The 143,297-nt window shown below is 39.0% G+C and overlaps 3 protein-coding genes across 3 annotated transcripts in view; 2 read left to right on the top strand and 1 right to left on the bottom strand.

The window, feature by feature from the left end:
* E2F6 (E2F transcription factor 6) overlaps positions 1-3,937 on the top strand; it is a 9,838-nt gene extending 5,901 nt beyond the window's left edge. Inside the window, 4 exon segments of the mRNA XM_082481857.1 lie at positions 729-842; positions 2,304-2,451; positions 3,179-3,194; positions 3,196-3,937. Of these exon segments, the coding sequence (XP_082337983.1) occupies positions 729-842; positions 2,304-2,451; positions 3,179-3,194; positions 3,196-3,229 (312 nt within the window). The 3' untranslated portion in view covers positions 3,230-3,937.
* Positions 3,938-21,656: 17,719 nt separating this feature from the next.
* On the top strand, positions 21,657-126,333 carry ROCK2 (Rho associated coiled-coil containing protein kinase 2). The gene is made up of 34 exons (XM_082480183.1): positions 21,657-21,729; positions 67,481-67,562; positions 76,727-76,827; positions 83,564-83,701; positions 85,699-85,959; positions 92,746-92,890; positions 95,440-95,578; positions 97,299-97,390; positions 98,150-98,309; positions 98,891-98,954; positions 100,725-100,804; positions 101,184-101,232; positions 101,993-102,128; positions 102,258-102,349; positions 102,583-102,829; positions 103,145-103,251; positions 103,903-104,062; positions 105,141-105,301; positions 105,736-105,920; positions 107,087-107,156; positions 109,658-109,761; positions 109,929-110,115; positions 110,461-110,554; positions 110,672-110,766; positions 111,451-111,630; positions 111,868-112,036; positions 112,429-112,605; positions 115,101-115,171; positions 116,136-116,224; positions 116,956-117,034; positions 117,246-117,507; positions 118,172-118,385; positions 122,730-122,842; positions 124,100-126,333. The coding sequence occupies exons 1-33, from the start codon at positions 21,685-21,687 to the stop codon at positions 122,827-122,829; spliced, it is 4,335 nt and encodes a 1,444-aa protein (XP_082336309.1). The 5' UTR covers positions 21,657-21,684; the 3' UTR covers positions 122,830-122,842; positions 124,100-126,333.
* Positions 126,334-132,377: 6,044 nt separating this feature from the next.
* Positions 132,378-142,301, bottom strand: SLC66A3 (solute carrier family 66 member 3; the record flags this gene model as incomplete). Its single annotated transcript, XM_082481768.1, has 7 exons — positions 132,378-134,628; positions 136,568-136,609; positions 137,818-137,938; positions 139,139-139,196; positions 139,825-139,894; positions 140,356-140,438; positions 142,159-142,301. 7 exons carry the CDS (start codon positions 142,299-142,301, stop codon positions 134,540-134,542), a joined length of 606 nt encoding a protein of 201 aa, XP_082337894.1. The 3' UTR covers positions 132,378-134,539.
* Between the last annotated feature and the right edge of the window lie 996 nt (positions 142,302-143,297).

Genomic DNA, 143,297 nt, shown 5'->3' with positions numbered 1-143,297 from the left:
CTGAGAAGAGACTCTGGTACATTGGTTGTGTTCTAATACTGTTCTCTTTCCTGGGAGAGGTTCCAAAGCAGTCTTATCTTTTAGATGGGTTTTGATAACAGAAAAGGGATTTCTTTTAATGACATAAACATTGGATTTTGGCTTTGGGTTACAATAAAATATTATTTGGCTCCCTTGTCTGGCAGAATGTTAAGGTCTGTGCTCAAATGAAATGGGCCCACTTTCTGTATGATATCAGGAAGACTTCTCATTACACCTTACCTGTTCTGGTTAAGAAAATAATTCCATAGTTTTACAGGAAGTTATTTGTGTGCATAGTTATTACAAAACAGAATCACGGAATCTTCAGAGTTGGAAAGGACCTCTGGAGATCATCTAGTCCAGCTCCCCTGCTAAACCAAAGAAGTACTTTCTCAAGGGCAGCATTCCTTCTGCATTGTAGACTTAGGACAGCATCTGTGCAAACTATTTGTCAAATGTGCTTGGTTTTTTAATACTGAATATCTTGTGGGTTTTTTTTAAGCTTTTTCCTTCCTAGAGATAAAGAAAAAAGGTTTTTGACTTGTTAGCTAATATTTAATTTTACAAAGCTAGTATTAAAGTAACCTCAGCTGAACTAGTTACCACTTTTCTTTAGTCGGTATTCTGCTTCAGTGTATCTTAACATCATACTCTTTGCTTCTGCCCATTAGTAAATTACTTTACGGAGTCCTTGACCAATGTATACACTAGCTTATGTGACATATCAAGATATCCGTAGCATTCAGGCGTTTCAAGAACAGATTGTGATTGCAATCAAAGCTCCAGAGGAAACCAAATTGGAAATACCAATTCCTAAAGAAGTAAGTTTTATACACTTCTGTCTTAAGGGAACAAAAGTTTTCAAATCTTATTTTTGCAGTAGCAATCAGTAATTGACTTCTAGTTTCTTTGTCATGTATAGGAAATATTGGTACTTTATTGTTTAACAGTGCTGTAGGTATAATAGTCTAAGAAACTTATTTTCAGTATTTTTTTGTTAACCTAAACTGTTAAACAATAAACATGTCTGAGCTTTAGTTATTTGGTTTTGCTAAAGAGACTGGAACAGCTGTAATAAATATTATTTATTTCTACTATCAGTTTGTTTGATAATTATTAGAATAATGAAACTTCCAAGGAGCTGTTATTGTTTGTATACTAAAATCTACAAAAATTGTAAATCTAACAAAACAAAGCAATAAGCATGATTTGATAATGATTTTAACAGTGTGTAAATGCTGTCTTAATGAGTAGACACCTATTGTTACTATAATATTAAACCATGAAATGCACAGTATGGTTGATAAAAGAAAATGTTTTGACACTCCAGTAGATCATGTCAAGATGGATTTTTCATGGAGGTGGGGGGTTGTGCCCTGTTCTCACCTCATGGTACATCACGCATCCTCCCATTCAGGCCATACGGAAGAGCTGTAGCTTTGCCCTCTGCAGGTGCAGTGTGACTGGGTGCATCAGGGCATATATACTGGGAACCCGCTGCTTAAAATAGTGCTGTGAAAGAGGGCAAATACGGGAAGTAAGGTTAAGACAACAAATGGAGCTTTAATTCTGTTTTCCTTTTGCAGTGTATTTTTATAACGTTCATAATAGTGTAGTCATCAAGTTTGCCTTGCTGTGTGCACAGAAAGGGAGGTGATATAGGAAAAGGAGATATGAATCAATAGAACCAGAAGACTTAGATCCACTGCGTAGATCTCCAGTGGCTTCACTGGTAAAAGGAGCTGGTACTCATCCTGTAGAGATGAGAAAGATAAGATTTCAGAGGCTTCCTGAAGCAAAAGAAGGCAGGATTTAAAAAGCTGTACTTAGAACAGAATCTTCTTTCTGTTGCCCATTAAATTTGATTTGCTCTGTGCCTTGCAATGTGATGTCTTCTGAAGGAAAGCAGTAAAAGTAATATGGTTTAGTTGCTTTGCCATGTTATTAAAGCTGCTATGTGCTTTGATTTTGTTTTCTGATCCATAGCATTGATTTGTCAAGTTTTACATTTTGTTACTCTTAGTAAAGGTATAGTAAATCTTGGTCATATATCAAAAGGTCAGTAAAAAGACTAAAAGATTCGTTAGGTGTATGTTCATCAAAAACGAAACCTTGTTAGCTTAAGGGTGCTTAATAATTGGCCTACAAATCTATGTAATAGTCATAATTTATGTAGAACTAGTAACACAATTGTAATTGTTCTGTTCTTAATCTAGTCATTTTAAAATATGTGCAAAAATAAGATTTGTTCCTTCACTTATATGCAAGTTGTTGTTTTACAGGATTGCATAAAAGTACACGTGAAGAGCACAAAAGGGCCCATTGATGTGTATCTCTGTGAGGTGGAACAAGAGAAGCCAGGTGCCAAAACTTTTGAAGATGCGGATAATGTCACTTCTGAAACTGAGCCATCAGTTCCTCCTGATGAAGGTAGTGCCTTCCTTTTACATTTTTATCTTTGTGTGTGTTTTTTAAAGACCAGCATACCATTCTGATAAAGTTGAAAACTACTGTACAAGCATAATTTTCTGGACATAGTTTGTGGGCCAAGATGTGTGGGAGTATAGGAAACGTGTGAAAGAGGAGTCTGTGCTGTTGTGTTACCTCATAACAGCAGGAGGTCAGAGAGTCAGGCACATGCACACATAGCATGGCACTCTTGTTCCCTGACCCCTTTCCTTCCTTTGCTCGTTACTGGTTTCCTGATGGAGCTGTGCTCTGCAGATGGAACAGTGTGTGTCAGTTCTCAGCTGCTTCACTGAAGAGTCCAGCAGCTCCACTGAAATTCTTGTCGTGAGAGTTAAGATGCTGTTTCAAACGAGAGTGTGCTGCTCTTGCTCTTACTGTCCTGTCTAAGGGAGAGCAGACAGAAGAGGAGGTGTAGTATTTTGGTCTCTTAAGAATGGCTGGATTTTAGTCTCTCAAGAGCCCCAATGCTGCAGGATGTTGTGGTTTAAAAATAAACGTGGCGGGAATTGCAGTAGCTCAGAACACAAATGATAGATTATTTTTAGTAGTGCTGCTTTATATTTGAGGGGAAGAGTTGACTTTTTAATCTTAGGCATATTTTTTTCCTTTTATTTTGCTTGCTAAATGACTCAATTGTATTTCCTACAATGACAGTAATCGTATTCCTTTTCTTACTTTCCTGTCAAAGTGAGATCTCCGGGGGAAGAAAAAAACCAAACCACCTGAGATGACAGATTAATTACAACTCAAAAATCTAATAAAGAATGTAAATATCTGTGTTACAGAGCTTTTTCAAAGCCACTTGGATCTGCAAACTTACTAACCTGAAATGTTCCAAAGTGTTTTAAATTTAAAACAGCAGTGGGTTGGTTGAGTGCTTTCACAGGATTGCTTATCTTCCAAAGTCAGAAGACAACAGTTCCTGGAGTTGCTCTTAGGAGCTTTGTTTTCATGATTGCATGTGATCTACTGAGCTTTGGGAAAATGATGTTTTTAGCTTATGAAATAATTTTAATTGACAGAAAACACAGGAAATGGATTTCTTCTGAAAATGGAAATTTGAAAACTATTTCTGGAATGATCCACGATCCTTATGAGAATGTATATAATAATCAGTTCTGAGGCTGCACTACTACTAAGCAGGATTGTCAAATAGAAATGTAACAAACTGGGGTATCAGAAACGTTCACTATATGGAACACGATGTAAATATCATGAGTTATGCCTTACATTGTGTAGATGCTGTTTGCACTGTTTGCATCCAGCTCTGCATGAATTATGGTATCAACACTGAAGTTAAATAATTGGGCTTTTTGTATATATGTATGATGTCTAGGTAGTTACTGATGTAGATTTATTGAGATGGTTTGCATTTCCGCCTTTGTACAGCAAAGAAATAAAATAAGCTTATAAAAAAAATATTAAATAGTCCAATCAGTTGGTCTAATGGCATGTGTTGGGTTGTCTTTGTTTGAATTCACTCGGTAGCTACAAACATTAAAACTAATGTCAAAACTTTAAATCTGTTTATATGTGGTGCTGGCAGCTACCAGTTAGATCTGATTCTTGTGATGTCATAATACCGTAGTAATTTTCAAAAAAAACCATGATGATCAATAACTATTTAAATTGGTCCCTTCCAGTTTCCAGAGTTTACATACAGCATAGCTTTAGCCCGGTACCATGATCTCTTTGTGGCTTTAGCTTGCAAAAATATGTGAAGACCTTCAGAACTACACCTCTATTCATCCATCTTTAGTATCTGCAAAGTGAGGCTTCAGAATTTTGAGACTGGGTTTTCTAAGTGAGTTAACTGTCACTGTACAAATGCCATACTTAGGCTTATTTCACTCCAGTATGGAAAAGTGTCCTTCATTGTTGTCCTTCATAGGGCTTTGTTCATTTGTTTGTGTTTAATTCAGAACTCCCAAGTCCTCCTTTTCCCAATCACACAGTATCAACAACTATCCAGCTACTCGCAAGTGAGAACAACACAGCTAATAAACCCCTGAACATTTTAACCAGCAACTCTTCAGCTATTTTAAAGAGATGCTGTAAAATTAAACGCCCTATATTCTACTAATGAATGCAAATAAGGTAGGGCACTTGACACAGAAGAGCTTAAATATACCTAAATATAGACTGAGAGTTAAGCCAGTTTTCTGCAAGGTTCACGAGTTCTGCAAAATGAATAGTAGCATACTGTGAAAATTGGGAAATACACTGACTGCATGCTTGTGACAGTAATTTTGACTTCTTGTGCGTGCTACCAACTTCCAGCTCCAGAATATAGGACTTCAGTGTTGAATACTATTTTTCTGCATCTCTATAAAACACAAACTGCAGGCTGAGGTGTTATAATAATAAATCAAAGTGAAAGCACATTTCATGTGTAGATTGTAATAAAAATGGGGAAAGTGCTCCTCCCATGAAGCTGGGGGCAGGGGTTAAAATTAAACCATCTTCTGCACAGAAAGGGTGTCCTTTTCCCTCGGTGGCTGGCTTCTTTCCAGATGGCAAACTCGCTATTTGATTTTTGCATTGCTGTTCTGTTTTGGTGGGGAGAGAGATCTGTGTGTAAGAGAAGTATGGATTCCCCCTACACTGGTTCAACAGCTTGGGATAGTGTTTGCTCTGAAATGTGTAAAATTCTCCAGCACCAATGCCTGAATGCTGTGCGTTAGGGTGTTGATGGAGTGTTTTGAAGTGTGGAGTAAAGAAGTGTGCTTTTGCAAAATAACCATCTTATAAATGCTAAGGAAGTCTGTCTTCAAAAGCAGAACATACTTTAGTTAACTGAAACATTAGGATTTTTCATTTTTAACAAATCTCTAGAAATTCTGGCTTTTAACTTCAAGCTACACAATTATCACAGTGAAATGGGAGAAGATGTAATATGACAGTTACAGTTATTTTCTTAAATACATTTATTGTTTTAATAGGGCACCTTCAGTGGAACAAATGGATTTTCAAAGATTAAACCACTTTGTCATTACTACTGAGATACTTACATTATTATCCACTTGCCATACTGGAAAACAATGTAGTGTATAAGCTCAGTACACTAACTAGCTGAAAAGATTAGACTTGGACTTGAGGAAAAGCTCCTGAGTGATGCTGAACTTAAACACAAGTTACAAGCTCGCTTAAAAAGTAAATGTGACAGGACCTTACTCTGAATTTGTAGAATAATGCTTGATTTTTTTCTGCAAGTTTATTAAGATGAAAGTATCTTTTTAGAGTCCATAGCTGTCCATTTTCAGCATATTTGTACATGTAAGCACTTCCCTCAGCTATTTGAGGACTCTGTAATAAATTTAAAAGCTCTAATAATGTTTTTGTCTTTCCTTCAATAAGAATGGCTGAGCATCCGAATGCATTAATCAGCAATAGCAACAGCCAGGATCCGTAATGATAAAATGGCCTGGTTTTGCTGACTCTGTAACTGGAACAAATGCCACAAGTTGCCAGTTCAGACCTTATTTGGTATGGGAAATTACTCGTCAGAGTTTTCAGATGTGAATTGCAGTTTTTAAATAATGTGATTTGTAAAGAAGAGAGAAGATTGCTTTTAATTATTATCTTTTGGAAAGCACTTAAAAGACGGCAAATTCCTTCATTTTGAATAATCTTCTTGTGTGAAGAGCCTCGCTTATGAGGATAATTAAATTACACTGATTTCAAAAGGCACTGTAGCCCATGTAGTTTTCAGTGGTGAAGTTAGCCTGCTTGCTAGAGGATTGGCTGGTCCCGACGAGCTGGAGTTGACTGCAAGCTTTAAACCCTCGTGTGTTTGAACGATCTCGGTGTCTGGGCTGGCTCCGGCACGGTGCTGGGACTTAAGTAACTGCTGAAGTGTTTATCCGGAGCAGGAATCTGCTATTTTTGGTTCCACTTCTGATCTGCCAGCGGTAATTTGTGAGAAGTGGGTTGAGGGTAAGATCACATAAATTATACTTGCTTGGGTACTGTTTTCATAAATCTACACGAGGCTTCTCACATAGATGTTTACTGAAGGATTTTGGATACTCACTTGTAAAAAAACATAGTATATGTCTGGAAGAAAATCATAATGATGCTTGGAAAAGAGAAAGAAAAGCCTGGTGTCTCCATGTATCTATCGCATATGTGGTTCCTTCCCTTCCTTTCATCCCTCCGCAGTCCGAGGGTGGGCTGTCTGAGGGACTGGAGTTGTGCTGTCTGGACACCCACCCCATCTACGTGGGCTTACGGGAGCTTCTCGCAACGTGATCCGGGCATGAAGTAGCGTTTGGCATCATCCCTGGATCAAGTGATGGGGCTACAGGAGACGATCCGAGAAGTTGTAACAGCAAATTCAAAAGGTACAAGCTCAGGACATCATTTGCCTTTTATTGACTCTTATTAGGCCTCTAATATGTCATAGCATGCTTCATCAGAAGGAAAACTTATCACTTCAAATGGAAACTTCAGGCACCTGAAAGTCTGCAAGAAGCTATTCAAGTTCCTGGAACAGTTTTGCTTTCAGTCTTTTGTAGATTCTAATGCAAATCCAGCACAGGACTGCTTTTAGATAATGCAATATTCTTCTCCAGACAGACAAGCAATTTTGGTGTTGCAGCTGTCATTTTCTAAGGAACTCTTTTTTTTTATTTTTTCTTTCCCTTTTTTTCCCATCTATAACTATAAAAATGTCACAAGCAGGAGGTTACAGCAGTAGCTGTTGCTTCTCTAACAGGCAGTCAAATTGCATGTCATGAAAACTGAAACAAAAATTGGTAAAAGTTTTTTCTTGCAAATTAGGAAGGTGTCAGATCAAATATAAAGTTTCAGCAAGCTCAGAAAGGGAAAACTGGTTTTATATAAATTTTAATTACAAGGCACACAAATTCTTAAGCGGCTTGCTGGCTCCTAAACCTAGGATAACATTTGTATGCACAAACTATGACCTCAACTTTAAAAGAGTTCATTTCCAAATGTGAAAATAAAAGTTATCTGTCAGAAGAAACGTTCAAAGTCCAGTAGAAACATTTCAGAATTTGTTTGCATAATAAAGTTTTAAAGGGGATTGTAAATTAGAGATGGGCCCAGACCTTTAAGCCCAACTTAAGAAGCAAATACCTGCAAAACTGCAGAGTAAAACAAGGTCAATAGGCCCCACGTTTATTATACCACTCATTGACGGTAAAGGTTGAAACTACATACAGACTTCTCTGACAATCAAAATTTCTGGCTGAGATTTAGTGCGACCAAAATATCTGAGAGACAGCTGGGATTCCACCAGCAAAGGGGGGGTTTCCCTCCATTATTTGCGGCGGTAGCTGCAGGCAGTCACCCACCTCTCTATTTTCTTTACGAGCATGTGAAAAGAAGTTCTTGACCACAGGTACCTGTATGAAACATATCCTACTAAATATTGCAAGCGGTAAAATTTAGCACGGCGTCTGGAATGAGGGAAGGCATTAAGTGATTTCAAAAGGGAGGACACAGAATCAGTATCTCTAATGCCGTTGTTGGTAAGATTCATCTTTGTGCAAACTGTGATGAGACTTCTTCTGACGTTCCTATCTGCCAGGTTGTACTCTGCCTGTGCTCTTGTTCAGAAGTGTCCAGAAAATAAACTGTATGTAGAATGAATGAATGAACGAACCGTTTTCCCCTGGTGAAACTCATGAACATTCAGCCCACTTCTTCCTGACCATAAAGCAGCTGTGAAAGTACTCTAGAATAATACCAGCCACTCTGCTATTAGCTGGGCATTCAAGGATCGGACCAAATTTCCCAGCAGTTATTTGTGACAGTAGAACTTCCTTTTCACGATCCATAAAACACCTACAAAAACAGGGACAGTATCCACACACTGCCTTCATCCCTTATGCTAAAGCAGGTTGCACCGAATATGTAGTCAGGAGCAGAGAACTGTGATTTACTTGATAATGCTACTCCTCGCAAATCGTCAAAGAACCTTTTTACCAAGCAATGTTCTAATCATCAACACTGATTAATACTTCAGTTTTGTGAAAGAAACAATTTTGTGTTGCAAAAATCCCTCCAGTGTTAGAGATGGATTCAACCTTAACTGCCCAGCGACATGTGGAAGGTCTTCAAACTGGTGCGAAGCCATCGGAGATGGCGATTTCTGTCATTCAGCTGAAGACAAACAACTTTGAAATGATACAAAATGATCCCATCGTGGGAGAATATTCATGAGGGAAATACAGAGATTTGCCTCAAGAACTGTAGGATCAATTCTTCCTGTGATTATATGTTTGAAAATAAAAGGAAAATACTGTCAAAACATTAGCATTGCCTTTCTTTTTAGATCAAACAAGTCTTAATTGCAGATTTTTCTTGGAGAACTGAATAAAGGGATAAATACAAATGTCAGTCGTTTGATTGCAAAGTTGACACATAGGTTGGCAGTCTCAGTGCACAGAACAGTGCTTTTGATTTGTTTGGGAAATATCAAAAACACTGGCAGCCCTGCGCCACCGAATAGCACAAAAGGAAAATGTGGATTTACTTTATATTTATTGATTAATTATGTGTTTCTTCCAGTCTGAAGGACTCCAGAGTGTATTAAAAATATACTGGAGACTGAAACTCAGGAATCTTACTTCTTTTTAAAAAGGGTTTAAATTTGTGACACTAAATGATCTCTTCACAGATTCTTAAAAAGAAGTATCTTCCACATGAAAATATCTTTTATTCCCAATTTGTAAAATACTGTTCCTTTATACATGGAGAAAACATAGACTGTTATAGTCTGGACAGAAGGGGTTGGGCGGCTGTCCAGATATTGTCTGTGTGCTGTGTATGTGTCTCTGAGGATCTGTTGCCTAGAAATGAAAACAAGACAACAATAATTGTTTACATAGATGTTGCCTGAAAACTTCTCAGGCATTTATGCTCCCTCTGCTGGCTTTATGCCAATGGACCATTTCTTAAATTGACAAGTGGGAGCTATTTTTGTGAGATAGTGATGGAAGTCTGCAAAGCGGCGTTTACGATTTGGAAAGAAAATGATACAGCTGTAAAGGGGAAAAAAAATCCCCCCCTCAACGCCACTTAAAAAGATTTTTATCACCTTTGAAATCAAAAACTGATCAGGATGGTGTCTGTTCATTCAATTAATCACTTCTGATCAGTTTAACAAAATCAAGGTTCAACTAGAAATAGTCATTCAGCTGTGTGCTTTATTGACAGCAAACGGTGCCTTTGATATGAGCATGAGTAAGCTGAATAAATGATACTTGGAACTGAATTGTTACACTTTATATTTTGCACAGGTAACTCTCAGTTTAAAAGTAATAACTGATTCACAACGGTAATGCTGGTAGTACAGATGAATTACTGAGACACGGAACTATGATGATCAGAAGGACAAGATTTGGGGGTTTTGTTTCCGTGTAGAGAGAATCTCAGCGTGGGCTGTCCTCTAAGGACAGTTTTACTTACATATAAACCCACGTTTCCTTTCAACACCACATCACGCTGCCATCAGGCAGCTCGCTGCCTCTGGGCAGTCAGTCCTCTGTGCTGTGCCCATCTGCAAAAAAGGGGTGACTGCCTCGATCTCCTCTGCAAACCCCCATCGGCTCTGCTCTGCAGTGACCCCTCAGAGCGTACCTCCTTCCCCAGGACCCGCCACAGCATGCCTGTCCTACAAACCCCAGCAATAGCAAAGGCAGTCCTTGGACTTTTGGTGTGCTTTGTGAAGCAATAATCACGGTCAGTGCCACATCCTCCCAGGTGCCCCCGGAGAGCATCCTCTCTGAAGACAGCACCGGAAAGCTCTCTGCTACCTTGAAAGATGCTGCCCCAGGGCTTACTGATGCTCTCAGTCTCCACCGTGTGCCCTTTAAGAAATTAAATGGCAAAACAAAGTATGGCAAATAATGGCAAAAGAAATTTAATGGCAAAACAAATGTTCCAAACACATAATCAGAATTAGCACCTTGTTGACAACTTCAATTGAGAAGCCAAAATGTACTAATGTACAAATAAATGTTCCTTATGTTTATTTTACATACAGTGGGTTTTTTTTCCTTTGGTATCCTATCAGTCTTGTCTTGTGAGACAGGAAAATCTGAAACATCTGATTAATCTTCAGCATAAATTGCATTTTTTTCAACGATGACAAAATTGTTCCCTCTCTAGGTTAAATAAGCTGACATTTTAAAAAGCTTAGAGATCAGATTAACCCTTTCCTCGCCCCTTTTTCATCTCTCCGGACATCTTTTTTACAGTGGCCAGAGAGGAACTGAAATGGGTACGTCCTTCCAGCATCGTGGCTTGCGTGCAATAAACCCTCGAAACAGCCTGAACTGTTTGAACTGAGTTTCAAGGGCAACTTTGGTGAAAGGGAAAAGAGGGTCAGATTACCCACTTTTTTTTATCCATTTATGTCAGACAGGTCCCAAGCCCCACGCTGACTGAAGTACACAGCGTGCAAAGACCCAACCATATAGACACGCACCGGTGTCCGTGCTGAGCCTGGGGACAGCCAGAGCTGCTCGCTGGCTTCCCAGAGGCTGCGGGGCCACTAGAGGGATGTCTGCAACCATCCTTCCACCGGCTCCTGAATTGCCAAACCACCACTTCACGTTTCTGGCCAGCTGCAAGTTACACTCCGCATCAAACAGTAATTGAAAACGCTGGAAAGAATATATCAGAGGGCCACTCACCATGGTCTAGGGAAAGCATTTGGAAACTACTGATGTGGAAAGATGTGACACAACACCAGTGTGCCACAAGATCCAAGCAAGCTGATCAGAAACCTTCCGGTTGAACAATTTTCTGCTGTAAAATTTCAATTTGGTAGAAAGCAAACGTCTTCCCCCTGCCCCCCCCCCCCATCACGAGCTGCTGTTTTCCTTCCAGCACATCAGACATGATCCACCCAAGCCTTTTTGACAGCCCAAATTCAAGGGCTTCCAGGTCTTGGAAGATCAGGGGGCTGTGCTGTGGCAGTACCAGCCCACTGACTCTGCAGGCTCTGCAGCTGCCGCCTGCCTGCAATACCTGGTGTAGGGAAAATCTTAGACAGCTGCTCAGAAAAATCTGAAAAACCCAAATATTGTTCTTTTCTGAAGTGAAATCTCTCTATATGCTGCCCCTCTGCAGGCAGCGTCACATCCAGCACTTGGTTCAGAATTGGAATTCTGGTTTACAGTAACATTTCCTACACTTTTATCAACTCCAGCTAGATATTTTCTGTTTGTTTGTTTGTTTGTTTCCTATGATTTTGCATATACCTTGTGGCATGGCATAATGCATTTAAACTATCAACAAGTTAGCAGTGTGCTCAGTGACAAAGATTCTAAATTAGTTGGCTGGAAAAGCATGGAAATTTAGTAGTGAAGAGTCCCCCCTCCCACAGGGACGGGCAGTTGGAACTGAACGGATGAAAGGGGCTGCAAAGAGAGGAAAAAACTGGTAAGCTGAAGAAATAAGCATTAGTTGTAAGTGCTATAATAGGCCTCTTGTGCCCCAGAATAGCATAATTAATGAGTCCTAATTTATTACCCTGGCTGGGTAGATGGGTCAAATTCTTATACTTAAAAAAAGATAAAAATGTTTTCGTTTAGGTGGAAAAGAAGCAGCATAGATTTTAAAAGTGGCAATAGTTAGAGCTGGATGATTTATTTATTTATTTTCATAGTTAATTCCCCGGAAAATGTGGTTTCAGTCATGTCTAAACTATTTGCTTCAAATTTGCTGAATAGTTTTGGCTGGAAAAAAAACAAAGGAGGGAATAAACGCTGTTGGAGGAAAGTCCCCAATTACCCAACAGCTCAATGATCAGAGCATTTACTTAGGTAGCGGAGACCCCTCAGCGGGGGCTTTTTTGAAGCAGGCTACGCTCGATCCTGCCTCTTACCACTTTGATTTTGTCCAGACAGAGAGGGATGGGGACACACCTCCCACGGGAGCGTGATGGTTCCCAGGGTGGGAAGCCATCATTCTCATGCTCCTCCTCACTCACTCAACGAACTTGGTGTCTTTGTGCAGGGCAACAGCTTCAACGCCAGGAAGAATTACCCCTTTCTCCCACTTCAGGGATCCCCAGTCCTTTGACAGCTTCCTCAGAAGTAGAATTCTGCTTCAAATTCCCTTGGACAGAAGTAGGATTTCCTTATCCTAAGCATCTCCATGCTATGAGATAAAAAATCAGACTGCCTCTCTTCTTTCAAGCATCCAGAGCAAATATTCTACATTAGGTCAAACAGAACATTTAATGGTCCACGTTAAGAAATACCTCTAGGTTGTTTTCTTTCAGCAAGGAAACAAAGCCAGTTTGGTTATGTCCAAGCTGTGCTTGTTTTTATTATATTCACGGTGGGTTTTGAACAAAAAAGCAACCTCCACAAAGTCTTTAACTGGCTGTGAAATAGTTTGGTTTCACTTTCATCCAGGCTGCACTACACTTCTTACAAACTATTATGTCTGTAGCCACAGAAACAACTGAAAACGATGTTGAGGGCTCCCGACTCCATCCCCACGATGTCGCCACATCGTACAACCCTTTCAAAATGCCCTGACCATGCTGCAGGTACTTATTTTCTTGCTGGCTTTACTCAGATGAAGGTTGTACCAAACCCCCATCATTTATAGCTAGAAGCTTTCTTATTTCCCATCCAAGTCTCTTGTAGCCAGTTTACATGCATATGTTCTCCCAGCACTGTTCTGTAACGTACAGAGCTCTTAGTCTTCTTGGTGTTGATTTCTGTGGCATATCTACAGACACCACCACATTCTCAGTCACCCCTCCACTGGACTTAGCAAACTGAGTTATTCAAGTCACCTCACATAAAACAGGCTGCCTCGTTCCTTTATCTCTGCCCAATTCCCAATTTCAGTTCCTCTCCTCCAATACAGATGACTAGAACTATTTTATGTTCCAGCGGTGTTTTTACTTGATCTTGCCCTTACCCTATATTACTTGAGTATCTTTGTCAAATTTTACAATACCATTTGCCCTTTTTTTTAATTCCACATTTCCATCAACTAATGGAAGCCTGAAGTATTTCTCCACAGCTGTTTCCAAACGATAAGTTCCCACATTATATCAGAATTTCTTACTAGTTCCCAAAGGCACACCCCTCTATAGACTGTACCATTTAATTATATCCTATTTCTATTGTTCCCATCATTGAGATAATCCAGATCTTCTGAGCAATATCCCAACCCTCAACCCTCTATCAATGTTGCCTTCTGACTCTGTGCCAACAGCCAGCGTCATCAGCACACTCCTTGATTTCTTGCTGGTAAACAAAAAATTGAAATTTCAAAATGTTAAACAAGACAGATCAAGCCCAGTCCTTGTAATTCCTACCAGTCCAGATCTCCAGTGATTCAAGTAATACCCTCCTATTTCACCCCATGGAGCATCGCTGTCCTACCTACAGTTAGTTCTTTGTAGTTTAGGAATAGTATGTTACCCTCCGGAACGTTTTATAGATGGATCTCCCACAAAGAATGTACATGAAAAGTTCTCTTAATAATTCCCATTAACTCCAGCCTTACTGTATCAAATTATTTACTGAAGCCAAGGCAAATGAGATCAGCTGCACCTTTTTTTTTTTTTTTTTTTGCCATTATTTTATAGCTTTGATTAGTCCAGGATGATGTACATTTAGGCTGTTTCCTATTTTCTTCCATATCTTTGTTATTTGCTGGAAATGTGTTTTCAAACATTGTATGCTACTGAGGTCACAGAAGGAGTTTTATAACTGTCATATTTGTCTCCTTTTAAGATGCAGATTTATACTTACTATTTTCAATCATATGGCATCATCCTGGCAATAGTAATTTATTTGAAAATCACTTGTTATTGAAATTGAGATGCAGTTTTAGTAATTCCAGAATTCTGATGCTTATCTGACACTGAATTTATTAAAATCTTCAAAGCTTTTCATCCAATTTGGTTGTAACTACCAGTTTCATGACAATTTTCATTTTCATACCTTAATTCTGCTCACCCACATAGTGTTTTGTTTTAACATCACCCATCGCCAAAGCCTAGACGAAGTATTCATTTCGACGGGGGCAAAACTGAGATCACCTCTATGCTACCCTCTTCACACAGTTGTCCCGTTTACTACTTGAGAGTCAAGTCTAGTAACAACAGTTGTTAAACAAGACTGTCCTTCTCGTTGGACAAAATGAGGAGAAATAGGAAAATCATATTTTTTTCCAAACAGGAAGAAAAAATATAGCGTTCCTGGATACTCTTTTTCTTTCTTTGTTTCCCTCCCTCTCTGTGCTGAGTGTTTACTTTGCTGCTCGACTCTGATGTTGTTTAAATACAAAATGATGTAACTCCTCCAACAGCATAAACCCTTATCTGCAAAGCTGTGTCTTCACAGTGCACTCACAATTGTTCTTATTCCTATTTTACAGCCCCTGCAAGTTCCCCAAGAGCAGGCACAGTAACCGTAGTTGTTTACACCCCTTTATCAGCTAGACTGGCTTGTTTTCCCCACAATTAACAGTAGCTAAGTCTTGACGAAAAGCAGATCGTAGGAATGACGGTACTAATACGGAGAGACATAATGTGGGTATTCAGAGATACACACAGAACTACAGCAATAATCATCTTTATTTAGCCTGTTCTAGACAAGTCATCTTCTACTGGCATTTCCCCCTAATTGCAGGGAGTGTTCGGTGCCCAAGGTTTTACTGTCACTTTCCAAGCCAGATCTTGCATACTTATGGCTAAAGGCCAGATCAAAAGCAGGATTTATTAGGTGCCTACAATGGTTCTTATACCAAAATCCAAGGTCGCAATCCAAAAATACTCCTCTCAATAGCCCTTTAACTGTGAAGGTCGCTAAGTTTGCTATCTACCTCTCTGCCTCCATCCTGCTGAGCGCTCTCATCAGTAGGCTAGAGAGCCTTTTCTTCCTGGCCTCTTTATCTTCTTATTAATGCATTTTTACTGCATAAAGACTGCTTCAGCAGAATGCATCCTTAAAGAGGAAAAACCACACACGAACCTGGAAGACAGTGGCTAGGAACTGTATCTGGAGCTGGAATATGCAGCATGAATTGCCCCAGGATGGAGAAAGGAGAATATGTATGTGGGTTCTCACTCTGCTAAAGAATTCCAGATAGGATCAGGGTAGACATGCTGGTTCAGACTATGTATCATCTGGGAAAACATAGGATTTTGGGCACGCTTCTTATAACAACTTCTGTTCAATACACAGTTGGGCATTCCTTTCTAAAATGTCTGATTCTCCTCAGGTTTTCTATAAAGAGCCTATTTGTCCAATTCCAGACTTTGGGTTCCATTTTGGGAAGCAGGTATTTAAACGTTTAATTTTAAATTCAGAATAAACTATCAGAAATGCTTCTGTTCACGTGGGTACCTGTTCACTGGAAATGATAAGTACTACAGGCACACAAGCCGGGACCGAATCAATCCTTAGACCCCTTGTCAGAATTAAAAGGAGGCAGAAACAGCATTGAGAAGCTATGGCCGGCACTTCTGAGGGACCGGTAGCTTTGTACCCTGCACGCTTCCAATTTTGCAACCTTTACAATGTGTCATGCAAAGGAAGTGCTGAGATAATGCTCACAGAAGAAATAAGAGTGGCAGACATCCTCCTCTGCTCCAAGGTACTGTGAGGTATAAGCAGCCTTGGGGAGCAAGGTGCTTAGGTATGAGGACGATGGGGAGGATTTCATAAATCAGAGCAGCCCCTCGAACCACTGTGACTTACGCCTATGGACCATACAGACCCAAACTTAGCCTAAATGTAGAAAGCAGCAAAGGAAAACTTGAGGTCACTTTGTCCTTACCCTCCAAGCTACGCTCACTGCAAGTTTCCTCCTGAGACTTACAGCAGAGAATCTGGCACATCAACATCACATAAGCATTTCAATTAACCTAGATTCACAGTTTCACTTCTGTCTTCCCAATGCATCCAAGAAACTACGAAACTACCTTCTTAACAAAAGCAATGTTAGTTAGCTAGGGAGAATTATGAAACCAATTAAAAGAAAGGCAGGCAGAGACCAAGTCCTGCATTATCAGGACACACCCAGGCATTATGCAGCCTCTTTTGTTTCACACCTCCTTTTCTTGATCCTCTGGTATTTGTGTTCAAGATACTGAATTTAACACCGCACAGACAGCACCAGCTAATATTTCTGCATTTCTCAGCTATATAGCAGGACATGCTGTTCGAAAGTGTGGGAAGCAATGACAGCCGGCATACCTATCGGAGACAAAAATATATTCCTTCCCAAGCAGAAACAGTAGATGTAGGCCTTTACCAATGGAGTTTACCATATGAAGATATTTTCTTTAACATTTGCTTGATTACTTTGGTTTGCCTTTAATTATACAGATGGCTGAGTGGTTTTGTAATTTTATAGCTGGCCTGTGCCAGTGATTGATGTGGTAGTGTCTTTCTTACTGAGGGCTGGTTTGGAAGTACATGGGGTTTGAAAAGCTGCTTGTATTTAAAGCCGCTAGTTGCAATGCAACAGATGCTGTACCATGAATTAAACGAAAGAATGTTAAAAAATGTTTTTTTGTGGACTTTACATAACTATAATATTTGCACCATGATAACACTAGAATCAAAAAATCAACAATGCTGATGATTGTGGCTGACTTTGCAACTCCTTTAAAAACATGTGCTTTTATACCTCCCAGATACAGAAGTCACGTAACTTTTTTCCCATCTGTTTTCATTAACCTAAAATGAAGAATAAGGGGTTTATTTTAATCCAGAAAAATAATTTATTAACCCTTAGACTGATTAAACACTAGCATGTGAGAAAGGAAAAGAAAAAAAATACAAAAATACAATACACTTACATTCCTTTCCATCCCTACTTCATATTTATGAATCTAAAAATAAAGAAACCCTTATGCTAGTGAAGTAAATGTAAATTATTTTCTGAAAGTAAAATGACACTCTTTAGTTACAACCTCCAAAGTCTCAAGACCTCATTATCTAAAAATACCACCTCTTGTCCTATTTCCATCACAACAACAATGATCGACTGTGACGTTCAAACCCTCAGTGCAGTGTCCTGAACGCCCCAGTGGGGAGGGATGACAGTTACGCACCTTTGCCCGTAGCAGTTTGACATGGCTTAATTTTGGCAGCTTTTAAAGACAGTGTATTTGCTTGGAGTATTTGGCTTTTTTGTCCTTCTTATTCTCTTGTCATAATTTGATTCTCATTCAGGATGAATGAGAACTCACTTAACTTTTCTATGCATCTGTTTTCCCATATGGAAAACACAAAAGATGGACTAGATCCACATAAAATGCTACACCTAAATTTTAGGGACCCTACCAATTGCTAGAAACAACTCCCCCATCAATAGTGCTCTTTTGCCCTCTGTACAATACGTCCAGAGAGTGGGAGCCTAAGAAGAGGATCTGCAAAAGCCTTCACTAGCCAGCAGCAAGCGCTAAAAACATAGCAGTCCTTTCTCCTTAAACAGATGCACAGATAGGTAGCTTGGCTCCTTTTTCATGTTTTGCAATAGCTAGAAGTTAAAGCACGCCTGAGGTCCAGAGCCAAATCCCTCTTCTTCCTCAGAAGGCTCGATCCCTATGGAAGTACCCTAAAGGAACCATGCAAAGCTGGTGACTTTTAACCAACAAGCCCTGTTTACCAATTTCTTGCAAATCCGGTTATAAAAATGCAGCCAGTTCTGAAAATGATCAACAACAAATTCTTAAGTGTCTTGGGACACTCAAGACATATTTGGACCTTAGACACCTAAAGAGTTAAATGGCATCTTAGGGAGTAGAGAGAGGGGTGAAGGATCCATCTGTGGACTTACAGGCTTAAAGCTGCAGCACGCACACTGGAAGGCTTGGACTTAGCCTTACAAAACATGGCAAACAACATTTAACAATTCACTGCAATGCACTTCAAAACTACCATATGTGGACCAAGTAAAAACAGTTCTTCCTTAGACGGTCATTGTTAGGGATAGGTGTTATCCTAAGAGATATATGCCACTATAGGCAGAAAAGGTAGAACTGTAAAAAGACCGCAGAAGGTGGTGTTGTTTCTTCCTTTAGGGTATCCATATCAAATTTGCTCAAATCACAAGTTAAAACAGTGGTTTTTTGCAAATGCTGAGGGCAGGATCTGACTTTCTGGGTACTCTTTTTGCCACTTAATCACTCATAACCAGCTATAAAGCTTCTGCTGTTAGACCTTAGCTGATGATTTTGTTGAGGATTTGTGCTGCACAAAGGAATTCAGCTGACTCTGCCGTTGTCAATTTGTCCCTGTAACAAAGTAAAACTTGTTTCGTCAGTAAACAGATATGTCCTGAAGGCTGGAGGAACAGATCTACTGGGCAAGAATTTCAAGAAGGTACTGTTTCTACACACTCGCTTTTGAAGTCACAATCACACTTTTTTTTTTGTATGCAAAAAGGGCTGTTATGCTTATTTAAGAATTTCTTTGTTACGGTCATTCAAATAGCTCTGTGAACAATGTCACTAAATCATATAAGCTAGATAAAGTAAAGATTAGTTTTTACAAAGCTTATTTTATAGATAAGAAAAATGAGGAAAAGAGAAGCAGCTTGCCTACAGCCTGAGAAGAAACTGAGAAGAGAGCTCAGATCTTCACATCACCTGGTGCTCGACTCAAAGCTCATTGAAATCACCCCAAAGATTCCTGTGGACATTAGAAAAACCCAGCATGGGATCCTTATCGATCACTGGAGACACATTCCCCACGTGTGGTCTTTTGTCCAAACCTATTTTAAATCCCTTCTTAAAAAAAAAAAACAAAACCAAAACATTTCTGCTGTGCCGCTTACAATAAATTAGCTTATGAGTAGGCTGTGGGTGAAGAAATCATTTTCTTTTAGATAATTTAGAGCTTTTAATGGTTGATGTGCTAGGCCGTGTAACTTCATGATCCTACTAGTACCCACATCCTAAACTTAGTATCAACCCTATTAGCTGTTGCGTCTACTTATTTGTCGCAAAGTAAACTGTTAGAGCAAATTATGCAAATTTTTTGTTGGTGTTGCAGTAAAGCGGATCTTAATCTGTTTTTGGGATGAAGTAGTCCTACAATAGAAATAAACACTGCCTCTCCCAAACAGATTTTTACCAATTCCTTCAGAAAACTCACAAACCCCTAAACGTGGTTCAGTGACAGAAACTTGAGCCACAATGGCTGATTCGACTCTTCACAGCATTCACATGTGTGTGTGTTTCTGTCAGGTTTGGGGATTTTGATTCAGCACACTGTAAAACAGAACACAGTTACGGGGTTTGTGTTGATATTCAGACCTGACCTTCCCTCAAGTTGGGGGTTGTTCAGCACCAGGGCCCTGACTCAGAATATCACACAGAGTGATCTCACTCAAAACCATGCAAGTGACTCACATATTTACTTGTCTTTCACTCCCTCTCCTTTTCCTTTCAAGTTAAAATATTTGCCCCCCCCCCCCCCCTTTTTTTTTTTCTGACATCAGCTCACTAACATCCAGCTATCAGCTGAAAGTCAACACAATAAAACTGTAAACCTTTCCTCCCTGAGGTCCCTCCACCTCTGCAGATGGCATTTCCACGGTCTCTGTCACTCTGCCCAGGGACGCCGGCCACATCTCCGGGCTGCTGTAACCACAGTTTGGCCACAACCTCACCACATCACCCCATGGAGCATTCCACCCATCCGACTTGTCTCCTCCATCCCCGCAGCCACAAGGTGAAGCGTCGGTGACACTCTCCCTCCCCACTGCCACCTGCTCTTGCCTGGGTCCCACCACAGCGCCCTGACCCCGGGAAATGCCCGCCGTCCCTCTGTGGAGGTTCAAGGCCAGGTTGGATGGGGCTTTGAGCAACCTGGTCTGGTCGAAAGTGTGTCTGCCCAGGGCGTGGGGATTGGGACTGGATGGTCTTTAAGGTCCCTTCCAACATAAACCATGCTGCGATTCCGCAGGGTGAATGAGGGCTGCATCTCCCCTGGCACAGCTCCTCACCTTCAAGCTCTCCATCCTCCCTCTCCTATGGGCCCTGAGCACAGCTGCTCAACCTGAAACGCTGCTCACGCACTTTCTCAAATGTTTTCTATTATTTTTTTTGGTGCACTTCACGGAAGGCAGGCGGGATGAGGCCTCAGCCAAAATTCACCCAGCCACCACACAGCCCGTTCTCTCTCCGCCTGCCGTACCCAGGCCCGGCTCTTCCGCCGGGCCTTGCCCGCAGGGGCTGCTTCGGGGGCCCAGCCGAAGCCGGAGGGTCACCTTGGGTGCTGCGGCCGAGCGGCGGGCTGAGGGCGGCGGGGCGGCCCCGGGCCTCCCCTGCCGGCGGCGGCGGGGAGCTGAGCTCAGGGTTATAGTTAGGCGGTGAGTGAGCGCTGAGCTATGCGCCGCCGCTCGCAGCGCGGCCTTGTGGGTAGAGGAGGCCGCCGCCGCGGCGCGGGGCCGGGGGAGCAGGAGGAGGAGACCGGGCCGAGCCGGGCGGGGGGCGGGCACAGCGACAGCGGCAGCAGCAGCGCCCCGCGGGCGGTGGCCGCGCTATGGAGTGAGCGGTGGGGGCGGCCCGGAGGGGGAGCGGCGAGGCGAGGCCGGCGGGGATCGCGGCTCCCGCCCGAGCAGCAGACGAGGCGGAGGAGAAGGGAGCCGGGAGTCCCGTAGTCAGACTCCGCAGCGGCCGTCTTCCCCGTTCCTTCCCTTCCCGCCTCCCTTCGCCCTCGGAGCGTCCGCTCGGCCGGTGCGATGGTCCCGCCGGCGGCGAGGAGCGGGCAGTGAGCCGGCGCTCGCTGAGGGACGCCCCGCGCAAGGGGGAGAGGCGGGGGCACGGCGGGAAGCGCTCCCTCCCTTCCCTTGTCTCCCCTCCCCTCCCACTCCCCGCGCCCGGGCGGAGCAGCGGCCGCTTCCCCGCGCCCTTCATGCCCGGGCGGCCGCCAGGCGGCCAACGGCGGCGCGCTGCCCTCTGCTCCCGCCTCGCCGCCCAGGCCCGGCCCGCCGCGGCCCCCGCCCTTCCCCCGGCCTCTCCGCCGCACTAGGCCCCGCGCCGGCCCGCCGGGCGACCCCGCTCAGTCCCCTCCTCCCCGGCAGCGGGGGCCGGTCTCCCGCCGCCGCTAGGCGGGCCGGAGGATGAGCCAGCAGCCGGCGGTGAAGATGTCGGCGGCTCCCCTCACGGCGGAGGCGCTGGAGCCGGCGGCGGGGATGCTCGAGGGCCGCCAGAGGAAGCTGGAGTCCATGATCCGCGACCCGCGCTCCCCGGTCAACGTGGAGAGCCTGCTGGTGAGGGGGGCGGCCGGGCCGGGCCGCGCCGGGCCGCGGGGGGAAGCGCTTGGCGGGGTAACAAAGGGACCGCTGCCCTCGCCTCGGGCGGGCGGGAGGGGGAAGGAAGGAAGGAAAGGGCTCCCGCGTCCTGGAGGAGCTTTCCTGGGGGAGGACGGAGGCTCCTTTGCCGGGGGTGGGGGGGCGGCACCTCTCCGCGCCCCCGGCCGGGCCGCTGAGGGGAGGTGGCGGGGAACGGGCCCTCGGCCCCCGGGGTCTGGTTTTGAGGGGGTTGTAGTGGGTGGACTGCGCCGTGAGCCGAGAGCGACCGCTCGCTGTTTAGGTAAAGCTTAATTGGGGGGGGGGGGGGGGGGGAAGGGGAGGGGGCGAAGTGAGAAACGCCTTTGGCAAGATCTGACCTGGGGAGGAAAGCGCCTTTCTTTTCTTTCCCCCTCTCTCCCCGCATCGTTTACACCGTTTGCTTTCGCGCCTCGTAATCGTAGCGTGTCCGTTCCCAAAGTACCTGCCTTTGTGTGTGCTGCCAGGCACCCGTCCTCTCACCCCCCCCCCGGTGAAACCGGCCCCCGGCGAAGCTGGGGTTTGCTGTGCGATGCGGGAAAAATTCAGGAAAAGGACACGCCTAAGGGAGAAATGTAACTGGGGGTGGTGGTGGTGGTGTGTGTGTCCTGTGGGGTCACGTTTATTTTCTCATGGGGGCAAATTGATTCGTCTCTCTCCGATTTCAAATAGCATTTTTCTGTGTGAGTGTATGAAATATAATTTCCTTTAGTAAGAAATCCGTGCCCTCAGGAAGGAGTGGGAAGGGAGTTACATTTCCCCATTTAAAACATCCAAACCCTGGAAAGGCAGTGAGAGGCAGTCTTGGTTATTAGTATTATTATTTTAACTGAACTTAAGGGTCTTCAAACCTTATATTTCCATTCTGTCCCAAGATTTCCAATGTGTCCCAGTTATGAGGAACAGAAAAGGGGGGAAAAAATCCCAGTCCTTCCAAGAGTTGCTCAAGGCAGTTACAAAGTCTTTTTTTTTTTTTTTTTTTTTTTTCTGCTTTCAAATGACTCAGTTCTGTTTGGCCAAAAATACAGGAACTGACTGAACAGTATGTATGTCTGTGCTGTGTGGAGAATATAGGAATTTCCTATAACATCTGAAAAATGTTCTTCTCGAGGCTTTAGTACTGCATTACTCCTCTCATAGATGTTCAGAGGCATAATGACAGCCATAGTAGTCAATGAAGTGGAGTGGGAAACAGTGCTACATATCTAACTGGATTCAGATAAGTTTTCGCCTAGGCCAAAGCAAAGAGAGTTGCCTCTGGGCTTCGCTCCCAGCATTTTCACTTTGGTATTTTGCTAGGAAAACTTTGACCTGTGTCCAAAAAAGAGCAGTTAAAAATAGTACAGTTGTTCTGAAAAATGCATCAGGTTAATACTTAACCCCAGTAGACTTTTTCACACTCTCTGGTTTTATACTCAACAGCATGTTTCTTTTATTCTCTCGCCTCCCCTGCCTTGGTCATAGATTAAACACACCAAAAACTGTTTATGTTTCTAAAGAGAAATTCTAATTGCAAAATTGAGACTGGGTTGCTTAGCACTTCATTTTTTTTTTTTTTTTTATGTTTTGTACATTGCTTACAATGTAGACCACTTCATGTAATACATTGGACAAATTAGCAAACCATGGGAGAGTGTTAGCTGGTTTGTAAGCGCGTATTTTTTATGGTAAAGGTTATCACTTTGTTCTCTGCACTTTCTCAGTAAGTATTGTTTCAAAAATTAACAGCAGGTAAAATATAATGCTAATCAATCAAATTTCCAACTTGTGGATTCTACATGTCTATGTGTGAAATAACGAACTACTTATTTATTTAGTAATTATTCTTATTTAGGAAATTTGCAACGGATTTCCTGTAAAAGCCTTTTCTTTCAGGCTTTGATATTGTAGCTTTATGCTATTTGACTTTAATTTTGTATTGGCATTCTGCTAGGTAGTCTGAGTATGAAAACATCATATTCAAATTGCAAAATTTACTTGTTTACTAAACAGTTCACTTTCAGTGTATCATAAGTGGAAATATGTTTTCAGTTAAAAGTAGAAATACAGCAACAGAAACTAAGAGTCAGGGAAAATGTCTTAAAAAGACTAGCTGGAATGCCACTATTTCATCCTCCAAAAATAACATAACCAAAACTAAAAATGTGGAATGGAATTCAAAATGGAATTCATTTCCTTACACTGTAAAAAGTCATAAACAGCTGCTATTCTGCATTTTGTGTGCATGCTTTATTTTTGGGAAGCCGTAAAAAGCAAAAAAGTAACTGTTAATCTACAACACATGGCGCAAATTTGAAAGATGTGAAAAGCTGAGGTAATAAGCTGTCTTTCTGTAGATACCAGTTCCACTGCTTATCAAGAGGCAATTTATTCAGTGGCTCTAACTGAAGAGACTTTCTTTGTGTATCATCCTGACCACAGGATGGCTGACCACATCCATCTATTTCTTTAGCAGGAGAATCTGTGAAGCCGAATACATTGATTGATTATTTTCCTCCCATCGCCCTTTGGGTCTCAAGAGAGAGTTATATTTTCTAATGTGGTTTTTTTTTTTTTTGCTATATTGTACGCCTTAACACTTTTCTATTTATGCCTGTGTTGATCACAATAATTTGTGTTTGATTAAAATGTATCTCTGAAAAAGACATGCGGTCTCAATTCAGAGGCATGAAGAGATGGAGAACTCACCATTTAGTTTGTCCTGGTAATTAGTTAAGAAGGCAAATTTTTTCAAAAATTAAATTAAAATGTGTGGCATGGTTATCACTATCCTTTTTCTGCTAAATTAAAAAAAAATGTCATAGAGGACTTTCTACTTATTAGCAGGGGTCACTGCATAGCCTGCGCTTGGTGGGTTTCTTGGCTTTGGTCTGATAAAGAGATGAAAACGGGAATGCTAGAACTGTTTACACTGTTCCATGATAGGTTTCAGCAAAGACATCTACAAAAGGAAGTGGTTTTTGCAACCTTCTTTAGACATCCACTGAGTGCTCTTTTTCTCATTGTACCATGTTGAAAGCCTGTGTTAGGTTGCCTATGCTAAGATAAATAACTTCTTTATTTGTCACAGCTTTCAATGATATAATCTCTTACTCTTTTTGGTCGTGTAACATTGCATTAGTGGTTATGAAAACCTGTTTCATGTATTAAGTTTACATTGTGCAGATCACTTTGTAAAACTACTGTATTATTATTATTTGCTCTTCTGCCAGTTTGTGTCATCCACTAATTTAACAAAGTGACATTTTTATGTGTACTGCATGTACACATTGATGATAGTGCTAAATGGTATTTGACCTTGGGTGATCCATAAGAAACCCTTCTATAAATACATTTCAGCCGAATAGTTCTTAGTTGGCAGCTACACTTAAGAAGACCTTAACGGTTCTCAAATACATTTTTGTATTTACTCCTTTGCATATATGCTCTATCTACAGGATTAACCAAGTTGTTTTATATAGTATTAAATACATGCTATTTAAGAGTGCATTGGTAAGTGTTAGCTGAACGCTTAATGTATTTTAAAACTAGAGCAGATAGGTCAATGTAGGCTGTGTAAAACTAATCCAGATCTCCATTTCCTTGCCATGTGTAATTGTATCACTTCAGCACATGTTGAACTCAATTTTAGAGTTTTATGGTGGTGACGAGCAGCTCTGATAAATCTTATCATCCTCCTCCCTGCAGTTGTCTGCCTGCTCTGTTTGCTGGAGCTGCAGTGGGATGCAGTTGGCTGGAGAAAGGAACTGGTGTCTGCCATTGGTCTTGTTCAGTGCAAGCCTTAGGATTTTAGTGTTAAGCTTAAACCTTGACATAATGCTAGAGATGTAAAGTGCTGAGTATCATCTGCCTGTCCTGCTGTGGTTGTGTCAGCCTTTGAAAGAAGTAGTTCTAAAACTGTTAATTAGGCAGTGCAGCAGTGAAATAGTGGGCACAGTTCTGGGCTACGCTGGAAACACATTCATGGTGGACTAAGAAATGGAGAGATGATTAGCAGGAGAGTGCTTAAGTGTCTTGGAATATACATGCCTTAAAACTTAAAAAAAACAAGCCCCAAACCAAACCCTAACTAATTTGCTATTTATTTCTTCATTAAAATAAAGTTTACAGGTAAACTGTGTATTTATACTAGTTTGAACGTGAATAGATGTTCATCTAAGTTGATCCTTGCCATCAAGACCCTAGAATTTTAGTCTTAATGAAAAGTGGGTTGCAGATACAGCTGTGACTCTGATCCTTTCAATAGGTGCATCTGTCCATAGCATTCTCCTCAGCCAGATGGATACCAACTTTATACCAAGAGTGTTAATTTAGCGGGTTGCTAGGCTGAGCACTGTTAATACAGGGTCTCCAGGTCATCATGGCTGACGCACATGTGTCCCTTTGCAGGATTTTGGCCTTATGTGCTTTCAAAGTATTTCATATTTAATATGAAAGTTGTCTCGTTTTCCTAAATTTACTGCAACTTAATTTTGAATCAGTAAGAACTATCTGTTGTGTTAATTTGAACTGGCACACACAGGGAAGAGCTGAAAAATGTAGCAGTTATCAGGATCTGATCTGAAATTCATTGCCCAATAAGTAGTTGAAAGGCCAAATGATACTCTATTCTTGAAGAAATAATGTTTTTCTTGTTTGGTATAGTTCTTTTACTGTTATTTTTCTTTTAGCTTCTGACTCTTTCTATACATTTTCTATTTTTGATCTGTAATTTCAGAACATCTACTGCAGAGTTGAAAAAGATGATCTTTAAAGAAACAATTGTCTTTTGTTCATTGTTTCTGTGTGATGGATTTATATATAGCAATATAGTTAGCACAAAAAGGAGAGTTCTATTTTCTGACAGTTTTACGTGTTCTTATATGCTGTTTTATTCCACGCTATGATTAAAGTACTTTTGGTTTAAGAAAGGAAAAAAGCCAGTTTGCGCAGCTTCAATAGTTTTACTGCCGCACATGAGATACATGCAGATTTTGTGTGTGCATTCACATGAGGAATGTTCACTCCCAATATTTCACCTATATCGATCAGATTGCAGAGTGGGTCATTAGTATCCTTTAGTTGTTCAGTCTCTGTAACAACTTAAGGGAGGAAAAAAAAAAAAAGACAGCCACGCTATCAAATTAGCACAGTTCTCTTCTGCTTTATATGTGATGAAATAAAAATTCAGGAACTCTTCACTTTTCCAAATAATAATAGCCTCTGTGTCAGTTGGGGAATGTGTGCAAATGCTGATTAAAACCTGTGTTTTTAGAGCAATGCCAAAGCATTTGGCTGTCTACTAATGCAATCCGTAACAAAAACTGCCTAATTTAAAAGGAAAAAAAAATGCTACCACAGTAACCAATCTTTGCAGCTATCAGTTGATGATTTCTTGCCAATGTTTGATCTAAAAAATACAACTGGAATTGTACTACTGTCACAGAGGAACTGACCTTGGATTTTAAGGATGAAAGCAATTGAAACTTGGTAGTAGGATTTTACATAATGTAATAATGTATGTTTTTTTTTAATATATATGTTTTTATAACCCATAAGGATGGGGTTTTTTTTAGGGGGGAGGATGCTTTATTGTGTCTGAGGTTGTTCTAAACTGTTATACTGAGAAGCACCAAATGCTTCTGGTAATAAATTTATTTAAAATACTTTTTTCTCGGTACATCCCATTGGTTAAGAACAAGAATACTATGTTTATATTGGCAGCCTTTGCAAGTAATAAACTTATTTTAATGAGTCTTTCACTACGTAAACAGAACATTGAATGTAGTGCTCGGTTCCAAAGCCATACCTACTGCGCGTGAAGCTTTTGCTGCTACAAAAGTAAAACGTCAAAACACTCCCTGTATTGCCAGCAGCAATGCATCTTCACAGCCAGCGACATTTAAGATTCGTTAGTGCAGGTGAAGCATCACTTGCATCCTTATTTTGGAACATTATATTAATTACCTGCTAACAAAGTTTTAAGTCCATATGCTTAAAATGATGATTTGGCCACCCCTGTTGTGTATTTGGAAAATTGTGATTCTGTGAATTTTGTCCAAATTTCACTAGGTTGGATAGTCTCAATCAGTAACAGATGCTTATGTGGTGTGGACTTAGCTTTTTCTTTTTTTTTTCTGTGTTCATCTGCTCTGGTTACAGCTACGGAGAGAGGGGCCTTTTTTTTCTTCTGTGAAATATCATGGAGTTTAGTTGTTTTGTTTCACATGAAGGGATGGACGCAAATTTCTTCCTCTTTGTGAAACAACCCTCCTGTTCAATCTCTGCATCAGTTGTTGTAGGATCTGGAAGGTGATAGACATGAGAAGAAAAACAATCCGGGTGCCACATATAAATGTTTTTTTCATTATGCCTGCTTTCCAGTAACTTTATTTTATGTAGAACAACTTGTCTAAGTCAAATTTTTTGCAAACGGTCACCGATCACATATTTTGTGTTTCCTTTGTGCCCACAGGGAGACTACTGGGTTTTGGTGTTGTGTGTAGCATCGCTGCTTTAATGCCCTAGTCATATCATCATTCATTTTTATTGGTAGGATGGTGTTGTTCAGACAGAACAGGTAGAGGAATAAATAAAAAGGATGGCGTGCAGGAGGGTCTGAACCCTAATCTAGTGCTGGCACTGCATGTCATCAGACAAATCTTTCTTCGTTTCCAGCTATATGGAATGGAGATTTATTTTTTTTAAACCTGTACTGGAGGAGAGTTTAATATTTAGAATAAACTTATGTGATATAAAAAAGGTGATCACGAGGAAACTTCATGTCAAAGTGTTTAATTCTGAACCTTGAAGACTGAGATAACTGAGTGGTTGCTTTATTGCCTCTTGACTGTTCTAAATCACGGGTACTGATTTTATTAGTCTGTATTTAAAGTACAGAATAACAGGATCCTACATAAAGCAGGATAAAGTTTGGATGACTCATCCAAACACAAGAATTTTTTTATACTTTTCTTCAGGAGGAAATGAAGAGGAGGTCACATTCAGACATGAAAGAAAGTTTGAACCACAATGAAAGAAGAAAAGCTTATCTTTACCAAATATTCTTCTTATACTTTTATTTAATCTCAAAACAAATAATGTTGACTGTTACTATTACCAAATAAATAAAAAAGTAGAAGGGAAAAATGCTTAAGTTCCGCACTTTCTTCCGAATGGTATTTAAAGTTTAACTAAAATCTTGATTACTATTTAAATGCTGTAATGCATCATTGTTCTTTGTCCATGTCTGTCATTGCTGTTATGGGTAGTTGTCCAAAGTCTGTAGCTTAGTTGTTGATTAAATATCAAACACTGCTCTCTCAACAGTGTAGATTTACCCTAGTATGGGTATAGATATAGAGAAATACCTTTAGGTGCTTCTTGGAAATTACTTTTCATTGAATGAGCTGCAAATTTGGAAAACTTAGTTTACTTGTGTTTGTTGCTGCTGTACAAGTTGACCCTCCGTATTTTTCTTTTGTTCAAAGTGAAGAGGGCTGCATCAATAAATGCACTGTAATGTGTATGCACATATCTTCAAAGAGATTATGCTCTATAAACTGTGATAGCACAGGTTTTGGTTCAGGTATATACCATCGTTTGGCTTGCCTATGCTATGAAAATGTTCTATTTCATACAGAAACTAGTTCTAAACTGGTTTTCCCTGTGGTTTCTGGAGCTGGTTTGTTCTGGTCTCCGTTTTCGGTTTAGTGCCGATTATGTTGAGTGCAAGATTAGGGAGAGAAACCTTGTCGTTTGTTACATGTATAGGGCGCAGGTTTGTGTTTGTAATTTACTTTTAGCACCATCTGGTATACAGGGGAGTGTGTGTTGTGGTAGGATTCTAATATGTGCAGCTAAAGTCACATGGAACAAGCTGTAGTAAGTAGATATAAGATGTTACAGGGTTACTTAATATTGTTTCCGCCCCTTCTTACACAATTTTATAACCATGCTTGACTTCTGATTGCTTTTTTTGTGGAATTTTTACTTTTGTGATGGGCTAACCATGAAGTCTCTTGCCTCAGGAAAATAATTATTCCCTCTGATAGTGCAAGAAAATGGAGAAAAGCAGTGTTGGAAGCTGTTGGTTTAGTGAATAATGAAAACCTTTCTAATGCCAGCTGTATGCATGCACGATCTGTTCCTGTTAGTGAACATTTCAGGACCTCTTCCTCCAACAGTAAAAGTCAGCTTACTCTTGGCCATAATTTTTAATTCTTGGCCTATTCAATTTAATGACTTCTTTAGGGTGTATAAGCCTGGATTGTGAAGTACCCCTCCCCCCTTTTTTTATTTTGTTCTTTCATATAAAAAGTGACTGAAAACAAGTACTTGAATTACTCGTGGCAGGAATACTGACAGCTAATTATTGTATTGCAGCTACTGTTATTAATTTAAACATTATTCTATATTTGATTTTTTTCTCTGTGGATACAAAGTAGTTAGTAATTTTGTTAAACTTAAGAGTTGCATCCATGCTGGTATTACAAGCACGTGAACTAAGTTATAGATCTGATAGGGAAAGCTAAAAATAACTGCATTTTCAAGATAAAAAAGTATTCCTCTTACTAAATTGTAAAGTTTTCTGAAGCCCTGTTTTTTTAATTGCTGTCAAGTTCACTGTTTAATATTACTATGAACAAATTACTTTAGTTACATGAAATGTAGTTCTTTTTTATTTTGTTTCTTTTTATTATTTTTCCTTAATCCTCATACCTATGGGTTTCCCCACTGTTCAGCTCCCCAGAATTGAAGGGCTTGTGTTGGCTCGGGAAATGGTGGTGTTTATGCCAGTAAGGGTGGAGAGCAGCAGAACTCCAGTTGTCAAAATTCTAGTGGGAAAACCTGAATGTAGCAGTAAATAAGGTAGCAGAAACAGTTTTGTATGTGTGTAGTGTTTATCTGTTTTGGGAATATTTTAAGAATCACAGAGTCGCCTAGGTTGAAAGGAACCTTTAAGATCATCAAGTCCAACCGTCATGCAGACTTGAATTAGAAGATAAATATATAAGAAATAATGGCTTATTAGCTATTGAATTAGTTTCAATTCAAGCTTGAATTAGAAGACAAACATGTAAGAAATAATGAATATACTAATGCAAGCTATATTTCCTGAAATATGCTGGCAAATCCTTTTAATTGTAAACAGCTATTTCTCTGTTTTGAAAAGAATACCTAACTGTTAGGTTTATGAAGAAAACCTCTAAATATGGACAGTATGATGAAGAATGGTTCTTACATGTAGAAGCTTGAAACAGTAGCAGTATGAGGTGTGAATCACTTCATCTATTTTAATGGTTGGCAGCCTCTGAAGAAAGGCAATTTAAGTGTCAAAATAAACTATTTCAGTGCTCTTCATTTTTTTTAGAAGAAATACCAGTATTCTTTCCCACCTGTGCCCTGCAGTGTTTCTCAAGTGCCAGAAGTCCCAACTGTCCCCTCTCAACCTGTCAAAACATTTTTGCCAAAATTTAGCATATTAAAAATGGAAAATGTAACTTTAAAACTAATTCTGTAAAGTGTGACAGTGTTCATTATCAAAAAAACCCTCCTAGATCTATTTTCTGTTACTCTTCTTGCAGGACTTACTTGATTGAATCAGAAAGCCAGAGACAATGTTGAGCCTACTGTAAAGTTTAATTTAAGTTTTCTATACTGTATGGTGTGTTTTGGTTAGACTGTATTGCTGAAAGTGTGTTTGGTAATAGAGTATTCATTTTTTGAAATCACACCGTCTAAATTTATGAGGGAAGATGCACAGTGTGTCTTTCAGACTTAGGTGTAGATTGGTGATGTTTTAGTGTACTTGCAATCCAAGTACTTTTTTATTAAATCAAAACCAAGCAATGTACAATGAAGTTATTTCTGTGTATCATCATTTTACATCAAATGGATGCTGAATGGGGGGTAGGTAGAGGAATGGCATTATGTCTAAGCTGTTCAGATTTTCTGTAGTATGTAGGAAGCGGGATTGAAGAACAATCTTACACACGTCTTATTCCAAGGTCAAACTTTTTAGTTACATTTTGATTTCAAAATTCATTTCTAAAGCATAAATATTAGAAGAGGCTACCATGTGATCAGACTCCTTTTTTGGCACATGGGAATTGTTCTTGGTTTTATACACCAAGTAATTTTCTGAATTGTGGAATTGGTATTGTTTTTACTGTCATCATGTCTTGATTTATTTTCTGACGTATGAAATCTTATCACTATTGGGTTAGTTGTCCTCTGAAATGGAAAAGCAGCGGGGGAGGGAAGAAAAACATGTTTGATGCTGTAATATTGTAGGGTCAGTGATACTGAAAGTACATACAGATAGTGAGAGGATCATAACATTTTCTTCCTTTGTGTTTGGTTGCCTGCAAATAATCAGGAAAGTAAAATACTGTTTCTCTAACCATAAACCAGACAGTGTCAGGGTCCTGCCATGCTCTAGCTGGCATGGTCTTACCCAGTCGCTAGCGTTAAGTTCTTAGCCTGCCGTTGTCCAAAAGTGTGCTGTGGTTACAGCGTGAGGAATGGAGGTCTCAACACCAGGGTTCAGGTGCTGCTGTTGTTTCACTTGCTGCTACAGATGTGGTCTTGGAAACCATCATTCACTCTGACTACTGTTCATCTTAAGCATAAACTGCTGGTTATTCTGCTGGTTTTGACTTAATTAACGAGGTTAGACTCAGTGTGGCAGAACAGGGTAAGAAATACCATGGTGAAATTCAGTACTACCATTCTTTCAGTAGTGCAGGAGGTAGTAAAGTAGAACCAAGAGGTATTTCCATCTAAAATAACGCAACTCCAATTGTCTGGTTTTATTCCTGTGTTCACTTTCTGAAAATGCTGGTCTGTCAGTAAATGGACATAGCCCTATTCCATAATCGTTTTTTTGTATGTTTGAACTCTCTTGGAGAGTGAGGTGTGTATAACTAGTTGTATGCAGATTTTCCATGGAGGATAGTAAGAAATGACAAGAATTAGGGACACAACTTTGGAATGGCCTGAAATATTAGGGTTGCGCTCTTATCTAAATGATGTACGGGGAAGCTGACAAACTGTTTTTTGTTCATGTAAGGACATTGTTTCCCCAGATTTAAATGCTGCTTTAGTAGACAGCTAGTAATAGTTTCTGCTTACTGTAAGGTAGTGCCACACTTTTTCGAGTTAGCTTGTGGATCTGTGCTTTGTACATACATATTTTGTATATACATTTAGGATGTGTGCTGCAATACTCTTACAAGAGATGTAAGTAAATTTTTTTCTCCCCCGCAACACTTAACCAAGTGCATACACCTCTTCTGACCCTAGTGATCTTGATGCACAGGCATTTTTCCTTCAAATGTGAAAAATCTGATTCCTCAAGAAAGCAATTGGTTCAGTTGGCTCTTGTGGGAATTGATCTGCTCAGGTCTAATGCAAAGGTGAGAGAGTATTTGCCTATCAGAATCATTTGTTGACAAAGCTTAAGGAAATTTTAGGAAACATCAAGTTATTATCTATGGGAAAACTGTTTTCCAGTTATGAAACCATGATGAACTTGAAATCTATTTTCTGTTTTTCTTTGTTTTCCCAAGTAACTTGGGATATTCACTTAGCTCTGAATTTCTTGCCGTATTTTTGTTTCACAGGCGTGTTTTTTTTTATTCTTTGTATTCCGAAGACAAATTTGCACAGAAAGGGGAAACCAATCAGGTTGGAATAAACACAAGCAAAATAAACTGAAAAATATTCTTTCGTTTTAAAATTTATTTTAGCTGCCATAATCTCAGCTGATTTTTTTAAATATCAGTATATAAACAAATTCTGACAGAATTGTAACTTAACTGACTCATTAAAGGCAAGCATACATGTCTTCTGTTAAATGACATGGTGATCAAGGCAATGTTTCATTGCTCAAATGTATGAAGATAATACCACTACCTTGCAAAGCTGTTATCTATTGGAGGAAAATTTTTATGCCTGGTTTAAGTTTTACAGTACCTAGGAGTCTTTCCTTGCAATAGCTTTATCTTGAAAAGATGGTGAAATAGTCTACAATTCTGAAGATACAAGGTACTTGTCAAATTGAGACCAAAGTTCCTGAGGATGTGGGTTCCTTTGTGAAGATCTATCAGCCGTAGACAAAGACCTTTAGAATGCCTTTCTGTCTTTTCAGATAAACTTTGTCCTCATGCCTTTAAGATCCATGAGTAGTCAGGGGATTAGGGAAACCTTAAAATGCTGTAGGATGCAGTGTCTGTTTCTGAATGACTTCTAGAAGCAGAAAGAGATGAGATTTTGCAGACATGAGCTCACTAAATATGCAGGTGTGGTCCTTGGGTCAGACAACCCTGCTCTGCAATATGGAGGTAAATACAGCAATAATTAAGACTAGCCTAGCTTTTTTCAGGTAGTCTGTAATGCTCTGAAGGCAGGAAGATACAACAAAGGAGGTGACCCTTTTATTTTAGACAAAGGTGGGCACAGCAGAGGACAGACATGCATTCTTGGTGGTATGTATGTGCAAAAATTATTATTAATGGAGCCAACTTGGCTTTTCTGCCTTTGTATAGCACGTTTAGAACAGCAATAGACATGATGGTCTTGATAATTGAAATAAGTTTTGGGGGGGTTATTCTCTAGTAGTCTAGATTTTGATTTTTTTAAGAAAAAGCGTGTATATTTTTGTATTTATTTAAGGACTTCAGTCATTAAGGATAGTCACCATCAAGTTTTTATATATTTAACACAAATATTTCTCTTCCAAGAGTTTATAAATGAACTGATAAAATCGTGAGCTGTTGGAGGAAGATACCAAGCAGCTTTTAATATTAGAAAAATAAATGTTCAGAAATTTGAGGAAGTTTCTCAGTATGGGAAACTGAGCCTGGGTGATCTCAGAAACTTTTTGATTTATTTCTTTATCCCTTAGTTATATGGATCCATTTAAAAACAAATAGCTAACAGAGTTCCACAAATAGTTTCATTATCAGTTAAAGAAATGGCTCCACCTGCTTCCATGGGGCACCACCTTGATGGTGACATGAATGTTTGTGCTGGTGTGTTGTGAATTGACCTGAGTAGCTAATCTGGATTAAAACTAACCTGAGTCATTTTCCCAGTTAATCCTGGCAGATTAGCAGAACACAATGGTAACTACCACTATTAGATTTAAAAAAAAAAAAAGCCCAAACCTGTAACCCTAAACCTGTCCAAAAGAAACAAAAAAAATCCACAGTATGCCTCCTTTCCTCAAAGAATGAGGTTTCAAATGAATGGTTTGTTTATTAATTAAAATACGCAGCCTACTTTTTTTGAATGTAGGCCATCATCTGTGTGTCCCACCACAATGTCGGTAATAAAACTTTGAAGAGAGCGCGGGGACAAGAGCAAAGCTCCATGTACTGCTGTGCAAATACTGTAGCTACTTTAAAAATAGCAGAGAAGTTCAGCAATTCAGCTAGAATCTGCTTTTTAACTGTTATGTAACAGTTGAATCCCTAGAAAAAAGCGTTTCAAGATATTTCCTTCCAAAGCTGCTTTTCTGAAAGTTAACCAAGATAATATAAACTTAGAAGAAAAGAGAATTTGAATAAAAGAGTGACATAAGTTCAGCTGTCACATTCAGACCTATGTAAGAAAGTAGTGGAGCAGTAGCGTGCCATTTTACTAGCCTATGTGCAGAGAGAACTGCAGGAGCTGGAAAGGTTTGGTTTTTTTAAGAAACTTGTAAAAGGCTAATTCCTATTAGTATTTGTCTATGTTTGAATTCAGGTAACCTAAATAATTTTTTTTGTATTGCAGTCTGTTGCTTTAATCTGTTGTTTCCTCCCCTCTGTTTTAGGAAAGAACAGCATTGTGTGTAAACAAGGTTGTTTTAAAGATGAATACTGGCTCATATTTTCTTCTGAAAGTAACCGAAAATAGCGGAACCCATCAACATACAAAGTGACTAATTTGAGGTCTTAGCTGCCAGTGCTTATTTGGAAATTGTTCTTACTGCCATGTTACTATTGCTCCATCTCTAATATGTACATTATGTTACACTGGCACAAAGCAGACTGATACTAGTGATGCATGCTTTGATACCTGACTGGATTAAATTAGACAAATACTAATTTGAATTTACAGTCATGGAATGTTCTGCTTTCATATTCTTGCATCAGGGCAACAATATCACCCACATCAATAGTGTTATATTGAGTCAGGATTGTTTAAGTTTAAAGAAAAAAAGGGGTTACTTCTAGGTTGTTAATGGAGAGTTGAGTATGTTTATTGCAGATAAAACTATTCTGAAGGTTCCACAGAAAAAAAAAACCGTTTAATTTTACAGTTAGTTTTTTTTAAAAAAAAAAGTATTTTTAATGATGGATACCATTTACAAATTTTTAAGAAAATAGCTGATTATTTGTGTAGACTGTCTTTTTCAGTACCAGTAACAGAAGTATTTCAGAATCATAGAATAGTTTGGGTTGGAAGAGACCTTCAAAACCATCTTGTCCAACCCCCCTGCAAAAAGCAGGGACATCTTTCACTAGTTTGTGTTGCTCAAAGCCCTGTCCAACCAGGCCTGGAATGTTTCCTGGGATGGAGCATCTACCACCTCTCTGGACATCCTGTTCCAGTATCTCACCACCTCATTGTAAAAAAATTCTTCCTTCTCTCTAGTCTAAATCTTCTATCTAGTCTAAACCTTCCCTCTTTTAGTTTAAAACCATTACCCCTTGTCCTATGGCAACATGCCCTGCAAAAAGGTTTGTCCCCATATTTCTTATAAGGCCCCTTTAAGTATTGAAAAGCTGCAGTAAGGTCTCCCCGGAGCCTTCTCGTCTCCAGGCTGAACAACCCCAAGCCTCTCTGCCTGTCCTCATAGGAGAGATGCTCCAGCCCTCTGATCATTTTGGGGGCACTCCTCTGGACCCGCTCCAACAGGTCCATGTCTTTCCTGTGCTGAGGGCTCCAGAGCTGGATGCAGGACTCCAGGTGGGGTCTCGTGAGAGTGTAGTAAAAGGTCAGAATCACCTCCCTTAGCCTGCTGGCCACGCTTCTTTTGATGCAGCCCAGGATACGATTGGCCTTCTGAGCTGCCATCGGGCACTGCTGGTTCATGTCCAGCTTATCGTCCACCAGTGCCCCTAAGTCTTTCTCGGCAGGGCTGCTCTCAATCCCTTTATCCCCCAGCCTGTATCAATACTGGGGGTTGCCCCAACCCACGTGCAGGACTCTGCGCTTGGCCCTGTTGAACCTCATGAAGGAATATGTCACATGAAGTAATATGTCAATAGTTTACCTGGAGTTACAACTGGAATTGGTACTTTTGATTGTTTGTCTTAAAATCTTACAAAATTATGTTAAATATGCCTTATGAACGGAATAGACACTTGCAGTCAGTTTTATTTAATTTGTTTCCTATTTGAGTCCTGATAATGAAGCAATTCAGAGCCCTGTTTTGGTAACAAAACAGATTGAGGGTTGTACAAAAAATATTTTTTCACAGTGCAGGAACTGTGACAGGATCAATTTCTGTAGATACCAGATTTCCTGGTCAGACATGCTATTTTGACAATGCTAACATGAAAAATCAAATACAGCAAATCCAAAATCTGTATTGTTATATTCTACAGATGTTCCCAAACTGTGAATTTATCATCTATTCACAGAAAATGTGAAATGAGATCCTCTGTCTCAGTGGGGAGGTTCTTTAGGTGTTTTTATGTTTTCTCATATCCTGGTTTTATTATAAATTCTGTTCCTCAAGCTAAACAGATTAGGTAGCTAGACTAGGATGTCTTTTTTTATTATTCAACAAATTATGAAAGTGAAATAGATCCTAGAGAGATGGATTCCTGAAAGTTTTTTTGAAAGGCACTTTGGGGCAGGGGTGAGTATTTTTCAGAAGTATTAGGGTGCAGTTTTACAAGCCCTTACGTGCTTGTTTAGCTTAAAACAATTTAGTAAATACAATTAAGTGGGTAGGCCTACTTATAGGCCCAGAATTAGACACGAGGTAGTTTTAGTCCAGAAGACCATGGATTTGGTGATTGTTGCTAATGACTGTGTAATATTTTTTTTTGGTCATCTCTTTGATATGTAAGGTATTTGTTGTACCCACTTAATTTAAGCCACTAGCCATCATATTTGAGAAGTCGTGGCGGTCTGGCGAGGTTCCTGCTGACTGGAAAAGGGGAAACATAAGCCCGATTTTCAAAAAGGGAAACAAGGAACTACAGGCCAGTCAGTCTCACCTCTGTGCCTGGCAAGATCATGGAGCAGATCCTCCTGGAAACTCTGCTGAGCACATAGAAAACAAGGAGGTGATTGGGTGACGGCCAGCATGGCTTCACCAAGGGCAAGTCACGCATGACAAATTTGGTGGCCTTCTACGAAGGCATTACAGCGGCAGTGGACAAGGGAAGACCAACTGATGTCATCTGCTTGGATTTGTGCAAAGTGTTTGACAGTCCCACACGATATCCTGGTCTCCAAATTGAAGAGACATGGATTCGACAAATGGACCACTCAGTGGATAAAGAACTGGCTGGATGGTTGCAGTCAAAGAGTTGCGGTCAACGGCTCGATATCCAAGTGGAGAGCAGTGATGAGTCGCGTTCCTCGGGGGTTGGTACTGGGACCTGTACTGTTCAACATCTTTGTCGGCGACATGGACAGTGGGGTCGAGTGCACCCTCAGCAAGTTTGCCGATGATACCAAGCTCTTTGGTGAGGTAGACACGCTGTAGGGGAGGGATGCCATGCAGAGGGACCTGGACAGGCTGCAGAGGTGGGCCCAAGCCAACCTCATGCAGTTCAACAAGGACAAGTGCAAGGTCCTACATCTGGGTCGGGGCTATCCCAAGCACAAATACAGGCTTGGCGGGGCATGGCTGGAGAGCAGCCCTGAGGAGAAGGACCTGTGGGTGCTGATTGATGAGAAGCTCAACATGAGCCAGCAATGTGTGATCGCAGCCCAGAAGAAGGCCAACCGTATCCTGGGCTGCATCAAAAGAAGTGTGGCCAGCAGGTCAAAGGAGGTGATTCTGCCCCTCTACTCCACTCTCGTGAGACCCCACCTGGAGTACTGTATCCAGCTCTGGAGTCCCCAACACATGAAGGACATGGACCAGCTGGAGCCTGTCCAGAGGAGAGCCACGAGGATGATCCGAGGTCTGGAGCACCTCTCCAATGAGGAGAGGCTGAAAGAGTTGGGGCTGTTCAACCTGGAGAAGAGGATGCTCCGGGGAGATCTTATTGTGGCTTTCCAGTCCCTAAAGGGGGCCTACAGGAGAGCTGGGGAAGGACTTTTTACTAGGGCATGTAGCGATAGGACGAGGGGGAATGGCTTTAAACTAGAAGAGGGCAGGTTCAGATTGAACATTAGGAAGAAGTTTTTCCCTTTGAGGGTGGTGAGGCACTGGAACAGGTTGCCCAGAGAGGTTGTTGAGGCCCCATCCCTAGAGGTGTTCAAGGCCAGGCTGGACGTGGCCTTGGGCAACCTGGTCTAGTGGGAGGTGTCCCTGCCTATGGCAGGGGGGTTTGGAACTCGATGATCTTCAATGTCCTTTCCAACCTAAATCATTCTATGATTCTATGAATTTTAATCTTTTTTCTCATCTTAGAGCAACATGGAGCTATTTCAATTGAGACTAACAAAGTCTTTTTCCTAATAAAAATATGTTTTGTTTAAGTGGATTCCTGACATCTTACACCTAATGTTTGAATGTGTGTTTTGATAGCGTGTAGTTCTGTGAGCTTAGTCATAACTGCTTTGAAGCCAAACAGTTTACCTTATGTGAAATTTAGTAATATGTTCAGTAATTCATTAATACATTCAACTTGTTTCCGTGGAATTCCACCCCTTCTTTCTCAGGTATTTCATTGTATTTTGGAGTGAGTTTTGTATGCCTTATGGAGAAATAATTGGAGGAAGGGGAAAGGGCAGACGTCCTGAGCCCAGTGATGGTTTGATTTTATTTTTTTTCAGACTCCAGATGTTTTGTTCTGTTGTTAGAGTATCCAGGTGAAACTTGAATTGGAGCGTAACTAGAATATTTGCAACTGTGTCACTGTGATGAAAATTACAGAATTAAAATTACTGATCTATCATATCTTGAAATCTGAACAGGTTGATAGAACCTTTTTATTATTTTTCTTAAAGGGTTGTATTTTAAAGACATTAAACGTTTTTCATCCTACTGTCAGCTTTTCTTTGAGATCATTGGTAGGTGCTACACCGTGTCTTGTTATGCATATATGTATATGTGTGTGTGTGTGCTTGGAAGTTAATATTTCTTTGTATTGCCAAAAGTTAATTTTGGCCAGAGATTTGTTTCATGTTCGTGACTTGAGTAGTTACAACAATGTGTTACTGTTCATACCCCCAGTGATTATTTAGGTAATTATTTCTCTTCTGAGTTGTTCATCCACTTTGACACATATGAATATATAACACTGGAAATAATAATAAAAGGTTTTTTTCAATGTTTTTAATGAGGAAATAGCTACATTACCTGTATTTTCTTTCCTCTGATCTTTTCAGTAAATTTAATCAGGTGATATTGGCTGACAGATGTTCTGTCCTGTTCATCTCATTTTGCCAAGCATTTAGTGAAAATTACTTCAATTTTATATATAGTTTGCTCAGCTTAGTGCAAGCTGCACTACCTTTATTAGGCTAGTGCTTCAAATTGCTTTGAACAGCAATTTCAACTCAAACTGTCAAATAATAACCAGCTATTATCTGGTTTTCTTCCCTTTCTCTCCATATGCACACAGGTCATCTATAAAGAATACATATATTTTAAAATTTTGAGATAAATTATAGTATTTTCTAACTGCTTATTTTATAAGTAATTTTGGTAACCGCTAACCTCTATTGCATGTCGGAGAAACTTTCTGCAACAAGCTTCAAATGTGATCGAAAGAACACACTTCAGTGTTACGAAATGCATTTTAAAAATGAGTTTGACATAAGTGAAGAAAACTAAAGCCTGTCTCAGATTTGCAGGGCTAGCTGCCCTCAGAGCTTCTGCAAGCTCTCTTTGTCTTTAGAGTTTGGGGCATTATATTCTCTTTTCTGTAGGCTGCTATGCTGGCTTCCTCAACTATGATATTTGATGACAAATCTTGTAGCAAATAAGCAGTGTCTGACTAGGAAATGCAACTTGTGCTGGAGATGTGGGTGAGCTTTTCTTTGATCTTTAATTTGTGTGGAATTTCATTCCATAGTTTTGGACCAGTCCCTCAAAAGCTCAGGCTTCTAGATAGAGATGATAAAACTCATCTCTGTTGCAGAAAGCCTCTTTGCTCAAGAGCAATGTAATTGTAGACCAGGATCTTCAGGTGGGAGATTTCACTGATGTCTTGATACTGTAAGGTGCAGTTCATGAACACAGTGTTTCTCAAGGAGTGCTAAGATCAGTCTTCAAGTTCTAAATCAACCCCAGGAACCGAAGGCGAATGTGTTGAAACAGCCAGTCTGACTGTGGAGGAATACTGCAGTGTTCTGTACAGCAGGACGTGGGCTCCGTAAAATCGCAAAATTGTTTGGCAGTACTCCAGTCAAGATTTGAGATAAGTGAATAACTAAGGCTTATCTGCAGAATGGAATAGGATGTTGAGAAGGAAAAACGTTGTTCGGATTTTGGCAGGTTTTTTTTTTTTTTGTTTGAAGGGTAGGGAGGGAAGAGATTTACAAGTTGACAACACAGATACGTGAAACCCAGCATAAACATTCTTTCAAACAATACTTTTATGAGAGGGGTCATGATAGTTGTCTTACACAGAATGAGAAAGAAAAGCTATTTGAAGAGGTGAAGTGATATTACCATTTCTCTGTAGAGGATGGGTCAGTGTAAAATAGAATTATTTAAATGACAATAGTTTGTGATTAATCTTTTCCCAAAATAGAAATTTATTGATAGAGCTGTGTGTGTTAATTTACAGCTGAACGTGACCTTTGTGCAGTATGTAAATATGACTTTCTTACAAATTACCTTCCTGTTTTTCTTTCTCTCTCTAAACTTCCTGCCTTTTTCCTAAGCAAAAGAAGATACCATAGTCATGTTTGAACAGTTTTATATTTAATTATATAAATATTCACTATTTTGACATTTTGCTTTTTTCTTTTGGTTTGTCAGGAAATAAAGGATGAACTTACTGGATGGCTCTTTAAAATATGTAAGGAGTGTTTTGTTCTTGGGACGTCTATCTGTCCACTTGGATGTGAACCATAACTCAATGAAATGCAAAACATTTTCTATGGATAAACTAATAGCTATTGATAGTATGCTTAGCATATTTTTCTTAGAGTTAGAAAAATATTTTCTGTTCTTAAAATAGATGGATTAATATGACCAGAAACAATCAGTTCTGAAGGCTCAATACATCTTCTTTTCAATTGAAGTTGTATTGGTAGAATAAAGAAACAAATTCTTTCCAGTTTTTTGTTGGTTGTCTTTTTTTTCTCTCCCTCTCAGTTTTTCAAGTTTGAATGAAATTAAATTTTCTCAGGAGTAATTACCCATGCATTTAACTGACCTGCCTTGCTTGCTATATTCTTTCTGCTGCTTTTCTACTGATTATTTTACTTCTCTGACCCTGCAGTGAGCAGGTTTAAGGAGCTAAAATGGCCAAAAATGAAAACTGCAGAAGACCTGTCCAATTCAGCTCCCTAAACTGGCTTGCTGCGGATGAGAAAGGCATTGCTCCTGAGTCAAAGGAGGGGTGGGGATTTTTGTTTAGGGGATGGAGAGACTGGTTTAGACTGTCCTGGAACTTCTTCCTTAGACCTTGAATAAATCACTGCTGTATGCAAACATATGCTGCTTGACTGGTTAATCTGCAGCCCTGAAAATTACCGTGGGTTGCTCTAATTGATTAGTCATTGTTAAATGCCTGCAACATACACAGCTTTGGAAGCAAGTGATAGTGTTAACCTGCTTTCGAAGTTTGCTTTGAGAAGAGGCAGGTGGAGTAAGCGATTGAGACATCCATCTTAACTGCTACGGATATCGCATTTCACTTAACTATAGCATAGGTTTGAGCTTCTGATTTCTCTGCAGTTTTTATTCAAATGCTTCTTGATAGTGTCAGCAATATAATGGATTTTTTTTTTTTTACAGTTTGTGGCAAATGGAAGGAAATAAGTTTCAAAATGTTCTTTCACACTTGTCCTTGATGGATGTATATTAAAATGCCATATAATAATAATGATTACTTTATATGAAAATTATCAGAATTGGTCAGTCTTAATGAAAAGTACAAGCTGTTCACTAAATTCCATCTCAGAACTCCTCCAAAAGAAATACTTCTGATCATTCTTCTTCAGGGAATTAAAACAATTACCAACATACAATTTCAGCATTTTCACATTTGTTATTTGTGGAAGTCCTTCAGGTTTTGTTAAAAGATGTAGCAAATAACTACTTCATTATTGTACTCCAACCATCAGATTCACTTACTACAACTTCGAGGCTTTTTCTCATTTTGCATTTAACAGAATCCAGAATCCTATTTAAATGATTTTAATAAACTATAATACATTTAGATGTAAGTTGCAAATTTATTAACTTTATTTTAAAATGCAAGCTTTAAAAATAACTTCTATATATCCTGTATAGTTAATGCATGCAATATCTGTTATGATTTGTTTGTGTAAGCCAGATATTTTGAGCTGTTGAGATCTGGGGGAAGGTGATGTAGGAGGGATAGAGTGCATAGACTTACTTTATAAATCTCTTAGGTGCATTATTGCTAACAGGAGACTGTCATGTTAGGGAAGTAATGTATAAGAGGGGAGAGCTTGTATTAATGAGAACATTTACATAACCTTTTTAATGAAATGGCTTAATTGGCTGAAGGCTGTATATTGCTAAAGAGGTGAAATGACATCACACAGCTAAAACAAAGTTTGGAAAGACTTCTGTGTTAAACTATGAACTGCATTCCAAGAAATTATGGAAAATAAATATTACAAATGTAAAGCTGCAACATCATATGGCCACCCAGGCACTGTGTCGATGTTGGTGTTCTAAAACCCCAGCAGTTTATGCAGTGATGTGCGTCTCCTTAGGAGATGGTGCCAGGCAGACCCTCTTTGCTCCCCAGTCATGTTTTTGAAGTGCTCTTAAATAATGTTTCTATCAAACATTTGCTAATTTACTGACAGCGTTTTTCATTTATGTTGGGTACTTCCGTTGAATTTCACTGTGCAGTCTTGCTCACTCAAAAATTCTCTTTGAAGCATATGGAAGTTAAATGCTTATAATAAAGGCACAACTTAACTAAAATTGTGTGGTAAATGTAATACTTTCACAGAAAATGCTGAGATAGTATCATTCCATGCAACAGACCTCCAGAACCTCTTTCTAAATGGTTATTAATAGTAATTATTTAGAATTTCTCTGCTTTTGTGAAGTTGGTAGAGTGCTGTTGTTTAGGCATAAAATAGGTTTGACTGTTGTTTTTTGCCATTGAGTAGACTAAAAAATGAAAAACCTTCAGAGAGCAATCTGAAGAAGGCACTGAATTAAAGGAAAAACTCCTGGTGTCCTCCGCAGTTCTGTGCGTGCATCTAGGGGGAAAAAAGAACAGCTGAACTGTTGTAATGTAAAAAGAAGAATTCTGAAAATTATTGCTTAAAAGCTTGACTTTCCTAAAAAAACATCCCCAATCTTCAGAAGTTCATCGTCTTTTTCAATCTGAAAGTTTGAAAAGGTCTTTTACTGTGTAATCTGATGAGAAGAGTAGCGTGCATTGTTAATGCATCAGATCTCTTCGCTTGTAATGGAGGCAAAAAAGGTGGTTGTAGGAAAAAATGACATGGCAATGTGGGCTGTGTTGGTATGATGAGTTTAAAAAGCTGTAAATGTGCTGGCTGGTTAAGACATTGCAACTGTGAAGAAGACATACGACCATGGTCAAACATTTCCTATTAAGATCAGTTAATGACAAATTATAGAAATAAGATCGGTTTTGAGAGAATGAAATTTTTTCTGTGAATCAAGCTGAGATGGAGCTGTAGCAAGGAAAGAAACCCCAAGAAGAAAAAAGCAGGAGACAGGAGGAACACAGGAACTTGTCTTTGTTAAATAACTCCTTTGGACATTGTATTAGTGACACAGTTAAAGCACAACTTTTTAAAAAAGCCTTAAAGTGAGACAGTTCAGTTGACTTCAGTAGAAATAAAGAGCATCTTGACTGAAGTGCCTTATTGCAGCATGAAGCAGTAAGCAACTTTTAGCTTTTCCTCTTTATTTTTGTAGCATAAAGAGCTGGTGCAACTTGGTTTGAAAGTGGAAGTTATGAAAGCACTCATCTCATTTTCATGCCCGCTGTGCAGAATAGCTTACCTCTGCATTTACAGGGATGCTACTTCATGTTCCTCTGAGTTGCCCCAAAAAATCACAGTATGAATTTCCATTGATCTTCATGCTTCTGTCTTACTTTAAAATGTGCATTCAGTCCATTTCTGTCCAGGGAAGATCCTAGATCTTTTAATGGGACGTGAGGTGTTGGTGGGAAGGTTGTGCAGCTGGGAGGCAGCTGTGTCGTAGGGCTTTCGGAGGGGTTGTTGAAGGTCTCTGAATATTTCCTTGGTTTTGATTTGGTGAGAAAATTTAAAAGGAGGGAGCTGGTTTACTAAGATCATGGCTAGTTGGAAGAATATGCTTAATTACGTAGTCAGTCAGAAAGTGAGTTTGCATAGAGCATTGTGATTTACGTTGTCACAGCTACATTGAGTGTAGCTTCACTTTTTCTGTTGCAAATGTCAGAGTTTAACAAATGTGTGCTATGACACTTTAAGTTTGACATATGCATAGTTTGGATAAATTACAAGTCACTGTAATATTGTTAGAAATCCCTGCTTTTCATGCAAACGTTCACACAGTAGCTCAGGCAGATGGCTATGTGTTATGTAGCACCTTCTGAAATTTGAGGCAGATCAGGAAATTAAATAATTTTCCCATGTAATCATGTATTTACTAGAGGATAGTATTTGAGCAGCTGTTCAAAGGGATGGGCAGGTGCCCTATTCTGCTTTTGTTCAACTACTTCCTGTAGTGAGTGGAAGTTATTTTTAAATGAAGCAAAGTATTGTTATAATTTTCTAAATATTTCAGAAGACGAAAATGTCATACTCTTGACTTTGCACATACCATCTTAATTACAGCAACTGAGAAGGTAGAAATTAATATATAGCAAAGCATGGTCGCAGGTTTCCATGTATATTGTAAAGTAAGATTGGATTGCAAACTTAGAGGTAGCTTCCAAACTTGTGAAAATGTATTCTCGGTATGATTTCTACTTATTGCTAATTTTCCCATAGTATATTTTTTCCTAGCACTTTTTTTTAATGCAAAAAAAATCCAATATAGTACTAGTAAGAGGTTTCATATTTAAAATATTACTCCATGACAAAGGGAGTGAGTTAATATCTTCATTATCGTTCTTGTTAATTGAATAGCACACCTGTAAGTGTAAAATTGATATGCAAACCAGCACATCCTAGCAAACACCCTCATTTCTGGTAAACTGCATTTTGGTAAAGAAGGTTAACATGTGTTCAACTAAAATAGAATTCCATGTCCGAAATAAGGGAAAGGCTTCTGCTCTGAGGGCAGTGCTGGCATTCATGTGTAGCTGAAGGACAGTCTCTTAGTTTTGAAAATGCTTGTCTGGGAGTTTGGGGATGTTTGTGGTTTGTTTTTTTTTTTCCCCTTTCCCTTTGCAGTTGTCAGGCAGGCAGACGTTGCCATGAGGTAGAAAGGAAGAGCTGGCGGGGAAGCAGCTCTGAAGGCTTCTTGACATAGGGGAGGAATTCTGGTTCTTACTCCTGAATGTGTTAAAGGTACGTAAAGCTCTTGCTCCTGACCACACCTGCAAACGTGGAGGAATGGGACCGGAGTGCCCGATCCCTGTCGGTGGCCTCAATTCCTGCTCCGCTCTCAGCAGCGCACGGCAGGTCGCACAGCCCTGGCTGGCTGCGGGGGCACAGGCTGCCGCCACTGTGGGGTACACGCTTCTGCGCAGCCTCGGTTGGCGGGCATGGGGACAGCCGTTGGCTTTGTTGAAAGTGCTTGGTAAGGGTAAAGCGGGAGATGCCTTCCAAGCTTGTATTTAGATATAGTTCATTTTGCGGGTTGGTTTCAAGTTGTTTGAGTTTTTTCAAAAGGCAAATAACAATAACAATGTAAAATTTCAGTCAGCAAATGAATTATATAGTAAGAGGGTCAACTTTAGTGCACGTGACAGTTCTGAAGGATGGCGGTCCATGAATATTTTTCCGAAGTTTAAAATAAGTTACAGGTTTTATTACTTTGAAAGATACTTCATAAAAAGATACTACACTTTCTTGGTTTATTTAAAGCACCCTTACTATATACAGCCCTTAACACTTTTAATGAGCACATTGATACAACTATAGACAAGGGACTCTTCAAATAAGTGCAAGATTTCTAAATGTTAAGTAAAGGGAATCTTGCTCTCAAACTGTAGAAACTCCTGCAAAAGTGGGAATAAGCAGGTGATATAACAGAAGAAGATGGTACTGAACTACTTTAGTTACTTTCATTGCATAGGTAAATGTTGTCTTGTTAATGGAAGTTGCTGGTAAACATTTGCTTATTTAAATTTATGGCATCTCACAAACTTATTGATCTTGAGGTCATTTGCTCCTCATTCCTAGTGTTCACCGTCCTGCTGTTTTGGCTAATAAAAGGATGGAAATGCAGCATTTTTGTAAAACTGATCCTGTTTCCTAATGAATGAAGTTGGTTGCTTGCCTGAGCATTGAGTTTGCGGCATGGATGAGGTATGAACTGTGACATTGGTAGAGGGAAAATTAGTAAGAGGGAGGAGAAGGAACTGCATCAGTGATCTTGTGTGAGTGTGTACCTACTCCAGGCAGAGGTCTCCATCTAGAAGTCTGCCTGTGTTTCAAGTTACCATGGGAAATGCAAGTAACAGCTGTTGAGAGCATCCACCTCTTGGTTTGCAGTGCAGTGATAAGGCTGTGCTGGGCTCTTCGCTGCTGGTGTTGCTCTGAAACACAGTCACTGGCATAAAATACAGCCGTGCAGTCTGCATGGGGCCTGAGTCGCTGCTTTGGGTGTTTTCACTGAGGAAGACTTCAGTGGTTTGTTGTAAAGTAGCTATCTCTGGGAAATCTGGGGTACTTGTGATTCTGAAATCTTCTTGGTAGCAGATAGGACTTTTAAAGTTGTTGTGTTTTTTTTTTTTTTGTTTGACCTGTACCTCATGCAGCCTGTGCTGTTTACCTAAAAGGCAGCCCGTTTGTCTGTGCCTTCTTGTCTGAGCCACTGCCATCCTCACTCTTGCTTTGTAAGCCTACTGGATTGCTTATCATAGTCATAGTCATTTAGGTTGGAAAAGACCCTTAAGATCATCGAGTCTCAACTGTTAGCCTAACATTACAAAACAAGAAACTTCTATTTCCAGATTATTTATCCCCACATTATTCCCATAGATATAATGTGGGGTGTCCTGGAAACCATTTGCAAATAATGAATCATATACTATGTGATGTGCATGTACTGGCGAATGACCTGTAAGAAATCTATTTTACTGGCTCAACAAGCAACTTCAAGGCACATGGGTTTTTCCCTAGTTGAAAAATGGGAAGGGCTCAGATGAGAGGTCGTAAAATCTGATTGTCAATTTATGATGCTTTATTGGTGTGCTATTTTTGATATATGTATGTAAGAGTAACTGCAAAAAAATTACATGGTTCTTTTACTAAAGAAATTTAGGAACAAAAATTGTAAGTAAATGTAGGACTAGTTGTAGAATTCTAACACTAGTTTGTGTTAATAGTATTTTAAAATTTTATGGGAAAGCTCACTTTTGAAATAAGCAGTTTCAGTTTCTCCAGTATTCTTCTCCAGTTTCTTCAGTTTCTTCAGTATGGTTCAATAGTAGGTAGGGAGTTGAATTTTCATTTAATTCATTTGGTGACATATTTTAATATCTAATTATAACTCTTGATATAGTTCAGTAGCTATATCTAATTATAACTTGTGATACAGTTCAGTAGCTAAGGGGATTTAAAGTCAATGCAGAAACATTGGTTTATAATTTGAATTAAACAATTCAGATTGAAAAGACCGTGACAATTTTATCTGGTTCTCTCCTTTTGCCCAAGTCTAAGTGATAAAAATATTTAGAATTCCTTTCAAAATGTCTTTGGAATGATCTTTGGCATTGCCCTGTGTAATTCTTTTCTATCCTTTCATCTTTATAACTGCTGACCCCCTTTCTTGTCCACATTATGTCTGCTGAAGCTCTGGCCTGTTTTTTCTGGCCATTTTACTATAAACCTGGATTTTCAGTAGCATTATTTACTGTAGAAACCGGTCTGTGGATTCTTTGCATGAACAAATGGGATCTAGTTTTGAGGCCAAACTTTCATCAATATTTGTGATGATTAATGTTTCAGGTCTGAAATATCTCCTAATTTTATGACTGCAGTATTTCTTAGCATCTTTAACACTTCTTTACCTGTTGTTTGGAGAAGGGGTTTTGCTTTTTCTGCTATTAAGCAAATACAGTTATACGTACTTTTCAAACAGGGCACTCCATGGTCAGTTTATTATTCAGGTGTTTTTAATTTTATGTAGGGCCAGACAAAATGGCAGGGATTAGTTGCACATTAGTGAAGCTTCGCAAACAGTTATTGTGGTGAAAACTAACTAATTCAGTGTTTCTGCAACATACACTTAAACATCGGTGTTTTCAGCACATAATGAAGTTAGGTATATGCTTTCGAAGAACTGTAGTTATATTTTCAGATAAATGAGTCAGCATAAAGGATTACTGCTTCTAGGAGTTCTATTTTGGTATCTAACTGAAGTATTTCCACTGAGAGTGATGGCATTCTGAGTGAAGAGATGGCTTAAATATAGAATTGCATAGTGTGTAGAACAGGGTGATACCAAAATTTAGAAAGAAGTATTGGAAAGTAAGCTGCATTATGGTTTATTGCCCCTTTGTTTTAAGTGATTAAAATCAACACACTAAATTTTTGTAATGCTGAGTTTGTGTATTAGTATTGACATGTTTTCTTGTGAGTTGAAAGAAAAAAGGGAATCCTTTTTATCTGTCACCAGCATACCTTCATCTTCCTGATTTGCGTACAGGAAGTTAGGGACCAGGAATTCTCTTAAAGAGTAAAAGAAGGTAAATACCAACTTCATGAACGTAGTGGTTTTGGACCGGATTTTTTCTTGAGGGCTTGAAAACTTGTATGTCCATCTGAAAATCACATTACAGGTCTCATGGCTAAAAGGATGAATGTGCATATGTAGAGCAAATTCTTCTTTTTACTTCATGTGTAATGAACAAAAGAGGGAGTGTACAATAGCTCAAGAACATCTTCTTTACTGTGAAGAAAATATGTTTACCTTAGTACTGCTGATTTCACAACAATTTCACGATACTGCTTGTGTTATTAAAGATGAGTGTTATTTTTAATTGGATTTGAAAATAGCAATCTCCTAGATTGGTAAAATTGTGCGACTAATGCTAAATTGAAAATCGAGATAGTCATTCTGTCTTAAAAAAAATGACACTGGAGTTCTCTTAAAGATGAATCGTATTTAAAATATTGCTACAACTTGCAACTGTTTTTATTTGCAGCAGTAAAAAACTAAGCAACTGCATTATGATTTTGAGTCTCTTCTAAAAAGACTGCAGTTTCCTTTGCTAATTTGATGTAATTCCTTTTCAGAAATGCAAACAAAAAGGTCTTGTATACATAAGCACACCCAACTGTTTGATTTGCACCTACAGCTGGAACACTTGGGAAGAAGAATGTTCTGGGAACTCGTTATGCAAATGCCAGACCAAGTGTCCCACTTTATTTCAGAGTTACCATCTAGAGTATTACCACAACAAATAGCCTTTTTTAACTAGAATGAGGTTTAACCAGCTGTAAAATTGATAATCAGTCATGGTATTTCAGAAACTGCAGTGTGAGTGGTTTTTGCATTGTGTGTGCGGTAATGAAAATCAAGTTTCTAGATCATTGACTGTACCTGAAATGTTGTTTTTAAACTACGAAAGAGAAATTTTATACACTTATTTCCATTGGTTTTATTTTCACTGAGCAAGACATAAAGTTGCATCCAGGAAAAGAGGACACAAAGCAATATTGCACAGCCACCCATTCCATGCTGGAAGGATTATTATGATGTGGAAGGGGAATTGAAGTAAGGTTGGGCAGTCAACCTTTATTCTATTATATCCTAGGTTTTGAAATTTTTTTCTCTTAATATAGCTCTATGAGTACACAGTTGTAACGCCACTTCCAAGATTTACAAGTTAGCCTAAAATAGATGCAGTATGACTTTTAAACATCATTAAATGGTAAATAGTTTTCTTGTTCTGTGTATTGCTAAGATTAGAAAAATTGTTTTATTCCACATAGGGCTGACACTAAGTCCTTTCGTATGTTGTCTGCAGGCTCATAGCCTGCTTTATAGCAGTGGCACTTGATTTGGCTGTTGCCAGAGCTGGCATTTGAACCCAGCCTCCGTTTTCTCAAGTTTGAGGCAAGAATCAATATACTGCTGGTTTCAGAATGGTTTCTCATAGTCTCTATTGTTGAAACTCTTCTCTTTTTCCTTGTGTATTTTTGAGTTTGACACCCGATGTCCTCTTTTGTCCAGAGCACGTAATACTGAGGCTGAAAGTCTCTGTCTTATTTCCTTGTACTTACTTGCAGGGATTGCAGCAGCTTGTGTAGGAGCAAAAAGACAGTTGCCCAAAGTAATAACATGAAAGTGGATCACTAGAATGGAAACTAGATTGAATCAGGAGTTTGTAAAACCTAAATCCCCTGTTTCCGGTGGTAGCCAATAGCTCAGAAGTGCCTGGGACGGAGTGGAGGAGGCGGACTCTTCCTATTCCATTACATTCTCTCAGCCTGTGGAGACAAGGCAGCTCAAGGACTCTCTGAGGTAGATGTGGTGTTTCTCTGTATCATCGCTCTTGACAGCTTTATCTCCTTTGAATCGAATAGCCTTCAGCCCAACGTAAACTTCTTGGCAGCAGAAACATCCCACGACAGTAAGTTCTAGCTTAACTCTATGATGTGAAAAAAAACCCCCTTCCTTCTGTTTGGAGTCTCTTGCATGAGAGCTTCATTTGCCTTCCATCTTCCTATTAATGGGGATCCAGCTAGCCAGTGAGTCTGAGTCACCGCGTACGCAGGAGAGCAGGTTCCAGTTGATTGCCTGTGATACTGTCTGATGTTGTCTCTGCTTATTTCAATTTGTGCTTATCCATCAGGCATCTCTTATCTTAGATTCGACTGCAGTACAAAACAAAACAGTCATGATCTTCCACAGACAGGCCCCGGTCCACGATCAATGACGCTGTGATAATTCACAATGAAATATTGTTTCACAAAATATCCCGTCAGCTCTTCTAACAGCAGTGTCTAGCCAAATAATTTGTGCTATTTCTGGAGATTTACATGGCACCCTGTCAGTAATTGAGCTCTGGTTGAAACTATTTTCAGAATTGAATAAAAATACCCATCATAGGATAATTTAGGATGTAGGGGACCTGTGGAGGTCTTCTGGTCCAAGCCACTGACATGCTCTTAAGCAGGTTCAATCAGATGATATTTAAAAATTAAGTTTTGAAAATCTCCAAATAGAAATGCCACATCCTCTCTGGGCAACCTGTTCCAACGTTTCACCATGGTGGAAAAAATGTTTCCATATAGCCAGTTGCAGTTTCCCAGGCAGCAACTTGTGGCTGTTGCCTCTTGTCATACCCCTCTCCCGTAGGTCTGCTGCTGACTCACAGCCAGCTTCTTGTCCTCCAGGACCCTCGAATCCTTTTCCTGAAAGCCACTGTCTAGCCGGCAGATGCCAGCCTCTCCTGGTGTGTGGTGGTAGTGTTCCATCCCACACGCGGGAGTCTGCGTGTGTCTTTGAACTGCATGAGGCTCCTGCCAGAGCATTTTCCCAGCCTTTCCAGGTCCCTCTGAATGGTAAATCTGCCCTCCAGCATATCAGCTGCTGCCCTGGGTTGTTCTTAGACGTGAGTTGCTAAAGGTATGCTGTGTCCTAGCTTTTGTTAGTAAAAACATTGAACAATATTGGTCCCATTATCAGTCTCTGGGGAATGCCAGTGGTCACCAGCTGCCAGGTTGGACTTGATACTACTGATCATGATGGTTCTTGGAGCCTGATGGTCCAGCCAGCTTTCCACTTAACTGATCGTTCACTTACCGGATTGACTTACAAGCTTACTATAGGAAGCCATGTTGAATACCTTGCTGAAGTCCAGATAAACAACATGCACTGCTCACTCCATCTCGTTATAGAAGACAATCAGTTTGATAAGGCACAATTTGTTTGTGATCAATGATCAATTTATTCAGTTATCTTTTCCTTCATGTATTTGGAAATGGTGTCCAGGGACCTGAAGTTAACTGGAATTCTGGCCTGTTCTGCAGATCCTTCTTGTTACCCTTGTTGAAGATAGGCATGACACTTGCCCTTTTCCAGTGAACAGGAACCTCCCCCAGTTACTGTGTCCTTTCAGAGGTGGTAGAGAGCAGCCCAGTAATGGTTTTGACTGGCTCCTTCACCACCCTCAGATGGATCCTCTCAGGGTCCCTGGAGTGGAGCTGTTTTCTCAGGGGACAGTGGCAAAAAAGGCGTCAAGTGCCCATGTTCTGTCCCTAGGTCTCCTACCACACTGAGAAAGTGTGCCCACATTTACCTTCTTTTGCTGCTGCTTTGTTCACAGAAGCCTTCCTTCTTGCCCTTCATGCCCTTTCATTGCCAGGCTCTGAACTTGTCTTTGTGTGCAACGATATACATGTATGTTCTGGTTTTCTAGGGTCAGTGTAATTCTAAATGCTTCCTAGCTTAAGAGAAACAGGTTTAATCACCATCATTGAGATGCTTAGCTGCTCTTTTATGCTCGGCACAGGATGTTTTACAGTGACATAATATGCTTATTTTATTATGGTCTTTTATGGCATTTGATTATTTCACAGACACTGATAAGGTGATGTTTTTTTCCCACTGAAGCCAAACTGAGGTGCTGCAAAACTGAGGTGCTGTGTACTAATACAAAAGTATTTACTGGTTATGGTTTGTCTGTTCAAGCTGCAGTAGTTTATAGTTTTTTCTTGAGTGTTTGGTATTACGTAACATTTAGCTTATTTTAAAATACAGTTCCTTCTGATATAATATGCAATTAACACTAAAAGCTTCTGCAAATTCATTCACAAAGCAGAGGATGTAACAACACCCACTGACTAAAAGTTAAGGCTAGATAAATGGAATAGAAATCAAGAGCTGTTATTTTCCCCAGTTTGTGGTCAACTGTGGTAGAAATTTAAAATTTTGTAATGAATTCTTTTGCTAGCAACTTCGAAAAAAAGGTTCTGCACTTACCTTGATTTTTTTAAACTTTACCTTAAGTGGATTTTAGTGACTAAACAAGTAACGATTCTTCCTGACTTAATTAGTTTATTGATGAAGTAGCTGAAAAATCCTTCAGAAGAAATTACCTGCTCTCTTCCATGGCCCTTTGCGTCACCTCCTTCTCTAAGAAAGCAAGCTGAAGATCTTAACAAAGCCTATCCGCAACTTTGGGGAGCGGTTTGCAATGTGGAACTCCTGACTGATCTCCTAGATGAAATAGCTAATTAATATAGATTTGTGCACAGAATAAACTTGTTGCTGAGGAAGTTGAAAAATGGGTAATTACAGCAGCAGATTGCAATAGGCACTCGCTTCCTCTGGCTTTCTGAAGTAAGTCTCCAAAATCAGCAGAAAGGAAGTTCCTGTCAGCCACACTTCTTTGCTATTGCTTTGCTTCATACTTTTTTTACAATAAAGAAATTTCTTTTTTAAGGACTGTCTTTATCTTCTGCTGGACCAGAATTTTTTGGACCTGTTGATGCAAAACCTGTTTTTAATGGTGCCGACCTGCATATGCTGAGGTCAAAAGTAATTGTAGCATCACAGAATACTTCACCTTTGAAGACCTCAGGAGGTCATCTAGGTTCAAGCCCTGCTCAAAGCAGCTGCTTAATGTCTGTCCCAAGTTCGGATCTGGTCTCTTTTATACAGGACAGACAATTACATGGGTCTGATAGGTGGGGGAGGGTTGGTTTTTTTTTCCTCCCCTCCCCCCTCTTTTATGGCTGGTATTTCAGGAATAGGAAGTTTCTCCAAATTATTTCAAATGACAATCATCTTTTTTTTTCTTCCAGAGAAAGATACAGGAGATTAAACACTTCTAATTGGGCTTGTCAGGAAATTCAGAATGTTCCTTCCCAGTTCTAGAGGCTGAGCCTTGTGACCTCTTAAATACTTTATTATTGAAGTTGGTGAGAAAATTTCAATTCTTTGATAATACCTCATCATCATGGATTTTACTTATCATGGAATTATTACTCTAGTGTATCCCTAGAAGCATATGTATTGAATTTTAGCAGAAATCACCTAGAAAAGTTCCTGTTCTCCTTTAAAACCTAGAATGTTGCATTGGTAGTCCTGATGCAGGAATTGGAATTGAAATGTTGGTTTCCATATTTAAACATTTTTTTTAATATTCATATATTTTAACACAGTTACATGTAGGCTTATTTTATGGGAAAATGCATTATGTGTTTGAGAGACAAAATTAATAGTGAATTTGACTGCAGTCTAGGGTCATCAGTGAAGTTTGCTTCTGGGATACACGTTGGACTGTGTCGCAATGTGTTTATTTGACACTCCAAATGAATATAATGTTATGTATGAAATGGGAAGTATTCTATGTGCACACATTATTCTACTAAAATACCCTAAAAAGCATTTCTTCAAAAGAATTCCATAAGAATGTTTTTTCAAGCTGTATGCCCTTTTTTGTCAATAATAGAGATCTGTATTAACAAAGATTGTGAACAGATATAACTACTTTCAGGAATGTCAGTTAGACTTAAAAATAAGGCACTCATATTTCAAGAAAATACTGTGTGCTTTACTAATTACATAAATTAAAATGATTGTAAATAATTTCCTTTACTGTCAAATCCATTTCTGTGAGAAAGCAATTTTTTAGGTCTGCTTAGCTTTTTTTAATTAAAAACTAATCTTACCAATCAACAATGCACATATATTATTGCAAAAATAAAAACTTTCTTTCCTGATGTTGATACTCTTTTGCCCCATTTATTTTAGATTTATTTTGATTTTGTTTAAATTTCATTCATTTTCTTCTAGTGTTATTAGGTATATACTCATGCAAAGATAATCTTAAAATAATTGTTTTGTTCATATTACTAGACAATAGACCAAGAGCAGTTTAAGGTTGAACAGTCTTTTGAATCATCATTATTTAAAATTAATTTTTAACTCATTTTGGTTTCTTTCCATGTCTGTTTAATCTTTCCTGCTTTCTCTTACCCGCAAGCTCCCTTTCTTCCAGCAGTCAGTTTCACAACTATTGACTTTTCCAGAACCTGTCCACAAAACATGTCCCTGTGTTAATATGTGAACAGCAGCTAAATGGTATTACTGTCTCTGTTTTGACTGTTTCTATTTGACTTGAATTGTTTCTCCATTGGAGTAGAACAGTGCCTTTTTCTGCTAGCATATGGATCAGCGCATCCTGATTCCAGATGGATTGGTCTTGATATCTTCACCTTAAAAAAATTTAAAAAATACCATAAGTGGTCTGCGTTTCTCCATACTGCATACAAATTCCATACTCCAAAGTTAGATGTGGTTTTGATTGCCTCAGTTTTATTCATCACTTCAACTGAAAATCTGGGCTTATGGAATTGATGTGGAGTACAGCACGTGTATTTTAAAGAAATACGCGGTGCAGCTGATTAGAATGTGCTGCTGACATCAAATATGAAGTTAGTCAGGAGATAAAATGATAGGCAGGCTGTTATTTATTGGCTTAGAAATGTTCTAAAGAGTGAGTTTAAACAGTTGCTGATAGTTTTAGTACAGGGAAATTTTGTAGTCATTTGTTCTGAATCAGTGATTAGAAAAAACAAGTAGGTTTTTTTTATTACTTCTAGTCAATCATGCTTTTAGGGGAGGAGGATACTAGCTGGTATCTTGATTTTCCTTTCAAGCCTTGTTGTTTGCAATTCTAGTTACTGTAAAACAGATTGTTAAAATGTTTATTATTTAATCTAATAATTATCCTTTTTTAGTTATTAGATTGTGTTCTTGCATCTTATTTATCCAAGACTGCTAAATAGATTAGTAAAAATATATATACAATTTGCATTATGTGAAGGAATACGTAAGAAATATATTTATCCAAAAATAAGCTCACAGTGGAATTGAGGGATAAATTACTCTGATGGTGCAACGTACAACGGCTAGGTGCTGAAACTAATTCACAGGCTGAACTGTTTGAAGGTACAAAAAGATAAATAGAATAATTTTCATGATAGAGTAACAGGAGTCTCATTTAATATGAAACAACGATGGCCTTGTGGTCAAAACATGATTTTAAGAATAGACTGTATATCTGCCTCCTACCTCAACCACAGATGAGCTCCCTGACCTTTCATCTGTGTTCCTGGTGTTACCTCCGATTCCTGGAGCTGTAGCCTTTGAAAGCCCTGATTAGGAAAAGAGACATGAATAAGAAGAGGTGCCTTGCATTTGGATATTTATGAAACCGCAGGTAAATCCACTTTTTCAGGGTGTCAGAGAAACAATTCCAGGCACAGGTTCATTTTCTGTGTGTTTGTAGATAGTCTTTTTGCAGTTCTGCTGCTTCTACCTACTCTGTGTGATTGCTTGAGAAATCTTCATCTGAACTGATGCATAAATGGCTTGCTGCGGCAGAGTGACAGTCAAAATTACCAGACTGTTTTTGCTCTCTTGCTAAGGAGCTAAGCTTCCTATTAAAAGCTTTGGAGAATTCCAATTAATAGGAAATTATCTCCAGTGTTATTTTAACAGGTTTGCAATACTAAGCTTCAGTGCACATTGATTTTTTTTTTTTTGAAAGCAATATGAATTCTAAAATCAAAGGTGGCTAAAAAACCTGGAAATGTACAGTGATTTCAGATGAAAGCAGATAACGCCGAACTAGTGAATTTTCCATGGCTACAGTGATATCCAGCAAGATGTGCAAGACCAGTTTTATATTGTTAGGGCTTAAGGAGAAAACAGCAATGACTGATTTGGAGGAGAAAATGTGCTTTTTTGTAATGCTTAAGTGTTAATACATTGGGTTTTTTTAAAGTGAATAATATTTTAGAGATTAAGTTGTATATTCACAGCTGCAGGCTTACTCCTCTTTCTCAGTCCTCTCTCTTTGACTTAATTTACTGCTTTTGTGTGTTTCGTCAACTAATTTATGAAGAGTTTCTGGGTAGGCTTGGAAGGAATTTTAAAGGTCACTAGTAAAGTCCTCTTCACAGAGGTAGGATCTAGAGATGGATCTACTGTAATAACTATTTCTCTAATTAGTGAAAATCTCGTAAAGGTGCTTTCTTAGCTTCATTGAGTGGGTGTATTACGTCAGTTCTTCACTACTGCTATTTAGATTTTTTTTCCTAATCTGTAACCTAAATCTTCATTCCTAATTCAGCTAGTTTTTTATGCTGTTCCTCGGGATGTGAGGAGGTGCCCATCATCATTGCTTATAACAGCTTTTATGTTCTGAAAGACTCCTGTCTCCTCTTAGGCTAACCTTTTTTAAGACTAAAGTCTTAACAGTCGTCCCTAGCACAAATTGCTTGTCACTTCCCTGGTCTTGTTAACTTCACTTCAGTTCTTTTCCAACTTGTCTTTTGCAATCTTTTGTATTCACAAAGCTGGATACAATATTCTGGTTTAGGCTGTAACAATATCAGCAAATGATTTCTGATCTTTATTTACAAAAGAACCTTAGCTCTGTGAGGTCTTATACGATGCACCTCCTGTTTATGCATCCTAGATTGGACTTCTAGTTTGCGAAAAACCCTGTCTTTTTCTGTTATCTTCCTGCTTACTCTTTATTCCTGTTTTTATGTTCTGTGCATTTAATTTCTTTCAAAAGCATATGTTGGCGAGGATTTTTCCCCTCTTTTTGTGCTTATCCTTTGAGTTACATCTGATTGTATTTTTTCAGATATTTTCCTTCATTTTGAGATAATTTTAAATGCAGCAAAAAGTATGTGCTTAGAACTATGAGTTTGCTGATTTGTGGTTGTTCTTAATAGATAAGTTTCTTATTCTGTTGCTTTATTGTGGTAATGAAAATATTCTGTAGAACTGGAGCAGAACAAACCCAAGGGAATTTCTTTTTGACATACTTTTCCAAGTCCTAATAATTACCTAACTCCTGATAATTACTTTTTGGACATTTTCACCATGATTTCCTATACAGTATTTTTTTTACTTTGCTAATGAGAATGGTGAGTCTTGTATTTTATTCCTGTGTTAAGATGCTTTGCTTTATTGATTACGTCATATATTCTGCCAGAAATCAGTTACATGACACTATTTTATTTTTGAGAATACAAAAAACTTCAACCCTGGATCTTACATGTTAATCTTCTAGGTGTTTACAAATTGTTTAATGTCTTGTTCTAATTCCCTCTCCCCAAGTATTCTGATCTGTAGTTTGGAAAGCCCTTCCCCTTTTAATGGTAGTGCTTTGATTTGCCCTTTTCTGTCCTGATCTCCTGAGTTCGCAAAGAAAATTGATTAAGACAGTATCCTTAAATATTTTAGAGTGGATTTTAGTTCGTTTTGCCGTCCTCAGCACATTTCTTCATGAATAGTGATTTTCTTTAGGATTTCTTTTTGTTCTTATCCCTTGTATGTCCAGATAAATAACATTTAAAAAAAAAAAAAAGTAATGTTGAATAAAGTATGGAAAACTTAAGCCTTCTGTGCATTCTTTGCCTTTCTTAACTCTTAATGGACTTGACTTTAATTATTCTTGTATAAAGCGTCTTCCATTATTTCCTCTTCTCCCTTGTAAACTGCAACTCATTAGGTCCCTTTACCTTTCTGATCTTTATTTACATGCTTTTGCTGTTACATAGTGTTGTTCCTTAAAGTTCTTCTTGTTGTATCTTGAACAATTTTGTGATTATTCTTTTGTTAGTATTTAAGGATGAAGCTATTTTTGGTCTGTTATCATCCTATCATTACATTGGAACAGTTTGACACTGCCTTTCAAATGGCAAGGTAAATTGTATAAAACCATTAAAATATGCATGTAGGATGTAGCACATGAGATGATGGTCCTTGAGGAGCATTTCTTGTATAATGAAGAAAAAATTGCTTCTATTCAATAGCAGACAACATTAAAACAATTTCATTCATTTAAATCATTTCAATATTTGTTTAATATCATATACAGAGATTGTAAGTAAAATCTGTTGTTAAGTATTTACATACTTATGGACAGCAGCTGCTTTTAGGTTTCAGAACTGTATGTACTTGATACTGTTAAAACCTAGATCTGTTAACGTAGAACTACTAAAGAACTTCTGGAAAAAGCAAGACCTCCCAACAGTAAATGTTGGCTGCGTTATCATGCCCTGAATTATTCCTTCATGTACTAATTATGCTTAAGTAAGAGAAAAATGAATTGCAACATAACCTGATGACTACTGAGGAGGAGAAGCTTGGGAAAATGGTGTATTTGACTTGCATATGACCTTTGAGTTGTTTTTCGTATTGGATGCTCTTACTGAGCTGTTAGCCTTATATCCAAAGGTAGCTTCTATGATATGGAATGACGTAGTTGCACAGGAAAGACAAGAATTAATTAAGGGTCCATTTGGCATATGGAAGAATATAGTGGGAGTTTAATCTTGGTGAAGAGTCATTAGATGATCAGTTCCTGTGTGCATAGATTTAGGAAGTTCTGCCTTAAAAAACATGCAGGTCAAGTTGGAAAAATGTAATCTGACGGTACAGACTTTTGTATCCTTTCTTTGCAATGCAGCATATTTTACTAAATTTTATTTGAGGATTTGGAAGGGGAAAGGAATAGCATTTTGGTTTTCTTATATGTAATGGTTTAGTGAAGTTTTCATAGAATCACATGGGTTTGGGTTGGAAGGGACCTTGAAAGATCATCTAGTCCAACCCCTCTGCCATGGCAGGGACATCTTTCACTAGATCAGGCTTCTGATTTTTTCCGGTTATTGGCAGGACTATGAATTGTTTCCTGAAGCAACTGATAACTCTTCTGCTCAGTTGTCTTTACTTTTTGTTCTTGAGTTTTACTTTTTTCTCACTGTGAAAGTGAGGAATAAATTGAAGTAGCAAAAGCTGTTGTGACGTCCTGTGGAGTTTACATTTACATATCAGTGTTAGGTTCAAATAGCTATTTTAATTTCAGAAATTAGTATCAGCACAGCATGGTTTAATTTGGTGAGGGCTTCAGTGGGATTGCCTGGAATTAATATTGAGCTCGCTATTTAGAAGCTACAGTTATTTTTCCCTGTTACTGGCCCTTTTGTCAGAGAAGACCATAAACATTTAGTTCCTGTATCTCCTGAACTTTTCTTGCCTGTTTTTTTTCTTCAGTTCATTCAGGTCTGTAGCAGTGTGAGCTGCTTGCTGGGAAAGCTGGACATCATGTTGTCCCTAGGGGTGGTGGCTGCTGCCAGAGTGGCCAGGAACCCCTCTCCTGGTATAGGAGGGTGTTTAGGGACATGATTTAGTGGTGGGTTTGGCAGTGTTAGGTTGATGGTTGGACTCAATGATCTTAAAGGTCCCTTCCAACCTAGATGATTCCATGATTCCATGAAAAATATCAAGTTTGGGCATTTCTCTTGGAAAACCATCTGTGGAGAACATTTTAGAATGTTTGCTATGAGCAAAAGGGTTTTGATGGGGGCAGAGCTGTCTTTGCCAACAGTGCGTTTGTTTGGTAGCTGCTATTTTTGGCCTGTTAGCTTCTCAGCCTTTTGTAATAGCAGAAAGAGGAAGCGAACAGTGAAATCACTTTAATAACATATTTCCTGGTTGAAGTGACTTATCTGTGAGGCCTAGACAGAGGAGATGTCATTTCCTGGATTACTTCTCTTCAGTTGGAACGGTCTGTTTTACTGTGCAATCTTTTGACCCAGCTTCTTAATTATAGTGCCATTTTTGTGTTAAGTAATGTAAACTGGGCCTTTTAATGAAAATGTAAAGCTTTGAGGAAACACCTTCTCACAAAATGCTAATGTGCAAGACAGGTCTTTCATAAACTACATGTTGATATGAACTTGAAATCCTTTACCTTGAAATTAAGTTCAAGAGTTTAAAATCTTGTCTTCAAAAGAGTATGATAATCAGGTTTGTTCACAGGGATAAAAAAAAAAAAAAAGACGCTCTTTCTATTCCTTGTGATGCTGATACAAATCACCGCTCTTTGACGCCAGCTGTAGCTGACTGTCCTCAAGAGTTAGGAGACTTCCAAATAGTTAAGAATAGGCAGTTGCGCTGTTCTCGAATTTCTGTTCATTAATAGCTACTTGTGAAAATTTTTACCAGAAGTCCATGAAAAGGAGACAGAAAGAGTTAATAAAAAAAATAGCTGCAAATATGGTTCTTAGTTTTTATAGCCCACAGAAAGGCTGTGGAATCGGAATGACAGAGGGGAAAAAATGGTGACATCTGAAATCATAATATACAACTCAGTTTAAATTGAAGTTACGGTTGTTTTGGACCTTGTAATCCAACTTTACTGAATTGTCTGTTAGGGGTGATTATTCTTTTCCCTGACCTTGTGCATAAGATATAAGTAGAGCATACTATAAATGTTTTACTTGGTCAACCTCTAAAATACCTTTGCGTGAAAAGCATTAAAATATCAGGTGACCTCGCCTTTCTCCCCCCACAAAAATATGAAGAACAAAATATGCCTTATTGGTTTGTTCGCATAGAGTGCTTTTACATCTCCCTTAAAATGCCTGCCTGATTGCTTGTCATCATTAAAATACTGTTTCAATTGAAGTGAAAGAGGAATGTAAAAAGAGTGATAAATAAGGTATTAGACTGTGGAGAGACAAACAGAGTAAGAAGATACTCAGAGTTCTAGAGAACTAGTTTTTATTTTTGAATCTGTGCTGTAGAAACAAGAACTGTAATTCGTCAGAAAAAGTATGCTCAGGACCAATTATGAAACTCTAATTGCATTAAGGGATTCTAAGACTAAGACTTTTATTTTGATACAGTACATAGAGACCGTAAGCTACAGTAATATATTAATGCAGTTATATTGCAAATATATTAAAGAAAGTGTAGCTTCAAGTCTTATTTGATGTTGGAGTTAGGTGTTATGTGTAAACTACCAGCTAATTGGAATTAAAACTTCATTGTGCTAGGTAAAATCATAAAAGATGGCCCAGCTGTTCTCCATCAGGGCATTCGGTACAGTACTTTTCTACATGTTGCAAGGTGAAGATCCAGATTTCTGCTGACACACTGTGCTGCAGAATGAGATACCCTTTTTTGGAAGGCAGTGTTAGCTAAATAAAGAGTTTGGTATTACAGATCCTCTTACGTTATTTTACAGGAAGTCACCTCAAGTCAAGAGTACTTTCTGTTGGATTTGCCCAGGTTATTGGGCAGTTCCTCTGCATTTCATGCAATGACTAATCCAGAAGTATTTAACAACTTTGTTGCTTTGGTTTAGTTTTATTGTATCTTTCATAAAAATGTCATCAAATTTTAAGAACAGCTACTAAGCCTTTTGTCCCTCTGAAAGATGAGTATGATGTCCTAGTGCATCACTCCGTTATCCTTAACGGGTCTTGTGGGAACAGTTATGGTCAAGACTGAAATAATGCCTATAAATGTTGTTCTTAAAGTAACTAACGACTGATACTGTGTCTTCTTCATGGACTTCCCTTTTTGCTTATTAAATGTTTTATGTTTCTTTTTGTAAGGAAGTTCTAAAACCTGATGTATGAGACCTTTATGACACAGTTCATGTTACATAGATTCAAGAGGAAAATTCCACTTTTTCTGTGTGCGGCAGTGGAGGTATTTTAAGTGTTACATCACAGAATGGTTTAGGTTGGCAAGGACCTCTTGAGATCACCTGGTCCAATACCCCTGCTCAATGCAGGATCAGATAGAACAGGTTGCCCAGGACTGTGTGCAGTCAGGTTTCGAATGTCTCCACTGATGGAGGCTCCACAGTGTCTCTGGGCAGCCTGTTCCATTGCTTGACCACCCTCACTGGGAAAAAAGTGTTTTCTTGTGTTCAGATGGAATTTCATACTCTTTATCTTGTGCCCATTATCTGTTGTCCTGTCAGTGAGCACTACTTTTTCTTCATTTCCTCCCATCAGGTAATTATACATGTTGATGAGATCCCCTGCTCTGAGTCTTCTCTTCTCCAAGCTGAAGTGTTCCAGCTCTCTGAGTCTCTCTTCTTACAAGAGATGCTCCAGTGCCTTTAATTTTTCTGGCCCTTTGCTGGACTTGCTCCAGTAAGTCCATGCCTTTCTTGGTTTAGGGAGCCCAGGAGTGGACACTGCACTCCAGGTGTGGCCTCACCAGCACTGAGTAGAGAGGAAGGATCACCTCCCTTTACCCACTGACAATACTTTCCCTAATGCAGCCCAGGATGTTGTTGGCCTTTTTTTCCTGTGAGGGTGTGTTGCTGGGTCATGGTCAGCTTGTTGTCCACCAGGACCGTCAGGTCCTTCTTTGCAAAGCTGCTTTCCAGCTTGTCAGACCCCGGGCTGTATCTGGTGTCTGGGGTTATTCCTCCCCAGATGCAGGACTTGGCATTTCCCCTTGTTCAACGTTGTGATATTCCTCTCTGTACAATTATCCAGCCTGCCAAGGTCCCTTTGAATAGCAGCACAATTCTCTGACATGTCAGCTTCTCCCTCCAGTTTTGTATTGCCTGCAGGGTGCAGCAGGTATAATGAAGATATTAAACTATTGGCCCCAGTGTTGAGTGCTGGGGTGCACTACTAGTGACTGGCCTTCAATTGGACTTTGTGCCACTGATCACGATCTTCTGGGCCTAGTCTTTCAGCCAGTTTTTAGTCCACTTCATTCGTCTAACCCGTACTTTGTCAGCTTGTATTTGAGGATGTTATGGAAGACAGTATCAAAAGTCTTACCAACATCAAGGTAGACAGCATCCAGTGCTCTCTCCTTGTTCACCACTCTAGTCGCTTCATCATAGAAGGCTATCAGCTTGTCAAGCATGATTGCTCCTTCGTAAATCCATGCTGACTACTCCCAGTGTCTTCTTGTCCTTTGTGTGTTTGGAAATGGTTTTCAGGAGCATTTTCTCCATCACCTTCCCAGGCATCAAGGTGAAGCTGGCCTGCCTGCAGTTCTCCGAATCTTCCTTCTTGAAGACAGGAGTGATGCCTGCTCTTTTCCAGTCTTCAGGAACCTTTCTCAGTTGCCATTATCTTTCAAAGACTGAGAGTGGCCTCTCATTGACATCAGTCAGCTCCCTCAGCACTCATGGGGGCATCCCATCAGGGCCCATGGACTTCTACATGTCCGATTTGTTTCAGTGCTCCTGGCACCTGGTCCTCCTTTCACCAAGTTTGAGTCTTCCTATCTCCAGACTTTTGCTCTGGTCTGAGGTGCCTGGGATTCCTGTAGGCTGGTCTTACCAGTAAAGACTGGGGCAAAGAAGGTGTTGAGTACCTTGGCCTTTTGCGTGTCCTTGTCACCAGCTCCCCTGCCCCATTCAGCAACAGGCCCACATATTCCCTGGTCTTCCTTTTGCTGCTTATGTACTTGCACAACCCTTTCTTGATGCCCTTCACGTCCTTCACCAGATTCACCTCCGGGTCAGCCCTTGCTTTCTTAACCCTACCCCTGCATGATCAGAGAGCAGTTGTCTTCCTCCTGGGTCACTTGCCTCTTCTTCCACCTCTTATGCTCTTCCTTTTCATGTCTGAGTTCAGCGAGGAGCTCCTTACTCATCCATGCAGGCCTCCTGCTGCCTTTGCTTGATTTCCTATTTGTTGTGACGAACGGACCTTTTTGAATTTTCACCTTTTTTGAAGTTTTATGCTTTATGCAATGTTTTAATGCATCTGTGAGGCTCTGATGTTTTATAATAGTTATGTCAAATATAATAAATGTAATCCTGTTGTAACAGATTATCCTAGTGAGATGCTAATAATGTTTCCCTATCGATTTAAAACAAACAGTAAGGCAAGCTTGTGTTCTGTGGCCTTTAGTAGAGGGCAATCATCTGTCTAGGAAATCACACAAATACACCTGGGGTTATTCCTCCCCAGATGCAGGACTTGGCATTTCCCGTGTTGAACTGTGTGATGTTCTTCTCTGTCCACTTTTCTAGTCTGTCAAGAATGCCTTTGAATGGGCATCACTTGAGCAAGTCATGTTTTCCATGTGGTCTAATGACTGCTACTGATACTTCCCAAGACACTTTCATTTGTTAGGAGTTAAAAAAACCCAACCAAACAGGCAATCTAATCTCTTAATTTTGGAAATGTGCTTAATCATTAATGTTTTTTGTGGTATGAAGCAGTATCTCCAGAGATGAGGTAGTCTTATTTGTGTATGTGCATGTTTAGGACAATCTGGCATTCAAAATGTGTTTAATAATCTTGGGCTTTGCCTTTAACTCTATCCAAGTAGATATATTATTAGAACGATAGTTTTAGTGAGATTTGCAACTGAAATTATCCTTTCCCAGGTATATTAAGAAAAAAAATACAAAATCAGCATGTTCTTAGCGGTAGCCTCAGTTATTAAGAAGACTGCAAAGCTGTCTGGTTCTACTGGCTGCCTATTAATAAATGTGCTGTGGTTTCTGACTTAAATCTTTGTGATGCCCTGTCAAGGCTCAAAAACTTGAAACAGTCTCAGGATTTTGTTCTTAGAGCAATGAGCAGAACTACCAGTTCAGGCAGAACACTGGAGATGCTGAGTACGAATGGAGTTCCTGGCTCTACTTAGTATTTGAATCTAATTCTTATTTTTGTTTGTCCTTGTGTAACTGGAAAGGGCTGTGTGTTTTGAAGACTAATTTTTTTAAGTTTTTCTAGGTTGCTGAAACGTGGGATTGAGTTAAGTCTTCTAACAGGCATTTCAAGTACTATTTTTAGTTTAGTTTCTGATGACCTCATCCCATGCCATTTTAAGAGGTCTCAATTGTTTTCTATGGAGGCATTAATAATTGGTAGGAGAACGGCATGTAGACTTCTGGCTTGTCTTCTGTTGAGTCACTTAGAAAAAGTAATCTAGTCTTGGTGCGGTTGAATTATGCGGTGAATTATCTTCTTAAGTTTAGGTCATGTCTTGATTCCAAGAAGAAAAATGTGCAGTTGGTTTTTGAATATCCAGAATGAGAAGGTAGAGATAATGTGAGCAAAGCAATAATATGGATAATACAAACATAAAGTTTTTCTAATATGCAGGAGAAGTGTAATGGAAATAAGAAAAACAGGTTGACTGAACTGAGTATCTTAAATCGGTGTTTAATAAGTAAGGTTACCTACTGGTTAAGATTGAAACTACTACTCCAGTTTAAGTCCCAGTGCCACTAATCACTGGTAATGTATCTGTACTGTTTATAGACCAACTTGGAGCCAGTCACTGTGTGTTAGCTCCTTTGCGGTGACTGGTTTATAAACATACTTGAGAGCTTGTTTGATTTGCCTGCTAGGAATGTAATGCGTGCTTGAATAATATATAATCAGTCTAAGCGTAGTAGTTTTAAGAAAGTTGTTAGTTATGATTTTAGAACTGAATTAACTTATTTTTATTTCTTTTCAGGATGGCTTGAATTCTTTGGTCCTTGATCTGGATTATCCAGCGCTGAGGAAGAACAAGAACATCGATAATTTCTTAAATAGATGTAAGTTGCGAGTGGCCCTTAAACAATGACATTGCTGTAATCTCAGTCATGGGAAGAGGAGTGGTTAGAAACGCGTTGCTGATTTTCATTTTACTGATTTTTATAACTCTGAGCTTCTATATTCAGAAGGCTTTGGAGGACCATTTATTTCAGAGAAGTTTCATTTTGAGAGGTCACTGTATTATTGAAAATATGTTGGAATATACCAGCTGTAGATTGTAATTTTTCCAACTACAGTTGGAAAAGTCCTTTTATGTTATTTTTTTTTCTTACGTATGTGCAGCAACATAATTTGCAAAGCATCGCAGTTATTATTTGTTATTAATTAATTGCTCTAAATGTCATCATTGTATATACAGTCTTATTTAATCTAACAGAGAAGCCTTCTGTTGATTTTTAAAACTACATTATTATACCTTAAAATATCTTGGTGCATTTTTGAACCGTTATGTAAATGTTTGTGATTCTCCTCAAACTAATTGTAGGTAGTATCTTGGAGTTTATTGAGCGTATGAAAATGGAAGACTGTTACATCAGAGTAGCTGTATTTTGTCTTTTTAAAGTGTTTTCTATCCATGTATATAAACAATTCTTTTTCCTTGTAAAAATACTGGATTATTTGCTTTAAAATGTAAGTTGCAGTGAGTAAGCCTTCTTGGAATGACTGTGCTTTGCAGTGAACTTATTTTGAGATTTAAAAAAAAAACCCAAAACTTTTCTATTGCATATGTCAAGATTACTGCAGGTGCAGTCTTATCAGCAGCTCTTCTTTTGATTCTTTACTGGTAAGAGCTATGTGTGTCTGCCCTCTGTTGCTCTAGGACTCGTTTGAATATCCACTCATGCTCCTCAGTTAAACGGTGGCTGGTGTAGTCATTTGTGGTGAGTTCTTATGTTTGGAATTCAGTGCTATGACAGTATCATAAATTTTATGAGCTGTTCAGATTCGCCTTTACATTACGATACTATTTTTGCAGTAGGACAAAATTGGAAACCTTTTTCTAATCAGAAGACCAGTATCTTGTGGTACCTGGCTATTAAAAATAGCAACTATGGGAAAACAATTTAACCTTGGGAAGAGTTGTGTGTGTGGGGTTTTTTTTGGTTGTTTTTTTTTTTTTTTTTTCCTGCAGCCCTTGAACATTCTTGCTGTCTCTCTTCCCTTTTCTGAAGGCTGTTGCTTCTTCTCCTACTCTAGCTTCTCTCCCGTTGATAATATTATTAAGCATCTGATGTGGCCTGCAGGCTACCAGCAATGGCAGAAACCCAAGAATATACTTTGGTTCACAATTTTATTAATTTTTTTTTTCTTTAAATCAGCTGATACTTGACAGTTGGCAGATACTAGTTAAAGAAAATTCTGAGATGCGTAACAAAATTTCACAGTAGTTAATGAAGATGAACTTTAAAAAAACTTGAAAAAAAAGCACATAAGAGCTGACTGGTTTTGCTCATACATGGTGAGGCCCTGCATCTCTCTTAAGAATCACCCATGTAACCTCTCTCCTGTTTCCGTACTGCCTGAGGGAGAATGAAAAATAGTGCTGCATATCTTCTGTGATTTACACTTTTAAAATGAAAATTAAAATAGTGAAATGAGAATTTTGTAAACATCTGAAGCTGGTAATATTTCAGCATTGCCAATGAAAGAATCAGTCCTGCCACAGCGATGTATTTCAAAGTCCTCTCTAACATAGGTGTTTGCTTGGTGTATTATGAACCAGACTGGGGAACTGAGCAGAATTGATGCGAAGAGTGGGGTGATTGGTTTGATTGTTTCTTTTTGTTAAAACTAGTCGGGCAAAAGAAAAGCGAAGGCCAGTTGCTGATTTTCATTTCATTTCACTGATTTTTGTGCCAGCACAAAGGCAGCTGCTCGTGTGCAGGAAAAAAAATAGGAGGACAGTCGGGTTCTTAGTGGCATTGCCATTTTATGCAATTTAAAGTTACTGAACCTGTAGCTCATGTCTTTTTGGAAACTGTTCTGAGCGTAGCAAGTATCAGTGGAAAGGAAGAGCATACACGTGCTTGCTGAAGCCTCTTGCTATCTTGGACTTGGAAGAAGAGTTGGGAATTGTATTAAGAATTTATGGAACGGTAATTTATGGAACGGTTGCTCTCTTAGGTTAGGGAACAGTGAGTTCTTGTCTCTTCTGATTTTTTTCCAGCATCTGAAGAGCTGTAGCAAATGCCTAGATGAGAATTATTGTCAAAAGGTTCTGACAGACTCTGCTGAGCAGTCTGTGCCAGGGGCCCGGAGCCTGAATCCTGAATCCCTCCTCAGGGCTTCCTGAGGCGACCACGGAGGGGTGGCAGGGCGGTCCTCTGAGTTAGCTCTCTATAGTGCAAAGTGAAGCAGCTGAGGCAGAGTTGTTGCTTACGATTGTTTTAATCCATATTACACAAATCTTCAAAAATTGTAAAGAACACTGCAATAATTGTCATACTTTCAGTCAATTTAATCACTTAATTCTTCCACTATAACACTTTGAGAAGGAAAAATTTTCTTCTACTGTATTCCCAGGGTTTGGGTATACCCTGCTTCAGACCTGCTGCAAGTCATTGCTAATCAGGTTAATGTTTTATTAATAGCTTAATTTTAAAATGAAATAGTTTGCATTTCAGCTGAGACAGTGATTGATATTCAGCTCAACTCATAGTTTCAAGCGGAAACTCAAGTGTTTTAACTCATTTTGCAAAGCTATAATTCATTAATTGCCTGTACTATAGGAGTTTGGTATATCCTGTTTCTGTGACCACTTTGCAGAAGCCGCCTCTTTGCATGTTTAATATCCAAGAAACTTTTTCATTGTCTGCTTTCCCTTACTATTCTGATTTCTTATCACTTTCTCTAAGGCATTGAACCAAAGCAGAGCATGTATTTATTATAAGAGGCACGTAAGTGTCTCATATATTACAGCCATTCCTTTTCAGTCTTCTGTATGGCTTTAATTAACTGTTAGGAGTCTGGTTAAATTGGTACTTTTTTCAAGTATTCATGGGACAGGAAAGCATAACGTAATATTTAATTCCCAAAACAATGAGAGGAATCTCATAGTCCTCTGAGAGTAAAAAATGACTTGCTTATTTTAGAAAAGAAGCTTGGGCTTTCCAGCATGGGATTGGTGTAACAAATCTTTTTTGGGTCTTTTCTTTTTCTTTTCTGTCATCTAGGCTATGACAACAGGTTGAGTAAATTCTCAAGTCACTTTTTCAGCCATCTGAGATTTGCCAAGTGTTGAATCATGTCTTAGTGGCTTGTGCATTTTTTGGTGGTCTCCCATGCAGGTACTACATAGCCTGTTATCTGCTTTAACTTCTGGGAGCAAAAAGTTAAATAATTAAGCAACTGTTTTAAGCAGCAGTTAAAAATATTTAATCATTTATAATCTTATCAGGAATAGAAGGGCATGAAGAAGGGATTTTGAGGAAGTCTCAACAGCAGCACAGACCTGGTATGATCCAGAAGCCCCGACTCCCTAAATGGATCAGTGACTTCCCATGCATTATCCAGCATCACTCAAAAATTGGAAACCTCCATTGTTAAAATGATTTGCTGATGTTTTGGAGGTTGGCAAACTTCTAGAGTGTAATAGCAATGGACTTATTTACAGTAGAAGGGATTTTTAGTACAGGTGTGTCTCTCATGCCGCAGCTTTGCTCATATCCTGAATAAACCTCCTGAAAAGCTGCTTTTGCCATTTTTCCTCTCTAAGCAGACACTGCTTACTTAGAAGATTTATCTGTAACATTACTGGTTGTTCCCTTACATTTTGTGGTGTTGCTTGAAGTTGCCAAATCATTTGCCAGCCGTGCGGTCACCAACAGAAATGAGTTATCTGGTGTGGTGTTAATGCCAATCGTGACTGTAATTCTCTGTGCTCCACACTTCTGTCAGTGACACAGATGAAATGTCAGATGCTAAGAAGGATCTTAGAAATTGAATGTGCTGTGGAACTTACACTGAGTTAAGGAGCTAATTGCCCCTTTGGTTTTCTCTTGGCTTCTTTAAGGCTGCTCCTTGCCAGGTTTTTGCAGTCGCCTCAGCAGGTTGGGCTCCAGTTCCATTCTTAATGATACTGTTCTGGTAAGAGTAGCTATGGGAGAGGTATCAAATAAGAAACTTTTCCCAAGCAAGGCATGAATTAGAGCCACAGTTTTAGATGTCTTAGATGTATAAACAAGTTATATGTCAGTGATATTAACCACTTTTCCATTTGGATACTTGGTAGATACAAAGCAATTCAGTTCTGCCATCAGGCTTACTTTCATTAAGTCAGGGATGTGTCCTCTGCAAGTCAGAGGACTGTGGCTTTCTGTTTCCCTATCTTCCGCTCCTTTTGTCTATGCAAGACAAAATACTTCCCCGTTTCTTTTCTCTGGAGGGGTAAATGCTAACCTGTCTGAAGCTATGCCTTCTAGTTTCTGCTGCTTCTGCAAGGTCTCTGGCAGCTTCTTGTTCCTCACGCACCTTTGACCAGGTCTTATGTATGCACCCCTAATTACTTCAGTCTTTCTGTTGTGCTTTTTTGTTTGGTTTTGGGCGGGTGTGGGATTGCAGCACTTCCTGGCTGTATTTCAGTTTAACTTCTGGCTAGACTTTTGCCTAGGGCAGCAACTTTTGACTTAAATGTACTCCATAGCAGCACTCATTGACTGACTGTGCCTGGTCTGTGGGGATAAAATTGCACTCCCTTGCATTTTTATTCCTCATATATACACACACCCCAGAACTGCCTGACACATGTTCTTTTTAACTTTTAAGGAAATAACCTGGGTACGAACATTTTTTTTTTTCCTCTAAGCTCGGTTTTCTGCTCCTCCCCACCCCCCTTTACTCTTCCAGTCAGGTATTTATTCCATTTTCACAAGCACTTGTAACCTTCAGCCACATTCTTGCTGCCAGCTGCCAGTGGCTGATCCAAACACTCTGCCCTTTCAGAAAGTGAAGCTTCGTTTGTTTAAAGGTTATAGTGCCATTTTGAAGTAGTAAATCAAAAGCTGTCTTTAAACACTCTTGCTATCCAGCATTCCTGGTCCTTCTGTGTTAATGAAGAAACCTGAGTCATGGCTGATGACATTCTCACATTTTAGGGCTTTTACTCAAATGTCACAATATTTTTATAGGATTCCATTATATTCTGGGGTTGGGGAGTCCATCTAATGTCTTCCTTTAAACCGGACATTATTCTTATGATGGGCTTCGTGCTGTTGCAAATTCATGAGGCTGTAAGATACAATCTGTGGTATCTGTGCATATAGATACCACAAATGTACAAACTTATCTGTGTGAAACCTTCTGAAAATTCAGTCCTCTGTTAAAGGGGTAGCGTTGGAAAGGTCTCCTGCACCTTGAATTAGAACATGTTATGTGATACATGAACTAAATCATATGATCCAGCATGTTGCAATTATGACATTGCTTCAGGGTTTCTCTGAGCTTGCTTTCTTGAAGCCTGTTTTTGTTTCAGGTTAGTTCCATGCTCTTATTTTCTGTTCTATATATATTAAATTTTATGACAAAATAGACAATCCATCTGTATAACTGATATCTAGGGATGCAGGCGTTGTGGAGGTGATTATTATTATTTTTAACTAAGATTATGTCCTTAGCTTCTTGTCTAAGCTTTCATGATTCACTGTAGAAAATAGCCTCAGAATTCTCTCAACTCCTTTTCCTGTTCACACTCTGGATTACTTCACAGTCTTATTGGTATGCTGAATGTAGCAGATTTGTCTGCTTTTGAGGTTTTAGTTGCCTCTGTCCTTACAACTTTACTAGCAGACTCTTTTCTCTCATTACTATCTTATCTTTTTTTTTTTTTTCCTTTAAATTTCTCCCCTTCCCCTTCACACCTAATCTTTTCCTCAAAAGAGGAAATTTTTAGTTGTGTTGTGTTCCACAGGTTAGGAAGGACCTCTGTAGGTCAACTGGTCCAACTCTCTGCTCAAAGCCAAGCCAGTTCTGTTAGATCAGGTTGTTCAGGTCCTTGTGTAGCTGAATTTTGAAAGTTTCCAAAGACAGAGGTTTTACAGCTCTACCAGACAGTCTGCTCCATTCCCCAATTCTAGGGATTTTTTTCCTACAAAGTAGGATTTCTGATGTTCCAAATTGTCTGTTGCCTCTTATCCTTTCACTTTGCACCTCTTAGAAGTAAAACCACCTTTTAGCTTCTGTTGAGGCCAACCATTTAAATTTCTTTAAGCTGTGAACAGTTCCATTTCTCTCAGCTTCTCTATGAGCATCATGTGGTCCCACCCTCTAAGCACCTTGGTGTCTTTCCATTCAGCTAGGGAATATTTTGATAGTTTACTTGCACCGGGGAGCCCAAAGCTAGAAATAGCATTCCAGGTGTGGTCTTACAAGTGACAGGCAGAGGGGAAAAATCAATTCCCTCGACCTGCTGGTTATGCATTTACCAATACAGCCTTGTACGCAGTCAGAACGAAGGCTTGCTGCTTGTTCCTCTTTTTTCATCGTCTTGTCCACCAGGGCTCTGACGTCCTCTTTCTCAATGTGCCTTCTAGCTGGGGAGTGCCATCCTGTACTGTTGTGTGGTGTCATTCCAGCCCAGCTACAGGACTCTGCATTTACCTTTGTTGAACTTTGTGAGGTTCCTGCCAGCTCATTTACCCCCCCTGTCTGGTCTCTGTTAGGAGGAGCCCTGCCCTCCAGTGTATCAACTTTGAAGCACTGACCGTGACTCCAGCAAGTTTTCAACCTACCTTGCAATTTCCCTGTGCAATCCATGTCAGCCTGGTTGGGCTTCAAAGATACTTTGAGATGTTCCGTTGAAAGTCACGAAAGGAAAAGTGTACAGCTCTCCCCTTATCCACCAAGACACACATCTTGTCATGGAAGGCAGGTTAATCAAACACAATTTGTCCTTTTTAGATCCACTCTGGCTGTTCCCATCCTTTCTTGTGCATCAAGTGCTTGGAAGTGGCATTCCAGAAGGATTTGCTCAATGATCATGCTGGGCAGTGAGGTTACGCTGCTGTTCCAGCCTGTAGCTTTCTGGATCCTCCTTGTTGCCCTTCTAGAACACGGACATGATATTTACCCTTTACCGGTCATCAGGAGTCTCCCCAGGTTGCCATGACCTTTCAAAGGTAATAGAGACCAGCCTGGTAATGGTGTTGACTGGCTCCTTCAGCACACTCGGATGCATCCTGTGTCATCTCATGGCCCTGTGTACGTCAAGTTGATCCTTCTTCATGTCCTTTGGCACTAGATCTCCTACTCCACCAAGAGCAGCGGGCCCACATTTGCCTCATTCTTTCTTTTATTGCCAGTGTATCTATCAAGGCTCTTGTTTCCCTTCCTAACCCTGGCTAGCTTCAATTCCAGCTGAGCTTGGCTTTCCCGGTTCCATCCTTGCATGCTTGGGAGATTCCTGCTGGGTAGCCCAGCTCTGCTTCTGTGTTCCAAACCTTCACTTTTTGTGCTTGAGTTGAAGCAGAGGATGCCCATTCCACCAAACTGGCTCTCTGCCATGCCTGCTCAATTTCTAGCTAACTAGAACAGACTGTTCTTGTGCTATGAACATGTCATCTTTGAAGATCAACCCACTCTTCTGCCCTCCACAGCAGCTTCCCATGGGATGCTGCCTCTAAGTTCCCTGAACAAGTTGTAGTCTGTTCTCCTGAAGTCCAAAGTCTGCTATTAACTTTCCTCAGTTCTCTCAGGGTCTTAAATTCCACCATCTCAAGGTTGCTTCAGCCAAGGCTGCTGCAGACTTTGTCACCCCTGGCCAGTTCATTCTTGTTTGTGGGTAATAGATCAGAGTGCCCCCCTGATCGGGTTTGTTGCTCACTTGGGTCAAAAGAAGTGTTCTTGATCGTTAGGCATCTCCTGGATTGCTTGTAGCCTGCCAGGTTGCTCTTGATGAACGTGCAGGGAATGGTTAAACTATTTACTAGATGTTTATTATCATTAACTCCCCACTGACAATGTAATCTTTAATGTCATACTGAATTAACTGTACCTCTGATCCTTTTTTTTTTCCCGTGTTCAGATTCAAGATCCCCTTTAATGCCTTTCCTGGGATTAAATTCCATGGTCTAAACAGGGATCTCACAATACACACCTCTACTCCTCTCTGAATATGAGCGTCCACAGCTCTTCATACAATTCCATGCTCTTCCCTGGTAGAGGTCTTGCTCCAGCCAACCTATTTTGCTTTGTTTTGTTCTTCTTCTAAGCATGTATGGGACAATGTCAGAGCCTGTCACCTTAAGAAAGATTACCTCCACTGTTACGGATTTCATTAATTGTTCCCATTGTCATTATAATAAGAATAGATTTTTTTTTTTTTTAATGCATTTATCCAGGAATGCATTCACTCTAGCATGCTACATTTACAAAATTAAAGAGTCTAGGACCTTGCATGCTTTTAGAATTGGTCAGAGGTCAGATTTGCACTGGTTTTCCTTACACACTGCCAACAAGAAAAATACTGAAAGAGCTTAACTGCAGAATATTGCACCAGAGGATACTTGAACAGAGCATCATAGACCTAATTTTCAAAAGTGTAGAACTACACATGCAGTGAACACTAAAAAGCACTTTGAGATGGCCAGCAGTTACATAAACATATGTAAATTTGAATTAATAGTTCATATGGAATGAATGATCTCATGAATATAGATCTCATAGCCCTCCATGTTCTGAAGTTGTACGCGAAGGTTATTGAGTTGTATTCCTCCCCATTTGACTGCTGTTGAACCCTCCAGGTGTGCAGGAGCAGGTTGTACCTGCAGTGCTTTTGTGTGTACCAGGTGCTTCACACTCCTGCATTATCAGTGGAGTGTCAGTGGATCCTGGCAGCACAGTGGGTGGCAATGAATAATTGTCTGAAAATTCAAGATAGGCGTCTCTGGTTCTTGTGAACGATCTTTGTTCTTGTGAATGATTGTTAGCGGTGTGAAAGGCGAGTCAGCAAAATCCAAAAGACAGTTCACCTGAAGGTAGATGGTTAATAGTTTCCTAACAATAATGAAAGGGGATATTAATTGTGACTGCAGATTTCAAAAATTACCAAGAAGGTTTTAAACATTTAAATAAAAATATCTTATTTTGACTCTGAATGAAAAATGTTAGAGAAAATTCTTGTATTCTCTTAATGTATGCATTATCACAACTTCTATTTGATTTGTTTTAGATGAGAAGATTGTGGAAAAAATCCGAGCTTTACAAATGAAAGCTGAAGACTATGATGTTGTGAAGGTGATTGGAAGAGGGGCTTTTGGAGAAGTGCAGCTGGTAAGAATGTGATGGTTTAACAATTAGACAGATTTATGGCTCTAGCCAAAACCTTCCCCAGTCTTGCATGCTTTATGTCTACCAATGCATCCTTATAAAGAATAAGTGTTATTTTCATTGTATCGTAAGGTCATTTCTGTACATCTGAGTTTAAAACATGATGGGTTGGAAGGGGAGGACTTGAGAAACAGTTTGCTATCCTTTGATCAAAATGGAAGAGGCAGTTCATGGTAATTCTAAACTTTTTTGGCCGCTTTTTGGCCGCTGGCATCACTGTGTCATATCTGAAACCTGCCTATGAAAGAGCAAGCTGATAGTGCAACCAAAAACCAATTGTTTTGCTCTTAGAATTGCGCTGCTTGTATTGTATTTGACTGACATGACTCGTGTAAGATTGTCCACTCAACATTGTATCCTGTATAATATCTAGTGTAAGAATGGGATTACTTTTTAAATTTATATTGCAGACCAATTCTATTAAAAAAAACCCCAAACAATCAAAATACATAAAGTAACTTAGTATATCATTCGGAGTCTGCTTTTCATTTCATTTTGATTTTTCCTGGACTTCCAAGTCATAGTGTGTGATAAATAGCACAAAAATGTGAGCATAGGTGTAAGATGGATTGATATGTCAGTTTTGAAATAAGCTATGGATGTAAGTACCAAATAGAGTCTGAGAATACAAACACCAGGGACAAGTTACCATGAGCTGACAGGTAACTGTGCACCAGCTGATCCATGATAATTTTCTGTGTAAGCATTTTTAGAGGGAAAGAGATGTGAAGCAAGTCAATGGAAAGGGGAGCAACTCATTTGCAGCAATTGAAGCTTGTTATCTTGTTACCACAAGGTAACCAAAATTACCCTTTTGCTTGAGCCTTTTGACAGGCAACTGACATTTGGGAGTTCTGTGCTAATTTTGCACTGGGAAGCTGGGAAAATCATATTGTCTTGTACTGTAAAGCAATTTTGGAAAATACAAAGATGTTTTGGAGTTCTGTTGAGTAATGTGGCAAGATCTTACCTCTGAAACGCTCATAAGAGGTACACAATGTATAATGGCAATAAAGTTGTTATCCATTTATAAAATTATTTGTATTTTCCATATTAGTATTGGTGAAATTGGTTGGAACTGGGGAAAAAGACTCTGCGACTAGCCTAACACTATTTGCATGACTCATAGGTAATTTGCAAATTTAGATGTAATTCATGTGGCAGTTAACATTTAATCAGCAATTTTTATTCATTTGTGTCATTTTTAAGGCAACTTCAGCCAAGTATGACAACATAAGAATGTAGCTTCCTCTTCCTTGTTTCTTTCTGGGTCGTTTGTACTTTGTTTTTACCCAGAAGAATTTATGCATTATGGACAGGAGTATTTCCAAAGATCCCCATTTTTGAACAAGACTTTAAAGAATTTATATATATCTTTATATGCTTTTATATCCTTGCTGGCAAGAGATTAAAAACAAAACTAAAACCTTCATGAGAACCTTACTTATTTAAGAAAGGGCTGCTGCAGGGAGCTTCATAAGAAAGCAGTCTACTCTGTCTTTTCATTGACAGTCATGTCAAATGGTTTGTTTTAGTCTTCTTTTAGACATTTTTATCATTATATATGTTCACTTATAGTAGCTAATAGAGATGCTTCTTTCTCATGCACTTGCATGGAAAGTCAGTGAAGAATAAAGTTTTAAGGAGCAGAGCTCCTCCTCCATTTGTTGGGGGTGGGAAGATGAAAATAAGAAGATCGTAATAACAGAAGTTGCGCATCTTTGGGATGTCACACTGATATATTTGCTGGAAGCATCCAAGAAAATCGTATGGGTGTTTCAAAAATCAAAATACATTGTTTTCATATGTATATTTCTAAGAACTTAAGGGTTTTTCTAAATAAATTTTATTTTCTTTTTAGCATTTCATTTCAAATATAAGTTCTTAATTTGTTCTGGCTTAGAATGGAAACTTTTTTTTCTTAATTCACTGTGTCATACACAATTCAAATTCTAAAGTAGAGATGGTTTTTCACAGGGTATATACTGAGGGGTCTGAAGACAAACTTAACTTCTTATTTGCTCCATCATTATAATGTAATGGTAAAATGCATAGTAACTTGGTCATATAATGATGGGGTTTGATTTTTTTTTTTTAATGTTGGGTTTTTAAATTATTCTTTAAATTGTTTTTATTTTTTATGATGTGTTGTTTTTTGGTTTTGTTTTCTTTAAATAGGCCCTTCAAGCTCCAAAATAAAGCTAGCTAAGAATTCTTGGTACTGGAAGGGAACTGCTGTATGCTCGTATAGAGCTCTTCTGTACTTCATGCCAATTTAAAAGAATTCTCCTTTTCTGGAATGTAAAAATATAAGTAGAAATCACAATGCTATGCAGTCTTACAGCTAAAAAGCAGTGGGTTAACAAATACAACTGTAGATCTGAACTAATATTAGCTGGTGATGAGGGCATACATACCTAGATTTTTTGCCTCACAAGGTATGATACAAGTTTAAACTATTGAGCTAAGCTATATCTATTTCTACTCCATTCAAAATGTTAAGACCACAGTTGCAGATGATGGATTTGCAGTAATCAAAATATTTTGCAACACATTCTGTGATCAAAATAGAAATTTGCTTCAGTGGGGGCTAAACACAGAAGGAACCATAAATAAAACATGATTAAGTACATGGGTTAAATTCATGAATGTCATGTTATCAGTGTGTGCCATTGTGCATAAGTATTTGTAGCACATATATTTGTTAAATATTTATAGTAGTTAAATGTAACAAGCCAAAAAATTAATATGTTAATATGCAGCATAAAATAGTCAGCTATGGCCTCCTTCATTTAATTTTGTTTCCCCCAAGCTTTCTGTTCCAGTTTAGCTTTTTTTTTTTTTTTTTTTTGTGAAAGAAGTGGTGTGGAGAAATCAGCTTTCCCAACTCTAGCAAGAAAGGAAAACACATTCTCTATTGCTGTATCTTACAGCTATATTTTTTTAAAAAAGCCTCGCTTTACTCCCTTCTTCCCCCCCCAAAATGAAAAAATTCAGTCCAGTAAAGAGAGATCAGTTGACTCTGGTCTGAGCAGCTGACTTTGGTGGAAAATCAATTGCCTATAACTCCAGAAGTATTAAACTCTGCTCTTGAGCTCTGGCCTCTGGCTTTGCTGGGTCTGTAGTGATGGGGAAAGCTAAGAAAATAGTTGCTGTCTGCCAGATCGCTTCTTTTCTTATGCAGTGCCATGAATTAAAAGTGACTGGTGTCTAGGGCGGACAGAAAAATGTAATTATGGTGCTTAATATGTTACTTGTGGTTTATGCAGAAACAGTAATTTATGAAAGCACATCCTGAGTACCTCTTGTTTGTTTTCACTTGGGGAAAAATCCTCTTGATTTGAAATTGAAACATATCCTCGGTTCCTTCTGCCAGGTCTACTCACAAAGTACTGTAATGTTGCAGTGATGCAGCAGACTGACTTGATCATGTGCTGCAACAGAAAGCTAAAGCAAGGACAACTCTTTCTTGTGTTTGCTAGTAAAGGATGGTCTGGGTGACAGTCTTTACTGTGTGATTTCTTAGTGTTGCGCACCAGCGGTTGTCATGGCATATGTTAACAGCTGCTGGTTTAGTTTTTTCCATTAAGTGCTGTGTTTATTAGGTTTAGTTCCCCAGCCACTGCTGATGTACACTTCTGTAGTAACGCAAATAAAGCAGTCGTGGTCTATTACCTGGAAATCTGCCAGGACATGAACTTTGGTACCCTATCTGTAGTAATTTCTTATGCCTCTATTAAGTATTTTAGGATATTTGTGATTATTTCAAACCTTATTTCACAACTCCGCTCTAGGATCTTAGTTTTCCTTTATCATAAAGGAGATGGTACCATTATCAATACTATGTACTCAATCTGATAACTTCAAATAGATATGTTATTTTCTTCACCTACAGATAGTTTTCTGGTGTGATTGCTGCAGAAATTAGGGATGCATTATGTGAGTACTTGTTTCTTGATAGTCTTAGATTGATGAAGCAAAGTAGAGGGAAATTCTTACCTCTTAATGCATTTTCATAAGTTAAAACGAGGCCAGTTACTCAGTGCTGATGGCACGAAGGGATTTTCCTACCTATTTTGAGAGTTACTCTGGTGAGCTGCAGTTTAAATTTGGCAGTTCATTTAAACAGTTGGAAGAAATTGAAACATCATGACAGTTTAATACATGAATAATCTGCTGTATGAGCCGTTATATGTATGTACAAATATAGCTCTGGGTAAAGAGCACAGTGACTAGCAGCTAAATAGGCTGTCTCCAGGGGCCGTGGTGGTGATATAAGGAGTAACATCACTGGTTCACCTGTCAAGCACACCAGGACACACTCAGCCTTTGGGTGGGCCAGTATGATAGTTGTTGCTTTGGCTCCTTGATTTTTTGTACGGAGAATGAACCTGTCTTGAAATTTGCTCAAGAAATAGGTTAGCCAACAAATAACCTATTGGCAGTACTGTAGAGAGGTGCACAGGCTGTGATTTCTGGTCCCCCTACCCCTGTTTACTTTGCTTCTCCTATGCATGGGCTTGCTTCACGCTGCGCTGGCTTTTGAGACTTTTTTTTCCCCAAGTAGTGGGGGACAATTATTCTCGTAAATGAAGGCAGCTCTACTGACTACACCCAGGCAAGAGTACACAACAATTTTAGGAATTGTGAACTACCAAGTACACTGCAGAGCTTTACGTGAACTTTCACAGAAAATATGTCTTCAATTAAACAGTATCTTTTTGAGGTTGATGGTCTCTGTGTTTCTTCTGTTTTTGAGCAGGATTGCAAAAGCTCTGCTTCATGGTGTGTAGTTTGTGGTGTACCACTGAGTCTTTGTGAATAGTCCCATGTGGGATTAGTAAATGGGAAGGAGGTAGTTTTCAAAACACTTTTTTAGGCCACCTTCACTAGCTGGTTAATTGTTAATGTCGTAAAATATACATACTTACAGAGTTGTTAATGCATGTAGATAACGTGTTTCTGGTTTGGTGTTTTGTTGGAGATTTTTTGATATAGCTATTCAGAAGGTTGTTGGTTAGTGGTAAACTATGCAAGATGCTAATCCTAAAGCTTTTGTACCTATATCTTGAGAGCAAAAAGTTCCAGTTTCAAGAACAGTAAATTCATAAATAACCCCATTTCTGTTCATGTTCTCACTCTTTCCATGATTCCCCCCCCATGCTGCTTCTGTTTCTACAGACCATTCCTGTTGGCTTCAGCAGCGTTAATGTTTGCACCTCCTCAGGAGCAGGAGACTGATGCTCCCAAATTCATAGACCAAAAAGGTGCCTCTCTGAAGCTTTGCACTGCAGACGTAATGGTCCTGAAACATTTACAGCTGTTCAGGAAAAGAGCCTATTAAACATTCTTTCTAGTAACATAATTAAACTTAGACATTGTGTAAAACTAAGAGGTGAAGGATATGGTTTATTTTACTAAATATGAGTTTTTTAAATTTACCAGAAAGTCGTAACCATTTGGTTCTGATTTCACAAATGAGTCCACTGAATTTTTTATTTTCATGTGAAGAAAATATGCAGACACTTAAGATGCAGTTAATTTCTTTTTTTCTGCTAACTCAGACGTCAGCTGAATACTTCTCACCTTGATTTCTTCAAGGAACACTCAAGAATGTTAAAAAAAAAACCTGGTCCTTTAGCAGTTGTTTCATAAAGCAGCATAAGTCTAGTGTTGTTTCATTAACAATGTAATGACTTTACAGTCTGTGCTTTAAGGATTTTGTTTCATGTCCAAAATATTTTCTGATTTTGTCATAAAGTTTTAATTTCAGTTTTCCAACAAAATTTATGTTATTAATTTTACACCATTTAAAGTGAATTTATTAACTACTTAAGAAATAGGAGCAGTCTTTTTTGTGAAAAATAAAAATTGGAAGAAGACGAACTGCACTACTTTAGAATTTCTAATATGAATGAATGAAATGGATAGATGGTGTTCAGAATAAGGAAATATAATCAGTTACGTTTTATTTCTCCTTACACGATGACGCTTTCGAGCGGGGAATAGACAAGCATTTCCTTTTTTTTCTGTAAACAGAATTACTTAATCTTTTTTTTTTTTCTCTTTAGTATTCTGGGTGATTTGAAGTAGGCACGTTTACTCAGAAATTATTAAGACGAGAAGTCCAGTTCTTTAGAGAGAGATGGTACTTTTTGCATTCTAAGTTTTGGGTTGTTTTTTTTTGGTTGGTTGGTTTTGGTTGGTTGGGGTTTTTTGTAGCAATTTCAACTTGAGCAAGCGGACTACTGGAGTCAGCTCTCATTTTTATGCTCATAGCCATAGTGAGGAAGAACATACTTGTATCAGCACATCTTCAATAAAACTACCTCTGAAGAGCTCCCGCAGCCCTGAGGCACGTCCTTCTTGTGGCCCTGCAACTCCTCTTCTGGGGCTGCAGCAGCAGCTGCAGCGGTTGGCCAGGCTCTGGCATACCTTCCTTCATTTGGCATCCTTTTTGTTCCCCCCCTGCTATGTTTTTTTGGAGCAGCTGTTAGGTTTTTCTCGCCAGGTTTGGAAGTTCTGAAATCCTTACTGTATAAAAAATTGGGTATATGAATACCTGGAGGCATCACATCCCAGAAAGCAGTTTGCATATAAGAGAAATATACTATTCCGGTATTCAGTGTTTTTACAAGGCATTTTTAAAAAGTTGTTTCTCTTCTTTCTGAACCAACAGGTTCGCCATAAAATGACACAAAAGGTTTACGCAATGAAGCTACTTAGTAAATTTGAAATGATCAAGAGATCAGATTCAGCCTTTTTCTGGGAAGAAAGAGATATCATGGCCTTCGCCAACAGTCCGTGGGTCGTTCAGGTAAGGAAGATATGTAATAGTAAAATAACAATAATAAAGCCATAAATCTTTCCCAGTCTTGAGCTGGTTTTGAATTTATATCTAAACTGAAATAATGGTTTAGGTTCAGATTTTACTTTTTAAAGATACACATTTATGGCAATTTCACTGAAGTTTGTGTATTTGGCTGTCTTAGAAAGTAAATTAATTTACATTTTGGTCACTCCAAATGCATCAGAAAATGGAATTAAACAGATTTTTGAAATATCCTCATAATTATTAGTAATAATAGGGAGGTTACCTTTCCAACTAAGAAAAATTCTGTATAGAAATGTAGAAACAAATGTCAACGTTAACTCCAGTCTTTCCTTATGGTAGTCAGTTGATCACAGGCAATTAGTATTAGGAGTGCTTTAAGTAGTTACTGTCTCTTCAGCTGCGATTTGGTAGCTGGATGAGTGCGCACTCCTGGTCTGCAAGGCAGGAGGTTGTACCAGTGGTTTGCTTGAAACCATCTCCTGTCTAATGGTCAGTTACTGCATCTCAGCCCAGAAGTAATATCCAAGTAATGGAAAGTTGGTTTCTTCAGCTGGTCTTGAACACCGTTGCTTGCAGCTCTCTCATGCCATGTATCATCATCATGTACGCAATACGAATTGTGCCTTTGGGAAGGATTAGTAGTGAATATTGCAGTTTGTTCTAAGTGGCAAATTACATCAATTAATAAAATGAGTAATGAAAGCATATGCTTAAAGAAACTGTTAGTACTTCATTTTGTTAAATAATTAATACATTTAAATGCTTTGACATATATTGCCATGCTTCTGTATATTTAATAAGTAAAGACTGGCCTTAAGCTTGCCATATATTCTTCATAACACTTTACCTCATGTATGCAAGAAATGTTTTACGAGGCTTTTTTATTCCAATGTTTTGCTCTGCTGAGCATATTCTGTGTTCTTGCCTATGTTCAGCAGAAATACATAACCAAATAGATGAAGTTTTATTTAGTTCTTTTTTTGTTGTTGTAATGACAATAGTTGTCTGGAATTATTTTTATTTTTGACATACAGTTGAAAGTAACGAGAAACGTATGACAATCAATTTTGAACGGAAAGTTTAGTAAGCATGATATAAGTGTGTGTGTACTTGTAAACAGCAAGTGAATTAAAGTGTAGTTGCAATTGTGCCTTCTATAATGAAGTGCATTAGTGTGATATATTTAGGTAATGTGGTCTGGTGGAATAGGACTTTGAGCTGGTTTTAAGAAAATGTAGGTTCTGAGCTAGAAACTGGGACAGATCACACTGATTCTCTGTGTCTTCTTTCTTACGTGAGAAACAAGTGAGACCAGAGCCATAGATAATTCTGGTGGGTTTTTTGTAGGGAGGAATGTTGAAACTTCAGCACTCTAGGTCTGAAATACGTTTTAAAGAGACTAAACTTACTATTGTGCCAGTAGGAAGCATACTAATAGCAACCTATACCAGACAGTTGTTATGTAACTAAGGATAATTTCTTTGTATTGCATTATAGTTGTCTTCAGGACAAAATCAGTAGTGACAAGTGTTTTTGTAAATATGTACAGAGATAAGGAGATTTATAATGTATGAAATTTAGAAACAGTCTAAGATGCTATTTGCTGTTGAGCTATTTTCAAATCAATACATGATGCTTCCTACCTCAGATTTGATATTTTGCATTTTGACTCAGTGATACTTTTTAATGCAAAGAAACGTGGATATATAGAAGCTCATACTACTAAAATAATCAGAAAATCTTTTTTGCTTTCTTAAAAATGAAAGTGAGGGGGTTTTGAAGTTCAGTAAATTTCAGCAGGTACATAATTAATAGAAAATGTAGATTATCTGAATATAACAAATAAAGTCCCTTTACATCAATCTTGAAAACATATGCTTGGGTTTAATAAAACTTCAAGATAACGTGCTTTATTCTTTTTCCTAGCTGTCTCTAAAAAGTAATTGCGCTTTTTTCTTTTCCTTTTTTTAATGTTGCAGCTATTTTGTGCCTTTCAAGATGACAAATACCTGTACATGGTAATGGAATATATGCCAGGTGGAGATCTTGTAAACCTTATGAGCAATTACGATGTGCCTGAGAAATGGGCCAAGTTCTATACAGCCGAAGTTGTTCTTGCTCTTGATGCAATTCACTCCATGGGCTTGATACACAGAGATGTGAAGCCTGACAATATGCTTTTAGATAAATATGGGCATCTGAAGCTGGCAGATTTTGGCACTTGCATGAAAATGGATGAAGTAAGTATTCAACTGAATAATTTATCATCTATAAAACTGTAATTCTAAGGTTATTTTCTTATGAATTATAATACCCAAAGGAGTATTCACCAAATGGTCCACTTGGTTGGAAAGCTGTTCCTTGTCTCCTAGTTTTAAATGTAAGGGTACTTTAAATAGTGTAACCTTGTCTATAATAAACTGTTCTGGCACACAGAAGAAGGATGTAAACTTGCTTTTTGTTATTTTTGAAAGCATGTGTGTTTATGAATTTCTGAGGTTCATTTTTTTGCCAAATGTCTAAAAAGCTTATGAGACAACTCCTAGTTTCAACACTAGTAACGTTGGAACAATTCATAAAGTGACATTTTTCTGTAAATGAAATTATTTTATAGGCAACATACAGGCCCCCCCCCCCCCCTTTTTTATTTTTACTGTGTCTAATTGTTCTCATAGCATCCTCTAGTGGTCATTAAAATGAGGTCACAGTAAAGAATCAGTGATATGTGATATATTGATTAAAATTTGTTAGCTATTGGTCAAGATGTCATACCTTTTAATTGTCCAGATTTTACCATGTACAGCCAAATACATGGTTTTCTAATGAGATGATATAAGAATATTTTATTTTTAACAGGAAGTAATACTTTCTTATTAAAGGGCTCTTAAAAATAAAGCTACCTTTTGTAGTTGAGCATTTAAAGTCTTCCCTGACAAACAATGTTATGCTGTAATTTACACAATATATTCTTCCTATGAAAAATTGTAAGAGATTCTAAAAAAACCCAACCTGTGTATGAACGTGTGTTATGATTTGCCTGGCCTTTGAAAGGTTCCTGTATTAATGTTGGCAGGATGATCCTTTTAAGCTTATTTGCTTTAATGTGTTAGGTTTTTTTTTTGTATTGTTTAGGTAGTGCTTGGTATAATCTCTGCAATCTACTTAATTTGCATTTGCTGCATTAAGTTAATGTCTCTTCAGCTGTATCTAGAAGTACTGTCTCTGGTTAGGTTTTTTTTGTTTGTTTCCTGTGACAATATATTAACTTCATCGTACAACTACAGCTGTTTATTGAGGATCAGTAGTCTGTTTAGTGTTGCTGATAATGTAGCTTTTCTAAAGGCAGATAGATTGTTTACCTCCACTTTGATGATTTACTTGCCTATATTTACTTATATAATAATGCTATATATATGGAATTCCTTGTGAGCATTTACTTTAATGGAAAAAATGGAAAGTAGTACCTTAGTCCTTAAAAAAATTAATCTTGGTTTTGAGCCAATAGATTGTAGGTCTTAAGGGAATCTGATGTTCATGACAAGAGACAATAAAAAAGCTTCAAAAAATTCATAATATAAATCTACAAAAAAAGGGTGATCCCTTATGCTATTTTAGGGATCCCAGAAACGGTGAACCTAAGCCTTTTTTTCCTTTTTCTTTTTCGTTGTTGTTAAAAAAAAAAAAAAAATGGAATACTAAAATGTGGTTTGATCATATTATAAATGTGAGAAGTGCATACACATTTCTCATAAAGAGTTATAGTGAGCTCCAGTTTGGACCAGGCATCAGGAATGAACTAGTGATCCCCTAAAAAAGTTAATTTTTTAACAGATTACATTTTACGTTCTTCGTGTTTCTCAGACTCAGTGGAATGGCAAAAATTTTTTATACAGGAAGCTTTAGAAGTTGAGAGGTTCTGGGTTGTCTCCAAATCTCATGCTACTTCTTACAAAACATGAACGCATCCCAGCTGTGTAAATACAATATTGATGTTGGCAGGATGATTTCTAGAGTTACCCAATAGTTATTTATTTTTTCTGATTTGGAGTTCTTTCAGCAGTTGTGTACATTAGCATCTTCCTTATGCTGTTGAGAGCCCAGGAAAATTCTGCTGCAATTTGGTGAGAGACTTTTTGACCTTTGCTGTGGAATTGAATTTAGTGTCTTCTTAAGCCTTCCAGGCCAGGCCAGCCACTTGCAGTAGAATTCCTCCTTACCAGTATGTGAGAAGAACTGTTAAGTGTTTTAGTGATCTTTTCCGAGATAAAAGGAGCTGGCCTGTTTATTTAACTCTGTTGTGATGGTTTGGGGCTTTGTGGATTTTTTTTGATTTTTTGCTTATTTTAAAATCTGCAACGAGGTATTTCTGTAACTGAATAAAGAATAGAGTTGGTCTCAAAGGTTTAGTAGGAATTGTAGTTCCCTTTTGGTATTTAGTTATGGTAAGGTAGCCCAGGGTAGGTTTTACCAGACTCTGATCTTCAGATTTTCTGTAAGAAAATAGACAGTAGCATGGCTGACTTTGGTAGGTTTTGTAGAGCCAGGAACTGCTAGTGCTGCCAGGCTCAGTACATAATGCTGCCTTGTGCTAAGTGAGCTTTTAGAAGAGCACAGGGTTTAGATGGTATCTGTTGAGATGTGACCCAAAGAAGGGATGTTTACCCTTTGGGATTATCACCTCAGCCCAGGCAGTTTAGCTGAAAGAAGGAACGTGTTCCTCTTTTTAGAACTCAGCTTGTTTCATATTGAAGCTCGTCCAAGACTCTGCTGGATACTTCTTGCTTCAGGTCATTGTCTGTGGCACGCTGCGCAAGCCCGGGTGCAGTGTTAACACCTGATCTGAACTATCCTGATGTTTCCACAGAAGCACTCTCCAGCTCTTGATTACTGAAAAGAATTTCATGAGGGAGTGAAAGCCTGATTTGGTTGATTAGGAATTGGTTGTATGGTCACATCCGGTGGGCAATGGCCAGCAGCTCAATATTGAAATAGAAATTGGTGACAGGTGGTGTTCCTCACGGGTCCATCTTGGGACCAGTACTGTTTAATATCTTCACCAATGAAATCGACAGTGGGATTGAGTGCACCCTCAGCAAGTTTGTGGATGACACCAAGCTGATTGGTGCGGTTGACACACCTGAGGGACAGGATATCATCCAGAGGGACCTGCACAAGCTTGAGAAGTGGGCCTGTGTGGAGCTCATGAGGTTCAGCAAGGCCAAGTGCAAGGTGCTGCATGTGGATCGGAGCAGTCCCCAGTACCAATACAGGCTGGGGGATGAAGGTATTGAGAGCAGCCCTGCCAAGAAGGACTTGAGGGTACTGCTGAATGAAAAGCTCAACATGAGCCGGCAATGTGCACTCACAGCCCAGGAGGCCATCTGTATCATGGGCTGCATCAAAAGAAGCATGGCCAGCAGGTCAAGGGAGGTGATTCTGACCCTCCCTTCTGACCCTCTGACCTTCTCACTCTGGTGAGACCCCACTTGAAGTCCTACATCCAGCTCTGGAGGCCTCAACACAGGAAAGACAGACCTGTTGGAGCAGGTCGAGAGGAGTGCCACAAAAATGATCCGAGCGCTGGAGCGCCTTTCCTGTGAAGACAGGCTGAGAGAGTTGGGGTTGTTCAACCCAGAGAAGACAAGGCTTTGGAGAAACCTTATTGTGGCCTTTCAATACTTAAAGGGGCCTTATGAGAAAGATGGAGACAAGTTTTTAGCAGGGCCTGTAGTGATAGGACAAGGGGTAATGGTTTTAAACTAAAAGAGGGAAAATTTAGATTAGATATGAAGAAGAAATTTTTTACAGTGAGGGTGGTGAGACAATGGAACAGGTTGCCCAGAAAAGTTGTGGATCCCCCATCCCTGGAAACATTCCAGCTCAGGTTGGACAGGGCTCTGAGCAACCTGATGTAGTTGAAGGTGTCCCTGCTTATTGCAGGGGGGTTGGACTAGATGACCTTTGAAGGTCCCTTCCAACCCAATCTATTCTATGATTCTCAGTCTTGGTCATAGACAGTGAGTCATTCAGGTCTGATGGAGATCCTCCTGAGGATGAAAACTGAACTGCTTTGTCTTCAGCAAAGTAATCAAAAGAATGATGCTAGGAAACACTACAGCCTGACCACCAAGTTGTCATAAGCTGCAAGAATATGCTGTGTCTCTTGGGACAGACTTTTTTATAATTCTGCACTGCACATCTCACATAGTTGTAGAAGCCTCCCTTGAAGTGGAGTTCCGAGAACCACACTGATCTTTTGAGGTGATGAGAAAAGTTTCACGTAAAACACTGGCCTGAGACTCCCAGAAGGAAGCTTTGTATTAGAACTGCTATTGGAAGTGTTCAGAGGCTTAATACTTGAAACCACGGGAGTAACATTTTGTCCAGAGAAAACCAGCACCCTTTAGATCTCTTCAAATGGTGAAGTACAGAGGCATAAGTCATCGTGCAGAATGGAGGGACTGTCAAGATGCCATGTACTGCACAGAGAGGAATTAATTTCTCTGTTTACTTGGCTTTGATGCCAGAGATCATAGAAGCTAACCTGACTGTGGTATTAGGAGTATCCAGTACTTAAAAATACATACAGAGCAACGCCCAAATTCTTTGAAAGAACTAGTGTGTAAATGAGAGGAACAGGAATCTGGGGATATTATATTTGACTGATAATGGACCAACCTCCCCAGGGATGTGGTAGTAATCCCCATCGCTGGAGTTTTTCAAGATGTGATTGCACAGGGTGCTAGAAAATCTCATCTAGGCTCTCTTTACCGCAACAGGTTGGGCCATTTGGTCTTTCAAGCTCCCTTCCAACATGAAGTGTTCTGTGGTTCTGTGAATGCATTTTTAGATTTGTTCCTGAGACAGAAGGTAGAGAGTTTTATGGGGAGTAGGTACAACTAAATCCATGTGCTTGAGAGAGAGAGACAGTCCATTGAAAACTGATGTTAGCACACAGTGCGCTTTTAACTGCAGAAATATTTTTGTTTGTTTTACTGTTCAATTCTTTGACATCTTGTCTGAAAACTTCAGGCTTTGTTGGAAAGTAGCTTTCTTGTTGCTACGTACCAGCCATCAGACTTGGGTAGGGCTGGGTTTTTTGGCACAACCTTTGCTTTGTTTGCATAAAACTTCATAAAATATTAACATGTATAACATATTAAAGTTGTTCTTGTTTTACTGTATTAATTATAGAGGAATGGGAAATGGGCTGTTATTAAGTATGCTTAGATGTCGAGGTGATGAGGCTGTGACTAGAAGCTGTGATCTTCAGAGAAATCTTTCAGAACTGTTTCAGTGACTTCATTTTTAAAGCAGCTTCTTACCTAGGGAGGGATGCAGGTGGCTTCAGCCAGTCTTCACTGAGTGAAGACTCGGACGTTTCCCTTGTAATTGTGCATTTGGGTAAGGAAAGATAGACACGCACCAGTGTTGGAGGTCTCATTAGGAGGCCATAGAGTCCTACTAGGTCAGCAGAATGACATGAGCCTAGAGCAATTCCTCCAGTGCTCAAAGCAAAGAGAGGCTTAAGCTTCAAAGAAGACCTGTAGGTTTGTGCAGAGAGAGCTGTTACAAGCAGGATTTTCAAATAGTGGTTCCTGCCATGTGCCAGATGCACTTTTGAATGTTCTCAGCTTTAGAATTCTGGAACCTTTGGGCTTTCATTTACTTCCCAGTGTTAAAATGTGTTCATCTGTATTCTTCTATAGCCAACAAATGCATTAGGTCTTCTAAAAAGAGTTAACTTTTAGTTTAATTTTCTTACTCCAGGATGATCAAGCTATGTGCTGTCTGGTTCGTAGTATAGAAATCAGAAGTTAACCTGCTCTTCATTCTGGAACTGAGAAGTTAAAATTTCCTTTAGGTTTCAGCTTCAGCATGGAGTTGTAGAAGATGATAGACATTTTACAGGAGGACATTTGAATTACTCTTTAGGTCTCTGCAGTATTTAGTCATCACCTTAGTTTTTGCCTGCCAGTTTGTGACTTTCCAGGATCCTGGCTTAGTACATAAATAAAAGCTTTTGGGAGTTCATATTGTGTGTTTGAAAAGAAATGTTGTAATTTAGTGTCATAATTTTTACATGTCAATACATTTCCCAAAGCAAAATGTTTTTCTTCCTTTCTTTAAATATGAATTTTGATTTCAGTTGTTGCTACTAAATTCTGTATTCATATTCAGAGTTAATATGTATTGCCGTTCATGCTGATGGCATGAAGAACTTTGTAGGATGACTTAGAAAAGATTTCAGGTTGAGAGACAGGATAAAAGATGAGTGTGGTTTTGGTGCTTCTCTAACTTCATGCAGGATTTCATGTCATTCATCCGTCTGGTCTCTCTTGGATGAATGCAGTGAATTTGATTAAAGGAAACAAGGCTTGTAAGTCTGAACCAGCATGCTGGCAGATCTGACGATGCTTCTGCATCATTTAGCCCCTGCATTTTTAGTCTCTCAATGTGAAGCAAAGAGGATGAAGAATCATTCCATTAATACAGTTGTGTTAATCTGTTAATAAAAATCGCCTTTAAAAAAACAAAACAAAACTTTGCTATTCTTTAAAAATAACTTTTCCTTTTATTTTTTTTCCTATCCTTAAATAAAAAACAAGGTGGGACTATAAAAAATTGATTTATTGTCCGAATTAGACAAAATTGTTATGTATCTGCTATGTAGGGCCTAGAACTCATAGCTTGTCAAAATTATTCTGAAGTTTGCCCTTGAATTCAGTGAGATAAGGAGCAGTCCAATATGGTGTGTAGCTTTGTATTGAAGCCAATGGCAAAAATAATAAAATTGGTCGATTTTTGAAAGATGTGATCAAGAAAAAACATTATGGAGTAGACAAGGGGGAGCACATTACTAGAAATTGTCATTTCTGGAGTGAAAAAGAGACTCTTTCAAACACATTCTTCAAGCCAAATATTTTGATCTACTTTTTATGTTTTTCTGGTCTACTCATAGACAAATTGTTTAAAGCCTCAGAAGTACTTTTAATTGAGCTGTTGGAATTCTTACTGTTGCACAGACAGGTATGGTGCGCTGCGATACAGCTGTGGGAACCCCTGACTACATATCGCCCGAAGTTTTGAAATCGCAAGGGGGTGATGGTTATTATGGACGGGAGTGCGACTGGTGGTCTGTAGGCGTTTTCCTTTTTGAGATGCTAGTTGGTAAGTAGTGATTTCTTCTGCTAATGACATTATTGTTTAGTCTTTACTGTGCCTTTAGTGGTACTTTGCTGCAAGGGGGCTGGTTGTAGCTCACTATCTAACAGCTTCCGACTTTTGGCTGATGCTGTTGCTTCATTCCTGTTCTCTTTGCTCTCTGTCGCTGTTATGCTGCGACAGCTGTTTGCGTGCTTGCTCAGTGATTAGTTGCCTCGGCTCAGCTTAAAAGTAATTCTTAGAATAGTTTTAACTGGGGTCAGCTACCTCACCACCTCATGAGCATTTGTGCCACCTCAGGGGCAGTACTGAGTTTTCAGGGATGCAGAGATGGGAAAGGAGTGGGAAGGGCAGGACTACCCCCCCCCCCCTTTTTTTTTTTCTCTTCATGTTTTTGTTGGTTTTTTTTTCTTTTTTTCCTTGTGTTTCCACCCTCCCCACCCTACAATCCCCTTCCATTTTTTTTCCCCAGCATTAGCAAAGCTTTCTGTTAAGTCAAAATGACTGTAGAAACATGGATTGATTCTTTATTCTATGCTTGAGTCAGGATTTTCCGGTAAAATATACTGGACTGCTATGGCAACGAACATAGAATATAATCTTTTAAGGCGATGAGTCATCTGCATCTTAAAATACAGTAAGGATCAGTATTATAGTCTGGTAGCAAAATACTGATTATAAGAGGACAGAATTGAGCATATAATTATTAAAAATCCAAATCAGCATGTTCTGGGAGTATTGCAGATTTGATATTTCTGGTATTCTGAGCCAGGAAAGGCATTTGGATACATGATGCTATCGTAATCTCTGCATCTTACAAAATTAAAGCATTTTGACTTACAAATCCTGTGTTTTATAATTAATAATCTCTCATAAACAATTTTAGCAATAAATAAAATTCTTCAGTTACTAAAATATACGACACAGAATATTTTCTCAGAGCCTCTTTTTTTTTTTTTTTTCTCTCCTTTGTATCTGAGAGGGCGTGTTCTCCCCTTTTTTAACCTTCTAATGAAAACATTTCTTTAAAGTGAAATCTTACTTAGTTTCTCCATATCCCACACATGGGTAGAAAGCTTCTATTTTTGTTTGTATTTACATAGCAGATTCTGCCTGTGGGCTTCTAAAACTACGCTTTAAAGAAAGCACGGAAAGCGTTATGTTGTTCTGGTTTTAGTAAAAAAGCAGTACTAATGAAAGCAGTACTACTTTTTATGGTGTGCTTAACTAAACACTAAAATATTGGTCACACGATGAATTCTAACATTAGTTCCATGACCTAGGATAGGTTTGAGGTGTGGCATAAATCAAAGCGGTTTCTGAAACTGGTGACAATTGAGAAGGAAGGGGTAAGTTTGGAAAGAGGGAGGCAGCAGCTATCGGTGATCCCCCATCCAATGTACTGGTGTGGCAACCTAATGAATTTACTAAAAGTCTAGAAGTTTGATTCAAGCTGGTGTGTACTAATTTGTTATTTTTCCATAAAATGACAGAAAGACGCTGTTGCATTTATATTATTTTTGAAAGATGAGTGGTTTTTGTCCGTTGGTCTGTACATACGTATTTTCACATACCTAGCCTTTGAATTTGTCACTATCTTATTGGAAGCATGCAGTCAACGTGCTGACTGCCCTGCCGGGTGATCCCTGCCCGCGTGCAGCACACCAGGACGGAGGAAAGAGCCTAGCTCATGTGATTTGATTGTTTACCTTCTCTATTAAACCTACAGATTAGTTATGAGAAAGGATTTATATAAAAGTTGCAGCCTCTAGCTTACTGACCCAAACCATTTGTATATTCAGAATGTTGTCAGTTAACTTGTATTGATGCAGGTAGCTGACATTCTGCTTCTTTTCGGTTGTCCTCATTTTACCTTTCTTAAGGATATTTGCAAAGAAATTAGACTTAGGTAAAGCCCAGGCTGCAAACCTTTAGGTTACAAAGGTCTAGGATTTTAAAATCCATTTGCCCATGTGAATATGGGCACCCAAGCTGATGGAATTTATCAGTCAACAAAATGTATTTGTATGGGTTTAACAGTGCGGTAACAGACTATGAAGGCTCCTGCTCAGAGCTGACTTGCCTTAGGCAGCTGCAGGGGTAGGCAGGGTGGACCTGCGTTCCTCTGAAACAGTCTTTGGAGAGCTTTGGTGGAATTTTTCCAACAACTGTGCATTAGCAAATCTTTAATGAGTTTCAGTCCATTATACTCAGGGAAGCGCTTAAAGGTGGGGATTTATGTGGGTATCAGCCATAATGTAAATTAGAAAACACAGCGATAGTCTTCAGGTAGAACAAAAGATGTAATTCACTGGGGAAAATTTTGGCAGTGATATGCAGGATGGAAAATGGTTCAGGCATTTTAGAGAACAAGTATTTTCAGCAGTATACGTGATTTTGTATCCTGCATTCCAATTTTACTATTTTTTTTTTTATATAGGACACTATTTTAGGTAAAACTGCTTGTAGGCTTTTCTTTATATCCTTTGTCTTTTTCAACTTACATGACTTGTACATGACTGAAAATCACAGTCAATTTACTATTTTATTTTCAGGCGATACTCCTTTTTATGCAGACTCGCTAGTAGGAACATACAGTAAAATTATGGATCATAAGAACTCATTACATTTCCCGGATGATGTGGAAATCTCTAAGCATGCAAAGAACCTTATCTGTGCCTTTTTAACTGATAGGTAAGTGCATGTATGGTTCTGGTACTGTTTACATTTTGGGTGGTATTAGCACATGTACATTGTAAAAAAAAAAAAAAAAAAAAAAAAAAAAAAAAAAAAAATAATAAATCCTTCCATTACTTCTCCTAATCTCTGTTCAAATCTCTTGAGCAAAATCTCCTGCTCTCTAGTTTTTCTTTTGGGGTGGTTTTTCCAGGTATTGTATGTTATTTCTATGAGCAGTTCTGACAGCTCTTGTTAACAACACAGTTTGTGCCAGACAAATCTGTCCAATTGCAGTGTATAATACAGTAAAAAACCTGTAAGGTTGAAAGTAATTTGTAAGCTCCAAGGCAGGGACCAAAGTGTTGTGCTCAGTGTCTAAGCAGGTCTTAAAAAAATGAAAGCAAATACTTTTATGAAAATAAGCATGTATTTACTGAATTTGTTTAAGCTTTCTTAGAATGTTTGAACTTTTTTTTCATTTGCTTTGTTATATTAATTTATGAGTATAGCTAATAAGCCAGCAAGGATATTGTTTTGGCTATAAATAGATCCTAGAGGTCTCCCTTTGTGGAACTGAGCCGTTTATTGATATTAAGGTGTGTAAGCTTGTTTTTGGCCTGAACACTTACATTTCCTTTAGTTCCAGAAAGAAGAGATCATCTTCAATGTCTCTAATTTAAAAGAAGAATGTTGTAGGTCCATAGTTAACTCTGTATCGATGATGCCTTCCTATGCTTTCCTGTGGTCTCCTGAACTTGGCTACAGCAGAAAATCTAGCCTCTATAGAATGAGGGATTAGGGGAAAAAAAAAAAAAAAAAAAAAAGAGCCTTCTAATGGTTTTTGCATTCAAAGAGAGATTGTTTGCTCTGTTAAGCAAGGTCACGGTTACTCAGGAAGGATGTGCTTTGACAGAGTTTTTCACCCTTACTAGCTGAAGGGTAGAAAGAAAATATGAGTAGAATTTAATAATGTAAATTCAGCGAGGTGTACTTCCCCTACGTGTGTCCGTCTTCCTGTTTATATTTAATACAGTGCTTGAGCGATTTATTTGAAACAGATGCCTTCTTTCCGTATGCGTGATCATTGCTGAAGCACTTAAAGAAGGAATAAGCACTGACCCTATGATTTATTAGTTCTTCTGTTGTTTTTTTGTCCTGTTCTTGTAGATAGCTTTAAGAGAGACTCTTCTGGCCAAACTAAAAGTTTCTTGTCGCAAATATCAGCAAAAGATGTGTCAGGGTTAGTTATGGGGCAGAGGATGGAATTCTTAAAATACTTATTTCAGTCCAGCTCTGAATAACTGTTCTGTGCAGCGAGTTAGACCTTCCTTCACTTGCGTCTTAAGGTTTTGTCATGTGGTTTGGCAGACACAGAACTTCTGCAGTTTTTTTTCCCCCGAGGGTGTTGGGTTTTTGTTTGTGTTTTTACTTTTTTCTTAGTTTTTGCCTCAGTGCTCTCTTTCTTGCTTTACTCCCCACGTGGCAGACTCCAAATCTGGATGTGTTAGCAGTCGCAGGGAGAGCGCACGCTAAGACACAGAGTACATTTTATATAAGAAACTACAGATCAGTGGTTGGTGGTTTTTAAATTTTTTGTTTGACCATTAATGTGGTCAAATAAAAAGTCAGTCTTTACTGAAACTTTCTTTGCTGCTTATGAGGAAGTTAGAATTTAAATAACAAAAAACAAGTGCTGTTTTTCCTAGTGTGAACTTGGTTGAATTGCTGTGTTTAGGGATGTGCGACTTGGGAGAAATGGGGTAGAAGAAATAAAGCATCACCCTTTCTTCAAGAGTGATCAGTGGAACTGGGACAACATTCGAGAGAGTAAGTAAATTAGCTTAAAAGTTCCATTTTATTTAGTGTTTGCAATAGTAGAAATGAAAAAAACATTAGGCTGTATGAATTAAGTCTTTTCTGTTTATCAAGTGTCTTGCTCAAACTTCTGTATTTATCATTTGTATTATAAAGACTCCGTCGGTAAGGCTTAAGAAATACCCATTTTTCCTACTGGAATTATGCTCACCTTTACCATGATTTTAATGTATAAACTTCTGTTTTGAACAACAGAACTGGACATTTCAGAATCTAACTAAAAAGGATGCACGTTAGGTTCTGTTTCTTTCTGGGTTTTGTTTTGGTTTGGGTTTTGTTGTTCCTTTAACCTTCTGTAGTTGAGACAGTAGTTTGACAACGGTCTTGTCAGTTTTACTGCTTTTCGTTTAAGGCAACGTGAACTTTATATCTTTAGGCAAAAAACCAAAGTGTGTCAGTTTAGATCATAAGCTTGATCATAACTTCTGAAGTTTTTTAAAATGATGATTGTATTTAGCATTCTATTCTCAAATGTGATTACCTCAGCAAATACATTTTGCGCATTAGGTATTCTGTGCACTAGGCAACTAATATAAAAATAGATTTCTCTTGAAAAAAAATGTTCATAGTAATATTTACAGATCTGCTGCATGGTTAATACATATTTAACCAGCAGGACAACTTATATTACAATCTTTTTAACATTCTAGAGATACCGCTATAGAGTGCGTGGCTGAATCGTGAACTTGATCTTTTCTTCCCTTTTTATAGCTGCTGCTCCTGTTGTTCCTGAGCTTAGCAGTGATATAGACAGCAGTAATTTTGATGACATTGAGGACGACAAGGGAGACGTGGAAACCTTTCCAATCCCCAAAGCCTTCGTGGGAAACCAGCTGCCTTTTATAGGATTTACTTACTATAGAGACAATTTGTATGTGATGCTTTAATATGCATTTTTAGAAATACACCTGCAGATTTTTCTTATACCCTATCTTTTTTTCACTCTAGATACGTAATTTATTCATTGCATTATATTAATTTATGTCCAGTTGTGAAGATGCAAAATGCAGAGTTTAAGTAGAATATATAATTTGCTACTGTTTTGGTGATTTTGCTAACTCTGATGAAGCATAGTATTTTTATATGCACAAAATTACATAGTCTCTTAAAAAGTCTTTTAGGGTAAAAATACCGATAGATTTGTAGTTTAGCTCTAAAATGGCTTTTTATTAGTTGCTCTAGAAAAAAGTTTACACAAGATAATAGCTTGCTGGGACTCAAATGGTTAAGAAATAATTTTATTAATTAAAAAATTATAATCTGCTATGGATTTGAAAACATGTTATAATTAAGAAAATATTCAAATCAGAAAGATGCACTCACGGAAATAAAATACGCTTCATTCTGAGAATAGCATAGGACAAATTAAGATTTGAGAGAATTGATTAAAATGAGTTGTTGAAAACTTGAATAAGAGCTGGAGGGCTTTGTTTTTGTTTTTGTTTTTGACAGGTTGCTAAGTGACTCCTCTCAGTCTTGCAGAGAAAACGAATCTGTCCAATCTAGTAAAAATGAGGTTAGTGCCTTTTTTCGTAAGTGTTAGTGGTATGATTAACTAATTTTGTTAAGTCTGTTAAGAAAAGACAAAGTCTAAAATAAGTTTTCAAGGAATTTCGGGGGAAGCTTTTTGTCTTTAGATGATCCTCAATAGAAGTGATATTTTCTGTTTACAGGACAGCAAAGAGGTAAGTATATTATTTGAATTATGAAAGGAGTCAAAGAATTCCTACATAATTTATGTGAATGTGAGATATCTTAAATGTTTATTCACCAAATTGTTAACAGTAAACCAGCTGTATTTTGAAACCGTTATTCTCAAGCATTAAGGTACTATTGTATAAAGATGAATGAATACAGATTTTTCTCAAATTCTTTTGGCATCTAGAATTTGTTTGGAAAACAAATGTGTAAGGCTCTGTTTGCCACAAACACCATCACTCTTGGGAAGGTTGGGAATTTTGGTTCCACGCTTGCCTGAGTGATTCATGACTGATTTATTCAGAGTTTGGAAAACTAAATTGTCACCTGCAGTGATAAAAGAATGTTTAAATCATGCTTGCAGTTGAAGTGAGTGTATGGAGCATGCTTATCTAGCTTCTACATTTGCAGATGACAGGAGAATGCTATGAAATCTTCATGTACTTACTTCATTATGTTACTTAAAGTGTAGATAGTATAATTGTAGCATTTCTGAAAACTTACAACTCCTTTTCAAAGTTTTAAAAAATAAGTAAAGGAAATGCACTATGTATTGACCAGCATAAATGTAAATGCAAATTTTTATTAGACTCCATTCCTTACTGTTGTTGCTGAATAGATGAGTGGTTTTAGACATCGCTGAACAGATTAATAGTTTTAGAGTTTGCCTTTTAAAAAGAAATGATACTGCTGTTTAAAAAGCAAATATCATGAATCATGAAACTGTGTATCATGTTGAGATAGTACACGCAGTTGGTAAAATTTTGCATTTCACTTCTGACAATTTTTTTAAATTTATATTTGCTCAAGCAATGAGTCTCCAGTTTTGATGTCCCTTTCAGTGTCCCCGTTCTGGGAATCTTCTAATTGTAACAATTGTAAAGTATTTTAGAAAACCACAATTTTACATTTCATGTTTGGGGGCAGAGGAGGAGGGGAAAGGGAGGAAAAGAAATGCATTTGAAAGCCTGGAGACATAAGACAAATTCAGAATTTGTATTATTTTTAATTTATTACATGAATGTTTGGGTACTTGACTCACAATTTCTTTTTAATATTTTTAGTAAGCAAAACAAAGCATTCCCAAACCTGAAAAGTGTTGTGTTAGAATAAGCATTTCTTCTTTATGTGAGGTCATTGCGCATGCTTAGTAATACTTTCTGAATATTGTCCAATTTGGCCATGTGCCCTCCTTTTTATTTTTTAATTTTATTTAGAAAAGACTATCCCAGAAATTCTGCTACAGTGGAAAGTCTCTGTCTACAGAGAAAGAGTAGAGCAAAGGGTCAATAACAGTATTCTTTGTCCTTAGAAATTTTATGACTCACAACTTGTGGCACATAATTCTGTGATGGTTATATTTAATGTAGCATGCACTAAATTTTGTTGCTATGGATCTGTATCTTTAAAATCATCAGAATTAATACCTTGTAAAGATGTAACCTTCTAGTGATGGTTTCAAAATAATATAGTGGAAGGCTGAATTAATTTTCCTCTCTTTCCCTTTGTCTCTTATTTAATTGAATTACGCTTGTTTTATGTGATAGCATTTTTGACATGGGCCATGCTTTTTTGACATTTTACACAGTTTCAGAAAAAACTAAGCAAGCTGGAAGAACAGCTCAGTAACGAATTACAAGCCAAAGATGAACTAGAACAGAAGTACAGGTGAGACTGTTTTGACCTTTGCTATGTTTATAAAGAAGTTTTGTTACATCTTTTGTTTCTGAATGCTTAAAAGCATTTTAATCCACTTTGGGGATTCCCGACCCTGCAAGTAGACATCACTGTAAATTGCTGGCTTAATTCTTGCTACTCTTACGACTACTGTTTTTTGTGGGGTGGTTGGTTTTTGGTTTTTTGTTTTTTGGTTTTTTTTTTACTTAACTCTCCATAAGAGTCTATCGTTTGAGTGATTTCTCAAGTACTTGAAGTTTCATGTGATTGCTGAAAATAGAGTATCTTACCTAAAATGAATGAGACATTTCCAAACATTCTAATTTCTGTATATCATCAGGGTTTAAAAATATTTTTCAAATGTCTTCAGGTCTACTAATACTCGTTTAGAGAAGATAGTGAAAGAACTAGATGAAGAGGTAAGTGTGGTTATTTCTTATTGGAATTAGAAGCATTTCTGTGTGGCTTTTTTCCTTAGGAAACAACAAATTACTTTTGAGTAGCTGTGTATTTATATCAAGTAATACCAGTTGATTTCTTGATCTTCACAAGCATGAAATTGTTGTCACTGCTAAAATATTTTCATTATGATTTCTGTACTACAAGTACGCATTTGTTTCCAGAATTTGGTTTTTTTACTGTGTTCTTAATTTGGAGCACAGCGTAGTATAAATATCTTCTATATGATTCTAAAAATTGAAGATGTGAGAGTAACGTTGTTAGAAGAGGAGGGCCATTCTTTGCATTGTTCTAATGGTATCAGTCAAAAGGACCCTATTTTTACCCCTCTTTGCACCTTAGTGCTACTACACATTTGTTATATCTTTAGTGGATGTGTATAACTTAATGTATTGTTCATCCAGGTGCAAGTCAAGACCCTACATTACATGTATGTTTCTGTGCTTCCGGAGTGGCTGCTGGGCAGGTTTACCAGATTCATCAAATCCAAACAATCAAACACTCTTTAAATTGTAAAAGTTCCTGACCATAGCTAAGCCTGTCCCGGGCTGGATTTGACCACGTGTTCTGGCACACTGTGTTTGTGTCAGGCAAATAGACTGTATTTCTCCATTACAAACTAAACTGAGTGCATGAACTGTCTTTTTATCATTTAAAGCGTACCATTGTTCTGTATGTAATTAGTGGTGGGTTGTTTTTTTTTTTTTTAAATATATCCAGATAACTTCAAGGAAGAATGTAGAGTCTGCAGTCAGACAGTTAGAAAGAGAGAAGGCTCTTCTTCAGCATAAGAATACAGAATACCAGAGAAAAGCAGAGCATGAAGCAGATAAGAAACGCAATTTGGAAAATGAGGGTATGTTGAACCATGATTGAAGGGTTCTGTTTTGATGTGAGTTTTTAAAAGATAGAATGAATGCATTATAGTTCAAAATGACGCTTTTTCATGACAGTAATTAACAATGTTGAATTGTTTTTGTTATAGTTAACAGTTTGAAAGACCAGCTTGAAGATCTAAAAAAGAGGAATCAGAACTCTCAAATATCCAATGAGAAAATCAATCAACTACAAAGACAGGCATGCCAACTTTATTATGTATATTTTAAAATAATAGCTGTTTGAAGTACAGATTTTTTTTCTTTCCCAAAAGTTTTAAAAGCTGTTCTTTCTTGTCACATCTCGGTCTTCAAACTTAATCGTAAAGTACACTCCTTTCTATTTCTTTAATCCATAAAATCTAGTATTCTGTGGTAGACATAGTAGTTGTTATATTTTAATTGTTTCTGAAGCATGTTTTTATCAATCTTTAGTTGGATGAAGCCAATTCTTTGCTGCGGTCAGAGTCTGATACTGCAGCCAGGTTAAGGAAGAACCAGACAGAAAGCACGAAGCAAATCCAGCAGCTGGAAGCTAATAATAGAGAACTACAAGATAAGAACTGCCTGCTGGAGAATGCAAAACTCAAACTGGAGAAGGACTTTCTCAATCTTCAGTCCGCTCTAGAATCAGAAAGGAGAGATCGAAGTCATGGATCAGAGATTATCAGTGATTTACAAGGTATTCCTGCAAATCTTCTGAAGTTAAGATTGCTTCTTATTTCAGAAATAAAATTAGGTTTTGGTGATGTTGTTTGAGCTTCAGATTGTGACTAGATTAGTGTGCTGTTCTATACAATGTTATATAAGTGTGGACACACATTTAAGAGAACATTTATAAAATGTTACTGTAATTTTTAAAATCACCCCAAAGGGAGATGTTCTTAATAGTCAGAATTAGAAGCTGTTACGTATGAAAAATGTTATCTCTAAGTAGATAAAGTACATTGTTTTTTCACATACTGCTGAGCCTCATTGATATTTTGGTCATTTTTAGGTCGAATATCTAGCCTCGAAGAAGAAGTGAAAAATGGAAAGAGTGCATTAGCCAAACTGGAAATGGAGAAGAGACAATTGCAGGAAAAAATTACAGATTTAGAAAAGGTAACAGCACTTCTAAGTGAACATTGGTGTTACATTCTTATGGAATTTTAAAATTTGCGCTTTTATTACTTGAGACATGGAGACAAAATCTATGCAAAAAGTAAGCCTTGTTTTCAGTGTTTATTCTTTTTCTTTGTCTTTTTTGTTTATTGGTTTTGGAATTTGAGAAAGGGGGGGAAGATATCATTTCCCTTATGATCATAATACATTATACTTCCAAAGTACATAATAACATATTCCAGTGTGTAGCTTAACAGTGCAGTAGTAACATTTCATTTTTTCTGTTGTGGGTTTTTTTATAAACTCTCGGTATTTCCCAAAGTAAAAAAGCTTCTGCTAATATTTTCTTTGACAAATTTGTCATTGAAACAAAAGTATTGAGAACATTCTTCAATAAACTTAATCTTTGAGCCGCTCTTATTGTTAAGGCCGTAATTCTATAATTGTTTGCAACGGGGGATGTCGTGCATTTTTGGAGCACTTTGCCATCCATAGAAAAACATCTGTAGAAATGATTTCTCAGTTAGCTCCTTAGAATTTGAGCTCTCTCTTCTACTCTTAGCACACTTCCAAGCAGCATGTTATTGCTGTCCAAAATTTTGTCTTTAACCTGATGTATTTAGTGTTTTATTTCAATTTATTTTTTTAAAGGAAAAGAGCAACATGGAAATAGATATGACATATAAATTCAAAGTTATGCAGCAGAACCTTGAACAAGAAGAAGCTGAACATAAAGCCACAAAAGCACGATTAGCAGACAAAAATAAGATCTATGAATCTATAGAGGAAGCAAAATCTGAGGCTATGAAAGGTATGTATCTGACATCACATTTACACCTTATGTGTAAATGATACGAAGTAGATAATACAATCTTTTGATGCCAGTGGAAGCCTAAGCGTAGGTTTTTTTCATTGATTACCCTGTTCTTTTAAAATATCATTAGTGTTGTAAAAATCAGTCATAGTCCCTTTATCCTTGCTTTGCTAGGTTAAAGACACACTGGTTTAGTCTCAGAGTAAAACAGGTTCTCCATTGCACACACCACTAATTCATTTTCTGTGCTAGAGTATTCTGAATTATTTTTTCTTGAATTTTTATTACTAAAACTGCTTGAAGCATTTTTGCTAAGAGCTTATCAGTGCTCTTACTCTGTGTACTCATACCTTTTTGTGTCTTCCTAAATAAAATATACGTCAGGAACTTAGCATTTTAAATGTAGACCAGGTAGAGTTAGAAATGGCAAAGCCTCTGCTGCGCTTCCATAGTCACCGTGCACCGTTCTGGTGCATCTCATGACAATTGAAATATCTTGGAGAGGGGGATAATTACTAAACAATTCCGGAAGATGGCTCTTAGTTTTGAATTAAATTTATTGCAGGTACTTAAAAAGCTACCTACAGATCCCATCCTTCCAATTGCAAAAAGCATTCACAAAAAAATTTTGACCATGCAGATGTTCAAAAGAAGCACAAATGATTCAGTAACAATGGCTGAATCACCTGGCATATCAGGTTCCCAAACAGCTTCAACTCTTTAAATGATTTCAAATTATAGTAGTCAAAGCAACACTTCAGTAGATTTAATTGGAATATTTTTGAAAATCCATCCTTTCTATCCATCTCAGGTGTGTTGCAGATAAACTGGAAGTTATCTTGAAACTCAAAAGTAGGAAATACTGATCAGTAAGGAATGTTTGCAAAAGCATCCTCTGGGTGTGGGTATGCTGTGAAAATTTTAATGAATCACTTTTCAGCAATCTTTCTCTTCAGTGTTAAAAGAATAAACGTGTTGTGTATTGTTAATATGGTACAGACGTCCTCCTTCTCCCCTCGCCCTCCAAAATCTGCTCATTTACACTGACTGACATCTTAAATCTCTTGCTTGACAGAAATGGAGAAGAAACTTTTGGAAGAGAGAGCTTTAAAGCAAAAAGTGGAAAATCGGTTGTTAGAAGCTGAAAAGCAGCGCTCCATGTTGGACTGTGATCTCAAACAATCACAACAGAAAATCAATGAGCTCCTTAGGCAAAAGGATATACTAAATGAAGACGTAAGGAACAATGACAAAAGGAGTCTTGAATGGAACCTGGTTTTCAATGTCGTAATATTTTCCCTGTTATAGCTATATGTAGGGATGAATGTATTTGTGAATGAATATATTTAGGAATGAATATTTGTGAATGAAAATGGCAGCAACTTTTAACTTCTCTGTATTTGAGACTTTAAGAAGCCTACTTTATGGAGTGTGGGTTCATTTTTCTGAAATATTGCAGCATTATTGATTCTGGAACGTAAAATGCTGTGAGATTGACATGGAAAAACTAGCTTATTTATTGTGTGCTAATGCCTTTGTTCAGGAGACAGCTTTGATTTATGAAGAGATGTGAGCATGTTGTACAAAAATACAGAGGAAGTCAATAAATGTTTAAATGTTCCTTTCCTGTGTAGGTCTGTAAAATTCACAGGTTTCTCTTTATTTTTCAGGTAAAAAACCTAACATTAAAAATAGAGCAAGAAACACAAAAGCGCTGTCTCACGCAAAATGACCTCAAGATGCAAACGCAACAGGTCAACACCTTGAAAATGTCAGAGAAGCAGTTAAAACAGGAGAATAATCATCTTCAGGAAATCAAATTAAGTCTGGAAAAACAAAATAATGAACTCCGCAAGTACGCAGAGTTGCTTTTTATTTTTTAGTAATGTTACTGATTTGTAATTATCTTCTGGCAAAAGCTGAGAGCAATATTAATTTAAAAAATTGCTGCACAGAATATGCTGTTCTACAGTGCAAAACGTAATTGTTCTTTAAAATAATTTACAGTGACTCTAGTTGAGATTTGCCCTAGTGATTCAGCAATGTATAGATTTGTAGTAAAAGATGTTTGTTGTCCTGAAAATCTTAAAAAAACCCAGCTTAAAAACAAGAGCGAAGACTTCAGAGAAGCACTTATTTATAGAAAGTCTAGGTACTTTTTTTTTAAATGCTGTAAGAATTCAGTGAAGAGGAAAGTTACTGGCATTGTTGGTCCAGGAGAGCTTATTAGAGTTGGAAATGAATAGTAATACAGAGCTGTGAAGCGTAACCATTGGAAATATCCACCACTACAGATGTTTGAACACATCTGTTGAGCCTTCAAATAGGAGTTGGGTTAAATCCAGCAGTTCTTCAAGGTCTTACAAGCAATATTTGCACCTCATAATAAATAAATAAATAAATATTTTTTTTAATGCAAAGAACATTCTTGTGAATAAAAGACAAGTTTAGCACATATATCAGATTAACCTCATTCTTAGCTCCTTTATGACTTCTGAAATCTTTTCTGCTACCTAACTGTTCTTTGTTATGGACTGACTAATTGACTTTCTGAGTTGTTTTAATAACAGATGAATTCAAGAAATGATGCGTGTCAAAGAATACAGACATGTTTTCACAGACTGAGCTCTAGCAAATGGGAGACCTAAAACAATCCGTCAGATCAGTGATATTTTACATGGAAATAAGATTCTGTCGGTGGCTGTTTGTTTTATCAGTGTCTCTTACTGGTTAAACTATGTGCCACCATTGTAGTTAGTGTGTTAGCAGTATTAAACTGATTTCTTATTAGTTCAGTTTTCCCAGCTGTACAAGTGAAAAAGAGAGCTCGTTCGTTGTAGTGGCCAGTGCAGTCAAAACCATGACAAGCTGGTTCCCAGAGGAAGCCTCAAGTTTAATTGCTGACCATACTTTGGTCAGGAAATGACTGAAGGATCTTAAGAGTATGAATGCTGTCTTTTCTGTTTACTGGCTTGGAATTGCTTCATATCTTTCCTTTTAAAGTATGTTATTCCTTTCTAGGGAACGTCAAGATGCAGATGGACAAATGAAAGAGCTTCAAGACCAACTTGAAGCTGAACAGTATTTCTCAGTATGTTTTATGCTTCTTTATTTTTATACTAATCTGTTTTTAAGTACAATGTGAGCTTTACTTCTTCCTCCTCAGCCATCAGGCGTTTCGCATCTAAAACCTAAAGCTAATCCTCTTCTTGTGTCTGTCTTCAGTCTTGTCTGCAGCCTTGTCGTCACTCCTTGTTCTTGATGACTGAGCAGTGTGAAAGAGCTTGTGTTAAGATAATGTCCTGGCTTTGGAAGGGAGTCCCAAACACAGTTTAGAGGGAGAGAGGAGCTGAGCAGCTCATTTTTCCATAGTATGAATAATTTTCTGATTGTTTCAAGCTTTTTGCATTCAGCATCTCTTCTGTGCTGCATGGAAGGGAAGAACTGTATTCTCAGAATCACGTGGTGTGACAAAACATGTGCATTTAAGGCTTGGAAGGAAATTTTTGCATTACAGCCAAACTTGGAAGAGATCTGTGGTGGGTTGACCCGGGCTGGATGTCAGGTGCCCACCAAAGCTGCTCTATCGCTCCCCTCCTCAGCTGGACAGGGGAGAGAAAATATAACGCAAAGCTTGTGGGTCGAGATAAGGACAGGGAGGGATTGCTCACCAGTTGCTGTTAGCAGCAAAACAGACTTGACTTGGGGAAATTAGTTTAATTTATTACCAGTCAAATCAGAGTAGGATAATGAGAAAGAAACCCAAATCTTAAAAACACCTTCCCCCCACCCCTCCCTTCTTCCCAGGCTCAACTTCACTCCCAATTTTCTCTCCCTTGTCCCCCCGAGCGGCACAGGGGGGAGGGGAATGGGGGTTGCGGTCAGTTCATCCCGCATTGTCTCTGCCTCTCCTTCCTCCTCAGGAGGAGGACTCCTCACACTCTTCCCCTGCTCCAGAGTGGGGTCCTTCCCACAGGAAACAGTCCTCCGTGAGCTTCTCCAAAGTGAGCCCTTCCCACAGGCTGCAGTTCTTCACAAACTGCTCCAGCATGGGTACCTTCCACAGATGCAGTCCTTCAGGAACAGACCGCTCCAGCATGGGTCCCCCATGGGGTCACAAGTCCTGCCAGCAAACCTGCTCCAGCATGGGTTCCTCTCTCCATAGGTCCTCAGGTCCTGCCAGGAGCCTGCTCCAGCATGGTCTCCCCACAGGGTCACAGCCTCTTTTGGGCACATCCACCTGTTCTGGCCTGGTGTCCCCTACGGGCTGCAGGTGGATATCTGCTCCACTGTTAACCCCCACAGGCTGCAGGGGCACAGCCTGCCTCACCATGGTCTTTGCCACGGGCTGCAGGGAAATCTCTGCTCCAGCACCTGGAGAATCTCCTCCCCTCTTTCTTCACTGACCTTGGTGTCTGCAGAGCTGTTGCTCTCGCATATTCTCACTCCTCTCTCTGGCTGCAATTGCTGCTGCACGTTTTTTTTTGCCCCATTCTTAACTGTGTTATCCCAGAGGAGCTACTGCCATCACTGATGGGTTTGGCCTTGGTCAGCAGTGGATCCATCTTTCAGCCGGCTGGCATTGGCTCTGTCGGACATGGAGGAAGCTTCTGGCAGCTTCTCAGAGAAGCCACCCCTGTAGTACTCCTGGTACCGAAACCTTGCCATGCAAACCCAATACAGGATATGTTGAGAGTTTTTGCTTTATTGTGATAAGGTACAACAGAATAAATAGGTATGGTACTTAAAAATCATCACTAATACATGGAGGGTAATTTATATTAACAGTGCACGACTGGTCACGTTGCAGGTAGGGCTTTTTTCAGAATTAAAGGTAGCTTAAGATTTTACTGTGGTCTTTACATCAGTGGGGAAGTTTTGGTAGATCAAAAAGTTGCACACATTAAAGGAGAAGAGATAGGCAGAGTTGAGGTCAGTTGAGTGCTGTGGATAGGCCAAGGACAGTCTGTCTTGAAATTCCTGCACTAAATGCACTTGCAGTTGTCTGTCACTTTACCTCTATATAGTCATTTGAGTGTACAGAGCAATATAATGTATCTTTCATTTCCTCTAGAGCTCTAGATTTGTATCCATTTCACAAAAATGTGAATTTCAAATGTTTTTCTAATCTTCTTTTTCCCTTCCTCCTATACTGCTTTTTACTCTTTAACTGTAATGTTGTTTTAATGGATTTGTGTGGTTAAAATCTAAATTCTACCTACCTACCTCCCTCTGATAAAGATCTAAAATAGTAGAAAAAAATTAGTAATTGATTTTCCTTGTTTCAGATGCGTCTGATTTTCTATCAAATAGTAATATTCACATTGAGAGTCTCCCTAACAGTATGTTTACAAACATAAAATGTATATCATACGTCTGTCCATTCACAAATACACAATCTAAAAAAGAAAACCCAACAAAAAAGTAAAATAACCAAAAGCATGATTTGGAATGATGACGATTAGTTAAATTTACTCTTAATTGAGTGTGTGATTAAAGAATTGCATACAGTGTCATCTTGTGTCATTTTTTGTGTACCTCCAAGCTAGAATATGCAAGTCGTGTCATTTTCTATCCAACTTTAAATTCTAGACTCTGTACAAGACTCAAGTTCGAGAACTTAAAGAAGAATGTGAGGAGAAGACCAAACTTTGTAAAGAAATGCAGCAAAAGATACAAGAGCTACAGGATGAGAGGTAGGTTTTACTAGTTGCAGTACTGATACATAAAAGATTCGGAAGGCATGTTGTTGTTTTATTAGTTTTATTATTTCTTTTTTTTTTTTTTAACACGCCCCCTACCCCCCGCCATAACCTCTCATCTTTTAAGTTAATAGTTAATAGTATGTATCAATAATTTGCAGAGATTCCTTGGCTGCTCAGCTAGAGATTACTTTGACCAAAGCAGATTCGGAACAACTTGCACGTTCCATTGCTGAAGAACAGTACTCTGATTTGGAAAAAGAGAAGATTATGAAAGAGCTGGAGATTAAAGAGATGATGGCGAGGCATAAACAGGAACTGACTGAGAAAGATGCCACCATAGCCTCTGTGAGTAATATGAATCATAATTCTGATAGAGGTTTGCATGGGCTTGAGTTTTATTGGCAGTTTGAGTTTTCCATTGTTATTTAGCATGCTTAGAGGTAAGTGATATACAAGTATATTTGCATTTTAAAAATACTTATTTTCTATGAATGAAATAAAAAAAATCTCTTATCATGTTTCTTCCATGCATATCTCTGATGGTTCTTTCTGCTGTGCCCTTACCCCTATTACAAGTAGTCCTCTAATCCTTACCCTGGTTTCACTCTGAAGCGTTTCCTTCTGTCCTGTAATGCTTTTGTTTGCTAAATGTGTTTTGTTAGATAGTCACAAGTACTTTTTGTTTTGTAGTTGGAGGAAGCAAACAGGACACTAACTAGTGATGTGGCTAATCTTGCTAATGAGAAAGAAGAACTAAACAATAAACTGAAGGAAGTACAAGAACGTATGTATTCTCTGAACCAAATGTAATATAATTTGAAACCACTTTTGTTCTTTAATAGTATTATTTTCTTTTGTAATGAGCTTTCATAGAGGTTTTTTTTTAATTACCTTGCCACAGAAATTACAAAGCTAAAAGAAGAAGAAGCAAATGTAGGAAATATTAAAGCACAATTTGAGAAACAGTTGTTGACTGAAAGAACATTGAAAACCCAGGTAAGCAAACGTATCTAAATGATGAATGAAGGGGTAGTGTTCATGAATTAAATAATTTTGAATAGGAAACTCTCCATGGTAAACTGTCAATATATACCGTTAATACTTTATTATTTTTTGCCACTGAAACAAAATATATTGGGGTTTTGTTTTGTTTGTTTTTTTTTTCTTTCTTCTACTAAGTAGACTTTCAGTGTAGTGAAACTGCATTCTCATGATTTATTATAGAGGAACTCCTAATCCAGATGCAGTCCACCAGCAAAAATCTTCATCTCAGTCAAATAAATTCATATTTTACTGGTTTCCATCTTGATTTATATTCTTTTGTAAGTTGCATAAAACAGTGTATTTCTGATTGTTTTTTAGAACAAGTGGCATTTTAATCCAAAGATACGTTTTGTGGTCAGCTAATGGAAATGGAAGAGAATATTTAAATGAGTAGAGGTGTTCAAAGCAAATGCTTGCTTTAAGTGAGAATGGCATTGTTATTGCCTACTTTTCAGTTTTGAGTAGTACATTGAATTAAAGCAACTTTATAGTACCAGATATGCAGGCGTTTTATTTACAGTTAGATTAAAAGTGGCTGGTCATGGATAGGAAAGAAGGCTTTATATCTTCACAATTTAACTCTATGTATTCATTGGTGTGGGTTTTGTTTTTTGCTTTTTTCTTCCCCATGGGAAGGCTGTGAATAAATTGGCTGAGATCATGAATCGGAAGGGTCCAGTCAAACGTGGAGCTGACACTGACGTACGGCGGAAGGAGAAGGAAAATAGGAAACTGCATATGGAACTGAAGTCTGAACGAGAAAAGTTAACCCAAATGATGATCAAATATCAGAAGGAAATCAACGAAATGCAGGCGGTAAGATCCTTTTGCAAGTATAAACATTGATAGCATTTTCTGTAGTTCTCATTGAATTACTACAGGCTTTACTACAGGTAGCGCATACAGTCTCTATTCCTGAATTTCCCATGGCCAAAAGAAATACACAGTGTATATACTGAGATTGGCTGCGAAGTCTGCGTAATTTTCTACTTACATTTTCTCTGAGTAACTGAGTACTGTGATAATAGGACATCTTGCAATTTATCCTTACAGCAAATAGCAGAAGAGAGTCAGATACGGATTGAACTCCAGATGACTCTGGACAGCAAAGACAGTGACATTGAACAGCTTCGTTCACAGCTACAGTCGTTGCACATTGGTCTAGACAACAGTAGCATAGGCAGTGGACCTGGAGATGCTGAGGCAGATGATGGATTCCCTGGTATGTTAATTTCATTGCTATTTCTGCATTAATTGAGTTTATGCCAGTGTTTTACCATAGAAGCTGAAGTATTAGGTTAACCCTCTGGTGATTCTGTGGCTTTTCATCTTCAGGTGTTTCTACCATCTTATTAATGCCCTGATAGTGATCACTGTCCACCTACTAATGAAATCTGTCTGTAATCATACTTCATCTTACATTTATTTAAAGAAATTTCTTTTAAAAATTCTTTTGTACCCCATTATAACTAAATATATTTTTCCATTTTATTATGGTGGTTATTTTGTAGTTACTGTGTTATGTGATGAAAAGTAAAACTAATACTCTGTATTCTTAGAGATTCTATTTTGACTTCTTTTCTACCTTTTTCCTCCTTTATGCTTTATGTTTAGTCCATATCACTCAATCCCACACTATGGAATCCATGTCTTTTACCTACCAGCACTCTTCTACCTCTGTCAGTATTGCCACTAAGCCTTCCAGTTCTCGCATGCTTCTCGATTCTGATTCTGACTCAGAGGAAGAACATTTGTCTTGTTCCCAGAGCCCTACAGAAGTTGATAGCACAGGTGACATCCCTGAGAACTGTTTGGTTTTTTTCTTACTTGTCCTTTTATCTGTTTCAAAACTAACACTATTAATACATTATTAAAGAAAAAAAAAAAAAAAAACAAAACCAAAAAACAAACCACAAAACCAAATCTGTCAGTAAACACACTGCGGTGGTAGTAAACATTGCCATCTAAGACATGAAAAAGCTTGCATGAACAAATAACTGGCCTGTTTTCTCTAAATGTTTACGGATGCTTGCTGCCATTTACAAACCCACTGTTTTTATTAAAGCATTGAATAAATGAGCCTTATGGTCTTGTTTTCAAGGTAGCCTCTATCCATTATCTGCCACTACCTGTATGACTCTAAGATACTGGATACCAAAGTCACACCTTTGTGTTTAAGTGTGGAGACATCTAACTCCTCCCCATCTACATGTACATTACTTGCTCATAGAAATTCAGTCTTCTGAGCATTACATTGTTTTGCCTTATTTCGAATCTTATATTGGATTCTTGTATGGTAAGGCAAGCAAAATTTATTCATTTTCCAGATACATAAAGCAGATAATGAAATGATATGGCTCTGGTAAAATGGAGCTTTGTTTTACTAGTTCTGTATTCATTGTATATGACTACACATACACTGTGTTGAACAAATCTTCTGTTCAGTGTTAATGTCAGAGGTGGGTATTTTAGTTGCATTCAAATTTCTGTATTTCACTTGAGGTTCCTTTAAAGTGTGACTAGCTTCCCACTGAAGGCAAAATGTTTTCTGGAATATTGACGTTACTTCATCAGACCAGACTAAAGAATAGTGCATTTCCTCTATTTTCTTCATTCTCTGGTTTTTGCTATGAGGCTTCTAATAAAAGAATCGTTAAGTACATACATCATTTTGTCCTTGTTAGCTGCTGTTTTGATATCTGCATGGTTTTGTTTTGTTCTAAAGTAAAAATCATATCTAAGCTAGGACTTTTTTCTGACATAATAGATTTGAGGTTTAATGGTTGTGTGTTGTTGTTTTTTTCCCTCCTAGTGCTTATAAGCATGTGCTGTGAAAATTTTGTAATATTCTCGCCTTTCTCTGATCTGTTGGTATGCAGCGGACACCAGAAATGAAAAAGTGTAACCAGAAACTCTCATTTTGTCCAGTTTCATGTGATGGTATTAGAGATAACAGAGAAAAATAGGAACAGTATTAATGCATATTTTTTCAAACCATTAACAAGCTACACATGCTTCCTGGATGTGGGGGAGGATTTTTTGTATCAGCATTAGTGTTGCTACCTTTTGTATCAGGTGTCAAAAGGAACAATTTAAAGTGACAGGTATGAGGCAAAATATACGTTATAGGACTACTTCATGTACTTAGTATGTACATTAAAATGTGTCGTCAACAGCAATGCTTATAGAGCAGTAAATTTTGAAGACAGTGCATATCTCAATAAATAACCTTGCTTCAGGTCTCTCTGGACAAAATGAGAACTCTATGAATATCTAATAACTATTTGTTATGCTATGTTAAACATGGGCTGGAGCCTGCAAATGCCCTCTGATGAGAAAGAAAATACCTTTTGCAATTTTGGAGCATGTTTGTGCTCCTTTTATGGTTTTGAGTTTGTTAACACTCAAAGCTTTTAGTATTTTTGACTTGGAGGTTCCTCAGCATCAGCAGAGGTGGTCTGCTAGGGTGGGAAACTTATTAGAGAAATAATATTGCAATTGAGTAGTTCCTCTTAATAAAACACAGGGGAAAGAAATGCTATAAAATGGGGTCAAGCACTAGGAAAGTGTGATCCTGGTGAGGTTTTGGTTACGACTGACGTGTATGTCAAACAACAGTTGAGCTGTTAATACCATTTGATAAATCCTATCTGACTAATGTGCCTGTGTAATATAAAATATTGCAAATATGTGAAAGGGCAGCTGAATTTTAAGCAAGGCCTAAGGATTAGCCAAAAATGACTTATTTTAGATTATAAAGCCTAGGAGACGTAGGCAGAATTAGAAAAAAGAAAAATTGTCAGAGCAAAAAATATGAATTGGAATACTAAACTTCAGAAATTTTGCCTGGCATATAGAGGATATAGGTTATTAGTGGTGGTAGTTTGCCTTTTTTTGTCTTGAACTGAATGTTGTGTGGTCTGTACTAATATCTTCAGGTGCTGTTTTAAAAGGTAAAGGCTGATAGACATAAGTCTTGAAAAATTACCAAAGGCAGTGTGTGTGCTATAATTGCAAGTTTGCTCTTGCCCTTCTTTCTTGTGCCTACTACTTTTTTTGATTGCATTGTTGGTTCTTGGCTGTATTCAGGAATACGTGATTTAATTTATCCCTGAACATTTACTGTGATAGACCTGCAAGACCTTATAGTTTTAAATAGTTCATGTTCTCATGTTTGCTCTGCTGCTTTATTATTGATCTTCGATAACTATTTTAAAATGCACAGTAGTCTCAAAAATAATGCTTTGTGAAATATTTATGTTCTTCATTATACATCTTTTTTTCAGAATCAAGATTGGAAGGCTGGCTATCACTGCCTGTTAGAAATAACACTAAAAAATTTGGATGGGTTAAAAAGGTAAGAAAAGCAGATTTATGATCTTGTTTCATGTGTAGTCTGGATTTTAAACTTATAGCAGGTTTTCAACACTTGAATTTTTTTTTTTATATATGTTCTCTCATTACTTAAATGTATAAAATATGTTAGCTGGTACAGCTATGTCTGAGAGGAGCAGGTTCAGACAGCTGTAGTAAGTTAAGATACTTCTTTGTCCAGCCAGAGGTGAGAACAGCCATTCATAATCCTCAAACGTTTGTACGTTGAGCCGTAAGCATTCCCAGCAGAATTACATAGCTGGAATTCAGCAGAGTGTGGACACAGATGCCCTTGACAAACTTTTTATTTAGGAGATAAAACTTAACAACTCCTCATGCAGCCTTCACTTGTTTACTGCTTTTCAGTAGCCTCTTTGATGGGTCTTTCCGCAAAGAGTAACTACACAGTTTCATACCAGTTCACTTACTGCTGAGTCAAACTGTTGGTTCTCAACAAAATTCTGGAAATAGGAGGTCCTCTAGGTAACTAGTTTTTTTATGAAAATTGCTAGCAATGCTGGTAAGTGTAACAGTGATCTTTGTGAGTATGATCCCTATTAGTTGTGAACTGCACGTGTTAAACAGGCATCATAAGATGGCAGTTACTCTCACTACCAGTCCAAGTAAAATAGAAATGAAAAGCTTTTATCTTACTTTCTTCCAGATTTTCATTTTTATCGCTTCATAGGTACTTAAATCTGCTTAAATGTCAGTTGATCTGATAACATAAATTATTTTATCAGGTAATCAGAATTTTGTTTGTTGTGCAGTGAACTTATTGGCAAATCATGGACTTAGAATACAGGACTACTATTGTCCATTTAGCTACCATTTAATAAAATTGTAGAAAAATATTGCCGTGACATCTGTGGTACTTGCTGTGACATCTTTAACATCTGTGATGAACTTGATTAAAACATATATTTAATCCTTTTCTCTCTTAACAGTATGTAATTGTAAGCAGTAAGAAGATCCTGTTCTACGACAGTGAACAAGATAAAGAGCAATCTAATCCCTATATGGTATTAGATATAGAGTAAGTATTACCACATGAGATTCCGTCTTCTGATTTGTACGTGAACTTTATTGGAAGAACTTTGACAAAAGGCCTTTTGAGGTCTAGTCGGGGAGCGCAGTGTCAAACGGGGCAACTTTTGTTTGCAATTTGAACTACAGAGCTGGGTGCTTAAGCAGTGCAAGCAGTTGTAAGCAGTGGCGCAGCAGTAGTGCGGTGCTCAGTCCGGTACGGTTAGCTCTGAGGTAACTGAACTGCTTCCACTCGCTCAGCTGGACCTACCTCACACACACATTGTAGCAAAAAATGTTAAGAAAATTAGCGGAGAGGCTATAATTTTCAGTGTTTGTACATTTTCAGTTACAACGTGTCCTCATGGGTGGGTTGTATAGTTAATTAATTAATTTTCTTAATAAATACAGAATGTGGATATTCAGAGGTTGGAACGTGGGCAGAGGTTTGTGTTAGAAAGCCACCGGCAATCATTAAAGTCATGTCACGTTGGTTTTTCAGTGATGTAGCTTTTTTTTGCAAATATAACTGGATACTTGTGACTTCTTTTTATTTAGGGTTTTTGGAAGTCCATGTGCAGGATTGAAAGATAGGACTTTAATCAAGTGATTAGAAATTTGTACTGACAAATCTTTAATGGTTCTAAGTCTTAATGTGGTCTGTTGTATCTTAATTTGTCAATTTAAATTTATCATTTTGGTAATGTTAATTTTTGTCCTTATTGAAATAATTTCCTGTAGCAAACTCTTCCACGTCCGACCAGTCACTCAGACAGATGTGTACAGAGCGGACTCCAAGGAAATTCCCAGGATATTCCAGGTATTCAGTAACAGATTAATGTTTCTAGTGTAACAAAGATGGTATTTCACACATTGCCAAAAATATTTTCGTAACACTGTCTAATGGAATATTCACTAAAAAAAGAACTTGAAAAAACTATTCCATTGTCTTTCTTCAATCTTTCTACTTAATTACTCTGACCTTCCGTTTGTCATATAGGAGTACTGAGATTATTTTGCTTTGATTTTAGATTCTATATGCTAATGAAGGAGAGAGCAAAAAGGAACAGGAATTTCCCGTGGAACCCATGGGAGAGAAGTCAAATTACATTTGTCACAAAGGACATGAGTTTATACCTACTCTTTATCACTTTCCAACCAATTGTGAAGCTTGTATGAAGCCGCTCTGGCATATGTTTAAACCTCCTCCTGCTCTAGAATGTCGCCGTTGCCATATCAAATGTCACAAAGATCACATGGATAAAAAAGAAGAGATTATAGCACCTTGCAAAGGTAAATAGCAGGTATTTGAATATGCATTTAGTCGCTGGAATCACAAGGCATTCTAATAGATCAGAGGATTCTAGTAATAGTCTGACACCGACTAAACGTAAACAAGTAGGTTTTTCTTTTAGAAGTACGTAGCTGTCAGAACCTTTCTAAGGATGTCTACAATGAGGATCAGCTCACTGGTGTGAGTTAATGGCACATGGCCAATATATATACATACCTCTTGTGTTGTCAACCTCACGCAGTAAAGCGTGGTAGCTGTAAGGCTGCTCACACTGTGTGTGGTGCCGCATTGCTGTGCAAAACGGTAGTGTTAGTGCATGTTACGAAATAGCTTATATTCAGTGAAGTTTACTCCTTGTGACTCAAGTTACATAGTTTCCTGGGCTCAAGCACACCTTTTTGTGTTAGTCTTCCTTGTTTCTTCCTGTGTAAGTGTTTATCTTCCATCGTACTAAGTCGTTACCCTCTAAATGTAAGGAGGAGGCACTGTCAACAGCCAGGAAACATGAAGTTTGGCAAAATCTGGTTCGCTTTGCTTTTGATTTCTCTGCTGATTTCTCTTTGTGTTGACTGTGAGAGTATGGTAATCTGACAACTAATTTTCAGGGTGGGGACATGCTTAGAATAATAATATTAATTTCTATTTTAAAAATTTTTATTACAGTGTACTATGATATTTCAACGGCAAAGAATCTACTACTGTTAGCTAATTCTACAGAAGAACAGCAAAAATGGGTGAGCCGACTTGTGAAAAAAATACCCAAGAAGCCTCCAGCACCAGACCCCTTTGCTCGATCTTCTCCCAGAACTTCCATGAAGGTACAGCCAAACCAGTCCATCAGACGACCAAGTCGACAGCTTCCTCCAAACAAACCAAGGTGACACAAGAGCTGCTCTTTAGTTTATTGTTTTAAACATTTTACTACAATTATTGTCGCATATTTTGATGAGGACTATTGACCACAAATGTTGACCACTGACGTGATCTAGCATACCATCTTCTATAAACCTCAGTTAAGTTATAAGAAGAGCCACGATGTTTGTTCCCTTGTTTAAAGGATCTTGCATTACCTGTTAGTTAACCCTGCCGTACCCTGTTGCTCTTACGTGTAATAGGCAGAACTTGTAGCATTGTCTGTAACAGTTCCTGTGAACTGGCAGCTGGTAAGGAAAATGAGGTTTAATTAGGCAAAGAGTCAGTGAAAGGGTGTGAAGATTTAGAAAAAAGGAAAGAAAAAAGTTTTTAACAGTTTTCAGGATGGCCACTACTGTACCTGATTTGAAGTTGAGCAATAAAGTTAGGTGCTTGTGGTTCTAATGAAGCTTGGAGAGAATTAGAAGCCCTCAAAAAGCAGTCTAGAATGCCTTACACATAGCAAAAGACTATGTGTCCTTTGTTTCTTATTGCTTGGTTTTGAGGCATGTGTTTGAATTCCTGCCCCGCTCTAAGGTTAGACACCTGATTGCAAATTTGTATGTTAGTGAGTGTTTCATCTGACCAAATGTGTATATCTATGTCTGACTCCATTTACAGTCGATATTTAGGAAGAGTTGTTTTCAGGATTCATGTCCTCCTAGTGTAGAAAAGGAGTATACAGCATGCTCTTGGACATCTACAGTGAAAAGCTAGTTCAGATGAATGTCGCTTCTTCACCTCTGCCCATGCGGGTTCCACAGCGTGGAGCCCATTGCTGCAGTCACAGACACCTGTCTGAGCATCACTCATGCTTTTTGCAAGACAGCAGGAAGATGGGAGGTGGGGCACCACCATTTGGTCAAGTAACTGGAACGCTTACCAAAAGGTGGGAGAATTGGTTTCAACTCCTTATTCCGCCTGGAAGCACTCATGCATATGTCTCGTGATTCCTAAAAGAACAGTCTTATCAAGTTCCTCTGATTTGGGGAAAAAAATGTCCATACAAACCCCAGTAATCTATTACTGGATCAGATTTAAGAAGGAAAGTCCTATACTATGTTGCCAAAGGGATGACATTCTGCAGGTAGTGCTTACATGATTGCACAGTACGAATTTCTGGGTTTTTTCAGTTTGCTTTTTTCACCACCTACAGTACTAGCTAATACTTGGTTATATCAGTCCCCAGTTGTTGACAGCCTGTGAAAAGTTTGGTCTGACTTGTTTTGTTTGTTGCGGTATTTCAGCAGCAATGGACAGTTCAGCAAAGGCTTAACATTTTTCCCCAGAGAGGTAATTTGGCAGTGGCTAGGCAGTATTGCTCTCCTTGTTTCTGTGACCAGACTGCCACCAATATTTAGGCTGGCTGGTTGAAAACTGGGTTGGGTGAGTTGCCAGAGTTACAGCGGAGAACGCAGTGTAAGTGTGCTCTGTCTTTGTACCATGATGCTGCTGTTATGACAAAACAGCCTTATGTTATGAAGAGATCTTAAAATACCGGTATTTTAGTGTGTGGAAGTGCCTAGTGAAAGAACTCAAAGTAACGTTAATTTCACTTCCCTCCTAACTTCCATACAGTCTAATTTTTCGTCATTTACTTTACATAATTAAAAGAAAGTCAGACCTCATAATTTGGATTTTAAATGATTAGATTTTTATTATAACTGTGAAGGCAAAAAGTTTTTTAATTACTACTTTTAGGGACTGATTATCAAAGAGTGTCTTTGTGCAAAACTAACCAAAATGTCAGTGATTGGATTGAAGCATGAATCAAGGAGATATTCATGACAACTTCAGGGATGACTAAAACGCTTTTCTTCTGCATCATGTTCACATTCTAATTCATTAGCGTTATTCTGTTTCTTACTGTTGACATATAAAGGGTATATTATAATCTCTTTTCTTTTTCCACAGCTATTCTTAGGTGCTCTGAAAATAATTTTTCTCCTTCTACCGCCCTTCTTCCAATCTTCATGGCCTTTTTAACAAAATGCTTTTGTAACATAGTATTTACTTTACATTCCTTTCAGTTGTGGTCCTCCTCCACTACAAATCAGATTTTTTTCTATCTGTATATTTTATAGTGGTGGGAAAAGGAGGATGAATATTGTTGCGTGTAAGCCATTTTATTTTTGCAGTTAAACTTACCAAGTTAGCTTTGCAGATATACCGAACAGATGGAAAAGTGTAGTTCTGTGAGGTCACGTCACCTATCACCTTACTAATGCAGGTCTGTCAAACCAGTGGAAATTTGTATGAATTTAAATACTTTTAATTAGAAACCACATACCTACAAATTACTGTAAGTATGGCCAATTTATATCTGACTGGTGCTTCTGTGAGGCTTTTGTGCAAGGGCTTATGGAATAATCAACTTTATTAAGAATGAAGATGTAGTTGCCAGTTAAATCTGGGGACAAGCTGGAGGCGAGCCAGCAGTGGGCCCTGGCAGCAAGGCAGGTTCTGGGACTGCACCAAGAGGAACGTAGCCAGACAGTTGAGGGAAGAGATCATCCCCCTGTGTTCACTCCTTAGTCTGCAGCGAGATACTGCCTCCGTGTTTGGGCCCCCAAATTCAACCCAGACATTGACAAACTGGGGCAAGTCCAGCAGAGGCCACCAGGGTGGTCAGAGCAGAGGCTTGAAGGAGCTGGGCTTGTTCAGCCTGGGTGAAGGACAGCTCCAGGGGCATACCATAGCAGCCTGCCCCTGCCTGTGGGGAAGGAATCAAGGAGACGGAGCAGGGGTCTTCAGTGCTGCACAGTGGGAGGGTGAGAGACAAGGAGCTCAGTTGAACCAAGAGAGGTTCCAACTGGATAGAAGGAAAAGCCAAAGCAGAGAGCCGGACAGGGAGGGAGGCTGGTGAGGCTGGCTGGGCTCCATCCTTGGAGGCTTTCAAGACTTGATGGGACAAAGCCTTGAGCAGCCTGGGCTGGCCATGTAGCTGACCCTGCTTTGAGCGGGAGCTTGGGCTGGAGACCTCCTGAGGTCCCTTCCAACCTCCATGGTCCTATAAATGCTGTCCCTGACAGGAATTTCACACAGTGATTGTTTCTCCGAGGTTTTCACAGCTGTTGTTCTTTGTGACGATTTAAGAAAGGGCAAACCAGTTTTTGATACAGACTATACAATTTCTGACTATCCATTCAGTTGGATTGTGCCAAACAGATAATTCCAAATTGAAAAAAATCAACTTAAATATATTTTAATGCCTAATCAATTCTGTGTTTTAGAAATTACAATAGCCATAGTTCATATAATAAATGAATATTGAGCCTTTTCAGGGATACATCACATTTAAAAGTGTAAAAACTTTAAAACCTGAACACCCAGAAAAACCCTGAAAGCCATTTTGTTTAAAGCATGTGATTAACTATATTAAACACTGTAGCATGTTTTAGTTCAAACACACTGAACGCTCTGTTAAGGTAAGATTTCTCTCTCTGCCTCCTGTGGTTAGCATATAATCCAGATTTAAAATCCATTGAGATCACTGGAGAGATGGATAGACTGGGTTTCACTTCTTGTAGCTATAGCAATAGAGAAGTTAGTACTTAACTTTGTCTAAGATCCTTCGATAACAACAGAAAGAGACCAGTGCTTCTAGACAATGATTCATCCCATCCCCAAATAAATGCCTAAAATAGGTAAAATGACTCATTTGCTGACAAGGTTTGCCTCGCTTGCTTTCTTTGTTCTATAACGACCATAGAAGGAGCGCAGGCAGTGACGCCTGGAGAACAAGTTGATATACCCTCTTTTTTGGCATTGCTTAGCTTGAAATAATGAGGTACAGGGTAGCTGTATAGTGTAGTTCCACAATATTTGGGATATAGTAAAATCCTACTGTATTTGTGTGTAAATTCAGATGATATTTTATTTGATGTTCTGTTCAGCAATCAAAATTATTTCATTTTATTGGAAAAATCATTAGCCTTGTGTTACTGTCTGGAAAGGGATAGCAGGAGAGCATAAAACTGCACCTCAGTCAACAAGAACAGCAGCAAAACAGAAAGCAGCTAATTTTATGAAATGTACATGTTGGTCTTTACTGAAATTTTTGGGGAAAAAATCAACAATGGTAAGTGTTCTATAGGATTGAATAATTTGTGAGATAAATTTCCAATGAATACAATATTCCTGGCTTACATGAACGCTAGCTGAATCTTCATATTCCAGGATAGGTTAAGGAAGGAACCCACCTACCTTAACAGTCTTTTACTTAAAAAGGTATAGTGGTAACAAATGGAATTTTGAAGTCTTTTCTAGAAGCGTGACACACATTAAACATCAAACCCTCCTGTTGCAGATTACTTGATCTGGCATTTAAGGACTGGGATTGGTCATTTGATGATGTTGATGATATTGATGGTGATGATGATGATGATGACGATGTTTTTGATTTCTGAAGAAGTATAAGGGGTAAATCTAAATAGAGAGGAATGGATGTGTTTGCCTTTGAATACAGCATGCTATGTTGGATTTTGTTTCTCAAAGCAGAGAAAATACAAGATCTCATTTTAGTATTTAATAAAAATGAGATTCTGTTCATGATGTCGATGAATTTTTAGAGGAGTCATCTTCATTAAAACGAAGTTGTTGCCTTTGTCAATGTTCTTATTTTTCTAATTTTTGATCTTTTTTCAAAATTCATGTCTGCCTGCCTGAAAAAAAAAAAAAATCTGCTGTTTTTGGAGCTGTTGCTCATCTATAGTGCTAATACTGCTAACCTCCACAGATGATTTTTGAAGGCTAAAAGGGAGATTGTAGCAGTTGAAGGTTTAGCTGAAATATAATTGGTATTTACAAATACTTTTCATTTTTAAGCTTTTAACATAAACTGACTGGCCGATGGCTAGCAGACATGAAATCACTAGAGTTCTGCATTTTGCTTTTCTACCTGTGTTATGAAGTGAATTTGACTTGGCTTTCCTTTGCAGTGCTGTGCTTTCGGGGTACCTAACCATGCTTTGAAAACTACGTAAACAAATGAGCTTTGCAGCTTCTGTGATACGGTTTCCCTGACTGCATTAAAAAAGATACAGCCGTTTTACTGATCTAATTTGTCCCATGGCTTACTCAAATAGGCAGTGTGAATGTACTGGAAATAGTAATAACTATTTTATAGCTCTCAATGTTTAATCATTTTACATGTTGATGCAATGTTATGTTTACACAGAAAAAAAAAACCACCAACCCTGAATGTTAAATTCCTAAGAATTCTTTTAAATAGTACGAAAGGTGTGTCTCAGCCTTATAAAAGAATGGGCGATGAGAGCAGCACTAGGGCTGTACCTCAGCTGTGTGCTCTGTTAACTGAGGTACCGGCTCTTGTAGCATTTAACTGGCTCAGTGTTTACAGTAACAAGCATTACATTAATTAAATATACTGCATCTTTATGTATTAAAAGCGTACAAATTACTAATCTTTTAGAAGTGACTATTACGTTGTGCTTATTTTACTTTACCCTCATACGTTGCAAGGGGGTTTAATTGATTGGGGATCGTCATGCATAAGGATGTACTATACTTAAATAACGATGCTGTTGTATGCAGAGGAGTGATGTTTCTCCCAAGTACGCTGATGAGCCCTTCTTAACTGAAGACTTTGAGGAAGTATATTTTTGTCAGATTTACATTTGTTGCATTTACTGACTGAGCTTCCTGCTTCTTTTTCAGCTAACTGCTTTCCGTGAATGCAGACACAATTCAAGGTGATAATTTTCTTCCCGTTACAGCAAGACTGAAACATATCCCAAAATATATTAAAAATATATATTTTCCTGAGAGATTGTGCTATATATATCAGAGGTTTACATTTTTGCTGCAATATAAATTACTAATCTCTGAGGGTTTTCCTGTATTCTCCTGAGTGACTGATCAAATGACGAATGGTTGGTAAATAGTAAAAGGATATGTTAGGTAACCTTTTAAACTCTATTCCACAAAAGCTTTCTTGGCAAGACACGTACACTACATTTCATAAAAGGATCGAGAGGAACGGATATTAAAATGGAAGAAACTGACTTTTCAGCTTTCATAAAGATGCCACCAGCATGTCTGCAAGAAGAACAGGAGGAAGATCCACCGTAGTGGTATAGACTGCATCTGTAAGAAGTGACCATTATACTGTGTATATATATTGTACTGTAATACTGCAAGAGGGTTTTTAAAATCTTTCCACTTTATTTTTTTATGCTTATTAATCAGATACCGTTACTTATTGCAGTTGCAACTATGCACTTGTATAAAGCCATAATGTTGAAGTTTATATCATTCATACAAGTCTATCAAAAGCTGCATGTCAGTGTTCAGCAGCTGATGTAAGTTTGAAGTATATACTAGTTTCAGCTTACATCATCATGGGCAGTCCTGTTTTACCTGTCTAATTGCCTTAATTTAATTTTTTTCAAGTTTTTTGCCCATTCTCTCTATTTAAGGAAAAAAGAAGGTTTACCAGCTCTTAGGATGCAATTTTGCTTTGTGGCAGAAAAAATAGTGCACTACTTTTACACCTAGTAAGTATATCAACATCAGCCTATTTTGAATGTATATCGACTGGTTTTAAGGGTGGAGAAGCGTTGGTTACAGAAACAACGTCTGATACCATTGGAATTACTAGACCATTTGCGTGTACGTGTAACTCCTCATCCAGCCCTTTTTACAAACCTCAATATTAGTTATTGACTTATATTAACCCTCATTAAGTGCTATGAAACTTCATTTTGCCTTGTTTTTGCATACTCTCCTGGATGTGTTTTTTATTTCTGGGGAAAAAAAAAAGAATCTGTGACTATTTTTACATTTCACAACACAATATCCAAGGACTGTCACAAACTTTAAGAAAACGAAAACATACTGTAGATGTATTTTAAAATTTTAAATCTGGTTCTCTAGCACATAGCTGTAGGCATAGATAAATATTTCAGTAGTGTGTTTTGAGAACTAATAGCTGGGAAGAAAGGGCCTCAGAGGCACTTAATCTGACTTTTTTTTTTTTAACTTGGAGTTGTACAAAAAATATAATTTATGTGGGCTCATTCATGATGTGTTCATAATTATCCCAGAAAATGCATGTTTTATACAACTACAGTATGCGATGTTAAACATATTGACAGTAAAAAATGTAGTCTCCTATTTGGTCTCTTTATATATATATAAATATATATATATTTAAAAAATATATATATATAAAATATTGTGTGGGAGTGCAGTAATTTAAAATATGATCTAACACTTCAATGAAGGAGGACATTTCACTTTAAAATTTTGTTTGTTTGTTTTTGTTTTTTAAAGAGTGTTGAAATGTTTGGAAGGATAGGACCATGATTTATTTAACACTATCATGAAAGGTGGACTTGGAAACACTGAAAATGAATAAATATATTTACATTTTGTAACCTCTACTACAGTTCAGCGTAACAGAGCCAGAATGTATTCAGTCTTCTATTTATGCACTCGCAAAGTAAAATGTTGTTTGTGAGTTCTTAAATTCAAAAGAAAATCTCTCATATCGTTTCTGTGAGGTATTATAACCCAGCGCACAGCTGCAGTGTTTTTTCCCTGCTTGTTTTGATTTGCAGAAGTACAGTATATTTTTAGGTAATGCGGATTTGCATAGAGTACAACATTAAAAATGTATACAGTAAAACTGTTTCCATTCACTGAATGCATAAATATTTTATATATATATATATATATAAAAAATGTTACATTGTGGGAAGTTCTATCCTTTTCTGAATTGGAGAATATTATATATATATATTTTTAAATAAACTATTTGAGTAAGGTAAAACAGTCCCTGAACTTGAGAAGCTGGTAATTAATTGAACTATTCAAATGTATAGGCAACTACTGGGGCAGACGCGGGAAAGGCAAGGGCTGCTCAGAAGGCAGCGCAGCAAAGGCTGTGTGCGGAGGAAGGGCAGGCTCCAAGGGCGCTGTTGGGGCAGGCCACCGGCGCTGGGGCTGGATCCCGGGCACCTTCTGGCCTTGGCGTGTCCTTGTTTACTGTGAATCCCTGGGACCCTCTCACGCCTGACGTTTTAGGGAATGTACTGTGTTATTGTGTTTACTAGCCACATTCTGTACTTGTAGAAATAGTTATTAGCTGTACGTACAGCAGGCTGTATTGAGATGCCGTTGTAGAACAATATGGGCTGATAGGGAGCACTGGAGGTCCTCTGGTCTGACCTCTACCTCAAAGCAGGACCAACTTAGCATAGGTTCCTCAAGGCTTCTGAGTTTTCAGTGCCTCCGGGGATGGAGGCATCATCGCAATCCTCAGTTCTCCTTCATGCAGTTTGTCCCAAAACAAAGGAGGAGCATGGGCTGTGTTGAGCTGTAATGTGGAGATCATTTGGCCATAATATGATGTGCACAAGCCTTGTTTTGTACCCAGGACACAAAGGGCAAAGCTGTTCTTCTGTTCTTCTCACTTGTCCTTCTGCTTGAGACAGAGCTTCCATCTGCAGATGTAGGGAACACAAAGAACTCTCAAATGTTTGTGAGATTGTGGTGTTTCCTTATTGTCCAGTAGTAACCTTTTAAAATTTCTGAGAGAAGAGCATATTCCTGAACGAAGGAATAGTTGTCTTAAGTCACTGATGTTTAAACACTTTCTTTTTGTAATGGGGCTGTCCCAGCAAACAGGGCGTTGTTATGGCCTGGATGACTTTATCTATAGAAATTCTCTTGTTGCAAGTCCTTTTGTTTTGCAAGAGTAAACAAAGAGCATAGCCAAGCTGCAGATTAACCTTATGGAAGAATGGGGGGTCAGACTCGGAGCCAGAAGCTCAAGACACTCGTAGGGAAGTTGCTCTTTGGTTCCCATCCAAGAGCTCACCAGCACGGAAGCTGGACAGGAAGACCCCGTCGGAGTTAGCGTGTCAGTTGTCACAAAGACCTTTCTGAAAGGAGATTTCCACTTTTGTCTAGTTGCGTACTGCAGTTTCCTACTTCTAGCGGTTCCTGCCAAAGCTCAGCCCCTCGCAGCGCTGCCAACGATCCAGCACCAAGTCTGTGTACTGAAGGAAACATTGTGGTTCCTGTGCTTCTTAGCACGGTTGATGCTGTAACCAAAACGTGGACTGTAGGACTACATAGGACTCAGAAACATGCAAGAGGCTCAAGTGACAGCAGCTCAAGAGGCGGTCAGTGACAGCGGCCAAATTTAAAACATCACTGAAGTTTCACTGCAAGCGACTAAATATCTTACTACCTCTGAAGAGACTGAACCTACATTTTTGACAGGCGTTCAATGGCTCTCTGAAGTCACCAAGGCCAGGAACGCTAGAGGTGATGCGCTTTCTCTCTCTAGTTTCTCAGGCAGTGTCAGATGATCATTAGAAATTTGAGCATTTGTGTTTATAATCTTACAATGTGTTAGTTTCCCATCTAACTTGGAGAGAGTCATCCTTGGAAGAGGATTTATTTATCTTGGTCTCAAGTGCCTTCACCCATCCTGTGCTTGTGAGGTTGTTTTTGGGATGCTGCTGCAAAAAGGGGGAACATATATGAAAACAAACCTCTTACCTGCATAGCTCTTACAAACCCTTACCACCTCCTTACTCTGTTTCTAAGGCAGCAGAGCATAACGGTCCGTGGTCCAGTTGGGGAATTGGAGTTTTTCCGTCTCCTCCGCATTCCTGGATAGTTTTCCTTGGCATTCATGTTAAAATAGTGGTTCATTTGTTTTTCCCGTGGATTACAGTTGATCTTCAGAGTATTTTGCATGTGCACATACTACACTTCAGGTTGAAGACATTATTTGTTATGTTTCAAGATGACCCTATAAACCATTTAGGGGATTATCAGCATCCTGTGGATCATGGGGTTTAGCCTGCTGCTTTGAAGTAACCTTCATGAGAGTGGGAAGGAGTTGTATTTTGGCTCTTTGTAAAAGATGTTGAAGGACCAGTTCTGAAACTAATTCATGTTCTGTGTTGAAGTTGCCTGTAAAGTGGACAGTGATGTACTCGGACACACTCATCTGAAAATGAGAGAGGTCTATTGACATGTATGTAGCAGAAAAGAACACGGCATCTAAACACATCAAATCTAATTCTCCCCGGAAACTACTGCAACAAGTGGAAAAGCTGACCATCAAACCATTGTTCCAAGAAGTGGGGACTCAGAGGAACAGTAATTTATTAGCACAGGGATGCTAATTACCAGGCCTTGTTACAAAGATAGGGGTTTTGAATCTTTGCCCCTTGTAGGCAGGAGGAATTGTTTTATAAGGGTCAGGAAGTCAAGTTACTACCCGATAGTTGCCATTGGAAGTGTGCAGCCAGATTGGACCACCGCTGCTTTTGCTTCAGTAATCTCCCAGAAGCTCCAGGATTAAAGTGATCTTTCAAAATGAAAGTCACAGTGAAAGGTGGAAAAATTACAAAGTTATAAGTGTATGTAGTCCTCCATACCTTAAAGAAATCTGGAAAGACACATCTTCACCCTAAAAAGAAAGGGCAGAGAGTGCAGCAGCTGCGGGTCCCTACAGCCCTTCTTAGGTGGCTTGGAGGAGCTGTGTAGAGATGTTTCTGCAGCCACGGCGACGACGTGTGTTACTTCAGTTGTGTCACCCCGTTTTGAGGTCTAGGCCTTCAGCGTCTCTTTACAGCACTGAATCTCCATGTTAGCAATATATCTTGGATATGGGCTACCTTTTATTAACGAGTTAATTGGTGGAAGCTTTTCTTGGAGGTATCTGAGATATTTAACTGTTTTAAGGCTGAAGGAGCTAGGAGACACACCGTCTGAACCCCTTTTCACACCCATTGGCGCTAGCGTTGTTGTCTCTTTCCTCAGCTGTGTTCCATTTTCCACATAGGCTCTGTCCGTGACCTTGTAGCAAGGCGCAGGTTTGGCTGCAGCTTCAGGACTTGCACCTACTTGCTGGATCCCATGGCCTCGCGTGCCTGCGTGACATCGTCCAGCACATCACAGCCTTGGTGTACCGGGGGCCAACTGAGAATCAGTAGGATCTGTGTAGCCGCTTGTCCTCTCCAGAGCAACGGAAGGGCTTGATAAATACAGTAAGAGAGGTGCCCTATATGCTAACTGTACCATTCAGAGCTCCAGCAATGGGAGTTTCATTACTGGGAAGGTGGGCACACGTGTAAGCTTAAAACAAATATCGACACTGAGGGAGGAAAATACCCTTGAGCTCAGAGAGACCACGAGGACTGTAAGTCATGCTGTGCTGATGGTGCACTTCAGGAAAAAACCAATTTAAAATCTCTCCAGATAAGTCACTGTCTTGGAAGTAATCTCAGTGGAATCTGTGTGTAGTCAGTTGCTCAAAGGGGAAAGAATTTCTTTACAGTAATTGGGTAACTTAAAATACGCCTTGCACAAACTCAACTTGTGCTTCATTAGAGTGCTGACTACCTGATTGTCGTGGTTTAGGCCAAATCCACCACTGGGGACCCGAGGGACCACAGATGGGACCGACAGATGCTCCCCTCTACCTCTCTTCAAAGAGAGACGTGACGGAGGGGGGACAGAGGCATAGAAAGTGTGTTCCTCCATTTATGCTTTTCGTGTAGGATGAGTCAGGTCAGTGTCTTGGTGCTGCTGGCCAAAGGCCCCAAATGCAAAACCAGACATCGTGTACATCCCCAAGTAGGCGTATACACAGATGGCTTGTAATTACAGTAAGGTGGTAAGTAGAATTTATTTTCATCATGAGGCCATGTTACTATTGAATTTGTATCATAACCATTATTAGCTGACTTCTCTTGTCGCATTTTAGGCTGCTGCAGGTTCTGCCCTTTAGTTTCCAGAATCTTGACAGATAAAACACGGTGTCTGCCCTCTTAAAGCTCCCTTCCTAGCAGTCTGTAATACCACATAACAGACAAAAGTACTTGTTTAGGCTACTGACAATTTAAGATGGTTATAATGAGCTGAAATAACAAAAACGGGGCATGAACAAAATTATGACAAATATTTAAATTGTCCTTAAGGGATGCCCAATTAAATTTCATTAAGAGTATTGTGTAGTGTAAAAAAAACTCTTACTTTACCCCCAGTCCAAAGACTGCATTTTTTCCGAGGCAGAGATGGCGCTTGCCCCAAACCACTTCCAAGGAGAAATGGAACAGTTGATATCTTTAACTTGAAGCTGTCTCTGTCTTGGCATCAGGCAGGAGGCACCTGAGGTCCATCAGGGCTCGGGTCTGTGAGACTGCCGAGGTCTTGCAGTTGGACCCAGCAGCAGTGATGGGCTGGCAGGTTCTTACCGTCACGTTTATTGTGGCTCCCAGACACCTATTTGACATCAAGATCCAGCAGCTCTGAGAACTCTTAAGAATCTTGGAGAGCTCTAACTCAAAATCAAGCTAATTAAATTCAGTACAAACCAAGAATTTAATAACATCCTATTTTAAGGTTTTTTTCCAGCTTCCTCACATTCCCAACTGGGACATCCTTCGACCATTATTGGTGATGAAGGCAACGTTTAATGTTCTGCTTCATACATCAGTATGAATCTCAAGTGTCAAAGAATGCAGAAGGGAATAGAACAAACCAGCCTGAAAAAAATTAGCAGGGAAATAATTGTTATTCACCATCCTAGAAAATACATGGCTGCGAAACTACCTCATTTGAGTTATTCTCCATATTTGTGTAACTTTTCATGTATAATAGTTCTTCCTGTGGTCTCTGAGGTGTTATTTCTTCCCCCCCCGCCCTGTCCCCTTACATGTGTCTTTAAACAGGTAATGATTGTGTGGTGGAGGAAGAGTAATTTTACCTCATTTAAAGGAGTGATTGAAGGCTTTCTACAAGTTGTAAGCTCTTTGAGGCCTTGTAGCTAACTGTGAATGACTTTCTCCAGAGAGTCAAAGTGCTTTAAAATCCGGCTTCTGAGCTCCAGCGGTTGTGGGAGGTGTGTGTCCGCCTCCCCCCCCGGCTCCCTGCTCTCCCGTTCGAACAGACGGGATTAGCTGAACCTGGTTAGGGAGCAGCTGTCTGCACAGCACGCGCCACGGGAGAGCCTCCAGGGTCAGGCAGGGACGAGCAGTTCTGAGCAGTCCAAGCAATAAAATATTTTGCTGGACGAGAGCAGCACGAAGGAACACCTCTGCGTCGGTGGGGTTTTACTTTGCGCAAAAGGGGGAGCATTTTGGGGGCCCGTAGGGTGGGGGAGATGGTGGGTTTGCATTTGCGTACAATGTTCCCGTTCACTGGGGACAGTTCAGAAATAGGCTTTTGGGAGAAGTTAAACTATCCACATCTTCCACTCTTGACATCCTCACCCTCAGACCTGCAACCTGCTCTCTCTGGAATCGTGTCCTCATTTTTTGGGAGATAGTACATCTCAAAATAAATGTTTTCCCTTTCATACTGTTGAACTGAGTTTTGTGGCCAAGTGCAGCTTCTCTGTTACCAAATGCTCAGTTCATTGTATCCATATCTGGAGAGATTTGGGGTTATCCATTGGCTCTAGTAGAATTCAGATCTTGTCTTTCCACAGGCAAGAGAACTCAGTGCTGTTTGAAAGCCCCGGCAGGACCCACGCTCCATCAGCCAGCACAGGAAAGGCTGTTTCACCCCCTGAGGTTGCTGTGAACCGGTGCCACGAGGCACCGAGCGCGTAAGAGGATCTGTGAACGGAGGCGCGCTACTTCCAGCGCTGTGGACAGGAGTTATGTTACTGGCTTACAGATGTGGCAGGAGCCCCAGGAGGTCTCTCCCTGCCTGTCTTTGCTCTGCCGCTGCAGTAGTCGCTTGTGCCCGCCCCAACACCGCTGGGTGACGCGTTTAACGAGATTTATCCTGTCTAAAGCTATTGCCTTTGATCCACTGTTGAGAAGATTAGGGTTTGCCTACTGGAAAACCACAGGGTCTGCGTTCTCATGGGGCTTGTCCGCCACTTGACCAGGCTTCTGCCTTACGAAAGTGAAATGAATTATTCTCTGAGGTGGCGGGGGGGGGGGGGGGAAGTGTGTAAAACTATTTGCTGCTACTGGTTTGTTCTGTATCTCTTGCCGCTCAGCTGAGAACTCATGGTCCAGCTTTCCAAGTCCACAAAATTACTTTACCTTAAGCTTGTGAATTATCCAGCTTTTCTTCAGTCTTTTTTTTTCACGAGTTTTTAAGATGATTTATCCGAAGTATGTTAAGTAACCTGTAAAGAACTTTCTTAAATGCATTTTCAGCATTTTATGATAAAAAAAAAAACCTTGATCCTCAAACCATGTCTTTTTTTTTTTTTTTTTTTTTTTTGCTACAGCATCACTTAGGAGTATGAAAAGTGCCGATAACAGACAGGGTTTGGACTCTATACAAATCTTTCTCTATCAATAAGAGGCTTTAATTAAAAAAAAATGAGATGAGAAGTGTGTTTTTTTTCATTTAAGATGCTGAAACTTTAGCATTTTACAGGTTAATATACAGCCTGATGCTTCAAATATTAAGGTGAAAGCTGCCCCACCTGTAATGAGTATTTCATTTTTTCTCCATGTATGAAAACAGAATAAAAAATGAAATGTTGATGAAAATTAACGGTAAGAATGACATTAATCAATCAAGAAGAATAGCATTTATTAAAAAAAAAACCTGGAAAATGTATTCCCTGCCACCATTTAGGCCACTTCATATGTTTTACGCAGCTTTAGTAAAATCAGTGACAGGATGTTCACAGTTACCTCTCTCAACCAACATAGCAACATCTATACATTTTAATGGAGTAGTAACAAGTGCTCATCTTTGACCTTGCTCCCCATAATGTGAGATACATGACATCGTATGTCCACAGACATAGCTCTCCCCGCCTTCCCGCTCTGCAACAAGATTTACAAAGCAGCTGTTTCCTGATGGTGGAGGTCTTGGTCCGATTGCTGAGCATACGCTGGTGGAAACATCTTGCAGAAACTGCTCTTCCACCAGAGTCTAATGATTTGGCATGTTGCAGGGAAAACCTGCCCCAAATGCAGCCCGTGTGGTCTGCCCACAGCCCTTGGGGTGTCGGGATGAAGGCGGCCTTGGTTTTAACATGCCCATCAGCACTAATACTGTAAACGCTCTTCATAATGAGAAATGAAGGAAAACGATATACAATGATTTCTGTACTTTTTTAATATACCTACTACAAATTGATTAGAATCTCCAAAGCAAAGCCTGAAGTCTTTACGTTCTTCAGCACGCTTAGCACAGACAGGCTGAAAACTAACAACACACAGAGCTGTCCCACCGGGAGCGGGGTCCCGCGGGGTGAGCCTGCTGTGATGCATCAAGCTGCACGGGTCAGCGGGTCGATCTCCACATGGGTTGCACTGGGGACTCTGGTTTTAGGAACTTTGGCTTGAACACAATTTTTAACTCTGTTGGTGAAAGTTTTGTGAATTTCTGTATGTTCTAGTCTCTGCTGTTCCCAAATTGGTACTTTCAGTGAATGAGAGCTCAGGTTGAAAAAGAAGAATTCATGGCTGAGTTTTTGCTCTTGCCCTAATAAAAACTGGGTGTGTTGAAGAAAGTGACCACGGGTGTCCTGTACCAGCTGTATACATTGTACCATTGAAGTGTTGCATGTAAATGCTACAAACCCAGCTGGATTTATGACTTAGTAAAACACATTTAGAACCTTATTTTGGATTGGGCCTGGACTCCAATTTTCTTCACCCTAAAATACAGATAGTTAATATCGAACTAATTGAGTTGCTTGCAAGAAGACGACAAACATCTGGTGTAGTTTTTCAAACTCACAGCAAATGCAGAAAGATGAGTTGATATGTTGGTGCAAAATTGCTCTTGTATGACTGAAGAAAATTGCTTATATGTAACCAGAAAGTACTGAAGTGATATGAGAATATATAAACATCTAAATACAAAGTACCTTGTTCATTTAGTAAAAAAAAAAGCCAGAGAAAATGTGATATAAGTGAAACTTGTCTTAAATGACCAATAAAAAATATGCTGCTTAAATTAAGTATCATATCAGAATTATTTCTAAGAGAAAATAAGCATGACTGTACTAAGTATGCTTAGGGATAAATACAAGGCCTACGAGAGAGTGAGCTTCCCCAACCTTCATTCTGGTGTTTAACCTTAATTGTATCAGGTTTTTTTGACGGTAACTATGTTGTATGCTGATGAGTGTCTGATGAGTGTCTTCTAATCAGTCTTTTTAGTTTTCCTGTAGTGCAGGATTGTGGCTGTGACCCAAATATTGAGAATGAGCATGGTTATGAAACGGATGAGAACTAAAAGGGAAAAATAAAAACTCTTGTAAGCATAAATCCAAAAAAAATCAACTGCTGCCATTTGCAGAAGACACGTTGTTCTGAAAACCTTCACTGGTGTACAAATAGGCTGGTTCCCCTTTTGCAACTCTTTTCAGTCAATTAGTTTAAATTACCGTGTTCAGGAACCCAGAAATTCTCAAAATAAATATAGCAGAGCAGAGCATTTAGCACTTGCGAGTGATAGCTGAAATGTTAGGCTACAGTACCTTTAATTCTTTTGTGACAAAACCAGGAGAGTAGTACAAGTTTGAGTAGCCTCATTTAAATTTATATTTACACCTAAAATTAAACTCGGAACCACAGCTCACATGTCCTTTATAGTTGTGTATGTCGTTAATAAAGAGATTATTCTCTACTGCCATCTGTTAAGTTTAGACTTCAGGGAGACAGGAAATGCTTCTATCTGTCGGATTTTAATGAGAGGAAATCTGACAACTGAGAAAACAAGCAGATTTTCAGTATCTTAGATTAACTTTCAGAATTTTTTTAAACCAAAATAAGCATAGGATCTCTACCTGTGAGACCACAATTTGAAGTATATCTAACATCCGTTTGGTAAACGGAATCTTCACAGAAATGTACACAAAACTTTGTTTCAGAAAAAAAATGTGATATTTGACAGTGCCATACGTGCATCTGAAACCAAGATGAACATGCCAAAGCATTCAGCGTTAGAAGTTACTGGAAACATTTCCCATTAGAGCAGCACAGCATCAATATTTGCTGCCATCTCTTCCATGTTCCAAGGTCTGTTTTTAAAAAGCAGCTTTAACCAGAGCCAGCTTTGCTTCCAAGAGCCAGCTTTTTACTTCCATGGAGTTTTTCTCCCTTCCTTCTTCCCCTCAATATACTTCTCTCGCTTCTAATCAGTGTAAGTGTGTAGCTACGGGTGAACTGGACTCAGTAACTGCCCCGGCCTGATTTCTGAGCGTTCATTATGCCAGGTTTGGGTGATTCAGTTAACTGCAGGGCCCCACAAACTCTTCCTCTGGCACAGAGAAAGCAGCAAGCACAGGGGTGAAAATGAGCAACTGAGAAGGGGACTTCCTTTTCCAGTGAAAGAGCCACTTGAACTGCTTGTAAAACTACAGCCTTAGTGTGCTGCTTAAAAAAAAAAAAAAGCATTCATATGATGTTTCTGATGAAATACCAGTTTTGAACGAGAACAAGGAACCACCAAGTAAAGTACAATGTGATTTTGTTACTGTTCTTACATCCACCGAGTCTTGCTTTCAAACCATTTATTGAAAAATCTGCTGCACTCCATAGTTCTTTCAGTTTCGTCCGGATGGTAAGAAGCTGTTAAATAAATTTGCTTCATAATGAAATCAGCTGCAAATTATATATTTTAAGCCATTTTTTGGTGAGTTTTTTAGCAGCCTACCGTTTCATTTTCAGCCTGCTATAAACTTTCTGAATGTTGTGTCTAAAACTATTCATATACTAAGCTGAATTTTAAATAGCTTTATATAAGAATTTTTTAATGCGCAAACCCCACAATAAGGAAACACTTATTATTTGAAAAGCTATCACTCAATTATTATAGATTTATTACGTTGTATTTTACTAAATACATTTATTTATGTATTTAAATACTAAAGGTTTTAATGCTTTATTCTGCCATTTTCATAATTAAGTTAATTTTGTAGAAAATTTTTTTTAAAAAAAATAATGGCAATTGATAAGCATAAGCAGGGCTTTTTCTGTTTTCTTCGGATATTTGACTAATTTGTAATCCTGTGCTACCTTTTTAGCAGTAACGCCTTCCCTCGCTGTGCTAAACCACCAGGTTCATGGTTTGTTCTTCTGAGACCAGATAAATGCTTTTACAGAACAGCTGAAAACAGCCACGGCAGCTGTTACCTTGGAAAGGCGGGCGATCCCATACTTTACTCACCTGCAAGATCATTTGTAGTCATTACAGTTGTAAGTACTCTTGCTGTAAATTGAATGAATTCTGATTAGTGGACTACATACATTTATACCTTCAAAAAAAAAGATTAAATATCTATTTTTCAATAGAGGATAATCTTGCATGAAAATATACATTGTATAGACAGTCCCACTTTTAATGCATCCACTCTTCGCTATTTCAGCTTCAGAGATCAAGCTCTCAAAGCTGAGTGCCACTGTATTAAGGGTCTTTTTTAATGAGAAAACCACTGATATAATTAGAATTTTTATATCTATATCTATGTATCTCACTAGATTGGATGTGGCAGATGTGGAGTTCACTGCTTCTCTTTCTGTTCAGCCCCATCCTTCAGTAGTTGATACTGAGCTACCCCCACAATCAAGTTAGCATGACTTAACTGCTGCAAATGTTCACACGCATACTCACATGCATGCTTTCAGGCTTCTGCAAATAGGGGGAATTCAGCTTTCCTTCCCACAACAAATCTAAACATTAATTATTTCACATTTGCAGCAGACTAAAACCATTTACAAAGTTTATCGCCATTGTTCAGTGAACATACCACAACTCCTAATTATTGACTTAAAAACATTTGTTTAATAGGGAAATAGATCCAAGCATCACTATGTTTCATAGTAAAAATATTTTAAACAAGTTTTGCGAATACGACAAAGGCACTTCTGACAAATAGCTGTAGAAGAACCATTCATGCAGACAACTAGGTAATTAACACCTGAACTGCACAAATCACTGTTCTTACATTCTCCTCTGTTGAGAAATGTATTTACATGTAGTTGTAGAGTTAAAGGGATTTAGCATTAGGTGTATGTTTATTTGTAGATGCCTTTTCAGAATTAGCGTTCTTTGATTGTCTAACTCAAAATTTAGCAGTTTTCCATGCTGGATCACTAGTCATTTTATGAAATCCTAGAACATTGAAATCTTTTCTTCGTAAAGACACTCTTGCAGTTATTTCAACTGTATCAGGCTGCCTTGACCATATTTGCATGTTTTCTAAGTCAAAGTGTTATTGAGACTGAGCTGGTGTCAATGATAAAACTTGATTTCAAGAGGCTCTTGTATCTGAGTCTCAGAAGTCGGCACTAAAGGAACTACGTCAGGCAAGATTTTTACCTACTATGACTGAGTAAAGACCTAGTGAAAGAGGCATCAGGAGATGTGGCTTTAAAAAAGGAAAACTCTGCTTCAACAGCAAGTTGCCCATAGCTTACTTGCGCAGGTATATGCAGACATACTCCAGGTCAAGGCGCTCACTTGTCCAGAATCTTTTGTCTGCCAAAGACACCGCAGCTGAGCCAGCTTACTAGCCGCACTGATGAACGTGCACAAATTCTGAAAAGCAGGTAAAAAATGAGAAAGAACCTCTGCCATCATATTATCCGACTGTTTAGCTTATGGCTGTTGGTATGTAACTTACTAAAAATCAGGACTAACTTTTGCATTTAGAATTAAAAAAAAAATAAGTCAGTGTTTCAGCTTCTTACTAAAGAACTGTGAAGCAAAAAATTAAAGTTGCCAGAAGGAAGGGACTGATTTCTGAGGTACTTCCCAGAAAGAAGCTCAAAGAGCACAACAATTGCTACCTCTGTTGGCAAATCCTTGATAGAGGCAAATACAGTATGAGGCAAAGAATTAAAAAAGCCTCTCAACCTGCTACATAAAACTGTTTATGAAAGTTAGCTAAAATGAGACTGATCTAGTCTAAACAGCAAGGTTGATTCAGACCATCTGTTACCATCATGTCTGGCAAACAAAACCATAAAAGAATGAGAAAACTGAGAAGAATGTGTGGAAAATGAGTCCAATTGGTGGGAAAAAATAATGAAGGGAATGGACTGCTCACCCTGTCATGCTTTTAAGGAGGATTTTGCAAAGGCAGCGGGTAGAGGGGATCTTGACATGGGTCTCTGTGGCATGCCCTCATTTTCCGTGCAAGGATCAGTATTAGGCTTAGAAGCTTTTATCCCCATTTGTATCATCTTTTGCATTAGCAACTCCAGTTCATCGCAACTAAATTGTAACTTTCTCTCTTCTGATGAAAAGGGCAAAGACCATTTTTAACCCACACAGGGCATTATGAGATTATATTTTTCTTGCATAATTCTAGGACTAAAGGGAAAAAAGATCTTCTGAAATATTTAAAATTCCCTATTTCACTGATGACAGATGCCTTACTCTTTTCCTCTCATGTTAAAGGTTTGTTAATGGGGATTGTGACATGAGAACTAAAGAGGCAATCTTTTTTCAACATCTTAAACCTTTGCTAGTTTTATTTAAGGCAACACAATTAACAACTTTACCTCAGAACATACGGGGGTTTTTTGTTTTTCATAGTCTGTATTGCCAGAGCTATGTTTTCCAGCTACTCACAGAAGTGAAACAGCTGCATTTGAAAACCGGGGTTGTTCTGAAAGCTAACTCTGATTAATTCTTCCAAGGACAAATATAAGGAGAGGTTGCATTGATAAAGACATCCAGAAAAAAAGTTATTTTATACATGGACCTAATTTCAAATAATCAGGCAGCACTTACCATGGCCAGGTCTATTATCCACTTCCGCAGCGTTAGCATGTACCAGCCCCCCCCAAATCTTATATTAGGTGTTAAGTTTCATAGCAGTGAAAATTCTAGGATACCAAAGCTCTTGAAACTGCCCGAGGAAATAGATTTGTTTAAACATTTGGAAGTAATTGTATTGAAACTTTACAACAGACTATACAATTTGGATAAAACATATTAAGCACTGGTTGAAACACTAAGTGCTCCTATTTTTCACACCGTCGTCAGTTGAATAGTGCCTGCATTTTCTCAAGGGCTGCTCCAAAGCACAAGACTTGAGATTTAAGCCAAAATCCTAATTTTTAAAAAAACCACAATACACTGCTGTGTTCATCACAGCGAGTACAATCTGCATGGGTAGCAATGAAAGAAAAAAGATTCATCATTTCCACACTGCATCTCTAGCAAAGATGTAAATTAAGAATTGGTCTTACTCCTTATCAGCTGTGGGCCTTCTAAAGCACAGCTACACTACAAGCTTAATTCTTGAAGAGATTTTACAGTGATCCCAGAAATGAGCATGTGAATGTGGAATGCATGTTGAGGGGTGGCTGAAAATTATTTACAACGGTAGCACAAAACAAATGATGACATAGCTGCTATGTGAAGAACTACCAAATGAGCTACACGAACCAGAATTCCCAAATTTCAAAGGATACGTGAATGCATAGAACAAAGCTTGTTTCATGTTTCCACTGAAACGCAGAATAAACAAAAGGAGAATGACATCTGAAATAAATAAAAGATCGCTTGTCAGAGAAAGGAAAGAACCTAAATGCAATTCGAGACAGAATGAAATAGTTCCACTGGGCACCATGTCTAGGGAAACTGGCTTCTTACAGGTTTGTTTCTCAAATTTGATTGATGTCCAAAACACTGCAAGCTCCAAAATGAAACTTTCCTCAGAATCTGGAGCATTTGTACCGTGTGGAGTCACTGGAGAACGAATGAGTTTACACTGCAACTCCACTCTGTGTGTAATTATTAGATCTTTCTCCTCTACCTGACCATCTATTTTCATAAAACGTATAGGAATTCAATTATATTTGAGATGTTCATTCCCTCTTCACCCAGCCCCAGCTAGAACTGGTCAATGGATACATGTCATCGCAGTGGAGTACTGTATCTACAAGCCTTGGACTGCCGAATGAGCCCTGTTTTATTTCCAAAACATGGCTTAAAAAAATTACCTTGTGCAATGATGATGGGATATTCCAGGTATGTCTGCAGAGGGTAACCATAATAAATCTGGTACCTCAGAAACACAAGGAAGCTGAACAGAAAGACACAAAACAGCGTGACTGCACAAAAGGACAGGCCAGTTCCTTCACAACTTCTTTTTTACAGTTTTGGTTGTGCCAAAAGGCTCGAGACAGGTGTAGCCCCTGCTGTCAAACTGATCAACCAAATATGAAGACAAAGCAGAAGCCTGATGATTCTGCAGTTTATTTTTGTTACCCTCAATTAGAGTAAGCTGTGGAGAGCTGCCCACACTTTTTGTCAAGGTCTTTATGTCACAGTGCGAAAGGTATGATTTTATTAATTCCAACTGATGAGAAAGAAAGGCTTCCAGACCTAGAGCTACCTTCTCTCTGCAATCACCTTCATACCTCTGGCATAACTCTAATTTATTTATGTTTGTAGTTCAATCTGTATATTAAGCAAGTTTTACAGGAGTAGGAAACATTTTCCAAGCTGCCTTGACTACACTGTTACAAGGTTGCCCAGTGTAGCTGTACTGGTCAGACTTGGAGCCTGTTCTTAAGTGCACCAAACAATGTCAATTCTCCTTCCTGCTATTCCACAATATAGTAACTAAAAGGATAGCTATAGCTCACTCTGAGGTGTATTAAGGGTAAGCAGCGACAACAGGGGTTCAGTGCCATGGAGAAACGTGGGCAGCGAATGGCCACAGGGGAGACCACGGGGATTCTACGCGGCTCTGTGCGGAGAGGTGTCTGTACGCCCGCGCAGCGCCAGACCCCGGGTCAACAGCTCTGCCCCTAGCAGAAGCAGAGGCACAGGCGCCTTCAGAAAAGACATGCCATTTTTGTGAGGTGATTTTTTCTGAAGAAAACCACCTTTTTTAGCTTGGTGCAGAGAGCTAGCAGCTGTCCAGCTGGATGTTCTGGCTACCTCCATCCCTCAGTTTGGCAAACACAAGACTCTTCACGGTATTTTCTCTCACATGCTTATACCCATATTTACATGTATGTGTGTACGTGTACAGAGTTTCCCTATTTTCCATTCCGTACAATCCTCTTTAACCAAGATTTAGTAAGTCTAGCCCATGTAAGCTTATTACAGACTGACAAATCTTTGGAGTTTGACATGGTTTGTAATTTTCTTAAAGAATGATTATGTTTTAATTACTTGACAGAAGCCTGTCTAACTGGTACTATTACCTGCACAACAGGGCACACAGACCATTTAATAACCTAAATACATGGCTTAAACCCAACAGTAGGTGTTGACTACATGGGTGGCCTGCGTTGGTTTGGGGCAGGTTAAAAAAGCCGAGTTCCCCTTTAACCAACAGCACAGAAAAGCTTTAAACCAGGCAGTTTCTGCTCCAGAGAGTTTGTACACCTAAGGAAGGCAGGACCTGCACATGACAAGGCGGTAGGAGAGTCACAGGCTCAGCGCAGGCCAACCGTCAGTTACAAAAAGGAGCAGTTCTAAAACCGAAAAGAGCAAAGGCTGCTGGCCGCCCCCTTCCAACAGCCACTCCACGCATTCTCAATGCATGACCAGAGCTGTGATGGAAGGAAATTAATTATTAATTGCCTGCAAACCGCCCCTCACGGCCCCAGCCCCCCGCGCCGCTGAGGGAAGCCCCGCTGAGGCGAGGCGCTGCCGCCCCACCCCAACGGCTCCTCCCGCCGCGCGCCCCCGCACTGCGCGCGCCGCCCCCGGCGGGGGAAGGAGGGTCCGCCATGTTGTCCCCATGTGTCCCGTCCACTCCCCCCTCGTCGCCATGGCCGCCGCCTTACCCGGCCAGCTCCAGGAGGAGGCTGCCCACGCTGACCCCCCGCGCCGACCCGGCCGCCAGCACCGCCGCCAGCTGCGGCAGCTTGATCACCGCACACACCGCCCAGGTGCTCCAGTGGGCCAGGGCCAGCAGCGTCGCCGCCATCCCGCTGCGCTGCGCTGCCCACCCGCGCCAACCCGGAATGGAGAACCGGCGGTGCGGCGTGGCGAGGTGGGGCGGGCAGCCCGGCCCGGCCCCAGCCGTCACGGAACGCTCATGGCAGCCGCCCTGCCCGGGGCGTGGGGCGTGGAGGCCGCCCGGCCTGTGGGGAGAGGAGCGCCGGGCCCGGCGGCGGGCGTTGTTCGCTCCGCATCAGCCCTGGGCCTCGCCGGGCCTGAGGGCGCTGCCGGGCGGTTTGGCAGGGAGGCCACCCGGGGAGGCCGGTGCGGCTTCCTCGGGAGGAGGAGTGCAGCTTCTCAGCCGCCTGCAGGGGAACGGGGCCGGGCACCCCCCCCAGTCCCCGTGCTGCCGAACGGTGACCGGGGATGAGGGCGGGACGGGGGCACCCGCGTCTCCCGGGCAGTCTCCGTGCCGCTGGTTGAAGCCTGCACACAGCTAATGCTCCTCGGTGTCCGGAACGAGAAACGTTAAGCTCCGAGTTATGATTTCAGGACCAAATCTCTCTCTTTCTTATCCTAACCCCACCCCCACCCCCCCCCCCCACCCCCAGTAATCATCATCTGCGTTGGTGTAAAAGGTTACCCACGGCTTGTGTTCACCTAGGAGTAGTGTAGATCAGCCCTCGGTTTGGAGCTGTAGGCTGGATTTCAGTTTTCTTTCCCGAAGTGGAGTCTCCAGTGCTTCAGCTTCCACATTTTTCAGGTCACGCTGTCTGGATCGCTCCGGTGCCAGTTCTGCTGTAGGGATGGTGTAGTTTTGATAGCGGCACTTCTGGTTGCGCAGAACAAAAGTTCAGCAAAATTAAAAAGTTCTTGAATATTGGATCTGTCACATTATTGGAGATGGAGCAACTTCTCCGGAACATACACCTACCCACCATACACAGTTACACACAAAAATAGTAAAGTGCAGTTTTTAAAGCTTTTGTACTTAACAACTTGTCAGAACTAAATAAGAGCAATTATCCAAGGAATATGCATT

The sequence above is a fragment of the Vanellus vanellus genome, assembly GCF_965231255.1.
Source record: "Vanellus vanellus genome assembly, chromosome: 3".
Lineage (NCBI taxonomy): Eukaryota > Metazoa > Chordata > Aves > Charadriiformes > Charadriidae > Vanellus > Vanellus vanellus.
Note: the sequence above shows the minus strand (reverse complement) of the source record. Positions and strands in the feature narration are given on the sequence as shown.

What these genes read in the sequence shown, in the direction of transcription:
- ROCK2 (XM_082480183.1), top strand. Translation starts at nt 21,685, where the DNA reads ATGATCCGCGACCCGCGCTCCCCGGTCAACGTGGAGAGCCTGCTG. An exon ending in AAGATGCCACCATAGCCTCT is followed by an intron (nt 110,116 to 110,460) that starts GTGAGTAATATG and finishes TTTGTTTTGTAG; the next exon opens with TTGGAGGAAGCAAACAGGAC. An exon ending in CTTCCTCCAAACAAACCAAG is followed by an intron (nt 118,386 to 122,729) that starts GTGACACAAGAG and finishes CTCCTGTTGCAG; the next exon opens with ATTACTTGATCTGGCATTTA.